This window comes from Equus asinus, chromosome 3 (genome assembly GCF_041296235.1).
Source record: "Equus asinus isolate D_3611 breed Donkey chromosome 3, EquAss-T2T_v2, whole genome shotgun sequence".
Lineage (NCBI taxonomy): Eukaryota > Metazoa > Chordata > Mammalia > Perissodactyla > Equidae > Equus > Equus asinus.
The window spans coordinates 1,242,848-1,387,026 of NC_091792.1; the positions used below are offsets into that span (position 1 = coordinate 1,242,848).

Sequence of the window (144,179 nt, forward strand, 5' to 3'; positions counted from 1 at the left end):
GTAGGGGGCAGGGGCGGGGAGGGTGAGCGCAGGTGGGGTGGTGCGCAGATATCTCTAAGGAAGCGGTGGAGTGCGGTACCAACGAAATGTTTAAAAGGTTAACTAGGTTATAAAGGTTAAAAAAATCTGGGGTCTCGCATCCTTGTGCCAGGCACCCAGACCACCTCCCCATTCAAGCCTGCCCCGCCTCCATCACGGAGCTAGAGACCCGTCCGGGGGTCCCCAGGGTGCCCAAGGGCTGGCCCTTCCCCACGTTCGTACCAGCACACAGCTCCTGCTCCACTCCACAGGGGAGGGCAGCTGGGCCTCAATTTGGAGCCCCCAGGTGCCGCTGGCCTCTGTGCAGGAACCCCGGGCGGGGTGGGGGGGGGGCGGCTGATACCCTGGGAGCCAGGGGTGAGGGGCCCAGCAGGGCAGGGTAGGTTGGGCGGAGGAGGAGGCGGGGTAGGGGAGGCTGGAGAGGAGGAGGTTGGGTAGAGGAGGAGGAGGCCAGGTGGAGAGGAGGCCAAAGAGGAGCAAGAGGAGGAGGCTTAGGAGGAGCAGGAGGAGCGGGAGGAGGAGGAGCGGGAGGAGGAGCGGGAGGAGGAGCAGGAGCGGGAGGAGGAGGAGCAGGAGGAGCAGGAGGAGGAGGAACAGGAGGAGGAGGAAGAGGAGGAGTGGGAGGAGAAGCAGGAGGAGGAGCGGGAGCAGAGGAGGAGCGGGAGCAGGCCGAGGAGAAGCGGGAGGAGGAGGGGGAGCGGGAGCAGAGGAGGAGGAGAAGCGGGAGGAGGCAGAGGAGGAGCGGGAGGAGCAGCGGGAGCCGGAGGAGGCCGACCCCCGCGCCGCGCCGCGCGCCCGGCCCGCCCGCATGCGAGTCACGTCCGCCCCCTCGCGCGCCGCCCTGGGACGCCGGCCCCGCCAGCGATGAGGACAGACGTCAAAGTGCCTTATGAATATTGATGCGGAGGCTAGGCTGCTGTCGTAGAGGAGCAGAAGGAAGCAAGATGGCTGCCCTTTAGGATTTGTTAGAAGGACCGACCGCGAGCGCCGGATCGCTGCGAGGCTGCGGGACAGACGAGGTCAGAGCGCTCCTCCCGCGCCGCGGGCCCCCTTCCCTGTCCCCCCCGCGGCCCCGGCCCAGGCGCCCCGCGTGTCACCCACGGATGCCCGGGAGAGGGAAGCTCGCGAATTACTGGAGCCTCTTCAACATGGCTGACAAATAGTTTAATTCCCCTTTAAACCTGGAGTTCTGTGTCTCCGCTAATGCTCGTCCCCTCCTTGCCCGGAAAACTTACCTTTGTGACTCCGACCGGCCGGTTTCGCGGCCTTTCACCCTCAGGAAAGTGAATTTTCTTGGCTTTCCTTTCTCCCGTAATGCCGCTTTGGGGGGCACTGCTTTTCCCTTTATTCCCCCACCCCCTTCCTTGGTGCGGGCGAGAGCCTCTCGTCTCCCCCGACCCCCCGGAAAGAGTGCGGCCCAGGATCTTCCCCCCTTTTAGCTGCTGTGGGGTCTGGGTTTGGGTCTGCTTTGGCGTCCGCCGCTTCCCAGCCCCCTGTCCCCTTTGGGGGTGTCCAAAGCGAGTGTCACGGGGAGTGGGACTGGGGTCCACCGGTGGGGGTATGTTTTCCCTGAAGTCCGCACGTTTTGTTAGGGGTGCGGAGCGCGAGAGGAAAGAGTAGTTACTCCGGTCGCCGAGACAGGACCAGAACCCACTTTTCTCAAGGTACATCAGCCCTACGATGGGCTATGCCCTCCAGCCCGGGGAGTATGTGTAAGAGAATTTGTGGGCAAATCTGTGTCCGGGCTTTGTGCTCGCGACCAGCTTCGTTTGTCCCCGGTAAGTGACAGGCAGACACAAAGGCAGGCACAGGCCGGGGAGGGGGCGGGCGGCGGAGGGGCCTGCGAGCGCAGACTGCAAGGTCAGGGGCGCCCAAGAAGTGAAACCCAATCCCAGCCCAGGACCGAGACGGAGAGAGCGGGTTTCTAACAGTCCCATCCAAATTTCTCTCTCTCGGCTGCTCTCTTTTCTTTGGTCTTTTATCTCTCTGCCTTTCTCTTCACACACACACACTCTCGAATCTTGCCGAAGCTTTTCCCTTGGGCTGCTTGTCTACTGTATTCAGCTAACAGAGTTTGTATGGCGAGTTCCCTACGTCGCTACGGCGAAATCAAGTGTGGCCTGGGTAGACTCCGGGGCAGGTCGAGAATGGAGTATGTGTTCTTGGCTGGCTGTCGCGCTCATGACACACTTTTAATTACACTGAGCGATTTCCCGGCCTCTTCATCTAGTGTTTAGGAATTGAAAAAAAGGGTTATTTTCCGGTTGCTTGCTTAAAATTTAGTTAAATATTTTTATATTTGCCTGTCCAGGGAGAAAGATACATCCATAAATTTAAAATTTCAAATCGCACATTGTGCTTTTCCCTCTCCAAACAGGGGTAAATGGCAAATCCAAATCCAAAAATATTCATCAACAAATGATCCAACTAAGTGTACCTTAGGGGAAGTTGGGATCTACAGAGGAAAGATATTGACTTGGCTTGCTTTGGTTTGGTTCAGACTGTGGGTATTGTTGCTTGGCTAATGAAATCATTATATTTGCATTTTAATGGAAAGTTGAAACACTAGGGGAGTTACATTCTTTTACATGTTTGCATGTGTGCTTCATAATAGGTTTGAAGTAGAATATAAATTTCAACACCACAAATATTGATTTTTTTATGTTATTAAGCAGAGAAGTGTTAATGAAGGATTAGAAAGTCAAAGCTAAGTTTAGAAGGCATGTATGTGATTAAAAGATGGTCAGAAGGAATATCATCATAATGGGCACTACTCCATGAATCAGATTTCCAAAACTGTCTGTCCTCAGTAGTTCACTTTGTAACTTTTTCTATTTTGATCTCTGGAAAAGCAGTTAAGTTTACTTTACTCATTGATGCTAGAGGTTATTTCACATGATTACGAGGGAGAAGTATTACTCATCTCCGTGAAATAGAAACAGCTCATTTGGTTACTTTTTATTTGTCCTAAAATAATAAAGAAAATACTTGAGTATAGCGTAAATGCTTGCTATTTGTTATGAAAACTATGCTTAATTATTCCAGCAACTCAAAATTAAAAATAAGCAGTTCCTTTTGCTAACAGACTAGTATCTAACTACTTTGGGGAGACTTTTCAAATGTTGTATTATATACTGTCTTCAAGCTGTTCAACTAACAGTAGGTATGTTATTTTCCACTCACATTGATAAATAAGAATACCTACATTGGTTAATGATTTTGAATGTGACCATGAAGTCTTGTTCTTTCCTATCATCATAGGAAAGATTCTTTTATTATTTTATGATTCTTTTGTTATTTTATGCATCCTATTTGTGTGCCAAAAATAGCTGCTAATTAATCTCATATGAGGGGCTTCAATAATTATAAGGAGATATGCATATTATCCACCAATATGAGTAAAAATACCACTTTCTCCTTTATTAGAACAGAGGAATTACTTGAATCAGTAGGCAATGAGTAGTTAAAAAAGACATAACCTCAGTTCTTTATTTACCATATTGGTGATAGTCGGTACCTCCTGGATGCTCCAAAAATTTCCAAGATAGAACTCTCTTGGGTAATTGAATTTTACGGGAGTGATGGTGGACCATAACAAGATAGATAGTTTTTCTTAGACTCCAGTATTGCTTGCTTATTTTCTTATTGAACTAATGGCTAGTAAGAAATTCACTTGGAATGAGAGAAGTCCTTGTTTTGTTTAAATTCACACATTTACCACACTCTTCTTAAGGCTTTAATTACATCTGGCATTGTGCTGGTCCATGCCAGGAGCCAGGGGGGTTGATATGATTCTGATGCAGTGACATGTGGACCTAGACATTGGCAAGTCGACATGCCTTCCAGAACAAGTGAAATGCACCTGCTGAGGAGTTGTTATGACAGACTTCCAAAGTCCTGTTTGGGCACTGGACTGGTATTAGGTAACAAAAACTGGAGTTAATGTTTTGGTTTCACTTGCTGAAATTAGAATCTCTCTATCAATGCCCCCAAGGCTCCACCCATACGCAATGTTGTAAGCCAAATGTCACTATTGAAATGTATTTCCTTGTTTGCTGACCTCATTAAGAAACCCTTCTTATGATTCACAGACACACCTAACAAAAACTCTATTTTCCATCCTGCCCCAAATCCAAGTTAGTAAATTCTTATTACTTCTTATGACATTATCTTGAAATAAAATGTCTTCAAAACTCATGGATGTTTGACATTTTAGAATGTCTTATTCTTAGAAAATATTAGATCTGCTTTTTTATGGTCTGATTGCTTCTGTTACAAGTTCAGTTGTTGTTGTTTAATAGAATTTAATAGTCTTACCAAGCCATCTCAAATTGCTAGAGGGGGTCTTCTTTGTTTTGTAAACATCCATGTAGACAGTCTAGCTATAATTGTTTCCTGTTATGGGGATGGGTTAAAACTTTGGACCAACTGCCAGTGTTGGTTCATCAAAATAACATTTTTCTCAATGATTATGCCACCATTGCACAGAAATTCTTAAGAGTTGTAATGGCACCAAAGCCAGTAGCAGGAAAATCCCTCACCAGCCAGCTTTACAATTGGAGCCTTAACTGTGGGAGAGTAGGATTGCCAAGTTGAGCTGGTGGTTATCTTGGAAACTGTGCAAAAGAACACAACCACACATGATTTTGCCAAATATACAGTATTTACTCGGTCTAGATCTCCAATTTCTATTTGACTCACTGCCAAAACTCAGTGAACACTGTGACATTATTTAAGGAGGTTATATAGTACATCTGTTGGTTTGATATCTAGTAGGAGAGAAGAGTTCCAGAAGAAGAGAGGGTGACGTGAGAGCATGTGCCTCATTGTGGCTGCAAGCCAAAAAGAACTGTATGGATCTGCTTATTTCCCGGTTGTTCTGATCCCAGATTGCACATTGCAGAAAATCCCTCACTTAAGATAGGTATATGATCTTTTCTCAATAAAACAGATTTTGCTTGCCCATTCCAAAATAGTAGATTCTATCAGCTTTGATTTATGCTTTCTCCACTTGTCATACACAGTTAAATGTGGCAGGCTTCAGGAAGTAGAAATAAATAGTAGGTAGATTTTCAATATTTTGTGTAAAAATAAATTCACTGGTAATGTCAAGCTACCTGCAGTTTTAAGAATTTGGAAATCAATTGTATTTTATACATACAAAGGGTGGTTACTCAAACTGACTTAAAATCAAGCTTCACATAGTCTGAGAATTAAATTAAGAGATGAATAAATAGGGATTAACTGGTTTTGAAGGACAATTTAGAATATAAAATGAACTGGTTGCTTCACTAAAAACACTATAAATGTTTCTTTTAAATTAGATTTATGTCTGCTGGAAAAGAGGCACTGATTTCTATGTCTTTTTATCCCCTGATAGAACCTAGTGGCGTCCTACGCAGTCAGGATCTAATGAGTAGGGGTGTTGGGGGTGAAGGTGGTCAAAGTGTACAAACTTCCAGTTATAAAACGAGTCAGTTCTGGATGGAACATGCAGCATGGCAACTATACTTCACAATACTGTATTGTATATTTCAAAGTTGCCAAGAGGGCAGATCTTAAAAAAAAATCATAACTATGTGAGGTGATGGATGTGTTAACTAATCTTATTGTGGTAATAATTTCCCAATATATACATATATCAAATCATTACTTTGTACACCTTAAACTTACACAATGTTATATGTCAGTTACATCTCAATGAATGCAGGGGGAGAAAAAGATCTAATGAATGACATAGAACCAGCAAAACACAATGCTATTTAATTAGAAAATGTGTAATCTATTCTCAATGCATAAGAGAAAAATAATGTAAAAGATCTTGGTGATGGTGATGATTGTAGTAATGATGGCACTTCTTCCTTGAATGTAACTTCTACAGGCTGTGGCAATCACCCCATAAAAGCCATCCATTGGAAGCACACAGTTTCATGGCTTTTAGTAAATTTATACTGGGATCACGCACTTTTTGGCTGAAATTTTTATTGACATAATTGTAAATTCATATGCAGTTGTATGAAAATAATAATTTGGCAAGCATTCTGCCCAATTTCCCCCAGTGGTACCATTTTGCAAAACTATAGTATAACATCACAACCAGGGTACTGACATTGCGATAGTCCACCAATCTTATTCAGGTTTCTCCAGTTTGACTTGCACATTGGGTGTGTGTATATTTAGCTCTATACCATATTATCACATGATCAGGTATTTTAAAACCTTTTTTTCCTGAAAACAGGAAAGTTTAACACAATTCCTATCACAATATTCTCAGAATATTTTTTTTTACTTAAAAGTTTTCTGCATAAAATGGCCTTGTGTTCAAAATATTTTAAGTTGTTTTAATGTTTTATGACCCTGTAAGTTATGTCCTTCTTTCTCATCACTACTCCAGAAAAGGAAGTATTACTATCATCCCATCTTTGGTGAGGATGCTGAAGCTCAGTGAGGCTAAGTGACTTGCCCATGGTCACACAGCCAGTCCGTGGCTGAGCAAGGGCCTGAATTTAGGCAGTCTGTCTCAAGAGCCTAATCTTGTAACCACTATGCTCCACTGCCTCATACCATTAATAATAAGTTAATGTAGGCTGTGTAAGGCAAGTCATAAAAGGAGACCTAACTGCATACAATTGTCTGCACAGAAACATGCACCTGAATATTCATAGAAGCATTATTGATAATTGTCAAAAATTGTAACAACCCAAATGTCCATTAACTCATAAATACGTAAATGGTAGTATATTCATAAGTGGAATATTAGCAGAAAAAAGGAATTAAGTTCTGATACATGCTACAATAGAGGTGAACCTTGAAAGAAGTAAATAACAAAAGGTCACATATCCCAATAGTATGATTCCACATATATAAAATGTCCAGAATAGGCAAATCTAAAGAGACAGAAAGTAGAGTAGTCATTGCTAGGGGCTGGGGGACTGACTGCTAATAGATATGGGGTTTCTTTGGGGGGTGATGAAAATGTTCTATAATTAGATAGTAATGGTTGCACAACTCTTTTTTAAAAAACACTGAATTGTACACTTTAAAAGGGTGAATTTTGGGGCCAGCCCCGTGGCCGAGTGGTTAAGTTCGCACGCTCTGCTTCGGTGGCCCAGGGTTTCACCGGTTCGGATCCTGGAAGCAGACATGGCACTGCTCATCAAGCCACGCTGAGGCGGCGTCCCACATAGCACAGCCAGAGGCAGTCACAACTAGAATACACAACTATGTACTGGGGGGCTTTGGGGAGAAGAAGAAGGAGAAGAAAAGATTGGCAACAGTTGTCAGCTCAAGTGCCAGCTTTAAAAAAAAAAGAGGGTTTAAAAGGGTGAATTTTAATGTATGTGAATTATATCTCAATAAAGTTATAAAATTACATACAATTGACAAGATATTTGGCTTTCCGAAAGTATCTCATGTCTCATGCAAAGAAATGTAGGTGTTGTTTGAATTGAATTGTATGGGGCTGAGCGTATCTTTCTGGAAATATGACGCCGGTGCATTCTGTGCGGTTGCCTTTCTCTCATAGATGAGGACACTTAATTAGACAAAAGTTCACTTTTGTCTTTAGTGGTGAAAAGAGCCTTCAGGACTTCTACAAGATGATTCATTTGACAGGTGATAGGTCAAGGGACTTGGCGAACAGGGCTCAATGTATAATTGCAAGAAACTTTCTCAAATATATTCAGTTACTCAGACATTTTCCAATTAATTCAGAAGATATAACCCAAGCGTTAAAAGGAATGTTTATAAAAATTTCCAGTCTTGATTAAACTGCTGTCAAATATATAGTTTAATCTAGAAATGAGGACAAATCTCTAGATTCCAATTCAATGACATAAATTGCTAGATTATCCTTTTTATTTTATTTTATTTTATTTTGCATTAAAATTTCTTGTCTGTGTGGAAGCAGAAGGACATTGGAGGATATATAGAGTAAGCTTCCAAACTTTGATTTTGTTAATTTTATATCTCCATTGTTGTTATCATGTCTCAGTTTTTAAAATTGAAATGACAAAGCATCTCATTGGGATAAAGCAAAGAATTGTGTCTCTGTGTGCTGATATTGTAGTACATTATAGATGTAAAATAAGGTTGAGAAAGAAATTGGTCTGCAGCGGTCTTTATGATGCCCAGAGAAGTGGGAAAGTTAGGGTCACAATGTTGGTGGCTCTCCTTGTACTACAAGTGGCTGCAGTCTTTACAAACACCAGCAGAATTTTTACAGACTTATTAATGGTAAAATGAGGGCAGATTTTTAGCACTAGTCCCTATGAATTTAGGATTTGTAATTTTGGACACACAGGGTGAATTATTTGGGGTTGGTTTTATTTGAATTTTATTTGAATTTCTAACTTTACATAGTTCTAGACATCAGACATTCTTGTTGAGCAATGGTTCTCTTCCTTTTTATTCTGATGAGAATGTTGGTTGCTGCCAACCAGACCCCATAGCTCGGGACCATGGCTGATCACCAGGTGGAGGAGATTCGGTGATCTGGAAGCATTCAGCTTTAATAATGTACACATGCTATTGGACTCAAGCAATAGCTGTAGAAATGACCCAGAATTCTACTTTGTAGGAGTCTGATTACAGCACTTGCTATATGGTATTTGCAAGAGACACAAGTTAGACACTCGTGGTAGGACCTTCACTCCATCCAGCCGTGGACGTGTGGTTGTCATAGAAAGCAATATGATAGAATAAAAGTCTGGTTGTCCTCACAGGAGAATCGAGTAGCTGGCTTGTTTTTACCCTTTCCTGTTTCTCTTAACACTTTGTGAATCACTTCAGCTGATAATAGATTTTTATAGTAGTATCGCCATAATATTTGAAAAGTTGCTCACTGAGTTTGAGTGTAGTACTCCATCTTTGCTTTTTAAATGTATTTCCAAAAATTGTAAATCTTTTCGAACAAATTAGAAATATAGAGAATGGGATATTTTGATTTGTTGTTTGTATTTTCAGCTTTGCTTTTTATAAATAATTACTGTTGAGGATATACTATATTCAAAAGACAAACACTGAGTTGTGAATTTTTGCTGGTGGTCTGTTCTCCAGGAGCAGAATTGCGTGTGGTCAGGCAGACACAGCAGATCTCCTGTTAGGGTACGCCAAACAGAGTGTCAATATTTTTCATTTGCTGCTTTTACTATTTTGAAATTTGTCACAGTTTGTTCTGTGGATGCTAATGGTCTAATTGAATGATAGTTTTAATTACTATTGTCATGTCCCATTAGCCATTACAAAAAACCTGCCTTATTGACTCACTTATGTTCTTGATAGAGAATTAAATCTATGTCTGGATTATACTTTAATGGAAACTATTCACACAACTCTCAAGATGGGTTTTTATTATAGTATTTCTCCTCAAATTGCAGTATTTTTCATCTTGCAATATAGAAGAAAAAAGGCTTAAAGACTGATAGTGAAACCCAGAGGATATGACACGATCTGTTTCTGAGTTATTCCTCCTGTTTTCTTCCCTGTCTGCACTCAGAAACAAGGGCACTCATTAAAAAATATCTTAATTATTAGTTGTGCTGCTTCCAAAATAAGGCACTAGAATCTGAAAATAGTACAATTGGTGCCACACCCAGATTCCACCCCTAACATACTGTCTTCTTCCTATTAATTTATTTTTTAATCTGTTTGTTCTTTCAGCACTTTTCTCATTTTTGTTTGAAGTCTCTTACTTTGAAGTTATAGGATTTTCATATTTGCCATTAGCTATAAAGTCTCTCAGCTCTTTTATAACCTTTCATGATTTTTGCATTAAAAGGATTACTTATAGACACCCTCTAATTACTTTGGGTGATTATTAGCTTTTTGTTTGTTTTACTGCATATATCATAACAGAACAAGAAATCATTTCTGCAAATAAAGTGTCTGATCGATCAGAAAATTAGAGTGAACTTCTTAAAAAGTAAATTCAGTTATAAAACATTAATTCATTTACATTCACATTTTAATGTACCAAACATAACTGGTGAAAGAAAAAAATCATAAATGGATACTTTCCAAACATGAGGGGAGAACAAATCTTCCAATCTAAAAATATCATATAAATTACTTGTTTTGGTAAAAAGAGAAGCAGGTACATTTTAGAAGGAAAGCACATATTTTAAACTTTGTACTCTAGATTTAATCTACCTTTATTCCAATCCAGCCACTTTAAATGGTTACTTTTTCTCCTACAAAGTTATATATGTACATATATGTATATGTATATATATATATAAAATTGAAATTAAGACAAAGTTGTATTTAATTTTGGAATGTCTACCACATTATAGCTTGGAGAAAAACATATTGGCAGAAAACAAAGCTAGTAGACATTTTGCTAATGGCTTAACTTTTTAGTGGCTATGATTCAATTATATGTGTCTACTGAAAATCAAAATTCAAAAGGTTATTATTAACTTTGGACACTAAATTTTCAATATTTTGAAACTTAACCTGTTTACTCAAATGTGATTCTTATTTCAAGTAGGAAATTTTATAGACTTCAACTAATTTTTAATATATAATTTAAAAACATTTTTATCAAGTGTATAAAAGATATGGCATGTGGCATTTTCAATGACTAAAAAACCATGCATGAGATTTTGTTAGTCAGAGTATTTTTAAAAACACCAGTATAATTTACTACTGACAGTTCTCCTTCAGGTTGGTTTTTTTTTTTTGCTTTGTTATAATTTTTCATATTTTAAATATTTTAAATATTTTAAATCTTAAAAGTTATGGTGTGTCATATTTAGGGGTAAAAAACTTAGTTATTGACATTGTCATTTTTCTCTAATGGTAAGAAGTCAGCCTCCTTAAGGAATGGAGTTTGCTTGATTTCTGTTCACAACCCCATTGTAAAAGATACAGTGAATGTAGGTGAGGATGAGATGTATAATAAGACAGGTAAAATACTAAATTGTTTCTCCTCACCCAAACAAAGCCACGGGATACTTTTTACTAAAAGCTTCATGCTGTAATTCTGTGTGCCTGTAAATTGTTACTTTGCAAACACTTTGCTACTTGGTGTATCTAGTGATTGCATAATCGCACCTCTCGTAATATTTCAGTTCACACTGAAGTAAATGAGGAAAGAAAAGCAAGAAGTGTCAGGGTGGGAGGAGGTTGAGTGCATTCAGAATGCATGGACAAGATTGCAGGCGTTGCCCTCAATTTAATTAGTGCGGCCGTTCCTTCTGATCCTGTCCTCGGGTCAGGAGCTCTTAGAGGAGGAGAGGAGCGCAGTGGAGCTTGGTCATTTCCTCCAGTCCTACCTTCCACTAATTTTTCTCTTTGTTGTAGGGGTTGGGGGAGGAAAGAAAAAGAAAAGAAGAGAAAAGTAAATCAGCCTTAGAAATAATTCCTTCTCGCCCACATGCTCCATTTTTAGGGCCAAAGAAGTAGTTTTCTGTCCGGAGCTGGTTGCCCTTGTGGCCTCGGTGGTCAGTCAGCAGTGGACACGTGGCGCGGTGCGCATGGCCGCGCTGTTTACAAACACGTGCCGGCTGAGACTTGTAGCCCTGAGAGTGGGCGGAGAGCAGTGCTGTTCCCGAGCCCGAGCCCCAGATCAAGGTGTCTCCGTCAGGATCCGCCCAGTGTGCACTTTTCCTACCCAAGCCTCAAAGGCTGTGCCTTCCTCAGGAGTAATCCTTGTTCCTCTCCTGCAGCAAACGGCACCAGTTGCACCAAACTTTGCTGTGACTCTGGGCGGTGCGGGCAGGTCGTGCCTCGGGTCTGCTGTGATTGACAGGGCCACTGTGGCCGAAGCGCAGCCTGCCGCCCAGCCTCGCAGCGCCTCTTCTAAAAGAATGCATTTTCATGTTTGTAAGCATCTTCAGATGCAAGGGAATTCATAATCTGACTTGCCGGACTAGACACTCCTCCCGCAGAACACGGAAGAAGATTATTTGATCATCTTCCTCATTCCATCCTGTTCCCACCTCCCTCCCATCCGTCCCAGCCACACTCTCCCCTCACCCCTCCTCTATGTCTAATTCCGCGTCAAGACCTGGGGTTAAAGGGAAAATTGGTTTCTATACTTAGGGAATTGTTCTTCCTTTCCAAGATTAGATATTAAGTTTTTCATTTATATTTATCAATAAAAATAAAACCTTGAGTTTTAAAAAATTAAAGTGCCAAGAATTCAAGTGTCTAATCCTGTGTATCTGGTATCTATTTCCTGGTGCTTTTCATTGTAACTTGTAAGCTGACCAGTTGGAATGTTTAAAATATGAGTAAATTTTGAGTTCTTTTTGTATCACACCTAAGGATCGTTTTAGATGGATGTCGTCACCTATTACCCAAAAATAGAAACCTTCTCGCCCAACAGAGAATTGAAATTAGATCATCAAAAAATGAACTTGCAGCTAATTAAAAAGTTGGCCTGTTTGAACTCTTCCTTCATAGAATATATATACTTTTGTAATTACACTACCTTTCTAAAAGAGAGGAAAGATCAGAACCTTTGAAATCTGGTACTATAAATGAAAGGAATTTGTTTAACTTTTAAAAATAAAGGAACTTTTTCCAAGAGATGAACCAAGCACCAGATCTATTTTGGTTTAAGTAATGTTTGGTGTAAGACAAGTTTAGATCTTGAATAATTTAGAGATTATCTGTCCAAACCCATTATTTACATATGAGACTTAGAAATTAAGTTTAGCTGTTTAACATCTGAATCTACTGGCATTTGGAAGAAATTGTCAGAAGAGTGACTCATTTAACCAACACAATGAAATCTAAGGATGGACGTTTTTCCTCTCTGTTGCTGAGTAAAAGTTCCTTCTGGATTTGAAAAGATATAACTTGTTCAGGGTTTATCAGTTATAAGGTATTGTACATTTCTAATACATTGAATTAAGATGTGGTGAAAGTAGATTATAGGCTTGAAAAGATTCTTTTTGTTTGCTTGCTTTTCATTGTTTTGGCCTGAAGATGATGTGTTTGTCTTAATCACCCTAGACCCGAATAGTGAAAGTCTGTGTGAAATTTCTTATGAGTATAGTTTCCTATTAAGAGCAGTGTGATGTCTGAACACTCTCGGGTTTTCACAAGAATCATCTTATCCCGTATTAGAAAATTAATATTTTACCCTCTTCTTTTACCTTTATTGGACAGTAAATCATATATGGTTATAAGCTGAAAGTGCTCAGAATTTGATAAAGGCTACAAGTTAATGCATTTCAGCTAAGAGAGGGATTTAAATATAACTTTCATTTGACTGCACTTTAGTTTCACTTGAAGTGGCAAGCATGCAATAAAGATTGATTTCTTCGATGGCTGGGCTGCCTTCTTAGAGATGAGACTGAGTGGCAATTGTGTCTACATTATAAAATATCAAGATGGTAGATTGAATATGGGAGATATATACCAAGAAGCAATGTGGAAATTTAGGTTGTTTATCCCTTCTCAGTTACTACTGAGTGTGTGTGTGTGTTTGTGTGCACGTGGGCGTGCTTGCTCACATGTGTTTTGGACTCTTGATATATGAGTTAAGTCCTCATTGGTAGAAATGGTTAATTAAACAAACCATAGCAAAAATCTCTGTCTATGAATATAAAATGAAAAAATACTGATGTCCTGCATCTTTCCAAACATCATGAAGTTGCACAAAATCATCGGGGTCCTTTGTATAAACTGCTTTTAGATGGTCCTTTTAGAAGACAGCTGCCATATCAGATAGGAGTGACACACAAAAACACACAGCCGCTCAGTGATGTGAAGTTTGGCGCCAGCGTGTTCCCTCCTGCGTAGGATCCAGGTCACCCAGATGCCTTCCCATGTGGTCAAGCACACGTGGTTGGAGTGTTTACACACACTGCTCCAGAATCCTGAACACCCATGATGTAACCGTGGGGGGAGAAGGAGCCGTCTGTATCTCATTTTGATGACCTGGGTCACAGGTCTTGATACGGAATAAGAAAGCACTGATTGTAGTGAAACGTAACTGGGGGGAACATGGCCGTGCAGGAACGAGGCGGCCCCCAACCCCCGCATTGTTTATTTTAAACTGTCGTTACCACCCAAAAGGAGCTTTCTACTTTGAACTTAAAATAGTAGCTTTTAACCAGGACAAGTGAGTAAGCGCTTTAGTAACCAAGGACTGGCTGACGAAGCTCTTGAGAGTGTCACTGCCTGTCGTAACCAAGCTGACTCAGCTGTTGGGGAAGCTATTATGGCCTTGTAACCATCACAGCAATGTTACTATGTACCTGTGTGGGAACTCTCAGTTGAGGTAGAGCTGCCATTTTCTCTTGTTTTAGAATTGTTTCTCACTCATCATTTCTGTTTCATTTTTTAAAATATGCCATGCCTTCTATATATAGAAATGCTTTCCAAAATCTCTAAATATGTTTGTATAGAACTACTTTGCTTAACATTATAATCTGTTTAAGAGCCTATGTTTGCAACAATATGGGAAAAAAAAACCCGTCTGCTCTGGTAGACTCATGAGAAAGGAAAAGAAAAGGTGAGAGATAATTTTGGAAAATATGTAATATTGAAGTGGTGGTATTCACTCAAGTAAATACCAGCAACTATGTTTAACATGGAAAAGAGCCTAAAACAGTGAAAGGAAAACATGTTTAAAAAAGGAAGGAGAATATAAAGAGTTTTCAGTGAATAAATGCCCTATCACAAATTATGAGCATTTTAAAGATCTGTTTCGAACTCTCTTTCCTACTTGTAACAAATTATCAAAGACTTTTTCACCCACTTTCCTTTGAATTTTTGACAGTTTTTTTCTGGACTGTGGGTTTAATTCTGTGTATGTATGTGCGTGTTCATGCGGGCATGTGTATCTGTGCGCACATGTACGTGTGTATATGTGTGTGCCTGTATGTGTGTGCCTGTATGTCTGTGCTTTTATATTTTAGACCTAGCTATACAAACTAGAGGTGTTTCCAACTGCTTATGAGATACCACCACCTGCATTCCCACCTCCTGTACTCCTGGGTGTTCTCACTTCTATGACCTTTTTTTCACATCCTCTTCCATTTATTTCTGCATTTTGCCATATTTTTTCCCCAAAGGAATCTGCGTTGGCTCCTTATATCTAATGGATCAAAGTCCATTCCTAAACAGCTAGATGTCTTTGGACAGTCTGGTCTTTGGAGTCAGAAGGATCTGGTTTTGAATCCTGCCTTTGCTTCTTTTACGCTGTGGATGTTCTTCCTCAGTGTAGCAGCTTTAGCCTCTGCATGTCCTTCCCCATCTGTAAAATGGGAGCAGCTAATCATTCTTATCTCATGTGCTGCTGAGAGGGTCAGATGGCTTAACATCAGTAAAACATGTAGCATATTTCTTGGCAAAATTGAAATGACTGGGTGAGTATTTATTCACTCCTCAACAGATGTTGAGCATCTATGTCTTAGGAAAGAAGAGAGCCATTGTCCTTGCCCTTGTGGAGTGTAGAGGCTCATAGGAAAGCATCAGGGAAATCCTAACGAGATGGCAATTGTAGGATTCACAGACTGGTCACGTGAGGAATTTCCCAGGGTGCTTCCAGCCCTCTGCCCAAAGGTGGGATTCCTCAATTGCCTGCATGACCCTAGCGCCGGAGTTGGCATAGCGTTCTCAAGGCGGGCCTGACAGAGACTACACGGGACTGGCAGCATAGTCTCTGAAGAATGCCTCCAGGGACAGGAGATGAAAGATTTTTTCCATCCCTTTTATTGTGTCAACGAGGATATAAATTATGAGCCCACAGTGTCATCTCTTCATAATCATGTTTTGATTATTAAGTACACTGAAAGGATACAAGCTTGTCCATGGAAATACAAAGTGATAGCATGTATGATTTAAAAACTACTACTGATTGTAGATGTTACTTATTCTTACTCTGTTTCATATCCCATTTTTAGGAACGGGAACAGATGCTTAAAGATAGATGATAGTCTTGTTGTACTAATCCCGGGAGCTTCCCATGAGAATGAAAATTCCTTACATGGTGGTGTCATGGGTTTAGGTCCCATGTGAAAGAGGGTTTGGAGTGTCTCCCACTTAGTTGACAGTTTAAAATATTATCAGCTATGTATGTATCAGTAACTTTCATTCATCAAGATTGAAGTTTCTTTGAGAGCCAGGGTCACATCTTACGTGTCTGTTTAATACCCCACAATAATTAGCATGCAACCCAGTGCGTAGGAGACCCTCAGCATGCATACATACTTGCTTCCTGATAGGCTGGTTGCCATATATAGGTTGGAATTATTCTTGAGTACCATCCTAAGTCTGAACCATCATTTCTGGGAAATAAGAAACGCAAAAGGGAGATGTTTGATTGGTTAGTTTCTACAGGGACTTTTCAAAAACTACAGGTACATGGTAACAACGGAAAAAAATGATTTAAAATAATACAATCAGAGGTATGTCTTTATTTTTCTCTCCTTCAATAACACATTCAATTTTCAAAATTATCCATGTCAGAGCATACCTTCCTGAGTCCCCCCCATGTAAGATGCGAAAATTAGTGTTCCTCATTTCCATCTACTTTTTCTCCCCTGCCTTCTGCCAACTTCTGTATTCCATACCATTATTCTGTATTGCTCAGTTTATAATATTTATATTCTGTTCTGTATCTAGAGCTATTTCTCCTGTGTTTGTTGCTCAAGGCTAATTGAAAACACAAAGCAGCATTTACAATGTTGTGGTTATAATAAATAGAATCAACTATGATACCAAGTGGTACGGTTGAACATACAGAGGAGGAAAAAATGATCCCATAGCACTGAAACTTGGTTTGTTCCAAGGATAATATTTTAAGCATCAAGGTAAAATGGATTCTGTTTTCTTAAATTCCTTTAATTCTTCAAAATTGTGCCATATTTTAGCTTCTTTCACATTTGGATTTAGACTTTCCTGTGAACTTTTAATTTTTCTTGAAAATTCTAATCTCTTTTGTTCTTCTTGGTAGAAGAAACATATGTTTTCATCATTTCACGGTGATTTTTCAAATTTGTTAGTTATGCCCTTTGGCGAATGCAATGTACCTTCTTCTTAAAGTCGCTCTTCTCTGTGCTCTCTGATTTTTTTCTTCTTTTCATTATTCTCCTGATTAGGCCCACTATTACCGTAGCCCCATATCTTTCTCTGTATTTAAATCTTTTTACTGGCAAACATCCCAAGGTCTTTTTGTTTGTTTGTTTGTTTTAGAAATGGTGTGTAGGAGGCAAACTGAGTCCTTGCATGTCCAAAATGCCTTAAATTTTTTCTCAGAGTTAATTGTAAATTATTGTGTACATAATCCTGGGGTCAAAGTAATTTTCCCTCAGAACTTGGGAGACATTAATATATTGCTATCTTTCATCTAGTGTTGTTTATGAGATATCCGATACAAATTTGATTCCATCTTTTTTAGATAACTTTTTTCTTATTTAAATGTTTATTAGGATCTTTTTTCAGCTCTGAAATCCCACCAGAAAATTAAAAGCTTACAGGAAACTCTCAGTCCAGCGTGTCTAGACAAGGCTCGTTCTAAATGCACCTTCTCGCACTGAGTGAGCCCGAAGGAGCTGGAAACAAGCGCCGTATTCCACTGTAGGGACCGTCCTTCTATTCTGACCACGACTATTTCTTCTCCTCCATTTTTTAATTTTCTCTCTTTATGGAACTCATGTTAATTGTACAGTTGTCCTCTTCACTTTATTTTTCTTGTGTATTAAATTCCCTCATATTTTCCATCTGTTTTCTCTCTGTATTTTGTTCTCCCCACTCTCATGATTTTTTTGTGTTAACAATTGAATTTTAATTTCCAAAACGTCTTATGTCCCCTGATTGATTCTTTTTAATGGCAACATGTTTTGCAGCTCAAATCCTATGGAATTTATTAACTTTTGTAGGAAAATTAGAGAAACAAAGAAAAAGTCAAGTTTTATCTTAACTGTCTGTAAGAAATAAGGCAACCAACCTTAAAAAAATGTGTGTGTGTGTACACCATGTATGTTATATGTACATAGATAATGTATACATGGAGTTATACTGGTAAATTTATACTGGTATTTCACTGGTACTTTATTTGCACTCCTTTAAAAAATACTGACAGTAGAGCTGGAGTCCATTACTGACCAGTTTTCAAAGCTTGGTGTGTGTGGCTGTTTGCCCAACCCTCAGTATCCCCCTCTCAGCATCAGTCCTACAGTCCACAGCATCATCAGTGACTGTGGTTGTCAGACCCAAGGGCAGAGGTGCATCCTGTCAGAGCCAGGGTTGACTGACTGTCTGATTTCTGGACTTTTGAAGATACTTTGTTCATCTTCCTATCTTTTACCTATTTTGCTGCTCAGTAACAGGTACTAGAAAGTAAGAAAATGAGGTAAAACTTAAAGTTCATCATTTTGCATTGCCCAGCAATCTAAAAATAAAAGCAGAATCCATAAGCATGTAATCTTTTTCTGAGAGCCCCACGTCTCTAACTTCAGGGAGTGGAGGGAGTAGTAGAAATAGCAGATAGACAAGAATATTCCATCTCTCCAAAAAGTATATTCACTCTGCCTTTGAAATATGTCCAGAATGGCACTGCTTCCCAGCACCCAACAGGTCCACACTCTTCCACGCCACCCTCGTGTCCCCCTTGAATTTGCGATACGCTCCTAGGGGGTCTCCGGCTTCTGGCTTTGCTTTACCTCCCTCACCTCACCATGGTCTTCTTACCCAGAAATTCAAGTGGTCATTTACAAATTAAGTCAGATCACGCCCCTCCTCTGCTTAAAACCATCGATGGATCCCCATTTAACTTGGACTAAAAGCCAAAGTTCTTTCCATGGTCTACAGGGTCTCAGGTGATCTGGCCACTGTTCCCACTTCTGATTCCACTCTCACCGATCCCCACGGCTTTCTTGCTGTCCTGGCGCCAAGAGGAGCATCCCCTCTCCTCCAGGGTCTGCAGTTGCTGCTTCGTCTTCCGGGAATGCTCTTCCTGCAGACATCCTCCTGTGTTGTTTCTTCCCTTCCTCTGCTCTCTCTGGGAGGTTTGCTCTTTCAGGGGTGTGTCCCTAACTGCTCTACCTCATGGAGCTGCCACTCTTTACCTCGCCTTGTTTTCTTCCATAAGGTTTATCATCACCTGGTAGAGTATTTACTTGGGGTTTTTTTTTTTTTTTTTGCTGCTTTTTAAAAAGATTTGTTTATTGTCTGTTCCCCCAGTCGATGTGAGTTCTCTGAGAAGGGGATGTTGCTTGGTCACTGACGTGTGGCTCAGCACATGGAACGGCAGCTGCACATGGTAGCACTCAGTAAATATCTGGCAAACGTATGAGCAAATGAAAATGGGGAAAAAAAGAAAAAAGGGAGGCAATGATATAATTTTACTTTTACTGCTTTTCTCTGTAAGGCTACCAGTGTTTCCCTCCTTATTTCTCCCCATCAGAAATATCAGAAATGTTGATAGAATATTCATTGAGCACACAGAGGTGAATAATGCTTTCAGATCCACATGGTGTAGCTGAGAAGACCTCCCAGGAGTTTCTGGGGCCGAGGAAACATTTGTAGCCAAAATACCATGCATATTGGCAACTGTACTCTTTTCTGATGTTATTATAATAGGATAGTATTTCAGTTGTGTTGTGTGTTTAAAAGACTTGTGGCTACTTCAGAATGTAAACATGATTTGCAAAATTACTTTGAGTTTTAAACAACTGCTTTATAAATATGCTTTTGGAGCTCGGGTCTCCTGAAAGATGGACACGCCTGTGCTCTTCCTTCTGCTTCCTCTCTTCAGTTGTGTGGCTTCCGACTTCCTCCTGGGCAGGAGAAAGAGCAGTGTTTCCAGTATCTCTTAGTATCTACGATCATGATGAGATAATATCATTCGACTAGTTCCTTAGTTCTGAGTTCGAATGTCCTTGGCATTTATTTCATAGTGAAAAACAGTAGATGATTCTTCATACGCAAGTTTTCCACTGGTTTTGAAATACCTTCTTTATTCATTTTAAAACTGGGTAAAATAACTCCATAGTATTTTGAGTGCATTTTTATTGCTGCGCCTATTGTTTTTATTATTAAAGTCTCAAAATCCAGCAGAATTTGGGTTTGATTTGTAAGCTCCATGATGGGAGCTCTATTTCTGTTTTGTTCAAAGTGTAATCTCCAATGTCTAGCCCAGTGCCTGGGACACTGTAAACCCACAATCCGTATTTGTTGAATGGTGACCAACACTTTCAGAAAATTCTCATTCCAAAGATTCAGTAGCATAAAAAACCCATGATGATGAATACTCTACTCGATGCCAGTGAAATGGAGTACATTGATAAAGTAGTTCTTTCTTTACTTTTCTTCCAAATATAGAGAACTTTCTGAAATCTGAGAAGAATTGACTTATGAGTTTTAATATCTTTTATTGACCTAATAATATGTAACCATTATAACCAAGTAACAGAAGCCAGTAGTCCTTTATTCTTTAAAAATGGCAGGACTATGAGAATAATAACAATAATAAATCTTCTTCAAATAAAGAGTATAACTTACCGAGGCATCTTCTGATATCCTTATATTCTATGCTGGTGCTACCAAGGTGAACTCTTCCGCTGCCTTGTTTCTTGATAAACGATGCTCATCTTTGCTGCCAGTGTTATGTCTGCCCATTTACAGTGGAAAAGACAGTGTGCTACCTGGGATGTTGAAAAAGGTAAGGCAGCATTCATACCCGGGGAGAGACCTACAGAAATAGATTAGGCTCTTTCTTCCAGATTATGTTATTCATTTTCATATGCTTGTCTTTCCCTGTTTCAGAAGTCTGTTTTCTAATCTTCTTCCAAGTCTTATCATTTCCTTCATATGACCGTAGCATGCATTTCTCAGACAGGCCAAACAGGATTAGAGCATATTTGCAAAAGGGCATTATTGACTTTAAACGAGATCTGTGACTTTTTCATGCGATGCTGGGCAGGAGGCTTACTATTTCCTCATCTGCAAAATGAAAGACTTGGGCAAGATAACATTTTCTGAAATTTCGCTGAACTTCAAATTCAGCATAGTATATATATATATATTATATATTACTATTTGTAGCATATCACAGATGTTAAATATTTGTTTCATTGCATTTTGTAAGTAAACTTGTTATTTCCTTTTAAGGAAAAATAATAGTATTACATCCAAATGCCTGTGTGTTTGTGAGAAACATTTCAGAACTATGAAGACTGAATTCAGGGTTTCTTACAGATTGTCTTTACACTTTCTCCAGTATTTCTCATAATGTGAGAATATTAGTGGTCTTAAGATGTGAAACTGATTGACTCTGCAAAACTTGAAAATCTTTCAGTGAGGGAAGGTGTATTCATCAGAAGTGTTCTAGTAGGGGCTGGCCTGGTGGCGCGGCAGTTAAGTTCGCACGTTCCACTGTTCGGCAGCCCAGGGTTCACCGGTTCGGATCCCGGGTGTGGACATGGCACAGCTTGGCAAAAGCCATGCTGTAGTAAGCGTCCCACATATAAAGTAGAGGAAGATGGGCATAGATGTTAGCTCAGCAGTCTTCCTCAGCAAAAAGAGGAGGATAGGCAGTAGTTAGCTCAGGGCTAATCTTCCTCAAAAAAAAAAAAAAAAAAGGTGTTCTAGTAGATGATACATTTTTGGTAATGAAATTGATAGGGGCAATTAACAATTTTTTCTAAGTTGGCTATGCTGCTGTTATCTTGTTATGCAATAATATTGCTTATCTGACAGAGCAGAGAGCAAAGTTACTTTGTTCTTATTTCCATAAACCAAACTTTAAATATCCCTTCAGAGAATAGGTGATGTGAAAAAGAATCCTGCTTCTCAGACCACTTAAGAATATAGATTTTATTCTTAAGAGGAAGTTCACTCCTGTGTGCCAATACATAGGATGAAAAGTGTACCTATCTTTAATCCCTAAAGGAAATGTGCATAAAATTGCTATTTACTGTGTACAATTTACTAAAGTCATAAGTTCCTGGAATAATCTTGTATGAAAAGTTCATGCTTATTGAAAAACTTGAGATAATAATGAGTCATTTTACTAAGTAAAGGAAATAAAGTCTAGTTTTGAAAATGATGGATCCGCTACAAGACAAGTTGATGAGACTAGGAAATTCAAAAAACTCACTGATTTATTTTCTCTACTCTTTAGTGAATGTAAAAGCCCATTTATTCAGATAATAATTACGTGGTAAATTAAAACATCTTTGAAATCAGGCTCATATCCTTAGGAGAACTCTTCTTAACAGACTGAAGTATAAACAGGATTATAATTCAACAGATATTAATACTGGTGAGGAAAAACCTTGAGACTTCTTCAGCATTTCAGTTTAACAAAATATTGACTGAGGGTAGATGTATACATGGAAATATAAAACTTTTTATTCACACCTATAAAAATAGTGTATATCGTTTCTTAATAGTAGGTAGCAATGACTTCAAAAGATCATACATCTCCTTGTCAACATACACATTGACAAAATTATTATAAACATGAACTTTACATGCTAATTCTGTTTTCACCCAGGACCTGAATTTGTTCTATAACTTTAGAACATATATGAATAACCGTATTGGTTCACTGGTGAATTCTACCAAACATTTAAGGAAGAAATTATACCAGTTCTCTACAATCTCTCTCAGAGAAGAGAAGGGGAGGGAATACTCTCTAACTCACTCTAGAAGGCCAGCATTTCCCTAAGACCAAAACGAGACAAAGACATTACAAGAAAAGAAAACTGCAAACCAATCTCTCTCATGAACATAGATGCAGAACTCCTCAACAAAGTATTAGCAAATCGAATCCCACAATGCATAAAGAATTATACACTACGACCAAGTGGGATTTATACAGTGAATGTCACACTTACACCTACAGCTAACATCATGCTTAATGGTAAGAAACCTGAAGTTTTCCCCCCAAGATCGGGATCAAGGCAAGGATGTCTCCTCTCACCACTGCTTTTCAACACAGAACTGGAAGTCCCAGCTACTGCGGTAAGGCAATAAAAGGTATACAGATTAGGAGGAAGAAATAAAACTGTCTTTTCTCTCAGGTGACATGATGTTCTATGTACAAAATCTGAAACAATCCACAAAAAAACTCCTACAACTAAGAAGCAGTTATAGCAAGGTTGCAGGATACAAGGTTAATATATGAGTCAATCACTTTCCTATATACCAGCAATGAACAAGTGGAATTTGAGATCGAAAACACATTGCCATTTACATTAGTGTCTACCAAAATAAGATACTTAGGTATAGATCTAACAAAATATGTACAAGGTCTATAGGAGGAAAACTACAAAACTCTGATGTAAGATATCAAAAAAGAACTAAAAAATGAAAGATAGTCCATGTTCATGGATAGGAGGACTCAATATTGTGAAGATGTCAATTCTTCCCAAATTGATCTATAAATCCAACACAATTTCAATCAAAATCCCAGCAAGTTATCTTGTGAATATTGACAGACGGATTCTAAAGTTTATATGGAGGGGCAGAAAACCCGATATCCAAACACAATATTCAAAGAGAAGAACAAAGTTGGAGGACTGACACAACCCAACTTCACATCTTAGTGTAAAGCCACAACAGTCAACATAGTGTGGTATTGGTGAAGGGATAGACAAATCAGTGGAACAGAATAGAGAGCCCAGAACTAGACCCACAAAATATCATCAACTGACCTTTGACAAAGGCTGAAGGCAATACAATGGAGCAAAGACAATCTTTTCAACAAATAGTGCTGAGACAATTAGACATCCATATGCAACAAAATGGATCTGGACACAGACCTTATGCTCTTTACAAAAATTAACTCAAAATGGATCATAGAACTAAATGTAAAGTGCAAAACTATAAAACTCCTAGAAGACAATGTAGGAGAAAACCCAAGTGACCTTGGGTATGAAGATGACTCTTTAGGTACAACACTAAAGACATGATCCTTGAAAGCAATAATGAAAATTAAAAATCTCTGCTCTGCTAAAGTCAATGTCAATAGAATGAAAATATAAGCCACAGACTGGGAGAAAATATTTGCAAAAGACACATCTGATAAAGGGCTGTTGTCCAAAATATGCCAAGAACTCTTCAAACTCAGAAAAGAATAAAAAAATGAAAAACCTGATTTAAAAAATGGGCAAAAGACTTAAACAGATACCTCACCAAAAAAGATATTCAGATGGCAATTAAGCATATGAAAAGATATTCAATATCATATGTCATTAGGGAATTGCAAATTAAAGCAACAGTGAGTTTCCACTACACACCCATTAGAATGGCCAAAAGCTAAAACACTGGCACACCAAATGTTAGTGAGCATGTGGGGCAGCAGAAACTCTTCATTCGTTACTGGTGGGAATGCAAAATGGTACAACCACTTTGGAAGAAAGTTTGGCAGTTTCTCACAAAAGTAAACTGACTCTTACCATACAATCCAGCAATCACACTCCTTGTATTTACCCAAAGGAGCCGAAGACTTATGTCCACACGAAAACCTGCACAGGGATGTTTTATGGCAGCTTTCTTCATAATTGCCAAAACTTGGCAGCCACCAAGATACCTTTCAGTAGGTGAATGGATGGATAAACTATGGTATTCAGACAATGGAATATTATTCAGCACTAAAAAGAAATAAACTATGAAAAGACATGGTGGAACCTTAAATGCATATTACTAAGTGAAATAAGCCATTCTGTAAAAGCTACACACTGTTTTATTCCAATTGTATGACATTCTGGAAAAGGCAAAACTCTGGAGAAAGCAAAAAAGATCAGTGGCTTCCAGGGATTACAGGGTAGGAAGGGATGAATAGGCAGCATACAGAGGATTTTTAGGGCAGTGAAACGAATCTGTAATATACTACAATGATGGATCCACTTCCTACATCTGTCAAATTCATAGGATGTGCAGCCCCCAGAGTGAGCCCTAATATAAACTCCGCACTCTGGGTGATGATGTGGATGCGGGTTCATCAGTGGAAAGAAATGCACATGCTGGTGGGGATAATGGAAGATAATGGAAGAGGTTGTGCATGTGTGTGGACGGAAGTGTATGACAAATCCCTGTACTTTTCCCTAAAATTTAGAGTGAACCTAAATCTGCTATAAAATATAAAGTTTGTTCATTAAAAAACATGTAAGGAGACCTGAAAAAAACCCTTACATTTATACAAAGAAAATAAACTAGGTATTAAAAGCCTGTCTTCTCTTTCTGATGGGCAGCAGCTATAGTGCTCTCGATTCAAGTCCTCTTTGACGCCTGGTTTTCCAACCTGAGGTTAAGGAAAAATAACCTAATCTCTTCCTTAATTGACCCACAACCTTATTTGCGGTGAACACTTAGCACTGGTTCTTCATAAAAAGATGAGTGGAGGAGGGCATAGGAGATGTCCAGAGGGCAGTCAATGGGCACAATTTAATTGACTTGTGCCCATGGGATGTCAAAAGCTACAAGCTGAATTCATGTACCTGCAGACTCCAGGCCTCTTCTCAGAGTTCAGGATGAAAAAGTCTTGCTTGGTTTGTGCAAGATGTCTCCCCTCATCACTCCTCAAAAATGAAGGTGTATGTCCTCTTCATTTAGGAAATGTCTGCTTATAATAGAAACTTATTTTCAGTCAGCTGTTCCACTTAGGTGATTTATGTCACCTCTGACCTGCTTTCTGATAAAGCATGACTTCATTCATGGCTCCGGGGATGACCTGTGTACACTGACCTGGCGTAAACCTAGAGTGTTGAGTCATTCGAGTGGCACTTGTTCGAGGAAGATTGACGTCCCACTGTGAGACTGTCTACGGTGTCAAGCAGCTGCATTCCTAGTGAGGACTAAGTTTATCCCACTATTAGGTTCTTCTGTGTTACTCATCTTTCCCAAAAGGAAAGATTTTTCTGCCATGCAGAGTATCTGGCTTTTAACGGCTACTGAGCTGAAATAACTTGCGTGTATGAACGGTTGTGCATTTGTTCGCTTCCTGCCTCCTCTGTTACTGGTTCATCCTTGGAGGTCAGAGTGGTTATGCCTCTCTGGTCAGCTGACAGTTGGCCTTTCTTAGAAATGACACTTTCACATCTCTGAGTGTAAGAGTTAGTTTCCACTTAGCTTCTCGTCCCCTCAGTCAGTGAAGAATCAGGATGCTCGGCGTTGATTTCCATGGCCCGTGAACCCTACTCAGCTTGGCATGAAGGGTTTTTCCCCAGACATCCTTCTCATAAGGCAGAATCAGTGGCTCCTTTTCTTCCCCAAACTTCATTTTGCTCAATGATGACCTGGAAACGGTGATTTTAGTCTTTCGCTGTCTTAAGATACTGCACCACATTCCAAAACGTCAGTCGTTAATGCGTAGAGGAAATGCATATTTTCACATACCTGTTTTTTCTACTGATACTTGCACATGTATAAAATGTATGCACACATGTTCTATAATTATTGAGCTCTTTTGTTTTAAAATATATAGTTTCTTTGTTTTATTAGGGAGCTAAGTTATGTGTGTTTATTTCAGAGCTTATTCTTTGCACTCCGGAATATCGTGACATAGAAAAAAATCCTTTACCTTTCTGAAATATCAATATTTGCTACCACTTACTTCTCTCTATCCCACTGTCACAAAGTGTTTCACATTCTAATTGATGTTTCCCTTTTATCATTCTTTATAACTCAATTCCTCATATTTACGCCTCCATATTGAAACTGCTTGCTTAACTACCTCCTGTCCTACTTTAATTTTCATTCCTCGTTTGCCTCTACAAAAGTAAGTTTAAAAATAAAGCCTCTGGTTCTGTAAGTCATCGTTATTATGCTTATTTGTATTTCTGCCTACGATGTTTTAAAACCCTTAACAAAGCTTCCATTATTCAGCCCCTCTCCAAGCTACGATCTGCATACTCTTTGCCAAGACTTTTGTTATTTTCTTTTTTGGAGTGTGTATGTTTTCTGTCTCTGTCTGTCTTTCTGTGTGGCTGTGTTTGTAAACTCTTGATTTAGTCACAATATATATGCTTTTAGAGAAGTTTCTTTTTCTTGGGAATTTCTTGATGATTTTTACTGGGTCATATGATGAACACTGTGTGTCAAGCACCACGGCACAAATAGTGTTTTCCATTTGCTTGAATTCTTCCGTTTTAGGAGGACTGGTGGAGATGATCAGCTCTTTTTATTTTGGTCTCTACAACACAGAGGTTGCTAGGTGACTTTAATCTCTTTCAACAAGAGGACAGTCAACAACAACAGCGAAGTCCTGCTCTCTATAGATTTGTATGTTCCGCCTAGAAGATCTAGCAAATAGAAAACGACTGAAAACATTTTTTAATGTGCAGTTCTGTATAGACCACCTCCTACATCTCTGTAACATGCCAGCAAATATTTTTAAATTATGCTGCCATTTTTTCAATGTTATGATTCGCTTGTTCATAAGAAATCAGCTTCTAAGTAGCAATACTTGTACACCATCTCCAGGAAATTTAACATATGAAAGTCTAGTTTATAGATGATAATTAGAAAATGATAATTTTATGAAAAATGTGTCAAAATTTTGTTATTACAATATCTTTTGGATTTCTCATTTATTTATGACTCTCTGGTCTTGAGTGTGATTGAATTTACAGCTTTTTATACTTAATGTCTTTTTTATTTAGGGAGAAATAGATTTAAATTTTTCATTCTTGAGTTCACTTGAAGGTTTAGCCTCATATTTTAATTTTTAAATAATTTTAATAATATAAAAAATTTTAATACAATTTTCATGTATAATTTTGAAAATTTAAAAAAATCTTTCCTACTTACATTTTTATTTCTTCCATCAAATTTCACCCATGATGTTGCTTTCCAGCTACTGCCAATGTTAATAGTTACATTTTCTCCAATAGCAAGTGACAGATTTGCAAAGACGTTTAGCAATTACTCAATGCCTTTATTTAGCCCTTATTCAGGAATCACACGAACAGCCAGAGCTGAGGCGTGGCAGGTGTGGGTGAGTGTGGCCATGCTGACGCTTACTAAAATGTTTCCAAGGGGCCGGAGAATTCTGCTGCCCTAAGCCAAGGCTACCTGCCCAAGACACACTGGACCTCCCTGCAGTCCTGCAGCTGAAACAACAGAGCATGGCCTGGCGGTGGCCTCCAGGACCCTCCTCCAGCACCAGGACCCATGCTTTCTCTTGCCAGCTGTTAAGTATTTTGCTTATCACTTGTGTGTACGGCAAGAGGGCCATCAATATTTTGTCTTGATATTTACTAACCTGTTGTTAAGAATATCTCATGATAGAAGTATTTTATGTCACGTTAATGACACTTCCAATTTTACAAAATAGATAATTTTTCTTTAACAATCCAGGTAAATATAACTGGAGTTTTCCTATATCTTCTGAAATATTTTCAGTGTAATATTCCATTTTAAGGAACAAGATAAAATTAGGATTTTGGGAAAACTTGTGGAGTTTTCCACTCTCTTTCCTTTGCCTTTTTATTGGAAATAAGATTTGATGAAATTTTCTTATTTAGATTTTTAGAATGAAAAATGTAGACAGTATTATAACTGAAGTAATGTTGCTTTTTAAAAATAGTGATAGATCAAGTGTTAGCAGTTTTATAGTATACGATAAGATTTCATTTTATCGGCAGTTTGCCATCTCATCAAGCATCAGAACTTTTCTCATTGATCCTTTGGTGTTTGTACTGATGTTATTAATTTAATGGCTTTAAACCTCAGCTCACATACCTCATGTGACTTACAGCATCCTCGCGTGAAGATGTTCTTAGGGCTATGAATAATTTATATCATAATTAATGATTAAAAATGCATTCTTTTTACCTTCCATCTGTCTTAAAGAAATGGCAAGGTGGGCTTAATATATACCTAATAATTTTCCTAAAAAGTAGGAAAAAATGACTCATTTTAAAAATATCTAGGTTAATCTTGAGATCTGAAGCAGTTTTTTAAAAAGCACTTACAGTCTACCAGGTTATTGATCCTCAACCTACGGCTGTCACAAATGGATGTAATTAGCAATTCAGTCTAAATGAACCATGGAGGAGCCTCATTACTCTGAAAAGTCCATTACACCACTTTATAAGAGGAAATTCCAAATCTAAAGGAGTAGAATATATGCTGTAAAAATTTCTTTGGAATCAATAGTGAGCATTGTGACTATCAGTTACAGTTACATATTGCAATTGAAGGATTACTCATCATAAAGTTTTATCATCATGTAAGTGTATTTAAATTGGGATAATTCTACCAATACGTTTTTGCTCATGTTTTACACCTTGTTCATTTGTACAATACTTCTTTTTCCTATGTATGTATTTGTTCCATCTGTATCAAATTGGACGGTATCTAAGTCATAGGATCATAAAGGCTTAAGCCTCATTTGGAACAGAGATGGCACAGCCCCACGTTTGGTAGACTGCTGCAGTCCTCAGAACCCTTCGTGAGCAGCTCCACATCACGCTGTTATGGAGGGTTAGCGTCAGAATTAGAGCCTGAGGTGGGCTTGTAGCTTGGTTATCTTCTCTACCTGCCTGCTTCCTTAGTTTGCTCATGGGTTTATGAGAGTTATGGGAGAGCAGTTTCTTCTGAGGTTCAACTCAAAACCTAGCTCCCAGTAGAATTTCTGTCCTGCAGTCAACCTTATAAATGTAATCGTCCATACCTACAATTCCTTGTGTGGAGAAAAAGGAAAAAGCAGATGTACCATTAATGTCAGTGCATGTACTCTTCTTCAGCCTGTCCTCTCCTCTACTAGGTGGAGTTTCTAGAAGGGATCCCCAAAGTGTCTGGGCATTAGGAATTGTTGTAGAGAATTTTGTTTCCTGTTTTCGTGGATGAAAATAAACCATATCGTCTGCTGGCTGTTTGGAGTTGAGTGTTGGGCACACCTCCTTTGCTTTGTAACAGCCCAGCCTCTGAGCAAAGAGGTCAAGTGCTCACAGCCTCGGAGAGTCAGAGAAATGCCTTGTGTTTCAGACGCAGGAGCTTATATATGGTTTTTCTGCTTTATTTTTACTCAATGTTTTTTCTAATGTGGGTTTTCTGTCGTGGTTTTTAAAAATATTCCCTCATAATTTTTTGTTTGTTTGTTTCTGGAAGGTATGTAATTTGGTTTGATAATCCACACACAATGCCCAGTGAATTTATACCTGCACCTCCTCATTCCTGTGTGTAGTTCTTAAATAATTTCTTTGTGCAGTGGACATACTCTGCCAAACGGCTTGTAACTGCTGCCTGGTACTTCAGCTTTGCTTGGCAGCTCTCGTTCTATAAAGATTGTTGATTAGAAACAACCTGGTTTGGCGTATATTTGTTTTTCTCTTAGTGGAATTTGTTCTGTACACACTTACTGAATTTTCTTTGGAGTCTCCACTTGGTCTGTGTCAGGAAAAGCAGGGAGTAAATACACAGGGGACGTCCTTTAGTTTTCTTCTTAGAGCTTTAACTCCTGTGTACAGACTTTTTTGAGTACTAGTAGGACGGCCGTTGCTGCCAGGTAGCTGACGTTCTGAAACAGCACTTGCCTTCAGGCACCGGGCAGCTGGGAGCATTTACTTGCAGAAACAGGTCTTGTGTGTGTACGTGAGAGAGAGAGAGAGAGGGACAGAGAGAAGTGGGAGGAGAGCTAATTTGCGGGCATGTCTCGCTGAGGTCAGGAACCTGCTGTTGTGTGAACTGCAGCCTGACCCCATTTGGACCTGGAGGAGGAGCACACGAAGCAGGGAGGCAGCCGAGGCTGCAGCCGGGCTGCCAGGAGGCACCTCCTGCTGGGGAGCTGTGGAGAGGGGCTCAGGGAGGGTGGGCCGGCCGCACGGAGGGGGAGGAAGGACCAGATCCCGCAGGAGGAACATGGTCCCGTTTGGGCCAGAAGTATTCAGTGACTTCTGATCAGTGATGGATCCATCCACTGAGAGCAGAATTTATTTAAGGCCCCAAAGAAAGATTTCTATGTACGATACACAGCCTGGATTTATGAACACATGCTTATAGGAGGAGTGACTGGCTGTAGAGAGAAGTTTTGTCTTTGAGGGAAAGTGTCATCTTCTAGGGTTTGAAATATAGAATAATCTACCTTCACTAAAGTGGGATTTTTTTCTTCACTGAGTCTCCCGTGGACCAGTGGAGCCCTGATGTATGTTGGAGGAACCATGGGCTCAGGCAGCCCTGTGCCCACAAGGTGTGCCAAGGTCATGACTGGTAGGGTTTGAAGATAGAATGGCCAAGAAGGCATTTAATAAATCTTAGCCATTTTTGTTGTTAGTGTTATTTTTTCATCTACAATCTGGAAAATATTGCAGAATGTGGATACTGTCCTATTAAAGCACAATGAATAGTTGAAGAAGATAAAACATTACCAGAAAAGGCTTCAATTTAGGGAAACAAAGAAAAATCTATGTTGGCATCACATTATCCTCAGAAAGATTGCAGCTTTGACCGTGAGGTTTATTTCATTCAGTTAAAAATGTAGAAGCATGTGCGAGTGAGAATATTTAAATGTGCCCCTAAGCTTTCATTCTAGTTCCTAGTGTCACTAAGCTTCTCTTCCAAAGCAGGTAGCAAGCACATGAGTTATCATTGTACTGATTCCTGAATGTTATCAGACTGAGGATTTTCCCAAACTGAACAAAGCCAGGGTCACTGACCACTGAGGAGCTGTGTTCTAACAGGAGACGGCGGTCTCTTGCGGGTGTACAAGTTATTGGCTGGGGATGGCTTATTCTCGTTGCAGGGCTGCTTGAGTGATAGAAAACTGGAAGTTTGTCTTTCTCCTGAGTAGTCTGCCAGCTTGGTTCCCAGCCGACCAGATATCTGCCTGAGGTGACACTGTTTCCTCCGGACTCCCCGTCCTGGGCCAGCTTCCAGGGCAGTCCCTCTAAGCCTGCTCAGACCACAGTGAGGCATGGGCACCACTCTCCTGGTCGTCCCAAAGTCTAAAGATCTGCTACCAATCAAGGGCCTTACAGCCAACATTCTCTTAAAACTCTGAGTGGAAAGAATATGTTTTCACTATTCAAGTTTTGTTTTACTGTTTTGGAGGGAAGACAGGAAGGTGAGTGTACAGTTCTGCTGGTCTGCCTTCCTCAGTGTGTCCCTAAGATGCTAACCCAGGCTTAGGACTCCAAGTGTATCCGGACACTGACCCTCTTCTAGTCTTACCAATGCTTCTAAACACACGAGATCTTTCATTGTCTCCAACCCCGACCTCCTGAACTTTGCCTGCCTGATAACTATTCATTTGGAATACATAGATTCCTCAAATACATCATGTCAAGAATTTATTTTGTCATTTCAGATTCCTTCCTAGAATTGTCTATTTCTCTGATTAATAACTATCATTCTTCCAGGCAACCAGATGCAAAGCTTTATTACTATAATTGAGTCTTTCTTTTCTCTCTACATCGAGAGAGTTATTAGTATCTCCCATTTCTCAATCGGTGATATTTCCCTGCCTGATCATTTTACTTCATTTCCTCTGCCACCCTCCTGTTCAGACTCTTCTCACTTTCCTTCTGAACTACTGCAATAAGCCCATAACTTGCAAGTCATAATTTGTCACACCAAAACTTCTGTTACTTCATACTTCTTATGATGGCTGTACAATAAAAAACAGACAATAACAAGTGTTGTCGAGGATGTGGAAAAATTGGAACCCTCATATATTACTGATGGAAATGTAAAAGAGCATAGCCACTTTGCACAACAGTTTTGGCAGTTTCTCAAAAGATTAAACATAGAATTACCATTTGACTCAGCAATTCACCTCCTAGGAATTCCATTCCCAGGAGAATTGAAAACATATGTCCACATGAAAACTTATACATAATGAACACTCATGTTCAAAACAGCTTTATTCACAATAGCCTAAAGGTAGAAGCAACCCACATGTCCATCAATCAATGAACGGATAAACAAAGTGTGGTGTATACATACAATGGAATACTACTCAGCCTTGAAAAGGAAGGAAATTGTGACACGTTTCAACATGGATGAAGCTGGAAGACATAGGCTGAGTGAAATACAACAGACACAAAAGGACAAATATTATATGATTCTGTTTATATGAGTTAGCTAGAATAGTCAAATTCGTAGAGACAAAAAGTAGAATAGTGTTTGCCGGGGACCTGGGGGAGGGGAGAATGGGGAGTTGCTGTTTAATGGGCACAGAGTTTCAGTCTGAAAAGATGAAAAAGTTTTAGAGATGGGTGGTGGTGATGGTTACACAGCAGTATGGATGTGCTTAATGCCACAGAACTGTACACTTAAAATATGGTTAAAATGGTAAATTTTATGTTACATATATTTCACCACAATGTAAAAAGACTTATAAATGAATGTTCATAGCAGCATTATTTATAATAGCCAAAAAGTAAAAATAACCCAAATATCCATCACAATAGATGACGAAAGTTTTATGTATCTATACAGTGGAATATTACTCAGCTGTAAAAAGAGGAACGGACTACTGATACACACGAAAACATAGATGAAGCTTGACAACATGCTAAATGAAAGAAAGCAGACAAGAAAAGCCAAATTTCACATGGTTTCATTTATTTGAAATATCCAGACTAGGCAAATCCATAGAGGTAGAAAGGAATTCTCTGAAAGAAAGATGCATGAGGCACTGACTCCTAATGGGTACTGGATTTATTTTGGGAGTGATGAAATTGCTCTGAAATTTGATAGTGGCAATACTAGCACAAGTTTTTGAATATACAGAGACCCACAGAATTGTATACTTTGAAAGAATGGATTTTATGATGTGTGAATTATATCTTAATTTTTAAAAACCCTGAATCTTCAGACATGACTTTTAGGATGCCATGCTCATGAAACAGCATGCCCTAGGCTCAGCTTACTATTTCTAGCTCTGTAACTTTGAGAAAATTAAGTGACCCCCCCTTCCAACTCTGCAAAATGTGAATAATAATAATCATCTCACCAGATGTTTGTATTAAATGAGGTAACATACATAGAGCGTGTGGCGCAGTGTCTGGCATTTACTAAGAAACCAGTAGATTTACTGAGACCCCTCGGGACGTGAGTCCTCAACAGCTTCCAACACTATTCCAGATACTATTTCCAGATATTCCCGAAAACGGCCCAACTCATTTGCATTTGACCAATACTCTTTACATTCTGGCTCAAATCTGCCTCTTCTCCTCATGCTCCTTTATAGAAATCCTTCAGGCAGAAAGGGCTTGTTAGCCTCCCTCTGTTTGCCGTGATGCTCCTGCAGCTGTCTTTGCCTGAAAAGAGTGCTCCCTCCCCTTCCCCTCCCTCTGAATTTCACCTTGCCCTTAGAGCTCAGTCTTCTGAGCTCCTCATGCATGAAACTTTCTCCCTTATTTCAGTGCATGGTCATCTCTACTTTTTGTAGCCTCCAAGATTTTCACTGCATCTTTGGTGAAGCCTTACTTTGGTTGTTTATTATAAAGTATGTATCTCCTAGATCTTTTTAAGGGATGTGTCCAGTCTCGCCAGCTAAATGAAAGCCCCAACACAGCCCCACATGTTATGAGGCTTTACCTTTTCCATAGCACTTGGCAATCGCCTTGATACAATATGTTCTAAGGAAACCTTCACTATCTATGAGTCGTTAGTGCTACACGTCAACAAACGCAAGGGCTTAAGCTAATTATTCTCAATCCTGGCCACACCTTAGAGTCCCCTGGGGAATAAGGTTTCATTTCAGCCCACAAATCAGAATCTCTGAGCACGAGGCCTCCACTTCACACCCAGGCCGTCCTGATACAACCAAGTTTGAGGACTGTCGGGTGCAGCAGGTGGAGTAGTGTAAGCCGGCAGGTCCCAGCTGATTGACCACCACGGTTGAGACATGAGGACCTGATGCAGGCAGAGATGCCCGGGCAAGGCCAAGAGCTCCACAAATATCAGACAGTGTTGTTATGCTGCATTTGGGACTTTGATTGCTTTGAGAAAGATCCTCTACCCCTGAATTTTTTAACAGGTGTAGTGGAAATATCCAATTATGGGCATCAAAACTCTTTTAAACTCTACGTAATAGCTTTCGTAACAGATGTAGGTGCCTTGTTCCTTTTTGCTAACTTAAAAATGTTCGAACTCTGTGTCTCTTACAGGCCGACCAACATTCAACAGCAGACCCTCTCAAGATCGTCCATTGCCCTTGCTCCTGTCAGGTGACCACGCTTGGAAGCAGGAGATGGGCCCAGCAGCAGCCAGCAGGTCATGATCCAGCAGGAGCAGTGAGGGACAGAGCCGCTGGTAAGACCGTGGGACACCGGGTGCTCAGTGTGCCAGTTATGTGCTTGGTCCCGGTTTAACAGCCAGTCTCTCTTCCCGACTTTAGCTCTCAGTTATTCCCTACCCTCTCAAATACTTTTAGCATCTATGCTCAGAACACGTGGGCTAGAGTGTAAGACGTATGAATCCCCTAAGTCGTGTGCCGACTATTTGTGTATGCATCTCTGCCTGGAGAGAAGGAAGATTTTCATCAGATTCTTGATGTCTGTGCATTAAAAAACAGAGAGAGATAAGAACCATTCAAATATGACTATAAGCATAGAGAATGTGCTCGCCGTAACCCCTGGTCACGGTGTTTCTCTCCTCCATTTTTACCTCACTTATGGGCCGCTTCGTCTCCATCTTGCTGAGGACCAAAAAGGTGATACTTGTGGTTATTTGCTGATCTGAAAAGAGAGTACCTTCTGAGTCTAGGCATGGGTGCCATCACTTTTTGGCCCCATAAAACTAGCAGAGAACTAAAGTTTAAATGAAGGATCTCGGGAAAGCCATTTTTCCCATGATTTTTCTGAAAATACAAATAGAGGTCTTGACAGGCAGATACCAAATACTTTGCATCATGTTCTTATAGTTGATCTCAATAAAGATCAATTTGTTCTGAATGCTACTCACCTGCTAGTGACTGCCCCAGCCTAGGGCTCATTTATCGTATCATTGTCATTTATATGGATCTATAGAAGTAGGAACTGAGGTATTTTGTTTCCAAAATATTGCAAGTGAGCACTGGAATGAACTCTTCTGCATACACCTGTGCCTGTGCTATAAACCAGTCAAAGTTATGGGTGTAATAACTTTCTTATCGTAGGAAAGAAATGACGATTAGGTAGAGGAAAGGAAGAATGAGCCTTTTTTTCCTTTTAGCAGGTAATTCAGCTTCAGTTTCACTGAGTCTTGTTCATGCATTCAGCATAACATGTTTCCTAAAAATCCCGTGCAGAGTGGACACTTGCATCCGCTGCAGACGCCCAGGGTGTAAGTGTCTGCTCTGCCACTGGATACCTCTCAGAGCCTGGCTGTTGCTGAGAAGTCCTTCCCGGCACGTCCTTGGGTAAACTCCCAGGACTCCTGGGTGTTGCCGTTTCGCAGACCCGGGGCGAGTGCATCTGTCTAGATTACGGCCCTGCCCTGGGTGTTTTAGGTCACCCGGTAAGGGAAAGCGCTCAGCACAGAATGAAAATTTTCCCCTTGCATGCTAATGTTTTTAGAGTAATCATTGTCACTGAAAATAGACTTCCTCTTTCCCCTCTCTTGCTGGAAAATCTTAGGTAATTATGAATGAAGCATTCTGTGCTCTCCCCCCTCCCTCCCTGGATGCTTCGCCCTCACTGTGGGGACAGGCTACTCATTCTGTTCCTGGCCTGACCAGGCGGATTGAGGCGTGTTTTTAAGATGGGATTTTTATCTCTTCAGTAAAGTCATAACGCTAGTCAAAAGATTTTCTCTTCTTGGAGGTGAGGGGTGGGCAAGGAAGTACAAGTTAAGGGAAAAGTGTAGGATAAATTACTAAGAAGAGAGGACAGGAAATTAAAATATTAGCTGTTAGTTAAAAAAAAAGTTACAAGTAAGTCTCAGAGGAGTTCTTCCCATGTTCATGTCCAAAATGAATCTTATTTTGCATTTAGTTTTTCACGGTTGGATAAGCTCAGCCTAGATGTATTTGCAGAGAAAAATAAGCCTAGGACTTATTTTTAGTAATATTTATTTGTTGTGTGTTCTTGAGAAAAATTTTAAACCTCTTTAAGGCTCATTTTATCTGGCAAGAAGGAAAGTAGGTCATAGTCAATAGAAATGGGATCATATAGTATTATATGGATAATATGTGCAGGGCCTGGCACATAGCATGTTCTCAATTTTATATTAGCATTTGTTTATTATTATTCATCACCATTATTAATATTGCCTTCTGTTTTTAATGGTGAATTCATTCAAATTGTATTTTTTGAGCACTTATCAAATACCAGGTTCTGTGTAGGAGCTGGAGTCCCTCTCCTTGTTCAGCTTAGGATCTAGAGTGTGAGACTGACATAAACAAGATAAATAATAAAAATGTCTAGTGTGTTGAATGCCATGAAGTGCTGAGCATGAAAATGTAAAGCAGACAAAGGAAATTGGGGGCATGATGAGGTGGTAATTGAAGGTGAAGTAGTCAGGAAGGGCCTCATGAGAAGATTATATTTTGAGTGAAAACGTGAAAAAGGAATCCCAGCATACCCTGAAGTTACGGGGGGCGGGGTGGAATGTTCCAGGCGGAGGAGAAAAGCCGCCAGCAGGGCAGGAGGAGGCTATCCAGAGTGGTTCAGAGAGAACCCGAACCTCTTAGGCAGCTGGTCACGTGCCACCAGTGATGATTTACACACAAACCCGAGAAGGGATGCAGGTAAGAACCGCGCAAGTTCAAGGAATGGTGAAGTCCACCCAGACTAAAAGGAAACTGCAGAGAAAGGCGGCAGGCTGTGGCCTGGGTCCTGACGGAGAGGAAGAATTTGGATAGTTGGTAAAAGGGTACAAACTTTAAGTTATAAGATGAATGAAGTCTGAGGATCTAATGTGTAACACGGTGACATAGTTGATAACGTATTGTAAAATTGAAATTTGCTTAGAGAATAAAACTTAAGTATTCTGAAAAAAATAAATAAATAAAACTAAATATTTGAGGTGATGGATGTGTTAGTTAACTTGATGGGAGAAATTCTTTCACAATGTGTATGTATAGCGAATCATCGTATTGTATGCTTTACATATCCTACAGTTTTATTTGTCGTTTATACCTCAATGAAGCTGAAAAAAAAGACCTCCAAAGAAAAAGCTCTAATTAAAGTTAGTTTTATATGCATCACAGTTGCATAGCCCACACACTGTCAGCCATAAAACAAGCAAACAAACAGAATACAAGGAATGGCATCCCAGTGGAGAGAAGTGGAGGAGAAAGAGCATGAGATGGAGTGAAATGAGGATGTTGGCTTTGAGGGCTGGGGTGCTGGGCAAAGGAGTGGGGGCGGGGGGAGAGGCAGAGGAAGGTGACCTTGTGTGGAGTGGCAGGTATGGGGGAAAAGATGGAAAATCAGGTGACGCCAAGTTCTGTAAAACCGTAAGGCTAAGCTAAAGATTATTACATGCCATCCTACAAATATTGAGGAACAATTGAAGCAGGCAAGTAACCAGCTGAATTCAAGTCTTTAGCAATATTATTATTCTGACAAGTTTAGAAGAGTCAGGAGATGAAGGAAGTGGTTGGAGTGGTTTAGGAGTGAAGTCAAGAATATGGGTTATGATCATAGAGATAAGAAAAAGGAAGATAGATTTCATATCTTTTAAGGAAAAATCATGAGAGTTGACTCGCTAACTGCACATAGAACATAAAGTTTTCTCTTCCACTTTGAAAATGACCAGTTAAGTGTTGGTGTTAAAGGACAGAGGGAGTCAGGGTGCCCGAGATGCTGTGCGTGCGACCTCCCTAAGGTCCCATCATCAGCCTGGCCTGGCCCCAGTCTCCATGTTGAGAATCGCCCCCCCTCCCCAACCCATGCTGTCTTTGAGAAGTGTTGGTGATAGGTGTTATGCCAGCTGCTTGTGGAGAGCAGAGTTAGAAGGTTTGGATTCACCTGTTAGCACTGGCTTGTAGCTATTTAATTAATGGGGACATTTTCACCCTCTCTCATGAAACAGTTCTACTTTGTTTAGAAAGGGTCACAGAAGCCTTGGCAAGATGAGAAGAGGGTCCTTGTCTGAATATGCTTAGATTCTCCCACCTCTGGTCATGGTTGATGTTTCCTGAGCTAAAATAAGTCATCTATCTCTTCAATAGTTTGAGATGGAATAGTTATTTCTATCATTGTACTTTTTTTCTGTTTATCTTTTAGAAGAAAAATGACTTTTGTTATCTCAAATTTAAATCACCACTTAGACTTTAAAATTAAGGCTTCAAGTGTCCCCTCCGTACAGACCAACCTTATAAACTGAAATCCATCATCATTGTCCCAACAAGCCTGGTCCGTTTATCCTTGGAGTCATAAGACTTCAGACAGAGACTCTGGAGCTCTTCCAATGTGGTCTCCTCAGACTATTCTTCTGTAGGCCATCTGTTTGTTATTAAATGTTTCTTATATTTAATAAAATATATTTATCTTGCGAGTAGAAATCTATTTAAAAGAGAAAGTGTTTATTTTACTATTTACAAGAGTGCTACAATTCTTTCTTTATGTATTTTTCTACTCTCCCCATTACACATGCCCGCCATGATACAAGTCATGACTGAACTGTGTGAAAGTAAAACCTTTGGTATATGTGGTGTCTGGTGTATATTTTAAGGCCCACATTGGTCTCATAGCCTCTATGTCCCAAGAGAATGAATTGTGGAGGACTTGAGGTTCTCATGGGACTCTGCTGCCAACGTTGGCAATTCATAAATTCACACATAGCACTGTGGTATTTTGGGCACGAATGCCTATGTGCGTATGACACGTACTTTGAGTTTAGAACCAGTGAGCCACGCTAAAACAGACTGCACTCTATGAAAGTTATCTTCGTCATTCGTGTTTCGGTTTCCCCATCAAAAGATGAAGTGTCAGTTGCCTCCATTGATCTCACAGGATATTTTAAGCAGAAATGAAAGAGTCTTGGTGAAAACACTTCGTATTCTGAAAGAAAGGTGCATGCAAATAAGGGCACTATAAATGTGTACCCACCTTTGCAGATGTTGACCTGACCAAACCTTTTCCTCAAGATGTGAAATTACTGTGTTATCTTGGCCTTTTTTATGTTGAAAGATTGACAGAACAAGTGATGGGTTTCTGGAGAGTCTGCAGTCATGTAGTTGACATTGCATATGTGTATAACACTTCTGTAATCCTCAACCAAGGGCACGGATAGTCCTTAAATCTTGGTGGGAATCTTGGAAGGGCTTTCAAAAAAAAACCTTGGCTATGTTCTCAAGATTTTGAATCCCTCTCCACACTCACACATGTGCATACACATGTGCACACGCACAAACACATGCAAACAACATCCTTCCTAAAATCCTCCCAACCAACTTGCTCCTGCTTTGTTGAGAACATTGAACTTGCTAGGCAAGAACTTCAACCACTTTCTTTTCCACCTACACCCCCAAATCCAGCTTATCCCCACCTCTGCCTATTCTTAGCACTCTTCAGAATTTCCTTTCTCCATGAGGTAATCATTTCCTAATTCTTCCCTCTGCTTCAGTTCTGTGTTTTTCTGTGGTCATTTTAGAGTGCCACAGCGTGCTTGTTCTTAAATGCACATCTGACCAAGTGCACCCCTTCTTGATACCTTCGATGGATACCCATTGCCAAACTTTGTTAAGGCAGTAGAAGACACCCCCACCCCCACTGTGCAAAGTTTTTGCCATTAAAATGGAGCTCATCTGGTCAGTGCAGAGATGGGTGCAATGTGGGGGCTCTTAGGGCCCCTCACCTACCCGCCTCTTCAGCCAGCGTGACCCTGAGCAGTTCCTCGAACCTTTGGTATCCGAAGAACTTAGTGTGGAAAGCCATTGGCCTACAGGAAGTAGATCAAACTCTGTGCTTGCTGTTCCTCATCTGGCTCCTGACTACTCTTCCACCTCCTGGTCACCATAGTGTCCCCCAGACTCTCTGATGTAATTATTCCCAGCTCTTTATAGGTCTTGAACATAGCATCATAGTTCACACATCCAAGCCTTTGTGTGTGCTGTCCTCTCCCAGTTAACTGCCCTGTTGCCGTCAAGACTCAGCTCAGGTTTCTCATCAGCAAGGCCTCGTGTCTGTGGCTCGGTTGTTCCTCAAACATCGCACCTCCTGTAGTCCTTTGTGCCTGTATTCTCGACAAACTCTAGAGTCCCTAGGACAAAGGCTGTGTCTCATCTTCCTGTTCCTAACATCTTGCACAGTGTCTGGTCACATAGTAGGCACTTACTCATACTCTTCAAAAGAACAAATTCACTCTGTGATCCTTTTCATATCTTTATTTTTCTTTGTCACTTCTGGCTCCTTCTTAAAATACATACAGCACCTACCCCTTAAGGGATGGAGGTGAGGGGCTGTGGAGGGTAGGTGGTTAGAACTTCAAGGGTCTAGGCATGGTGATCTCATGTCCAAAGTTACATTATTTCAGAGCTGGAACCTCAGAGATACTCAACTGGAACCAACACTTGGATAAGTTACATTTGATACTTGTGATTTTCTTTTCCTAAAGTGTCCTACTCAAATTAGATTTATTAAAGTTGGGATTTGTGCTTTTGCTGGCTATTTGGGGAGACCTCAGGGATGCATTCAGGAGTATTGATGAGCATAAATGTTTCATGATAGGAAGAGAAGTTTGAAAGCTATGGTGGATGATAGTTGATGTCTATTGGTGATAATTTTGATGACTAAACACCCCCAATACCTGTGTAGTGAGATGTGAACGTAGGAAATGTTTTGCAAATTCCAGAAAGTTTAGTTGATGGTAGGGTTTCTTTTCCAGCAGTACCTCCTCAGGTGGAAGGAGGGGGGCGGTCGGGTGCTCTGGAATGCAGGCGCTGGCCAGTGTTTGGGGTTGCTGTCCTGGGGCTCTGTGATGTTACGAGGACACAGGGCTAAATCAGCAGGCGGGACCTCTAGAGGGCATTTAGGAAGACTTCTGAGCTCCAGGCTCCCTAACCAAACAGTAGCGTGATTATTAAAATCCATAGCTTTAGAAGAGAGTCAATAAACATCCCACATCAAATGCAGAATTGAATACTTAGGCATTTTAAATGTATTTCATTTAGAACAAAAATTTATAGCCTTCTGTCATATGTTTATTGAAAGTATAAAAGCAGATGGTCTCAAAAAAGATTTTTTTCTCTTATTAAGTTTCATACTTTCCTTTTAAGGTAAGAGAGAGGAGTTTTGTTTGTATAATTTGTATTTTATTTGTCCTTTTTCAAAAAGTTCTACCTTCTTAGAGTGAATTACTTTCCAGACATTTTAGAAATTGAAATTACTATGATGCTTATGCTGTTAGTAAGTCCTCCTAGAGTAGAAAGGTAGGAAAGCTTGTCTGAATGTGCACAGCATGTATTCAGTGTTGAATCAGTGGTTTTTGATTGGGTGATGGGGTTATCATCCTATAGGAAAGAAGATGAGTTCAGATCAAAATGTCTTTATTGATGATGTAGCAGAGACTCGTGTCTCTTCATTAACATGGGTTGTACAACTGGAATACATCATAAAATGCCTGCTTCAAACCTCTGTTGGCGCCAGTCAGAGAAGGCAGAAAGGGGAGAGATGGGGAGAGAAGTGGCCAGGAGATAACAAAGGACAGTTTCCTAAATTTGTGAGACTCAAAATGTTTCTGAAATTGCTACTGCTATCAGCTGAGAGAAAATTTATATATTTTATTTTTTTATTTTTATTTTTTGTTTTTATGTTTTTTAAAATTGGCCCTAAGCTAACATCTGTTGCCAATCTTCTTTTTTTTTTCTTTTTTCCTTCTTCTTCTCCCCAAAGCCCCCCAGTACATAGTTGTATATTCTAGTTGTGAGTGCCTCTGGTTGTGGCATGTGGGACGCCCCCTCAACACAGCTTGATGAGTGGTGCCAGGTCCACACCCAAGATCCAAACCAGCGAAACCTTGGGCCACCGAAGCAGAGCCCACGAACTTAACCACTCTGCCATGGGGTAGGCCCCAATTTATATATTTTAAAGCTTAAAGAAAATGGTATTCCTTTCCCATGCCATGCAGGAATCTTCTTTCCTGCCTTCCTACAAATGGCTAGTCTCCCACCTGACTGGACTCTTCAGTAATGGGAGATGCACTGCGTTAGTACATGTTTACAAAGTTCTTATTGTTCAGTATCATGCTGAGCTAGAATCTGCGTATATTGAAGAATGTTGAATCCCTTTATTACGTAAAGGTCCCTTAAATATCTGTTTGGTATTCGGTATTTCAGAAACGATCAGACCATCATAGGGCTCCCCTACCCCGGTCCTCCAGACGTCACACGTTTGTTGACACGGTCCGCGGGCGCGCTCAGCTCTGCGCCCCCAGAACGCACGGCTCGATCACGGGCGGTCTGTTGACACGGTCCGCGGGCGCGCTCAGCTCTGCGCCCCCAGAAGGCAAGGCTCCATCACGGGCGGTCTGTTGACAGGGTCCGCGGGCCGCTCAGCTCTGCGCCCCCAGAACGCACGGCTCCAACACGGGCGGTTTGGTAACACGGTCCGCGGGCCGCTCAGCTCTGCGCCCCAGAACGCACGGCTCCATCACGGGCGGTTTGCACACGCACTTTGTCTTCTTTTCGCACAAGCAGCTGATAAACCAAAGCTCTTCCATTCTTGCTTTGTGACTGCGATTCTCTAAAGCAGCGCTGAAGATTTAACATTTAATTTGTTACAATACATCTTGCTACTCTGGACCCTCCTTTAAGCCTAGGCAAATTTGTAAAAATCTTTCTCCAGTTCATGAATTGTTATATACACAGGCTGTCTCTTTATTCCCTCTCATTCTCATTTCCTCTATAAATTTTATAATCATGACTTCTGTTTTCTTTGATATTACTGATTAAAATGTCTATATAATTTCTCTTTAAAAGTAATCATTGAGAGAACAATTCATACTTTTTTTTTAAATTAAAATCTTACCTAAAACTTAGAACAGCTCTCACTCCTGACGTCCTTCATCTTCTCTATTTTTAACTCTCTCCTCTGCAAAGTAGAGGGCTTGTCCCTCTTACTTCACAGGAGAAAAGGATCGACTTTCATGATGTAACACCATACTTTTCAAACCTTAAGAGTCAGCTTTGTATTTGCAGCTGGCAGCGTAATCAGATGGATGCCACAGACGGGAGGTTCCGCATCAGGGCAGGAGCTGAGGAAGGTTAAGAGGCACTCCCCCCACAACCCCACCCAAAGGGGCAACCCTGAAACGGCTTGGCCTCACTGGAAGTACTTTAGGGCGTTTGTTCAGCGAGTTGGGCACAATGAGGAATTGAGAACTTAAGGACGTAGTAGAAGGTTGCCTTGAGCACGCAGCAGCAGTGGTCTCGCTTCTGAGTTTGTGGTGACTTTTGCCTTTACTCAGGGAGAAAGAGTGCTGTCTCATTGGTTCTGCAGATAATGCATTTCTTATCTCTGACCCTTTGACAGACTTATTTTCCATATAACCAGTTCCTCAGGAATAGCAGCTATACACTTGATCATAGATTATGGAAATCTGAGACTGGTCTAAGTCACACTAGAATCTGAGGGTCAGAATGATACAATAAGCACAGCTGACACTGACAGGAAGAGCTGTGAATTTATTTTTAGAGAATGTTAGAGGAAAAAAATGTTAATAATCTTTAAACTTCCCTAAGTTTTCTGTTTCCCTAAGCCCCGTTCATCAATTATTTCTATTTGGGAAATTCCTTCAAGAATTTTGTTTTGTGAACATAGGAAAAGGCATATTTATGAAAAATTTCTGCTACATCCCTCCTCTTTATATGTTCACTCCACCACGACCTAATTACCTTTTCACTGAGTTCTCCTTTACTCCCTTCCACCCTTGAACTGTGCTCATTTTCTTCCCTTTCCAGGAACACTGCCTCCTGCTGCTCAGCACATCAGCAGCCGCGTGTCTGATAGGAGTGCATACACAGTTTCAGTACCCACATCATACATCTAATCAAAATAAGAAAGAAGGTTGACTTCACTGGGGTGCTATGTTTTGCTTTTCTCATGTTCAAGCTCCAAGTTCTATGTTCATAAGATAGTTATGTCCTGAGACACTTGATAATACTATAATTGAAATCCCCACTGTTGAACCCTTCCACCCTTGGAAGACTGGGAAGAATTCTCTTTAAATTCAGTTATTTAGCTGAACGTTTAAATACTTGCAAATCAAGAGTTTAATTTAGAAACATTACATTTGGTATATTTTTAAAAGTTGGATGAATTGCTCTTTATAACAAAATCATCTCTTCTTCAAAAAAGTTGCCATTTTTTCCCAATTACATAATTGAGAAGAAATCTTTTCCTGTTGAAGTGGTTCATATTTATACATCTTATTTGCCCTGTTATTTAATGCAAGGTATTTCCTAAAAGTTTTACAGAAAGTGTAAGTCTCTCTTTTCATGCGTTGATAGTAAATAACACAATAGATGTGAGGCAAAAAAAGAAAAGATTTAAAAAATGATAACTTGTGAGTATATTGGTGATATGCTTATTTTTGTTCCATTGCAGTGTTCAATAGATTTTAGTAAATAAAATTATCAATTGATAACATGTAAACCAGACACTTTAGTAAATGGAGATATTGCTTATTTGTGAGGGTTTTTTAAAAATTTAATTTTACCTAGAGGGTTTCAGGACTACTTACTACAGATTTTAGGAAGCAAAGTATAGAGCAACAGAAGGTCACCTCCCAGTTGGGGCTGGGGTTGAATTCCTGCCCGTGTAGTCCAATGTGGTTTTGTTAACAGAGCATCTTCATCCAGATCTCTGCCTGACTAACTCCTGCCCTCCAGGTTCAAGTGGCCATGGAAATTACTGCATATTTGTGAGATAGCACCCATCTCCAGCATCTTCATTCCTTGACACAGTATGAACACAGATATATATCCAATGAACCGGTTCCATGAGTTACGAATATATATAAATACGTCCCTACATAGCTATCTCTTCAAATGTTATTACTACAGAAAGCTTGTAAAAACTGTGGATAAATAACATACACTAACCTTACTTAATGGACGGCTGATGCTGAAAACAAGATGAGAATCAAATGAATTCTGTTTTTCCCAGCCCTTATCTTTGGGAAGACTGAGTCCTCTGTGAGGTGAGGTGACTCAGGGTGCAGCGTGATTTCTGGGTGGTACTGAGTCCGCCTCTCCAGTTCTCTGTATTTCTCATCCCACTGCTCTGTATGGCCGCTAAAGAATCTGTAATTCAGTTTTTCTTTTTAATCTTTCTCATAAACTACTACATTATTATTAAAGGAATACAGGAAAGATTTTTCCTAATTACTCATTGTTCTCAGACACATTAGTGCTTGTTTTTCTTCTCTGAAGTTCTGTTTTCCTCAAAGGCAGTAGCTTTTTGGCCTCTTCTAAATGACATTTAGTATTTTTAATAACATCATAACTTTAATCAATGGCTACATTAAGCCCTTATTTTGAAACATATTTCTACTTACTTTTTGTAACGAGGCTTGGGTTTTCATTATTATTATTATTATTTATAATTTATTGAAGAGGAAGTGCCAGCCTGTAGGTCCCATAGTTTTGTAGTAAGATTACCTTCGACAAAGTAGTGGACTCTGTTAACACACCATGAAGATTTCATTGTGAAGACATGGAATGACTGTTAACTAGAGCAGGCAAAATGGAGATAGGAAATACAAACATTTTCTGAAACCAAGCAGAACGTGAGTAAATAAAGGTACCAAATGTAACTGGATACCTGGCCACCTGATATTTATGAATGTCATAAGAAATGTCACTGGAAACATTTGAATTGCTTGGTCATCTATGTAAACTGAAAATGATAATGATTATCATTGATTTACTGGACAAAGAAGAGAGTTGGGAAAGTGCTATCAATATCAAGTCAGTTACTTTGAAACGTTTTATATAAGACGTGAGATAAAAAATAGTGCCGTATGATTATAAGGCAAGAACTACTTCCATTCTTACGTAGACCAAATAAATTTGTATTTGGCCCATATAATTTCTCCAGAATACACAAAGCACCCAATTAGTTTAGAAGATGATTGGAAAATGATGTGGTAGGAGAGGGTTTTAAGCTATGGATTTACTGGAAAATAACCATATTTCCAACTTTTAAAATATCTTAAGCAATACTGTGAGCAGCTGGGAAGTGAATGTGCTTTGTATCCGAGAAAGATCTTTATGTGTCTATCAGGGTATTTCATCATGCGGACACGGTGCCTGGCCTGGGAAGCACCCTCCCTCAACTCTCACTTGCAGGACTGATGCTGCGCAGCAGTAGGCGATACCAAGGAGAAGCAGAGCCGTGGTGAGGGATGTTGAGGAAGTGTCTTGGGCAACATCTGAGTAGGTTTTAATTACAATGAGGAACACACAACCTCTGTGAAGTCATCCCCGACTCACTTAGGCCAGTTTAGCTCCTTTCTTTTCTATGTCTCCAAATCGTGTTATATATAATCTATTAGAAAACTAATCACACTGTTTCTTCAGGATGTTTACAGTGTCTCTCCTCCTAAGGGACAAGAAGAATGTTGAATCCTTAGTACATACCAGGCACTACGTAAGATACTCAAATGAATCATGGGCTGCTACTGTTGCCTAAAAGTGTAGACCCCATGTAATGTCAGGCATGTGGTCAATAGAAAAATTGCTCTCAGTTATTCAGAATAATTTACGAATGGATGGATCCCTTTTTCTGTGCTTTGTAAAGTTTAAATAATCTAAAAGTTACACGTTTCTTGGAAAATTGAAAGTGAGGGAACACTTAAGCTCTGAGTCTCATTGCAGGATAACAATTTGAAGAGTTTAAAGATAGTATTCCAAAGGAATAAACTTATTTAGGCTTTACACCTCCTTTGAGCTGATTTTAGTAATATATATTTCCCCATAACACCATTCACTCTATCTAGGTTTTCTAGTTTATTGGTCTAAAGTACATGGCGTTTTATTATTCTCTTCATGTTCCCTGTGCCTGTGGATACAGCACCTCTGTCCACACTACTTTATGTGAGCTTTCTTCATTGCCTTAGTTAGTGATTTTTCTATCCACTGTATTCCTTTTCAGAGCATTTACTCTTGGATTTATTTATTAAGCCTACTATGTAGGTTTTTGTTAGTAATTAATTCTCTCATTATTATTAATTAATTCATTATTATTAATTTTCCCTTCTTTGCTGAAGTTTGTTTTATTTTGTTTCCCTATATTATTGGGTTAGAATGCTTGTGTCATTTATTTTTATTCTGTTGTCAATAAAAGGATTTTAAGGGTCTGGTTATAATTTGGCTGCAGTCATGCATTTTGAGATGTGCTGTATTCATTACCATTTTTTCAAAATTTCTTTATTTAAAGTTTTCATTTCTTCTTTCAGCAAAAAGTTATTTAGAGAAAGAAAGAAACAAAAATCTCTTCAGCTTATTCTCCACTTGACTAGTATTATTATTTGCAGCATTAAAGCTTTTTTCCACTTGACTACTGTTATTAATTCTGTTGTTTTGCCTCTTTTCATTCGGTCTTATATTTTGCTATGGAATTATGTTCCCTGGCATTATTTTCCTTTACTTCTTAGTTTCAGTCTATTTCCTAACTTAATCATCAATCTGTTGTCTTGAAGAGTTGAGAACTTTACTTGCCAGCACAAGGCACATGAGGTCTAAGATTTATTTCTTGCACACAAAGCAAATCACTTCTGAAGGCATGCTGTTCTCTGTTCAGTCATATGTTTCTTCTTCTTTTGGTTGAAGTTCTTTTTTTCATAGGTACAGTGGATACCATCTGGTGCCATTATAGGTACCAGTCTATTCGCACATCCTCAAGGCGGGCTGAGTCACCCAGTACCACAAAGCGTGATAGGATCTCTGTTCCAAACATTCTTTCAGTGGGACATTTAGAACATTATCACTGCAAAGCTTGTTTCTGTTTGTTGAAAATATTGCTCAAGAGACCCACCCCCCCACACCCTGGGTCTCTCCCTGACTTGCCCTGGCCTCTAGTCCAGGTAGTAATTTGGTTGTGTCTGATTTTCCTTTTTGGTTGAGGAAGAGCTCTGTCCCGGGCGCCCCCCTCCCCCTACCGGCTCAGGGACTGGAGCACTTGTCCAGTGAGCCGCTCGGAGTGAGAGGCCAGACCGGAGACACACCTGCCGCCCACAGGTGCTGTTCGCTGAGTTTGTGCATCTTTCCTTCCCCGGGGCTGCTGCCTTTGGCTGCTTGCTGGTTAAATGAGACGTAAATACCTATTTCTCCAGAGCTCCCTCGCCCTCTCTCTTGCTGCTGGACAGGAGCAGGGCGCCTTGGGGTGGGGAGACAGCCTCCCACGTCAGGGTGAGCCTCCTGCGCCAGCACGCAGCGCGCAGAGTTGGGTTTCCGTGATATTTCCAGTTCCCCCTCCGCTGTGGCTCGGAGGCGGAGGCTCGGGGGCCACGTCTCCCTCCCTCCTGTTGGTGCTTCCACCCCAGCCCTGCCCTCCCAGTGAGGGCGCCGAGGCAGTGGGCTTGGGTTTGTTCAGTCGTTTTCTGCGGCGTTCCATGACCAGCTTCGCAAGGGGGCCGTACTTGGACTCTCAGTGACGTCCTCTGACATGGATTTGCCTGCATTTTATCCAGAAGGTCCTCAAACTCTCTACCTCCTAGCTGGCACTATTCCCTGGTATCTTGGTGCTGATGCAGGATATCTTCCAATTTTTGTTTTTCTCTGATTATTTCAATTGTTTACTGGGAAGAGGGCTTGGATGTCTGCTCTGACGTCACTGCTTCTCTACAAGTTCTCCAGCCTAATTTTGTTCATGAACACAATGAAAATTAGCTCCTTAAATGGATGTAATATTGGATGCCACTGTCAAGGAAATTCCAAGTAAAAAGCAAGCTTTCCAGAAGAGAGAATCAATTGTCAGCCAGTCTTACAAAGACAAAAATAAGCCAAATCTTACAGAACAGATTCTGGAGTAAACTTTTTTTACATTTCTAATTCAATTTGAACTCTTCAAATGAAACTGAAGAGCTAAAACCTTCAACTAATAAGGATTCTAAGCATTAATTTATGGAAATCTATAAGCTCACTGGAAATTTTACATAAATTTTGGTAGAAGAGGGAACCAGCTGTTTTCATAAGGTTCTCAACAGGATCTCAAAGCTGCAGGACTGATGCTGTAAACGTGTAAGAAAACTTAGGCAAGAATTCATCATCTTATGAGTTTCTAGTTTGGATGATGAACTTGATTCCACATGAGGTGGCTTTAGCACAAACATGAGGACTTTAAGCGTGGAAACTCTCCTTTTACTGAAACTGGATTTGCAGTAATTCCAAGTGTATCCAGAATAACCCACAGATTTTAACCAGGATCCTGTATTGCATAGTTCTCTGGTGTGCTCGAGAGGAAGGAGGAGGGAGTTTTAAAAGACGAGTGGCGAGCACATTCAGCTTGTCTTGGCTGTAGCTTCAGTTTCGGTGATGTATTAAGGGAACATGGGAGGACCTGAAAGGATTGGCCATGGTGGCCACTCCATACTTTGATGGTTTCAAAGGGGACACTTCCCTCTTAACACAGCCTTTTCTGCTGTCGAAGACGCTATAAATGTTTCATTATGCAGCTAGGCGTTAGTGGAATAAATAAGGCTTGCTCTTCTGACGTAGCCGAATTTTCTCATAAGCTTTTTTGTTTGGTGGGAACTGATAGAACAATTTCCTACAAAAATTGAACAGATTGTTCAGTTTGTGAACAATCCAACTGGCCAGCGTTGAGCAGGACTGTCCTACGTATTCCTCCAAATTACATTTTGAGACCTCTCGGGAGTCAGTTTCCTCAATTGGGAAACTCTGGTTTTCTCATTTATTTTTATCATCTAATTATTTCACTTGCCATTAAGTATAAGGGACACAGAGAGACTTGATTTATTTTTATGTGCAACAAGCTAAAAAATGTAATTAGGGCATCTTTGTTTTACCACTTAACCCTTTCATATTTTTTGACTCTTTTCCAATCACAGAAAATGTGCTGAATGTGCCCAGCTTGGCTTCCTAGTTTATAGGATGAAGAGGAAGAATAGTAGTGTGAGTAAGTGGTGTTTCCCATTAATCTTGAAGTTTGGGATTAATTTAGCATTAATTCTATTTTTTGGTGTCTTCCTGTTTTTTTGACGTGGTGACCTGCCATAACAAAGAGGAAACAGCAGGAAACTTGGTACCAATTAAAACCAGTCTCCTTCCACCAAGAACTGAAGTGTCAGCAAATGGAATCTCAAATTCAAGTAGTGATAAGTGTTTTAGAGTGAAACAGGAATAAAGGGACAGAGATATTAAATTTTAACATCTGCTGGAAAACGATTAAAACTCATGCCAGTTTAATTAAGTTTGGTATTTAGTAAGTTACAACTTGCAGAGCAGAAATACAAATCTACGCCTAATGCATGGTGTATATGTTTGGATGGCAGCCGCTTCCAACAAAACTCAATACACTGGGATGAATGTTGTTTATACGCTCACCTTTGCTTTCATTCCAGTTCTGAGTTATTCAGCCAGGGTGATTACGTTTGTACCAGTATAACTCCAAAATAAGTTTACATATGATTAGCAATATTTGAAGTTTGAAGTTTGAATTTTTTCTCTGATGAGTCAAGTGTAATAACAGGTTTCTGGAGCAAAACACATCTTCAACCTTATCTGGAAAGAAATTTGAAGTATCTGTTCTTCCCTGAGCTGCTCTGGATGATCCTGGACACAGAACACGCTGACTGTGGATCTTCCCATTAGATAGACAGCTGAGCTGACGTCCACGGTTAGAGGTCTAAATGCTCTGTGCCCATTGATTCAGGTCCACGGCCAATATGATGTGCTTTCAATGACTTTGTTTTAACTAAAATAGTACGTATGCCAGGTTGGTTTGTCACAGTGTGAACAGAACAGAACAGAAATCTGACAGCAGATTTTTTCCATATTTGTTTGTGTTTCTTAATGGAATTAAATAGTAGTTTTACTTTTCCACAGTGAAGATAGTTTGTTAATAAAAGATGTCTTTAAGAAAATTCAGAAGTGTTAACCTTGTAGCTAGCTGTGATGTAGCTATTTTAAACAGAAACAGATAAGTCAGAATTTATTTCTAACCATCGGGGACACCAAAATGCTAAGATTTCCCCCATGTGATTGGCAGAAAATATTTAGCTACAAATATTTAGTTATAGACACATCAGGTTTGTTTGTTTACAGTGGAGCCTATCAAGAATAAGCATATCTATTCTCTTTTCATTCACTCCATAGGCACATACCTGTGTGAGGCTTTAAGATGGGGAGGGAAGGTAGATAAGACATGGAATTTGCCCATAGGGAGTTCAGAAATAACTGAGTCAAAGAAGGACAAACTTTGTTGATAACCAGAGGGGGTCACCAAGGCAACCTAGGGCTCCAAATCTCTATGTGAGGTCCTTCACTTTTATCTATGTGCTAAAAAATAAACAAATCATTTTTGTTGTAGTAAAAGTAGTTTTTGAGGATTTATTTTTTGTGTGCTGGGACCTGGGTTAAAAATAAACATGTACAGGAAGAGACTTTAAACTTATTTTCCTCAATTGCTAGTTCAATGACTAGGTAGTTTTTTATCTGTACCTCATAGTACTTTTTCTCTTTGTGGAAGTGTTGTGTGATCCATTTTTTAATGCACTTAGTCACTAAAATAAATTTCTATGTTAAAAGGCATAATTTTTAAATGTACATCTTAAAATTCCTATAAACCAGTAGGAGAGAGGATATGTATACAAAGTCATTCATTCATTCAACAAATATCGAGTGTCTACTTTCTGCCAGGTACTGAGTTAAGTGGTAAGGTTGTGACTAAGAAGCCAATAGACACAGCTCGTACTCTGTGAGAACTGAAGCCCAGACAGATAAGGAAAGGCAGCTACAGGACACTGTGTTAAGTGCTATGATGCGGAAGAATATCCAGTGTTCTTAGAACATCCTGGGGAGCATCTAACACCCTCTTGGGAAGTCGTTCAAGGTTTCCTAGAGGAAGTATTGTCTATACTAAGACCTGAATAGAATTAGCGAGAGTTAATTTGCTCAGAGTGGGAAGGGTGAAAGGGAGAGAGATAGGGAAGATGTGTTGCAGTGAGAAGGACCACATGGCAAAGGCACAGAGGCAAGAGAGAATGTGGTGTGCTGAAACTATAAATTACAAATATATCAACAAGAGGCTGGGGCAAATGGGCATGAGAGAAAAGGTGGCAGAGAGGGCCAGGGCTAGATCCTGATAGCGTTATGGACATGTTAAAGGGTATGGAAGGCTAAGAGAATCTACTGAAGGGTGGGAGGTACGTAGAGAATGATGGTATTCAGCATTGGGCTTTAGTATGGACAATAGGTAGAAGATGAGCAAGACTAGAGGCAAGAAGTCCGTTTAATGGACTGTTGTGGTAATCCAGGAACAAGATGGGGGCGGCAGGAGCTCTGGTAGTAAGGGTGAGGATGTGGACGAGTTATGGATTCCAGAGACAAGGAGAAGGTAGAACCAATAATACTTGGTATTTGATGGGATGTTTGCAAGATGGAAGAAAGAATCAAACATCCAGGGTTTCTTCCTAAGTAACCGGGTAGATGACATTACCGCTCACTCTGATAGGGAATATCCAAGAGAGGGTAAGTTTGGAGTGAAAGACACTGAGTTCTGTTTTGGATATACAGATGACTAGGGGATAATTGCAAATTCAAATTGAGGACTCGAAGGAGATCGGGGATTGATCTCCAACTTGAGCTCATGGGAGTTAAATAGGTCAGCCAGCAAATCATCCCCACTGTCTTTGTGGCCATCTCTTGAGTCACCTTGCTGACTTTTCTTTCTCTTTGCATTCTCTAAATTCTGGAGTTTTCTTGGCCCCAGTCTCAGGCCGTCTTCTCTCTTCTCTCTCTGGGAGTGAGCTCATCCATTCCGATGGCTTTAAACACCGTTGGTAGGCTGGCACAGCTCAAAGGTGTCTCCTGCCTAGAGCTCTTAGTTCTTGACATTTATACTCAACCGCCTGCCTGATACACCCAGTTGAATGATAATGTGCATTTCAAGCTTAGCTTTTTCCAGAAGGAACTCATAATTTTCCCATCAATCTTGTTACCCCCATTCACCTCTGCCTCAGTGAGTGGCAGGCACCATCACCAACCTTGTGTCTTAAGCCAAAACTCAACATATCATCCTGGTGTCTTCCCTTTCGTTTACTCCCTCACATCCAATCCATTACCAGGTTGCTTTGTTTCTGCCTCCAAAATATATCCTAAATCCCCCACTTCTCTGTATTTCCATTGCTGTCACCCTAGTCCAGGATGTCGTATCCTTTCTCTGGGTTACTGCAGTCTCCCAACTTGACGCATCTACTCAATGCCTTTAATTCATTCTTCACAAACTGTCAGAGTGATCTTTGAAGACTCCAGATCAGATCATGCAACTATTCTACATGTAATGTTCTGATGGCTTCCCATAGGATTTCAGTAGCAATGGAAGCACTGTATCCCTACCTGGCCCTTACATACCTGTAACCTCATCTTGAAACCTCTCATTCTCTCTCTTGCTCACTGAGAACCAACCAGACCAATTTCTCTGTTCCTCAGATCTGCCAAGATCATTTATGCTTCGGTGGCTTTGTACTTTCCTTTCCTTCTGACTGGACCATTCTCCCCCGAGCTCATCTACCACTGGCTTTGTCATTCACCTCAGATGATGTCAGCAACTCAGAGTCTTCTAACTTCTCTATCTTAGCAGTCCCATTGCAGTCCCTCTCTATCCGACTGTTTAGATTTCTTTCCTTCACAGCACTTATCAATCTGCGGTTGTCTTATTTACTTGTTTATCTAAATAAACTTCACTAATGTGGGACCCCATTGTATGTGCATATATTGCAAAATGATCACACAATAAGATTGCCTAATGTCTATCACCTCATATAGTTACAGTTTCTCTGTGTGTGTGATAACTTTTAAGATGTACTCTTAGCAACTTTCAATTATACAATATGGTATTGTTAAATATAGTCATCATGCTGTACATTACATCCCCACTACTTATTTATTTTATAACTAGAAGTTTCTATTCTATCTTTTGACCACATTCACTCATTTTGCCACCTCGCCACCCCCCACCCCCACCTCTAGTGACCACCAACCTGTGCTGTGTATCTGTGAGTTCAGGTGTGTTTGTTTGTTTTAGATTCCATGTAAGTGAGAGCATATGGTATTTGTCTTTCTCTGACTTATTTCACTTAGCATAGTGCCCTCAGGGTCCATCCATGTTGTTGCAAATGGCAGGATTTCCTTATTTTTTATGGCTGAATAATATTCCAGTACACACACACACATCACATTTTCTTTATCTGTTCATCCATTGATGGACACTTAGGTTGTTTCCATATCTTGGCTACTGTGAATAATACTCCCATGAGCATGGAGGTGCAGACATCTCTTCAACATAGTGTTTTTGTTTCCTTCAGATATAAAACCAGAAGTAGAATTGCTGGATCTTATGGTAGTTCTATTTTAAATTTTTTGAAGAACCTCCATACTGTTTTCCAAAGTGGCTGCACCAGTTTACATACCAACAGTGTGCAAGTGTGGCCTTTTCTCCACATCTTCGCCAGCATTTGTTATCTCTGTCTTTCAGATGATAACCATTCTAACAGGCAGTGAGGTGATATCTCATAGTGATTTGGTTTGCATTTCCCTATTGATTAGTGATGTTGAACACCTTCTGATGTACCTGTTGGCCATTTGTATATCTTCTTCAGAAAAATGTCTTTTCTGATCCCTTGTCCATTTTTTAATTGGATTATTTGTTTTTCTTTACTATAGAGTTATATAAATTCTTTATATATTTTGGATATTAACCTCTGATCAGATGTATGATTTTCAAATATTGTTTCCCATTCTGCAGGTTGTTTTACATTTTGTTGATTGTTTCTTTTGTTGTTCAGAAGCTTTTTAGTTTGATATAGTCCCACTTGGCCATTTTTGATTTTGTTGTTTGTGCTTTAGGTGTCATATCCAAAATATCATTGCCAAGACCTGTGTTAAGGAGCTATGTTTTCTTCTAGGAGTTTTATGGCTTCAGGTCTTATGTTCAAGTCTTTAATCCATTTTGAATTAGTTTTTGTGGATGGTGTAAGATAGGGGTCTATTTTGGTTCTTTTGCGTGTGAATACCCAGTTTTCCCAGCACCATTTATTGAACACTGTCTTGTTCTCCATTGAGTGTTCTTGGCTCCCTTGTAAAATTAATTGACCATATATGCATAGGTTTATTTCTGGACTCTCGATTCTGTTCCATTTATCTGCATGTCTGTTTTTATGCCAGTATCATACTGTTTTGATTAATACACATTTATAGGATAGCTTGAAGTCAGGAAGTGTGATACCTCTAGCTTTGTTCTTCTTTCTCGGGATTGCTTTGGCTGTTTGAGGTCTTTTGTGGTTGCTTATAAATTTTAGGATGGTTTTTTCTTCTTCTTTAAAAATCTTCCATTGGAATCGATAGGGATTGCATTGCACCTATAGACGGATTTGGGTAGTATGGAAAGTTTAACATTATTAATTTCTCCAGTCCGTGAACTTTCCATTTATTTGCATCTTCTTTGATTTCTTTCATTAACGTTTTATAGCTTTCACTGTGGAGATCTTTCACCTCCTTGATTAAATTTATTCCTAAATATTTTATTGTTTTTGATGCAATTGCAAGTGGGATTATTTTATTTGTTTCTTTTTCACCTAATTCGTTGTTCGTATATAGAAATGCTACTTATTTTTGTCCGTTAGTTTTGTATCCTGCAGTTTTACTGAATTCGTTGATTAGATCTAATAGTTTTTTGGTGGAGTCTTTAGGATTTTTCTATATATTAAATCATGTCGTCTGCAAATAGAGACAATTTTACCTCTTCCTTACCAATTCCGATGCCTTTTATTTCTTTTTTGCCTGATTTCTCTGGGTAGAACTTCCAACACTATGCTGAATAAAAGCGACGAGAGTGGGCATCCTTGTCTTGTTCCTGATCTTAGAGGAAAAGCTTCAACCTTTCACCATTGAGTATGGTGTCAGCCTTGGGCTTGTCAGACATGGCCTTTATTAGGTTGAGGTACATTCCTTCTATACTCAGTTTGTTGAGTTTTTTATCATGAACAGATGTGGAATTTTGTCAAATGCTTTTTCTGCATCTACTGAGATGGTCATATGATTTTTATCTTTCATTTTATTAATGTGATGTATCACATTTATTGATTTGGGTATGTTGAACCATCTTCGCATCTCAGAGATGAATCCCTCTTGATCATGGTGTATGATCCTTTTAATGTGCTGTTGAATTTGGTTTGCTATTATTTTCTTCAGAGTTTTCACATGTATATTCATTAGGGTTATTGGCCTGTAGTTTTCTTTTTTTGTAGTATCTTCATCTAGCTTTGGTGTCAGGGTAATGCTGGCCTCATTTGGGGAATGTTCCTTCCTTTTCAATTCTCTGGAAGAGTTTGAGAAGAATTGACATTAATTCTTCTTTAAATGTTTAGTAAAATACACCATCGAAACCATCTGGTCCAGGCCTTTCTTTGTTGGGAAGTTTTTGGTTACTGATTCAATCTCCTTAATCATTATTGGTCTGTTCAAATTTTCTATTTCTTCGTGATTCAGTCTTGGTAGTTTGCATGTTTCTAGGAATTTATCCATTTCTTCTAGGGTGTCCAGTTTGTTGGTGTATAGTTGTTCATAGTATGTATTTCTGTGGTATCAATTGTAATGTCTCTTCTTTCATTTGTAATTTTATTTATTTAATAAAATTTTAGTCCTCTCTCTTTTTTCTTGGTTAACCTAGCAAAATTTGTCAATTTTTTTAGCTTTTCAAAGAACCAACTCTTAGTTTTTTTAAATCTTTTCTGTTTTTTTCTTTTTGGTTCTCTATTTCGTTTATTTCTTCTCTAATCTTATTATTTCCTTCCTTCTGCTTTGAGTTTTGTTTGCACAGCTATACTTTAAACTAGAGTGAAATTATCCATTTGTGTACCCTAAATCAAAGTAGGGGTCCCAAAATTTTAGAAATTGAAATTGTGAAGGCTGTCTATATTTTCTAGTGTTCTTTCCAGCTTAGATAAAAATGGAATTAATGTTATTAGTCCCAATTTTCTAACTTTCCATTATTAAAAGGAAATGCATTCATTCTCCTCTCCTCCCACCCCCCAGCCCCCACCAAAAGACTCCATGGAATTCGTGTTTTACAAATGCATGTGCTCATCTATTATTTTTTTAAAGGTGCACTTTTTTGGGGTGAGGAAGATTGGCCCTGAGCTCACATCTATTGCCAATCTTCCTCTTTTTTTTTTTCTCCCCAAAGCCCCAGCACATAGTTGTATATCCTAGTTACAGATCATTCTAGTTCTTCTACGTGGGATGCCACCACAGCATGGCTTGATTAGTGGTGCTAGGTCAGCACGCAGGATCCAAACCAGACAACCCTGGGCCACCAAAGCAGAGAACACAAACTTAACCACTCAGCCGTGGGGCCAGCCTGTATTTTCTTTTTAATTACATCAAATCTGAGTTTAAATCTTGACTCAACTGAGCCCTCCTTCTGACATGGAATTGTCCAGCTGCCATGTGAAGCAGTCCACAGTGACTGTTCTTAGGTCTGGAACTCCATGTCTGTAAGCATACTGACATAACCTGCTGAAATTCAACAGTGTGTTTACTTGGTTATCATAAGGTTGTAAATGTCGAATTTAGGAAGATTCTCAGCTTTTCCAATATATTCAGAAGAAGTAAAATCTGTAACAAGCATACTAAATTTTTTTAAGCCAGTTTTAATCAATTTGAGTGATTATGCAGCAAAGCTTGTAGAGGCAATCACAAATAGCCTTACTCAGAGTGATGCCCTTGTTCCTGTCACACCTGCACTGTGTCACGGTAAGGCTTAGAAATGTTCCTATGTTGACCAAGTGCACTTCCTGTTATTTTAAGATGTCTGTTTTGTCTTCTGTCTATAAATTTTCAAAGAATTTCTCTTTGTCTAGGATGCTCTTCTTTTGCTGCAGCTGAAGAAATCCTAAAAATTCTTAAGGCCCTCTACCAAAATCATCTCCATTTTGAAGTGTGTCCCCATCATTCCAGGGTGTGTGAGCTGGTGGCACTTATCTTCTTATAACTCCACAATCTACCTCTGAATTCAGGAGAAGCTCCTGGAGAGCACTGTGGCCACCGAGCACAGAACTCAGCTCCCAGCACAATAAACAATGAGCCGAACTACAGATTTGAAAATATGTGTCAGAAAGCATACCATAGAAGTTTGCCATGTATAGTAGTAAAGATTTAATGCCTACTTTCACAGAAAATGCCGTGAGACCTTTTTATGAAATCTAATTTTCTTCAACTAAGTAGCATTTAAACTGGGAAGAATGGGTTATTTCACTGTCTCTCTATAGTAACATCTTGTGATCACTTGCCAGATCATGAAATATATGTTCAAGAAAATTACTGAAAGAGCTTTTTAAACTTTGTGACATTTGACTTATATTTATTACCCAAAAGCCTGAATTCTTATTCAGCACATGATCATTTCAATTATTCAAAACTTAAACTGGCTAGGAGGTGCTCTAAATCTTTATGTGATTGGTAGCTCTGCAGCAGCCTTCCAAAGCCGGAAATGCCACAGTCGCTTCTAAGGAAAGACTTGAGTTTTGAAAGCATTTTGAATAGACACAGAGAGGGACATGGCGTTTCCCCAGCATTGCTTCCGTGATGCCACATGAAGCATCTTCTCAAAGTGTGAACTGCAGTTCAGATGAGGTCAGCCAGTTTTCTTGGCTGCAGTGGTTCTGCCATCTCTTCATGCTGCATCTTGCCTCAAAGAGAACATTTAAACATGGGAAAGCATTTGCCCTGGGTTGTAGGAAACTGAAAGGGGACCACATGCCAGCTCAGTTCTGGGATTCTGCCCCGTCACATCTGTCAGCTGAGCACTGTTGCATTTTCCTGCAACAGCATAAACGGGTGGCCTGAGTAACACTTTAACTGCAAGTCGATACCTTTGAATAGAAAAGTCTGATAATTCCTAGTTCTGTTTTCTCCATGTGTGACTAAAACAATGGAGACTAACCACCATTTCCTTCTACCAATGTTCTCCCCTCAAACAAAATGAATTTAGCTTCAGAGCATTTTATGTCCTTTGCTAAGCGTGGGTTTAGACGACAGTGTAAAGCATCCCCATATCAGAGTGAGTAGACTTGGAATTTGGTTGGAATTTCTGCGGGAGTTGGAAGAGGATAAGTAAAGTAGAAATTAATATTTTTAAAGCCAGAGACTAACACAAATGAATGTTTCAAATGTGTTTATTTCTTCGTAATTCTTTGCAACAGGTGAGGGGGAGGAGAATTCAAAGGAAATATTGTTTTGAATTTTAACAAAGTCCTTTCATGGAAACGTTGTCACTTCTGGTTACTACAGTTCTGTAACTTGTTGAGTTAATCTGAGAGGTTCTTTTTCTTCATCCTAATTCAGTGCTATTTTGACTGGTGGACTGAAATTATGGTGCCAAATTTATAAGATGGCAATTAAAATCATAGTTCTTATACCCACTGAAAGATGGAAAAGAAAGAGGAGGAACCAGGGAAAGCTACAGCTTTTAGGGGATTGGTGACATTTTAGTGCACATTGCTTCAGATTTACATTGTTTATACTATGTTCAAATATACTTAAAGTATAAAAGTAATGATTTGACTCAAGACAGAAAATTTATATGCTATTTTCTATTGTTTTTTTCTCTAGAAAATTCTACTTTGATTCTATGACAAATGCCATAAGCTTGGCTCATTCGCTGATCTATTAATTTGGAGCTATTTTCAAACAAAAAGCTCATTCATCTCTTAGCAGATTTAGTTACAGTCATGATAACAGATGCATAGCTATGTATGTTGGGCAAACCATTGGCCACATCAGTCTTAAATGCATTGTCCATCATCCATGGAGACGCGTGGATTTGCAATACCCCCTAAATAGTGCTATGGTTATATGGAAATTACTTTGTAGGTAACTAGGTGTTATTTTGAATTCAAATGGTATTTTTAATACAGACATATGTAGAAGTACATTTTTAGTTTTTCTCAATGCTTAGATTTATTGAGTTTAGAATCCTTTTCTTTTTTTAATGTTCTTTTTCTCTTCTTGTCCTTCCCGGCCAGCCCTAAGCAGACATACATCAGTGCGATGTTGTGTTAAGGGCACAGCCACCCAGACTATACCGAGAGCAGACCATTCTCTTAACTTTAAAGACATCACTTAAATGGCCTGTTTAACTCATACAAAAAAAATTTAATGTTTTTTTCTGTGTATTTGGGCCAAGTTAAGAATTACACAGGAGTGTTTAATATAAATAAAATTTATTCTGGCAATATGACTTTCCCTATTTCTCTTTGTTTCATTTTTAAAATCATGCTTCAGGCTTGTTTTATATTGCATTAAACCCTAGTACTAAAGACTGATCTATCTAATACATGGCATATTTGGAAGGATTTGGAGAAAACAGAGCTTTTGTGGTCATATTATCAAAAGTTTAATTGTTAATTCAAGGCTGAAGAAGTCTTTGATAGGAAAATTATTTCTTTTTAATATACGAACACACTGGCATTTCTGATATTTAGAAAATAATTATAAAAAGCTAAGTTTTCTGTCCCTGTTTATTCAATATCACCCTTAATTGGATTCTTTATATTACTGTAGTTTCTCAACTCTAATCTGATTTTATTTCTATTACTTATACTTAGTATATGAAAGCTTACCTTATGTCAGTCCTCGTGCTTCCATTACATTTTTCCGTGACCTGATATTGAACACTTAGGTGTGGCTTTCTTGATGTGGCAGGTGGGAATGTAGAGATCACAAAGACTGTGTTTACAAGATCTAATCTTAAAACTAAGCACTCATTTGTCTCTTAAAATATGTATAAGTGAGGAAAATCCCTTTTGGCATTACTTAAATGACTGCTACTCTTAAAGTTATCATAAAAAGTTTGTTACTATTAATTACAGAGTTATGAGTTACTGTTTCAAAACTCTTATTTCAGTGTGAGATTTTGTAACTATTTCTGAATATTTTCACCAGGACAGAAGAGATTCTGAGCTAGAGGCAAGAGCCTTTTGTAAGGAAGAGTTTGGTTAGTTAGAATGATAATGTAATTGGGAGAAATAAGACGAGGACAATAGTTCACTTCCTACGTGATCAGTTGGAGGTTAAAGCATGACTCGCGTATGTGCATGTCCCTGGTCTTGGAGGTGGACTCAGGGCTCTTTACAGGGTTAGAGGTGGTGATGGGAATTCATATTCTCCTAGGCCACAAGTTCTCATCACTGCCATGCTAACACTGCACAAATTCGCATACCACCTGAATTCAGGTTTTCCAGCGTGCGGTAGTCCATGGGATACTGGTTTTGGAGGATCCTCTGTAAACAGTGATTCTGCACCCGAGCTACACCTGGGAAATGCTACACATCACAGCCCCATTTTAGAGACCCCATGATGACATTAAAGACTTTGAGGCCTTTCATTAAAGCTTTAAATTTATTTTTAACCAAGTTTCCCTTACTTATTCTCCCTCAGCCCTGCCCTTCCTTTTAAAAAGTACGCGTTAATATCCAGTAGAGCTGGTGTTTGAAGCCTCACATGAGATGTGGCTATTCCTATAGTGTGGTGCATATTTGTGTTCATGCACCTGTGCATACAAACTCATCCCAAGCTTATTAGCAACGCACTTGTAAAAAGACTTGATAGAGGTGTCAAGATGATAGCAGTGTGGGGGGATACCCTCTCTAGGATCTGTCCTTTAATTGGAAAATCCGGAAACCCAATGTTGTCTTCCCTCAGAGTTGATTGGGTTCAGGGAAAGTGATTAAAACAAATCAAAGTGATTAAAACAAACTCAAACTCACGTGAAGTTGGTGTTTAAATAAAAGTATACATTTATCAATTCATAACCAGAAACTCACATTTCCAGTGATCAAAATATGATTTATGTCTCTTGTCCAAAGTACTTGCATTAAGGAAACCCAATGTTTTTGGAGGTGGAGGATTTTAAGGGGTGTTTATTTACTTATTTTTGTGAGGAAGATTCACCCAGAGCTAACATCTATTGCCAATCTTCCTCTTTTTTTTTTTTTTTTTTTGCTTGAGGAAGATTACCCCTGAGCTGATGTCTGTGCCAGTCTTCCTCCACTTTGTGTGTGGGAGGTCTCCACAGCATGGCTGATGAGTGGAGTAGGTCCACACCTGGGATCCAAACCCACAAACAAGGGCCGCTGAAGCAGAGTTCACAGAACTTTAACCACTGGGCCCCAGGGCTGGCCCCAGGGGTATTTATTATCTAGACCTCAGTGAAGAAAGCTTCATAGTCATCCCTGTCTGTAGAATTTGCTTGCCTAATGACTGTACTCATATCGGCCAATCCAGAGTTTCTCTTCCCAGGACAGTGTAAGGGGCGCTTCTCTGCGGATGAGGAGCAAGACAAGGAGTGCCAGGTCTGCTACTGGGCTCTGAACCAACCACTCCCCATCTGTCTACATTTTGGCTCAGAAGTTGGGCAGGCCTGCATTTCACATCTGCCTCTGCCTTGTCTCAGCAATGCCAGGCTACTCTTTTAGCTTCTATTTACTTATATGTAAAATCAGATGAAAATTATACTTTCCAGACCAAAAATAGTCTTTGTGATGACTTGTTTCAAGGAGACTCCTGTAGATATTTATCATTGCCAATTTTTGAGAATCCTAGCATCTTAGAACTCAAAAAGACTTAAGATGTCATATTGTTCATTTCCCTCACATACAATTTAGATTTTTTTTTTAATTGTTATTTGTGGAGGTTGTGACTTGGTCAAAAATCCATATCCAGAACTAGAAACTAGCTTTCTTGTTCTGAATAGCTGTTCTTGTATGTATATGTCTTGTCTTGCCAGTTAAATACTTAAAAATCCTTAAAGATAGAGACCATATTTGATAGTACTTCTGGATCCCATAGATTGTGGTTCCAGAGGTAAGAAACTTTTTGAGGAAAAAAAATTTTATAGTCCTTCTGTTTCTATTTTGACACCATTTAAAATGTGCACTACAATTTTGGGTAATCTAAGGTGTTCATCAGATCTTTTAACAAAACACAGATGATGAGAGAAGATGAGAGTAATCTTCATAATATATGGGAGCTTGTTTCTGATGAATACGTGGTTATATGATCTTCTTTTAAAACATCTACATAGTTGATATTTCTCATTTTCCTAATGCTCTACCCATTAGAAAATTTCTTTCTTTTTTTTCTTCTGGATGGACTAAAATTATTTTATTTATATTATGAAATAATGTTGGCAGTTTTCTTTAGGGCTGACACATATTGAAGCATCTTACGTTGATAGCCATTGATAGGTAATGGGTTTAACAGCATCTCCATTATTAATCTTTGAGTAGGATATCCATTTTACCCTCAAGAAGAACTTTGTAACACCCTACAAGTTGACTGAAACACAATAACCATTAATTGCTCCAAAAAAGGAGGAAGAAGAATGATTGGGTTGTCATAGTAACTGAAGCAGATTAGGACTAGATCGGTACGAAGACAGAGCTGTTCAAGGTTGTACAAAACTTCTCAGAAACGCAGATGGTGTGCCTTTTGAGGCAATCAGAGGGAACAAAACACCTTTGAGAAGGATCAGATTCCACGAATACAGTACAGGGCATAATTGCCAAAATGCTTGTCCCACAAGGATCCCTAGAATGGAATATTTCAATAAAATGTTCGGTATGTTATTGGTTTGTTTCACATTAATATTTTAGAGTCCCCTGGGGATGTGACAGTTTAGTTGACTCTAATATAATTATCTTCTACATCTTGATAGTTTTGTTCCCTTTTCCATTCTTGATTTTAGGGCTGAGACGTGGACAATGTATCCAATAATACAGAATTAACACACTGATTAATCAGGATCATGTGGTGAATTGGGTGATTATTATATAATTTGGCTCTTTGTTCAGATCTCACTATCTCAATGAGACCTCTTCTGACTGTGGTGTTTAGTACTGCAACCTGAAGCCCCTCCCTGGTTCCCCGGATCCCCCATCCCTGGTATCTCTGTATTTTTCTAGCACTCGGCATCATCCTACTATACCATACAATGTCTTCCTTGTTATGTTTACTGCTTCTCTCCCCACGAGAATATCAGGTCCCGTCGGGCAGGGAGTATGTCTCATTTGTTCAATGATGTATGCTGTTGGCTACACCTGTGCCCAGCACATAAGATATGTTCAGTAAACATTTGTTGAATGAAAGAATGAATACATAGACAGGTTATTTTTATGGTGCTACCGCTGTCATTATGTGAAAACATTGAATGACTATGAACCCTGCCAGAAATTACGTAAAGTTCTTATGTATTACTAGAAACCATTTTATTGTATTCATGTAACAGTTTTATTAGAAAAATCATACCTCAAGGTATAAAAATGAAAGCATTTATTCCTTATAATTGCACCTCAAATATACTATGATAGTCTCCCCCCAACCCCACTGTGTTTATGGTATCTTCTTGACTAGATTCCATAATTTTTGCAGCATCTTTTGGTTATTAGAACTATTTCACTCCAGTCTTTGAAACTCAGTCCTATTCTCCCTTAAAACTCCCAAGTCGAGCGTGATTAAATCCTCTTCTTCCCCCAGCACAGGCTTGCCCTCTGGCTCCAGCACTTGGAGTTGAGAGTCGGAGGGTCTCATGCTGAGTGTCTCCTCCCAGCCCGTGTCTTTTAAGCACCAGCCACTAGGAACTTGGGCAGGGCTAAGGAAGGATGGAAAAAGCTTAGGGCTCCTTATTCGCCTGAACAAGGCTGCAAGACTTTGGATGTTGCTATTTTGGTGGCTGACCTTGACGGGCCATTGGATGCCCTGTATGGGGCAGGCATCAAAATACTGGCTGCCTCTCGGCCACATGGGGTGTTCCAAATGGCCTGCAGGGCTCTTCCTGCCCAGCTCCCTGGTGGGCATCTGTCTCCTCTTCCTCCCCTCCACCACCACACCCACTTCAGCTTTGCCCAGAGTCCACCCTACAGTGTCTTTCTGCTGGGGTCAGCTTGCCCTCTGGACAGACTCTCAGATAGGGTATCAGCAAGATCAGACCCAAACGACTATAGTTTCTGCAGTACATTTTTTGAGTTGAAAATTTCAAGCATTGGATAGAGTGTGTCCTAATAGGCGTATCCCAGGGAGAACAACCAGCTCACAACTAGCCATTCTCATGATGGGAGTGGACTGAAACGGAAAAATCCGAATCGTGTTTATGCCTTATGAGAAACAAACAGTGCTTGTGACAGATCGCGTTTCTAGTTGTGTTTGATGATCTCTTCCCTCAGCACTTGTTAGTTTGGTGAGAGTTCGAGAGAGACCTAGACTGAGCCCAAATTCAAGAAACAGTCCCGGATAAACAGACATGTGGATAGCTGAGAACCCACAAAGGACCATTCCCATCTTACCGGCTGGGAAAGTGGTTGACTAGAGTCGCAACTTGTTTCTGAACTGCCGGTGTCTCCACGTTGTACACGCAGACTTCTGTGTGTAAACCTCGCCTCTAATCCTCAGCGACATTCCTTCTCACTCTCCTCCCTCTGATAATCCATGTGTTATTAAATTGCGTCTATACTGTTACTCTAAGATAAGAAACAAATTTTAAAACTTCAAACATTGGAATTAGATGGTATCTCCTGAGGGTCGCGCAGCATTTGACAAGGCCTCCCCGTAAGGATGTGATACTCTGTGGGAGCAGCCGAGTGTGCGTCCCGCGTGTGCAGCTCCTCGCAAGCTAATGCTCTTCTGGAAATGCAGGGACTTCCTCTGAGATTTTGACATGTTTGTGTGTTCACTGGTCCTTTCTCAAGAGCTGTGAGGCACATCTTCACAGATTTCTTAATATCAAGATGGAAAGTTCTTACAATGTGAGAAATATAAAAGTCAGTTTTGCTATAAACTGCTAAGTTATCTCATATTCTCCATACTGAATGCATCCACGGAGCATTATATTCCTGGCTTAACATGTAGCTTGGATACATTAGTTTTGCTGTTGAAAATATATGTTCTGGATTGCCTGTTTTCCTTCAAAATTTTAGCTTTAATATTAATGAAGAATAGTTTTTAATTTCATAAGTAATGCCCTATAAAAAAACACGTGGCTTACTACCAGAGTGGGGCTTAAATAACAACCATGCTAATCTTATACGTTAATTAAGAAAGAAATCAATGTGAACGGAGGGAATTTGATGGATATAGAAGATAGGGATTAAAACTGATGTTTTGGTCAAGATCTTAGACCACTGTCCACAGGGACATTCAATAGAGAATACCGAGGCCCACATCATACATGTATCTTGAAATAAATGTATAATTGACACAAATTTTGTCCCATTTTGGTAGGAAGAATCTAAAATAGTTTTGGAGAATAGTGCCATCTACACAGGAGGTGTGGTCAAATGTGTCATCTTGACTCACTGTTTCCATGTCAAGAACTAATTAATTCCTAACCCCTGAAATGCCAGTGGGGCCAATCCTGTCGGGGGAGGTGACAGAGACGTTGCAGTCATCTCCCAAGGCTAATGGTGAGACTCATGGACTTGAGGAGATGCCATCCCTGCAAGGGATCATCTTAAGAATTTACCCCCAATAATTTGCATATATCAATAAACAGGACTCATCCGATGATGGAGAGTATTTTATATACTTTTAATACTAGAGCATGAAGTCAAAGGTTTTTTATAGAAAAAAATGTGTTGCCTTATAGCATGACAACTATACAGATCTGTAAATTGACTCTTTTGTCTCCTTGAAAAAGCTGACGTGAGATTTAAATGATGTGTATTTTTTTCCTCTTAGTGCAATAAAAGACACACCACCAATAGAATCAATAAACCAACAAATAAAAGCAAAAACAGAAAGCCCTCTTCACAAATTTTGAGCGTCACCTACAGCTTTCTGCGGTGAGAGATACAGCCACCATTTCTGAGTGATTCAAAGAGTCAAATGGTGTTGAGCTAAATTACAACCCTAAATGCATCCTGGTGAAATGAGATGCGGATCCATTTGCACACTAATGTGCTATTTTTGAGTCATGCATCATAGCATCTTCAAAGAAGCCTGTCATAATTATGATGGATTAGACTGCAGAGTCAGTCCTGGATGCAGTAATTGTCTCACAGATGCTGCCAGTGTGACTTGAATTCATAATAAATTATTGTCGGAGAGGCGGGAGAAGGAGCTGAATCAAACGCCCCAGGAGAGCCGCTGTGGCTGAAGCCTGTTTGGTGGGAGGGAATCTAGATGTCAGCAGCTGGTCAAAAGGCCGATACCTGCACCTGAGATAAACACGCTTCATCGACGTGTGCCTCTGACACACAGGGGGAAGCTTGACGTCCTTGGCATTCTTACTTCAAGTTCTCAATCTCTTTCTCTTTCTTAACGCCTCCCCTCATAGCCTATGAAAAATTATTCTGGAGCTTAGCTGGAATCATAGAGTGGCCATAACATATTCTTGCACGTTCCTGTTTATATTACTACATTACAAATTTGATATTTAGAATTTCCCCCCCAAGAAATTGTGGTATTTATAGCTGATAGAACTAGTCTTTTTGGTTTCTTAGAAGGCCATACTTTATAGGGAATATTAGTCTAATAGAATAAAGAGATAAATGTAAATAATGTGACTAGTAAGATCTAAATTCTAACATTTTAAATTGTGATTTAATTAGCACCTGTCATTTAGGTGAATAATTTCTTAAACAGCCTCTTTAGGCTTTAAAAGATTGCCAAAGCTGCTTTTAGAATTTGTGTTATATTTTGTCCATTCTTGAAGTTTAAGTCACTTTGTTGCCTTTTTGGTAAACCTATGAAGAAACCTCGTGCTGTATGTAATCAGAAACCCTGTATGTGTGTGTACAATTTAAATAATGGACTATTTATTATGTTTTGATTAGTAAAGATAACTCAGAGCAGAGTGGATAAACATACACCGTGTCTTTTTCCAGGTTAAGGGTTCAATAGTCAGAAAAATTTCCCTAAGTCATTTGTTGACTATTACTAGTTTTTAAAGAAATGCACTCCATTGAGTTTTTACATGGTCGCCTCTGTACTTGATGACACTAGTTCTTCTGCCTCAGGGATGGTGATAGATATGTTTGATGAGCATCCACTGCCATCCTTTTAAAACTATCTTTGACTTAGTGGGGCATATATTTTCTCTCTCACTGAGGCAAGAGGGAATGAAGTTAGATTTCATGGGGGCTGATGGTCTGCAGACCCTGGAGCTCCAGGGTGCCCTTGCCCTCTCCTGTCCTCCCTGGCTCCTGAGCAGTCACAAGGCAGGAAGGTTACCCCCTTACCGTAGCAGTCCAGGGCACTGCAGGACGCTACAGCTCGGTGTTAGCACCACCCTGCAGCACCTGTGTGGAGTGGGGATTCAGCTAATGCTTGACTGAATACACCAACTCACTGATGAGCATTAGGCTCCAGTTCTCTCAGTGACATTACCAGGGGAGATTGTAAGTTGTCCTCAAATATATTAGAGAAAAATCATCAGCAACCCAGTGTTGGTGGAAGAGGTAATCTAGAAATGTAGCAAAGAATGGATCAGAATAACTCTGTGGCAACTTCAAGTTCCACATGCTAAATGATCACATTTTGTTTTTATTCTATCCCATGCACACAAAGAAATGAAACGTTGATGAAATACATGCAAAATGCCCTTATCACGATAGTACAGGGCTACAGATATGTAACAAGAATGTTTTTTTCATCCTAAGCCTGAAAAAAACTCAAATGTTGGCAAAGTGTGAATTTATAACCAAGTGAAACCTAGTCCCTGCATTGTGCACTTTTCTTCATGTAGGTGGCAGGAAGGGCTGCTGGGGGCTGCAGTCTCACCCTGTGGGAGGGGTTATTTTGATGCCCAACCTTGAGAAAATGGCTCAGTTTGTACGTCTGTAAAATGAAAGAATGGAACGAGAGCCGTTCTTATACTCTGAAATGTTTTATACATTGTTAGGACCATCATCATCACTTGTTATCCCTCATTTTGAATGTGTCACTTTAAAATTTCTTAACCTTCCAAAAGCTTAAAATGCTCTTCAGTAATTCTCTGAGCAAGAGCTCTTGGTCCAGTCCTATTCTGGAAAAAAGGAAGACTCCCAAAGTAGTATGGTACATATTTGATTCAGGGAACTTTCCTTCTATTCCCCTCCCCCCAAAAATAACATGAGTTGTTAATTTTTGGTACCTGTCACAGTACTGTGCTTAGAACCAGCTCTTAACAGTTTACAAGAGCAGATTCTGAAATTTTCAGGAATTTCATGAGCTGGAGTTGGATAGCTGGAAATCAGCAGGACCCAAGGAGCCTCTCTTAAGGAATATGTTAAAAGCTCACTATTCATTTTGAAATTGTAGCTAAATGCTGTGCATGACATGTTGATGCCAGGAAAAACATCTCTGAGAAGGCTGAACCAATCACGCTTTCCAGGTTTCTCAAAGGCTCTTCTGCCTGTGCTCTTGTGAACAGCTTTAAGAAAAAAGTGCTGCCTTAATTTCGATTGGCCAATGTCCTCCTAGGTGAGTCATTGTCCCTATTGTAAAACTGAGTCTCGTTCTAAAGTGAAAATTCTCTCTCCTGATTTTTTATAGATTCAGTTTTGCTTGGTATAAATTACCATGCACAAACCTCCAAGAGCTGGCGTTACTTCACAAAGCGTTTGAATATTCAGCTGCACAAGGGAATAGTGTCCTGAGGGTGCTGCACAATGTATTAACTAAATGTTCTCCAGTGCAGGGAAAAATAAAGGATATTCAATGTAAAAGAAATTGATTATAAGAACTCAAAATATTTCTGATATCAGTCACCTATAAGAGCAGATATGAATAAAAAAACTATTTCTGTTCATAATCTCTGAGAAGCAAATTGAATGTCACATAAAAATATCTCAAAAGCAAAAATTTACGATCCTTTGAAAAACACTTAGTTTAACTTTGGAAAAATTTTCCCTTTTTCCCTAAATTTGAAACTAATTTAATGATATACTTTACTTAATATATCCAAAATATTATTATTTCAGCATGTATGAAATATTTTTGAAAATTGAGTTGTTTTATGTTCTTTTTTGTCCCCACTAAGGTCTTTGAACTCCGGTGCGTATTTACACTTACAGCACATCTCATCTGGACCAACCACATTTCAAGGGCTCGGTGTCCACGGATGACTCAAGCCTCTCATATTCTGCCCCTCTCTTAACATTTGGGAGGAAGTGGGTCTAGCAGAAATGAAGACACCACTTTGCTCCATTGTTTTTCTTTGTCCAAAAGGAATTATGACTTTTTAATTTGTTTTATTTTGTTAGGTAATACAGATGCTTAAAAGTTACAAAAACCACAAACAGTTAAAAGCAATCTTGCTCCCATTCTCCAGCCTCCCCATTCCTTTATTACCAGTTTGTGGTAGATTCTCCCAGAGCTAATTTTTATTTCTTCCTTTCTGATTGAGGGAACAGAGGTTTACAGCATTGTGTGAATTTCACGTGTACATCAATGTATTTAGACTCCTGTATAGACTATAGTGCTCACCACCCAAACTCTAGTTTCTGTCGGTTGCCATACAAATGACCCCCTTCACCCCTTTCACCCTCCCCCCCACCTCCCTTCCCCTCTGGTGACCTCCAGTCTGCTCTCTGTGTCTGTGCATTTGTTTGTTGTTGTTGTTTTATCTTCTGTATATAAGTGAGATCAGACGGTATCTGTCTTTCGCCATCTGACTTACTTCACTTAGCATAATGCCCTCAACGTCCATCCATGTTGTCACAAATGGCGAGATTTCATCTTATTTATGGCTTAGTAGTATTCCATTATATATATGTATATATATATATATATATATATATATATATATATCACAAGAAGATATACATATCACATCTTTATCCATTTATCTGTTGATGGTCACTTACATTGTTTCCAAGTCTTGACTATTATGATTAACACTGCAATGAACATAGGGGTGCATATATCTTTTCAAATTAGTGTTTTCGTGTTCTTTTGATAAATACCCAGAAGTGGAATAGCTAGATCACAGGGTAGTTCTTTTTTTAAGTTTTTGAGGAAATCTCCATACTGTTTTCTATAGTGGCTGCACCAGTTTGCATTCCCACCAGCAGTGTATGAGAGTTCCCTTTTCTCCACATCTTCCCTAACATTTGTTATTTCTTGCTCGTTAATTGTAGCCATTCTGATGGGCATGAGGTGATATCTCATTATGGTTTTGATTTGCATTTCCCTGATAATTAGTCATGTTCAACATCTTTTCATGTGCTTGTTGGCCACCTGTATATCTTCTTTGGAAAAATGTCTGTTCAGATCCTCTGCCTATTTTTTAATAGGGTTGATTTTTTTGTTGTTATAGAGTTGTATGAGTTCTTTATATATTTTAGATATAACCCTTTATCAGATATGTGATTTGCAAATATCTTCTCCCAATTGGTAGCTTGTCTTTTCGTTTTGTTGATGGTTTCATTTGCTGTGCAGAAGCTTTTTAGTCTGATGGTAGTCCCATTTGTTTATTTTTTCTTTTGTTTTCCTTGCCTGGGGAGACATGATATTTAAAAAGATACTAAGACTGATATCAAAGAGTGTACTGCCTATGTTTTCTTCTAGGAGTTCTATGGTTTCAGGTCTTACATTCAAGTTTTCAATGTATTTTGAGCTAATTTTTGTGTATTGTGTAAGATAGTGGTCTATTTTCATTCTTTTGCATGTGGCTGTGCAGTTTTCCCAACACCATTTCTATTCCTTTGATCTGTGTGTCTGTTTTTCTGCCAGTACCATGTTATTTTGATTACTGTAGCTTTGTAATATAGTTTGAAATCAGGAAGTACACTGCCTCCAGCTTTGTTCTTTTTGTCAGGATTGCTTTAGCTATTCATGGCTTTTTGTTGTTCCATATAAATTTTATGATTCTTTGTTCTCTCTCTGTGAAAAGTGTCATTGGGACTTTGACAGGGATTTCATTAAATCTGCAGATTACTTTAGGTAGTGTGGATATTTTGACTATGTTTATTCTTCCAATCCATGAGCATGGAATATCTTTGCATTTCTTTGTGTCTTCTTCGATTTCTTTCATCAATTTCATCAATGTTTTATAGTTTTCAGTGTACAGGTCTTTCACCTCCTTGGTTAAATTTATTCCTAGGTATTTTATTCTTTTTGTTGCGATTGTAAGAATTGTATTCTTAATTTCTCTTTCTGCTATTTTGTTGTTAGAGTATAGACATGCAACTGATTTTTGTATGTTGATTTTGTACCCTGCAACTTTACTGTATTCGCTTATTATTTCTAATAGTTCTTGAGTGGATTCTTTGGAGTTTTCTATATATATAAAATTGTGTCATCTTCACATAGTGGTAGTTTTACTTCTTCCTTTCCAATTCAATCCCAATTTTATGTTTACTTTTATAAATGCTCAGGTTGTGACATTCTGTTACATACTGTTCTACAGCTTACTTTATTTCATTTAATTACTTGGAAATAATTCTATCTGAAAATATATGTTGTTTCTAACCTTTTACTATTGCAAAAAGTTGTACATACATCATTTAACATAAACATGAGTATATTTGTTAGATAAGTTCTTAAACTGAAGGGTCAAAGAAAGTTTCTGTGAAATTCTGTAGGTATTGCTGAATTGTCCCCGATCATATTTGCACTCATTTTGACTCCCAAGAACCAGGCAAGGGAGTGTCTCTTCCTCACATACTTGCCAACATAGCGTATTTTCAAACTTCTTGATCTTTCCCAATTTGAGAAAAATCTGTTCTGTTCTTGTTGTAGTTTTAATTTGCATTTCTTTTTATGAATGGTACGGGACATCTTTTTCAATATTTCAGAACCATTTGCATTTAATTTTCTGTGAACCATTCATACACTTGGCTCATTTTTCTATTCAGTGGTTGGTCTTTTCCTTGTCAATTTGTGTGAGTCCTATATATCAAGAAAGGCTTTATGTGACTTTTAAGTTTGCTTAGGGGTTTATTTTTGCATGCATAAATTTTTGTGAACTTTCTCATCTTTTATGGCTTCTGGATTTTTTGTCACAAAGAACTTACCCAGTAATTAGATTTGTTTTTTTTTTAAGTTTTCTCAGACCTTTTACAATTTTTTTTAAGGTTTTATTTTTCATATTCAAATGTTAAATCCATCCAGAAGGCATTTTGGTATAAGATGCAAGGGATAGATCCAACTTTATCATTTCTTCAGAAGAACATCCAGTTGTTCCAATATCGTATTTATTCAAGAGGCTGTCATTGCCTCACACCATATTTCTGTGTGTGTTTGGGCCTATTTCTGGACATCCCTTTCTAGTCCATTGGTCTTCTTAACACCCTATTGTCTATTGACGTGCAACGACAGGCTGTTTTAAGTGTCATCGCTTTTGTTGGTTTTTAGTCTCTTTTAATTTGGCTGCTGCCCTGTCCAGCCTCCTTTACAAAGCTTTGTTAGATTCCTGCTGACTATCCAATTTGCTTATTTTTCCCCATGAACTTTAGAGTCAGCTTCTTTAATTCCTCAAAACATCCCACTGGTATTTTTATTGAGAGCACCTTAAATGACCAGATTAATCAGACAACTATCTGGGAACACATTATGCCCTTCTACTTGCTTTGCTTTTGTGTTTATGTATGCCCCAGTATTGTTTTAAAGTTTTATTCAAATAGGTTTTCCAAGTTTCTTTTTAAATTTATTCCTAGTGTTCTAAAAATATATTTTCTATTACAGTATTTTATTCCACTAAAGCTTCTGACTGTCTTCTTTTTTTTTTTTAATGTATGAAGGCTGTTGATTTTTTTCTTCAGCTACTTTACTAAATTCTCATCAACTGTCCCAGTCTGTCATTTGAATCTCTTGGTTGGCCAGTATACAGTCTTATTGTCTGCAGAGGATAACTTCAGTGTTGCTGTCCAATGTCATATCTTATTTCTTCCTCTGCTTCATTTGTCTTGCTTATGTGAGCAATGGCTATTTTAATAGAGCTTTTTTATAGCCTGAAAGGAAACTCATCTTGATTTTTTTCTACTTACATCCTTAAAATAATTGTAATGAGAAAAACTGTGGGAAAATAAAGCACGACTATAGCATGAATGGGGCAGCATTCACTTCATAGAATGGATTATTTACATTGTTAGTGCCCATTTCTTCCTGCTTTCCCTGTCATTTGAACTTGGAAATCTCCATCTGGATTGGTCTCAAAAATGTAAGAATAAATGAGTGAAGAAATGATCATAAGATGAGCAAATTTACATCAATTTAGTGGAACTGATCGGATGCTCGCTCTATACTAAGCACAAAAATGAAAAGAGTAGAGTATTCTTAAGGAGTTCACAGTCCAGTAAGACAATAAATAAAACACAGTGGAGTGCAATAGATCATATGCAAGATATGGAAGCAGCATAGAAATGGGAGTGATTAATTCTCTTGGAAAATCAAAGAAGGAATCCTAGGGGAAGTGACATCTGAGAGTTTTAAAGGGATGCATACTAGTCACTGGGCAAATAAGGGGCCTGAGAAGGCATCTGGGCAGACAAAGGACAGCAGCATGGAGGTCCGACACAGGTTACCGTGTTTGGGTGTCTAACAGCCGTTATTATAGTTGGAATATAAACTGAGAGAGGAAGTAGAAGGAAAGAAAAATAGAAACCTGCATATGAAAAATCATTTATATAAGGCAAGAATTCTCAATAGAAGTGGGCAGCCCGACCTGGGAGAGATAAACATAGAATCATCTAGAAAAGGAATTTTTTTTTTAAAGATTTTATTTTTTTCCTTTTTCTCCCCAAAGCCCCCTGGTACATAGTTGTATATTCTTCGTTGTGGGTCCTTCTAGTTGTGGCATGTGGGACGCTGCCTCAGCGTGGTTTGATGAGCAGTGCCATGTCCGCGCCCAGGATTCGAACCAACGAAACACTGGGCCGCCTGCAGCGGAGAGCGCGAACTTAACCACTCCGCCACGGGGCCAGCCCCTAGAAAAGGAATTTTTTAAACTACACTTTTCAGCCCTCTGACACTCCTAGGATGTTAATGCTAAAGGGAGCGTGCCTTGTCTTTCAGGTGTGTTTGGGTGAAAGAGTTTGAGAACTACTAACCAGGCAACATGGAGCCAGTAAAGTGTCTCAAGGAGGAATGACACCAGATTTGCATTTTACCACATTCCCTCTGATAACGATTTGAAGGAGCCTTGAGGGCCTGGGGAGGGGACAGGCTGGGCTAGGGAGAAGCCCTTTAAAAGCTACTGTAATGGATAATGATGCAAGATCACATATATCTGGCTACCAAGTGGCAGAGAAGATAATTCAAGGCATATATAAGAAATGGAATTGGTAGAACCTAGCAAGTGATTGGATACGTAAGGTGCTAGAGGAGAAGGACAGGAGGTAGTCTTCCTGTGCTGTTCTTAGCATTTTGACAAAGAATCGTTTGGGAAGGAAGTTGATACTCTTTACCAGTATGGTATGAACTGCCACATTAGCTGATCATTTTCATCATCTTTGTTCTCCGTGACCATAAATATTTGAGAGTTGCTGGGAAGACAAGAATAATCATTTTCTGAGTAGCTACTGGTTGTCACTCTGAAACGTGAAAATGAATATCACAGTTTGCTATGTCTGGGAATTCCAATATTATTAATGCCACGATTATTCTCTAAAATGTATGATTAGTGTTAGATGTAAATTAATGCACTTTAATTTTTGTTTCCATGTTCTTTAGAATTCATTCAGAGGGCAGCCTTGTGGATGGCCCCGAAGCAAGCCTGATGGAACAGGACAGAACCAACCATGTTGAGGGCAACAGACTGAGTCCATTCCTGACACCATCTCCGTCTCCCATTGGCCAGACGGAACCTCTGGCTATAAAGCTACAGAATGGGAGCCCATTAACTGAGAGACTGTATCCAGAAGTGAATGGAGATACCAAGTGGCAGTCTTTCGAAAGTTATTATGGAATACCCCATATGAAAGGAAGCCAGAAAAGTCGCGTGAGTCCAGACTTTATACAAGAAGGCAGAGGGTATTCCAAGTGTTTGCAAAATGGAGGAATAAAACGCACAGTTAGTGAGCCTTCTCTCTCTGGGCTCCATCAGAATAAGAAATTGAAACAAGACCAACAGGCTAACGGAGAAAGAAATAACTTCGGGGAAAGCCAAGAAAGAAATCCAGGCCAAGGCAGCAGTCAACCAAATGTCTCCGATTTGAGTGACAAGAGAGAATCTGTGAGCTCTGTAGCCCAAGAAAATGCAGTTAAAGATATCACCGGTTTTTCAACACACAACTGCAGTGGGTCTGAAAATCCAGAGCTTCAGATAACGAATGAGCAGGAGGAGAAACGTGCTAACTCCCATGACAAGAACATTGTATTACTTCTTAGTAACAACGCAGTGCTAATGCCTAATGGTGCTACAGTTTCTGCCTCTTCCATGGAAAACACACGTGGTGAACTCCTGGAAAAAACACTGTCTCAATATTATCCAGATTGTGTTTCCATTGCGGTGCAGAAAACCACATCTCACATACATGCCATTAACAGTCAGGCTACTAATGAGTCGTCCTGTGAGATCACTCACCCATCGCATACCTCAGGGCAGATCAATTTCCCACAGACCTCGAACTCTGAGTTGCCTCCAGAGCCAGCTGCAGCTGCACCTGAGGCCCGTGATGCTGATAATGCCAGTAAACCAGCTGCGGTGCTAATAGGTACCTGTCCCTTTCAGAAACCAGAACAACAAAAACCGGTTTTTGAGCTATGCCCAGCTCCTGCAGAAAACGATAACATCCAAGGAACCACAAAGCTAGTATCTGGTGAAGAATTCTGTTCAGGTTCTAGCAGCAATTTGCAGGCTCCTGGTGGCAGCTCTGAACGGTATTTACAGCAAAATGAAATGAATGGTGCTTACTTCAAGCAAAGCTCAGTGTTCACCAAGGATTCCTTTTCTGCCGCTACCACACCACCACCATCACAACTGCTTCTTCCTCCCCCTCCTCCTCTTCCACAAGTTCCTCAGCTTCCTTCAGAAGGAAAAAGCACTCTGAATGATGGAGTTTTGGAAGAACACCATCGCTACCCCAACCAAAGTAACACAACTCTTTTAAGAGAAGTGAAAATAGAGGGTCAAACCAAGGCACCACCATCCCAGAGTCCAAATCCACCTACACATGTTCGCAGCCTCTCTCTGATGCTTCCAGAAAGGCCTCAGAATAATTGTGTTGACAAGAATGACATATGGACTCCAGGGACAATGACTGTTCCATTGTGTGCTGAGAAAACAAGACAAATATCAGAACATCTCAAACATAACCCGCCAATTCTTGGTAGCAGTGGAGATCCACAGAACCACTGCCAGCAGTTGATGGGACACAAAGAGCAAGAGATTCTGAAGGGTCGAGACAAGGAACAAACACGAGATCTTGTGCTCTCAATACAGCCCTATCTGAAGCCAGGATGGATTGAACTGAAGGCCCCTTACTTTCACAAAGCAGAATCCCATCCAAAATGTAATGAGGCATCACTGCGGTCAATTCTTCAGTATCAGTCCAACCCCTCCCATCAAATAACCTCCAAACAATACACTGGAAATCCCAGCCTGCCTGGGGGGCTCTCAGGGCAAGCGTACATCCAGAAAATAATGCAGCCGGAGCAGAGGCCACAGAGGTACCAAGCTGACATGAATCAAGGGCAGTCTCAAGGTGCAGTGGACCAGCATCTCCTGTTCCAAAAACCCTCACTCCAGGTGCGCTTCTCCAAGACAGACCCTTCACCTGAAGCTCACGTGCAGTCATTGTGCACCCCTAGATTTCACTTTCAACAAAGACCAGCTCCCCAAACTGAGAAACTCATGCCCCTGACGTTAAAACAGCACTTAAATTCACAGGCTTCAGAGACTGAGCCGTTCTCAAACTCACACCTTTTGCACCAGAAGCCTCATAAACAGGCAGCACAAACGCAACCATCCCAGAATTCGCTTCTCTCCCAAAACCAGCAGCAGCAGAAATTACAAATGAAGAACAAAGAACAAGGGTCCCAGACTTTTCCTCATCCCCAAGGCAACAACGATCAGCAAAGAGAAGGATCATTCTTTAGCCAGGTTAAAGTGGAAGAATGTTTTCGTGGTGAAAATCAGTATTCAAAATCAAGTGAGTTCCAGACTCATAATACCCAAATGGGATTGGAGAAAGTGCAGAATATGAATAGTAGAAATTCCCCCTATGGTCAGATCTTGAAATCAAATGCAAGCAAAGTGCACATTTCTTGTTCAAACAGTATACACCTAGTTCCAGGGAAAAAAGAACAGTCTATAAATTCTGAACTCTTTGCAGGAAACAAGACCCAAAACTTGCATCACATGCAATATTTTCCAAATAATGTGACCCCAAAGCAAGATATTCCTCACAGGTGCTTTCAAGAACAAGAGCGGAAGCCTCAACAAGCTCCAGTTCTACAGGGATACAAAAGCAGAAGCCAGGACGTGTCTGGTCACCAAGCTGCACAACTTGCTCAGCAAAGGTACCTGATGCAAAACCAAGCAAATGCTTTTCCTGTGCCTGACCAGGGAGGAAGTCATAGTCAGACCCCTCCCCAGAAGGACATTCAGAAGCACGCTGCTCTAAGGTGGCACCTCTTACAGAAGCAAGAGCAGCAGCAAACGCAGCACCCCCAAACTGAATCTTGCCAGAATCAGATGCACAGGCCAATTAAAGTTGAACCCGGATCCAAGCCCCATGCCTGTATGCGCCCCACGTCATCACAGCCAGAAAACAAAACGTGGAAAAAGATAACGAAGCAAGAGATCCCACCTCCAAGCTGCGACAACGTGCAGCCAAGGAGCATCCTTGAGACCATGGAGCAAAACCTGAAGCAGTTTCAGGTCAAATCATTATTTGACCATAAGGCACTTACTCTCAAATCACAGAAGCAAGTAAAAGTTGAAATGTCAGGGCCAGTCACAGTTTTAACTAGACAAACCACTGCGGCGGAACTTGATAGCCACACCCCAGCTGTAGAGCAGCAGGCAGCTCCTTCAGAAAAGACGCCAACCAAGAGAACAGCTGGTTCTGTTCTCAATAATTTCTTAGAGTCACCTTCCAAATTACTAGATACGCCTATAAAAAATTTATTGGATACACCTGTCAAGACTCAGTATGATTTCCCATCATGCAGATGTGTAGGTAAGTGCCAGGAACGTACTGAGACACACAGTGCTTATCCAGAATTAGCAAATTTATCTTCAGATATGGGATTTTTCTTTCTGTTTTTAATCTTGAGTCTGGCAGCATTTTTAAAGGCTCATATAAACCTGAAGCTTACATTTCTTGTCTTTAAGTTTCAGATGCTTATGCTGCGCAAGAGAGAACTTCACTCACATTCAATTTTTTCCAAAAAATTCAAACAATTGTGCATGCTCATTTTCCCTTCTATTCAAACCCTTTAAACTATCAAGTTATCTGTTATAAGTTAATCAATCTATGTAACTCTTTGTATGTCATCTTCTGCAGAGAAAGGCAGGCAGTAAAATCATCTATTGAAACGAGAGAATAACTGCCCTGTGCAAACTAATTATAGGAACTTTAAATATTTTTTAATTCAAGGTTGAATGTGTTAGTGGCTCTACAAGATTGATTTCTAGAGAAGGGGAATTATTTTCTCCAGTCTTGGAGAGCTGGGGCAAATGGTGATGCTCAAGCTCTGAAGACTCATAAGCTTGCCCTTTCTCCATGTATACACTTGAAATATTGTGACATGTTCATTTGGATTCCATTTTCTCTTTAAAGTTTCATTTTTTTAAAATAGAAATTGTGGTATTTCTTTTTTTAGACAAACACTTTTTAGTTAAAATTCAAGGTACGTGATAGATCTGTTGGAATAGGGACACATTTTGCTGATGGATGCAGAGAGAGAGAGATGTATGAAGATCTTAATCATAGCCAGTCAGCTTGGATGCAGTGGAAGACATTTGGAAAAACAGATGTTAAACTAATGTGGCTGATGGTCCACCCGCCCACGTTATTCCTCCTACAACGGACACCCCCCATGTTAGAGGAGTGGAGGGAGGAGCTGTACTGCCCTGTATGTGGTTAAAGTTGGGTTCCCCCCTGGGCCAGTGTGTCACCATGTCATGGACAGTGATGGGTGAGCGAGACTCGCCTCCAGTCCTCGTCCCATCACCCTCGCCTTTGTTCCCACTCTTCGTCTCTGACAGTGTGCAGCAGCCTCTTTCTTGCACTGGGCCCTCTCCCTGGCATTTCCTCTCATCATAAATTATTCTAAAGTATGTACAAATATGGGTCTGGATTCAGTATTGTTATTTCAAAACAGTAGTTACATGTTGTGGGGAAACGAGGAGAAAAAGGTGTCTTGACACAGAGCAGTGTCCTGCGGGTGAGGTAAGACAGGAAGTTTGACGTTTTTTCTCCTCATCCAGGTAGCAGGCAGGCTTCTAGTTGGATGTAAAAAAAATTTTCAGTTTAAAAAATTGGATTGTAGTTGCTATTACATATAATATATTCTAATTCCCTTACTGCTTTCTTTGTTTAGTTCCACTTACTTGGTTTAAAAGAAATAATTTCTTATCCCATATCTGAAATGTAATTTAATATATTTTTATCCAACAGCTAGCATGTACATATACTTAATTATTTGGCACAATTTCTAATACATTAGTCCATCAATTTACTCATTTTAAAGGAAAGAAAATGTTTACAGTCACATTTAGGGCCCTTACTGTGCAGTGGGGGATAAGCTTTGTGGATGTAGCCTTTATATTTAGTAGAATTGAGGTCTAAAATAATAATCTTCTATTATCTCAACAGAGCAAATTATTGAAAAAGATGAAGGTCCTTTTTATACCCATCTAGGAGCAGGTCCTAATGTGGCAGCTATTAGAGAAATCATGGAAGAAAGGTAATTAACGCAAAGGCACAGGGCAGACTAACGTTTATCCTTTTGTATATGTCAGAGTTTCTCCAGCTTTCACATACAACGCAGTAAACACTTGTAAATTGAGTAATTATTGGTAGGCTTAGCTATCCCAGGTTGCCAATACTACACACTGTGCTATTCACCAGGGAGTCACCAGACTTGACAGGACTGATGGTCTGTGAGCTGGCACAGGCTGCCCACTGGGAGGCGAATGCCAGAAAACCCAGGCACCAACAGGAACCAGCCAGCCAGCCTGCCAGGCACGGGGTGTGGCACAGACTGCAGGGAGAGGCCCCGCCCTGGCTTTCCGGCTTGATGGGAGGGCGTCAAAGAGGAAACGGGGGGCTGTGGTGTAAGAAGGGAGCCACTGAGTCAGGTTCACCCAGGGTCGTAAGTGAGCAGTCAACTTTAAGAAGTTGTCCCTGAGTATGAGCAGGGGCAAGTGCCATATACTGAACAGAAATAGAGACAGATTCTATTTATAGCTGCAATTTTTTTTTTTTTTTTACTGTTAAGCACACACACGCAAGTATTTACCTGAATCCACACAGTTACTCCTGCTTGTAGAAGACTGTTACGAGCGAGATAATCAGTGCAGAGAGACACTCTCAGATAGCTGTCTGCAGCCCTGAGCTGTTGCCGTGCTGGCTGCCTTTTCTCTAAGAGGCAGGCAGTGGTAGGCAGCAAGGACATATTCTGTATCATTCTTGCCCCATGTCCAATAAGTATGTAGAAATTCACTAAATAATCATCTAGTAGCCTGGCAGAAATCACGAATTCCCTAAGTGACTTTTTTTAATTAGCAAGTGGTGAGTAGTGCATTAATCATAAGGTAAAATACATTCTAATGCTATCCTATATTTTCAAGATTGCTAGATACTAGTTATTTGCCAGCTTCCTTTTAAAAGTATGACAGATTCTTTGAGGAACCGTTCTAACAAAAATCTGGTATGAGTCCCCAAGTTTTAAAACAGCTAAATTACAAAAGGACAAAAATCAAATAGTAATATATCTTAGAAGACTGAATTTAGCAAATTTAAAAAACTTTGTGCTTTGTGGAATGATGGATAAAAATAGTTTCCCATTACTCACACCCAGCATATAATTTCAACATAGTTCATCGCAATTATCAGTATCTTTTGATACTGAAAAAATACAAGGCTTAAAGTCTATCACCCACTTTGCTTAGCTTAGACCTGTTTCCGAAAAAATAAACTAAACCATTCATTTCTCAGGATGTGGTCATAGAATAAAATTATGCTCAAATGTTCAATATCTTGGTTGCCTCTTATATTCACTTGCTAATTTTGTGTGTGTGTGTTTCTGTGGATTTCTTTAAGGTTTGGACAAAAGGGTAAAGCTATTAGGATTGAGAGAGTCGTCTATACTGGGAAAGAAGGGAAAAGTTCTCAGGGATGTCCGATTGCTAAATGGGTAAGTGTGACCTGACAGGGCCTTTGGGCTTCACTCTGGGGCATTTTGATACTTTAACCCTGAGAATTGGGTTTCCCACATCAAAGGGTCATTTATGTCAGTTGAAAGAAACATTGCTTATATTTATTTTATCATGGATTCTCTCTTAAGAAAAAGGCAGATTAGCTTTAAAAATCACGCGCAAACTGTATTTAACTGAGAGAATGTAATGGTGAGGAGAAGGTCCATTCAGTGCCTGCTAAAAGTGTAATTCTCCCTGGAATGGGAAGAAGTGGTCCATCATCCTTCAACGACCTTCAGTTAATCTTTATCTTGTCATTTACGGAAACCTTGAACTTTATGAGAGGCCCGCATGTCTTCCATCCGGCTCTGCTTTAACGCAGGGGCATTGCCCCCACTGGCTGGGTGTGGTCTGGTCCCCTCTCCGGGCTCTGACCCCTGGGTATGCCCCCACGTGATGGATGGGCGGCCAAAGGCAAGTTGCGGGTGCTGGCAGATGTCGCGCTAATCGTGACCCAGACGTGAAAAGTGCATAGTCAGTGCTCTCATCTGCTGCAAGTGACCGTGTTTTGTTTTGGTTGGGGTGGGGGGTGTTGGGGTGGAATGGTGACCCGCACAGGTGGTCCGCAGAAGCTGCAGTGAGGAGAAGCTGCTGTGTCTGGTGCGGGAGCGAGCCGGCCACACCTGTGAGGCTGCCGTGATTGTGATCCTGATCCTGGTGTGGGAAGGGATCCCGCTGTCCCTGGCCGACAGGCTGTACTCGGAGCTCACGGAGACGCTGCGCAAGTACGGCGCGCTCACCAATCGCCGCTGCGCCCACAACGAAGAGTAAGTGAAGCGCGCGGGCCCTCGCCGCTCCCGCGGGAGAGCCAGGCGTGGGTGTCAGGGAGGAGAGTGGAACGCGCGTTTCTGCAGTTGTAAAATGGGGGTCAAATGCCTGCTTCACAGTCCCGCAATGGGAAGTCGGATTTGCTGATGTGGATAATTTGAGGTGATTTCTTTAATATTTTGTACCTTCAGACAGTATAGCCATTAGTTGGGAGCAGCTCGCTGGAAGTCTGAGCGTCTGTACCCACAGGCACTTAATCTTGAAAGTATCTGTGTACCCACTTGCTACAAGTGACAGCTCTTTGTGTGCTTGGCCACCACGTTAGTAAGTATTGACACCGTGTCTGTGTTGCAGTATCTGAAACAGAAAGTGAGTTTGATGAGAAACCTTTAAGTTTAGGATTCCCAGGTCAAAGACCTTCATATATATGTAGCAAATGTGAAAACACAGGGTTTGTAGATGTTCTGTAGAAACAAACTGATCTTGACTTCAGTTCAATCCAGTTCATTATTTCCATAATAGTCACAGTGACAATAGTCATCAAACTTGCTTCCGTTTTTACTAATCCCAGATAATGGAGAAATGAGTGGTTATGAATATGCATTATTTTCCAGGAATATAAAAATTTGGAATAGGAGAGCAGTGGTGTGAGGTTAAACAGATTTAGTGCGTCAGTGCTAGTATGATTTTGTTTGTGTTTTTTAGTTGTTCTTTAACGTCATTCACTTGCAGGAAGTTTAAATCTTCGCTTGGAGAAAGCTTCATATTTATTCTTCCCCCGATGTGTTATTCCTGTATAATATTAAAAGAGTACAGGAAAATTCACAGTGCCACACTGAAAGCCTATGGTAGTTATTTTGCTCACAGTATTTTTAATTCTGCACTTCCTCCTTTAATCTGCTTTCCTCTCCGTCCTCCAGTCTACACGGTAGTTTACTGCACTTGTGGAAATACTGTACTGCTCGTTGCAACAGGCTATTGCTAACCAACTTTGGTTTTTGCTGACTGCTACTCTAACTGGCATGGTTTCACCAGCTGTATGTTAACATAGGTTCACTCCCTGGGTCATGAGGGGTACAAGTCAACCATAACCTACTGGGAAAGTCACTTTTCCTATATGAAAGTGTGAGTTGGCTTTCTACGATAATTATGACCCAAAAATGTCACGGTGTGTACGTCACTGCCATAAGCCCACTTTTACGAATATGTTGGAAGGTAGAAGTTGCTGATTCATAACACATGACTCATAATCTTACGATGGACTGCTCTAGGTATAAAATACTATTTGGTTTACCCTAAGTTCCCTTGTTCCTTCTTAGAAAAAGGCATTCGGTGTCTCTAATCAGAAAGAAAATGAAAGTTAAGGCACATTGAGCCGATGCTGGTGATAGCATTTTTCTCAGGAACTCAGTAAGACTGCCTTGTTTTTAAAGCTGACTTCCTCTTAGATTTGATGGCTTGAACTTCTAAACCACTGAAGAATTTCTTGTGAAAATTACAGTTGCTGCTTTAAATTTCTTGAAGTTTATATTTTACATTCTTATAATTGATTTAATTCTAATATTATACATCTCTGGTACTTTTCCCCTGAAAGCTTTTCTTTAATTCCTATTACGCCATTGCCTGGAATGGAATCTGACATATAGAAAGAAATTCTATGTAAAGAACTTTCCTAAATTGTATCATTTTGCATTTGAAAACCATAATTTGAACAATAATTGGACTAGGATCTAAGAAAAGTTATATTTTGTTTAACTGGTCTAAATAGAAGGCAAGTACAAAACTATTAAAAGACGTTCTTCAAATATTAAGACATTTTAAAGGCCAAGCTGCACACTTTTGCTTATATTTGTCTAGAATTTCAAGGCAAAGATGAGTAGTTATTTACAGGAAGTTTTAGGTTTGTGCTACTCATACTTAGAAAAAGTCCCCCAAAACAAAAACTATACTTGAGATACCTGATAACATAGACACTTAACCAATGGCAACAGAGACTTCATTCCAAGACAGCTTTTGAAGTTTCTTCTACCCCTTAAAATAAGTTTTATTTTACGTCTGGCAGAAATTAAAACTATGACTTTTTGCCAAGAACAGGATAATCTCAAATTGGGGCCAGTGACTCACTTTAATGTTCAAAGCTGTGTGAACCTCATCACGGAGTCCTTGAAATCCCGGTGCCCACGTGCCCCATAACCACTCCCTGGGAGTCCAGGAAAGACCTCTGAGAGCATCTTTCTGTGGGAAAGTCAAAAATGAAATTTTACATTTCCTTTGAGCCAAACCAGCTGTTTCTCCTTTAAAGATTTCCCTTTGAGATTTCTATTTTATGTCTAAGCCTAACCAGTATTTTTTTGGCAAGCAAGAGTTGTGGGAGTGTATCTGTCATGATAGGAAAGTCAAAGCTAGAAATGCCTTCTGCCATGCTGGGTGATGCAAAACTTTTAAAGAAACATTATATTATAAAAATTTTTAAACATTCATAAATGGAGGAGTGCAGTATAATGAATCCCCAAGGACCCATCACACAGCTTCAATGTTTATCCACCTTTTATCAACACTGTCCTGTAGATTCGCCCCATACTTCCTACCCCCACCCCCACTAGTGTTTTAAAGAAAAACTCAGAGACTTTTATTATCTTACCCGGTAACACTTGAATTTGTCTCTCTTAACAGATAAGGATTTTTTACAAAACCTAGTCACGGTGTCATTATCATTCATCTCAAAATTGACAGTGATTCTTTAATATCATTTAGTGTTCACACCAGGGTAAAATTCCCTAATTGGACCCTGTTTCCAAAAGAAAGAATCAAAAGTAAAACTGTACTGAGAAAAAGCCAGCCCACACCTTGCTTTCGATTCAGGCATTGAGCAGAAAGGTCCCATTCGTGCCACTGTCCAGCATAAAGAGTGTAGAACTTCCTTTCCCTCACACCTGTTCCAGTCTGGAAGGTAAATTACATGATTCACAGTCCTCTTTTTACCTATAACAGTTCCCCCTCTCTTCTCTATGACTTTATTTGTTAAAGGGACTGTAGGATTTGCTCTGTACAATTCCCACATTCTGGATTGGCTGACTGCATCCTTGTTGTTTTGTTTGGCTTGCTCCTCTCTCCCCAGTGTCTCCTGCACACTGGTTGTTAGAGCCTTGAATAAGTGGTGTATGTGTGTGTGTAAGAATATACTGGCTAAAATGCTCCGTCAGTGGTCATGAAAGAAGCTTAGTCCCTCCTCAGGAGGCACATGATACCTGCTCGGCCCTATTTATAGTGGTGCTCAGAGCGCTCAGTGAGTCAGACATTGTCAGCTTGGTCCATCGTTCTGAAGTTTCCAGAAAACTTTCACCTAATGGTTTAGTGCATCCATTGATGATCATTGCCTCCATTGATGATCAATGTTTCAGTCATTTTGTTGTAGTTTGCAAATTCATAATTTTCTCATTTTTTGATGTATGAATTTGTTATATTCATTTAAATTAATTTTGCTAGTTTTTCTATACTTGCGTAAATTTGAATATCTGATCTTTTAGTTTAATTTTTTTTTACAGTTAGATGTCCAAATGGTAACTTAAAGGTTGAGACTATTTTTAAATCAGTTCTATAGATGGATGTTTTTTGAGGTTGTTCCACTGATTCGTCATTTAAACATGAGCAAAATTCTGAGTCATGTTAAAATGAGGCTGCCGTGTGCTAATACTCTACCAATATTTGAAAGGCCCATATAGAAATAAAAACGCCTTTTCATAGCCACTTCATATAGGAAATCACCTTGAAGTCACTCCACCTTGTGATGTAGGGATTTTTTTTTTAAGCATAATTCACATACCGTAAAATTCACCCTTTTAAACTATATAACTCAGTGGTTTAGTCTATTCACAAAGTTGTGCAACACTTTTATCACTCCCAAAAGGAACCCCCAGCCCCTTAAGCAGCCACCTCCCATTCTCCTCTCCCCTAAATGGCAACCCCTAATCAACTTGCTGTCTCTGTAGATCTGCCTGTTCTGGGCGTTTCGTATGAGTGGAGTCATACAACATCCGGCCTGTCTGGCCTCTTTCACTTAGTATAATGTTTTAAAGGTTCATCCACATCATAACATTAATCAGTACTTTATCCCTTTTGTGGCTGAATAATATTCCATTATGTATATATACCACCTTTTCTTTATCCATCCTTCAGTTAATGGACTTTTGGGTGGTTTTCACTTTTTGGATATTATAAATAACGCTGCCATGAAAATCTGTGTGCAAGTTTTTGGGTGGACATATGCTTTCCTGGATGTATACCTAGGAGTGACATTGTTGGTCACATGGTCATTCTATGTTTCACTTTTTGAGGAGCTGCCAAATAGCTTTCCAGCCGCACCATTTTTCATTCCTACCAGCGTATATGGAGCTTCCAGTGTCTCCACATCCTCCCCAAAAGAGTCATTGTCTTTTTTATTATCGACCCCCCAGTGAGTGTGAGGTGGAGCCCATGTTTTGATTTGCATTTCCCTAATGACTGATAATGCTAGGCATTATTTCATGTGCTATTGACCATCCATGTATCTTATTTGTAGAAATGCCTCCTTCTTAAGTGGAAATACTTAAATCTTTGTTCACTTTTAAATTGTGTTAATTGTTTTTTGAGTTGTAAGAGTACTTTATATATTCTGCATGCTAGAACTTTATCAGATACACGGTTTGCAGATATTTTCTTCATTCTGTAAGTTGTCTCCTCATGCTCTGGATAACATCCTTGAAGCACAAAGGTTTTCAATTCTAATCAAATCAAATTTATCTGTTTTTAGCTGCTTGTACTTTTAGCAACATATCTAAGAAACCATTGCCTAATCCAAGGACTTGAAGATTTATACCTATGTCTTCTTCCCAGAGTATTATTTTTTAGCTCTTACATTTAGGTCTTTGATCACTGTCGAGTTAATTTTATGACGTGAGATCAGAGTCCGACTTCATTCTTTTTCTTGAGCTTATCCACCTGAGGAGACTATGTTTTCTCCATTGCATGGTCTTGTCACCCTTGTTGAAAATTAATTGACAGAAATGTATGGGTTATTTTGGGACTCTTACTTCTGTCCTATTAATCTACATATCTATCCTTGGGCCAACACTACATGGTGTTGATGACCACGGTTTTATAGTAAGTTTTGAAATCAGGACATGTAAGTCCTCCAGCTTTTCTTTTCACAAGACTCTTTTGTCACTCTGGGTCCTTTTCATGTCCCTATGAATTTTAGGACCAAGTTATTTCCCCACCTGGGGTTTTGAATCAGTAGAACAATTTGGGGAGTTTTGACGTCTTAACAACATTAAATTTTCCAATTTATTAACACAGGACATCTTTGCATTTATTTAGGACTTTAATTTCTTTCGGTGATGTTTTATGGTTTTCAGTGTACAAGCTCTACACTTCTTTTGTTAAATCTCTAAGTATTTTATTCTTTTTGTTGCTATTTTAAATGGAATTATTTTGATTTCACTTTTGGATTGTTTGTTGCTAGTATACATTCATACAATTGATTTTTATATATTAACATTGTATCTGCAAACTTACTGAACCAGTTTATTAGTGTGAATTTTTTTTTTAAAGATTCCTTAGGATTTACTATACACAAGATCATGTCATTTACAAATAGAGATAGTTTGATCCCTTTCCTTCCAATCTGAGTGCCTTTATTTCTTTTTCTTGCCTAATTTCCCTGGCTAGAACTTACAGTAGATATTGAACAGAGTTGGCAAGAGAAAACGTCTTTGTCTTGTTCCTCATCTTAGGGAGAAAACTTTCATTTTTTCACCATTAAGTATGTTGCTGGCTGTAGGTTTTTGGTAGATACTCTTTATCAGGTTGAGGGAGGTTTTTTTCTATTCCTAGTGTGTGGAGTATTTTTATCATGAAAGAGTATGGGACTTTTCTCAAATGTTTTTTCTGCATCTAAGAAGATGATGATGTGGTTTTTTTCTTTCATTTTGTTAATGTGGTATATTATATTGATTGATTTTTGGACATTGAACCAACATTGCATTCTGGGATAAATCTCACTTGGCCACAGTGTATAATTTTTTTGTATGTTGCTGAATTCCATTTGCTGATATTTTATTGAGGATTTTTGCATCTATGTTGATAAGGGATATTGGTCTATAGTGGGGTTTTTTTGTGGCATCTTTGTTTTTAGTATCAGGTAATATTGGCTTCATAGAATGAATTGAGAAGTGCTTCCTCTTTTTTGTGAAACAATTTGTAAAGGATTGGGGCTAATTCTTTAAATGTTAGGTGGAAGTCACCAGCAAAGCACTCCTGGGCTTGTCTTTGTGGGAAGTGTTTTGATTACTCATTCAATCTTTTTATTTGTTGTATATTTATTCAGATTTTCTGTTTCTTCTTGAGTTAGTTTCAATAGTTTGTGTCCTTCTAGGAATTTGTCCATTTTATCCAGGTTATCTAATTTGTTGATATATCATTTTTATAGTTTTCCCTTATAATGCTTTTTATAAGGTTAGTAGTAATGTCCTCATTTTCATTCCTAATTTTAGTAATTTGAGTCTTCTCTCTTTTTCTTAGTCAGTTTAGCTAGTTCTGCCAATTTTGTTGATCTCAAAGAACTAACATCTGATTTCTTTGATTTTCTATATTGCTTTTCTATTCTCTGTTTAATTAATTTCTACTCTAATCTTTAGTATTTCCTTCATTCTGCTTGTTTTGGATTTAGCTTATTCTTTTTCTGGTTTTTTAAGATGGAAGGTTTATTGATTTGAGAACTTTTTTTAAACATAGGTATATAAAGTTATAAATTTCCCTCTAAGCCTGCTTTAGCTGCATGCCATAAAGTTTTGGTGTGTTGATTTTTCATTTTCATTTATCAAAAAGTACTTTCTAATTTCCCTTATGATTTGTTCTTTGATTTACTGATTATTTGGGAGTGTGTTATTTCCACATGTTTATTAATTACCCAACTTTGCTTCTCATTCATTTATGATTTCAGAGCACATACTTTTCATGATTTTGATTATTTTAAATTTAATTAGACTTGTTTTATGATCTGACACACAGTCCCTCCTGGAGAATACTCCATGTGCACTCAAGAGTGTGTGTTCTGCTGTAATTTGGTGGCGTGTTCTCTAGGTGTCTGTCAGCTCTGGTTGATTTTCAGTGTTTTTCATGTCTTCTGTTTCCTCTTTAATTTTCTGTCTAGTTGTTCTATCCATTATTGAAACTCTAGTATTGAATTATCTATTTTTCCTTTTAATTCGTTCATTTTTTACTTCATGTATTTTTGTGCTCTGTTCTTAGGTTCACATGTGTTTATAATTTTTACATCTTCTTAATGGATTGGCACTTTTGTTATTATAAAATGTACTTGCTTGTCTCTGGTAATAATATTGTCTTAATTTCTATTTTGTCTGATATTAGTGTAGCCACTCCAGTTCTCTTTTGATCACTGTTTGCATGTAATACTAATTTAATTACAATAGTGTACAGAAACCTTTTTCTTATATAGCTCCATTCCCTCCTTTTCCTTTCTGTTATTGTCATAGAAGTTACATTTTATGCATTGTATGTGCATTAACATAGATCTATAAGTATTGCTTTATGCAGTTACCTTTAAATCAGATAGGAGAAAAAGAAGTTAAAAACAAAAACTTCATATGTAAGGTCTTTTCTATTTACCTATATATTTACTTTTACTGGTGTTCTTTATGTTTTCATGTGGATTCAGGCTCCTGTCTAGTGTCCTTTCCTTTCAGCCTGAAGGACTCCATTTAGTATTTCCTGTAGGGCAGGCCTAATAGCAGTAAACACTCTCAGTTTATTTATCAGGGAATAGTTTAACTTAGGACTCGTTTCTGAAGGGTAGTTTTACTAGGTAGTACAGACTGTCTCAGTTGGCAGCCTTTCTTGTAGCACTTTAATACATCACCCCAGCGCCTAGTGGCCTCCCTTGTTTCTGGCGAGTCATCAGTTGATCTTACTGAAAATCTCCTGTAAATGATGGGTTACTTTTCTTTCTTGCTGCTTTCAAGACTCTCTTTTTCTCTTTGGATTTCAAGTTTGATTATGATATTTCTAGATATAGGGCACTTTGAGTTTATGCTAGTTGGAGTCAGTTGACTTTCTTGAATGTGTAGATTAATGTTCACCAAATTTGGGGAGTTTGGGGCCATTAATTTTTCAAGTAGTCTTTCTGCTTCACACTCTCTTACTCTTCCTCCTCTACTTTGGGGACTCCCGTTATGCATATGTTGGTATGCTTGATAGTATCCCACAGGTCTCTGAGATTTCATCTTTCTTCATTCTTTTTTCTTTTTGTTTCTCAGACTGGATAATCCCAATTGACCTACCTTCAACTTCTCTTCCCCCCTTTTTTCCTCCCTCCTGCTCACATCTACTGTTGAACTCTTCTAATGAATTTTTTATTTCAGTTCTTGTACTTTTCTGTTCCAGAATTGTCCCTTGTTTCCTATCATAGTTTCTATCTCTTTTACTGCAACTATTGGATAAGACATTATCTTCTTGCTCTTAGTTCTTTAAGCCTAGTTTCCTTTAGTTCTTTGAACATACTTGAAGTAGTAACTCAAAGTCTTTGTCTAGTGGTCTGACGTCTGGACTTACTCAGTTATAGCTTCTATTGATGGCTTTTCTTTCTCTATGTTGACCATACTTTCTTATTTCTTTTGTAGATTTCATAATTGAAAATTTGAGCTGTTTAACTCAAATCATGGGTTCATACTGTTATTTCCTATTCGTAGTTAGGATTACAGGATATTTACTTATCTTTTACACTGAAATTCTTGTTTTTTGACATTAACAATGATTTATTCATGTCACAATATACATAAGTATAAAATAATATCATTACTGCTAATAAGACTCCTGATGTTCAATGAGGTCAGAAGAGCAATGCATGAACAAAATGAGCATTTCAACAAAGAGATAGAAAATATTAAAAAGTACCACAGAAATAAGAGCTGAAGAATATGTAATTAAACTGAAAAATTCACTGGGGAGGGTCAACAGCAAACTACACCAAGTGGGAAAAAGGATTAGTGAATTCCACGGCAGGGGAATTCATCCAATCAAAGGAGCAAAAAGAAAAAATAATGAAAAGGAGTGAAGATAGCTTAAGGGATTTATAGGGTACCATAAAAAGACCAATATACACTTTATAGGGGTCCTAGGAGGAGAGAGGAGAAAGGGGCAGAAAGCTTATTCAAGGAAAAATATCTTGAGAAAAACATACCAAAACTTATAGGATGCAACAGAAGCAATTCTAAGAGGAAACTTCATAGTGATAAACACCAAAGTAAGAAAAAATAAAGATCTCAAATAAACAACCTAACTTTATACCTCAAGGAACCTGATAAGGAAGAACAAACTAAGCCCAAACTTAGTAGAAGGAAGGAAATGACAAGCATCAGAGGATAAATAAGTGAAATAGAGACTAAAAAGACAATGGAAAAGATGACTGAAACTGAGCCTTTTTTTTGAAAATATAAACAAAATAGGCAAACTTTTAACTCCACTTACCAAGAAAAAGAGAGAGGACTCAAAGAAATAGAATTATAGGTGAAAGAGAAGACATTTCAATTGATGCTACATAAGTACAAAGGATCATAAGAGAATACTATGAACAACTGTACAGCAGCAAATTGAACAGCCAGGAAGAAGGATAAATTTTTAGAAACATATGACTTAAGCAAGACTGAATCATGAAGATTAGAAAATCTGAACAAATTACTGGTAAGAGGATTGAATCAGTAATCAAAATCCTCCCAACAAACAAAAGTCCAGGACCAGATGGCTTCAATGGTGAATTCTACAAAACATTTGAAGATGAATTAATAGCAAGCCTTCTTAAACTCTTCCAAAAAATTGAAAAGAAGTAATCACTTCCACACTCATTTTAGGAGGCCAGCACTTCCCTGATATCAAAACCAGACAAGGACAGTACAAGAAATGAAAATTACTGGCCAATATCCCTGATAAACATAGATGTAAAAATTCTCAACAAAATATTAGCAAATCAAATTCAACAGTACATTGAAAAGATCATACACCATGATCAAGTGGGATTTATTCCAGGGATACAAGGATGGTTCAACATACACAATCAATCATTGTAATACTCCACTTTAACAAAATAAAGGATAAAAATCATAGGATTGTCTCAGAACGTGCAGAAAAAGCATTTGACAAAGTTCAACATCCTTTCATGATGAAACTTCTCAAAAAACTGAGTATGGAAGAATGTACCTCAACATAATAACAGCCATATATGAGAAGGCTAAAGCTGACATCATACTCAACAATCAAAAGCTGAAAGCTTTTCCTCTAAGATCAGGAACAAGATGAGGATGCCCACTCACCACTTTTATGCAACATTCTACTGGAAATCCCAGCCAGAGCAATGAGGCAAGAAAAAAGAAGAAGCAGCATCCAAATTGGAAAGAGAGAAGTAAAACCACCACTATTTGCAGATGACATGGTGTTAAATATAGAAAACCCTAAAGACTTCACCAAAGATCTGTTAGAACCAATAAACAAATTCAGTAAAGTTGCAGGATACAACATTAATATACAAAAATCAGTTGCATTTCTGTACACTAACAATGAACTAACAGAAATTAAGAAAACAATCCTATTCACAATAGCATCAAAAAGAATAAAACCTCTAGGAATAAATTTAACTAAGGAGGTAAAAGATCTGTATGTGGAAAACTGTAAGACATTGATGAAAAGATATTGAAGAAGACGCAAATAAATGGAAAGATATTACATGTTCATAGCCTGGGAGGATTAATATTGTTAAAAATATCCACATTACCCAAAGCAATCTACAGATTTAATGCAATCCCTATCAAAATTCCAATGGCATTTTTCACAGTAATAGAAAAAACAATCCTAAAATTCATATGGAAACACAAAAGACCCCAAATAGTCAAAGCAATCTCAAGAATGAAGAACAAAGCTAGAGTCATCACAATTTCTGATTGCAAACTATATTGCAAAGCTGTAGTAATCAAAACAGTATGGTACTGATGTCAGAACAGACACATAGATCAATGGAACAAAATACAGAGCCCAGAAATAAACCCATGCAAATATGTTCAATTAATTTTTCACAAAGGAGCCAATACTATACAATGGGGGAAGGACCGCCTCTTCAACAAATGGTGATCGGAAATCTGCATATCACATGCAGAAGAATGAAACTGGGCACGCTCTTACACCACACACAAAAATCAGCTCAAAATAGGTTAATGTCTTGAACATAAGGCCCAAAACTATAAAACTCCTAGAAGAAAACATAGGAGGTAAGCTTCTTGATGTTGGTCTTGACAATGATTTTTTGAATTTGACACCAAAAGCAAAGGCAACAAAAGCAAAATAAACAAATGTGACTGCATCAAATTGAAAAATTTCTGCGCAGCAAAGGAAACCATCAACAAAATGAAAAGACAACCTATGGAATGGGAGAAAATATTTGCAAACCACATATCCAATAAGAGGTTAGTATCCAAAATATACAAGGAACTCATACAACTGAATAGCAAGAAAGCAAATAACCCAATTAAATTGGGCAAAGGACTTGAATAGACATTTTTACAAAGAGCAAACAGGTACGTGAAGGGTGCTCAACGTCACTGATCATCAGGGAAATGCAAATCAAAACCACAATGAGGTATCATCTCACACCTGTTAGGTTGTCTGCTATCAAAAAGACAAGAGGTAACAAATGCTGGCGAGAATGTGGAGAAAAGGGAACCCTTGTGCACTGTTGGTGAGAACGTAAACTGACACAGCTATTAAGGAAAACAGTATGGCAGTTCTTCAAAAAATTTAAAATATGACTACCATATGATCCAGCAATTCCACTTCAGGGTATATAACCAAAGGAATTGAAATCAGGATCTCGAAGAGATATCTGCACTGCAGTTTCATTGCAGTGTTATTCACAATAACCAAGGCGTGGAGACAACCAAAGTGTCCATCAACAGATGAAGAGTAAAGATGATGTGCTATGTGTATATTCACACACACACCCAAGAATATTATTCAACCTTACACAAAGGAAATCCTCCCATTTGCAACAACACAAGATGAACCTGGAGGGTATTACGTGAAATAAGTGACTTATTAAGTGAAATAAGTAAGACAGAGAAAGACAAATACTGCACAGAGTCACTTATATGTGGAATCGAAAACAAACAAAAGTTGAACACTTAGAATAGAAAAGTGGTTGTGAGAGGCAGGGGGTGGGGTGTTGGGGAAATGAAAAGAGGTTGGCGGAAGGGTACACTCTTTCAGTTACAAGATGAATAAGATCTGAGGATCTAGTGTATAACATGGTGACTCTAGTTCCTAACATTGTATCGTATAATAGAAATTTGCTAAAAGAGTGGAACTTAAATGTTCTTTTCCAAAAAAAGATACCTATGTAAGGTGATGGCTGTGTTCATTAACTGCCTGGGGGCATCCTTTCACAATGGATCCATGTATCACATCATCGCGTTGTACACTTTAAATATCTTACCATTTTATTTGTCAGTTGTACCTCAATAAAGCTGAAAAAATACCTACTGAATATTGTTTTCCTAGTAGGTTGTTTTATTGTGTTTTGTTTTTTGGTTTCTTTGTTACTTTGTTTATTGCCCTTAGGATATATCTGACTTGAGCTGTAAAGTCTCAATACTGTATTTTAGCCAAAAACTAGAAAGCACTGAAAGGCCCATCAGTGGGAGAAGGGTTAATTTCTGGCATATTCGTATGATGGAAAACTGTACTTGATGAATAACGTACAGCTACACGCAACCATATGAGTGGGTGTCCCAAACAGTGTTGAAGAAAAACAGCAAGACCCAAATAAATAAGCTTATATGGTATGATTCCAAATACATGTATGAGTGTGTTTAGTATAGTGTGTGTGTGTGCATTCTATTATATATAGTAGCAAAGTAGGCAAATCTATCTCTCTATATAAATATACAAAACTCATCTCCTCTGGTAGAAGTTACTTTTGGGGGGAAATGCCTGGGAGGAGGTACAAGAGGAGATTTGGGCACAGATATGTGTTTTGTTTCTTAGTTTGGATGCTACTTACTCAGGCATGCTTCATATATCAGCATTTGCAAGCTGTACAATTATGTGCACTTTTCTATGTATGTATTATACTATAATGAAAAGTTTGTTTAAATTGTGATTTAAAGTCAATTGAACTAGTTCCTTTCTGATGTGGTTACGGCACAGCTTGATATAGAGTTAGAGTAGACTTCTTTTAAAACTAATTTGTGCTCATTTTTACATGTGGACGCCAGAGTTTGCGATTGGTAGCCTAGATAATGCCAGCCATAGCCATGAATTCGGTCCTTTGATTTCTCAGGAGAACCTGTGCCTGTCAAGGGCTGGACCCAGACACGTGTGGTGCCTCCTTCTCCTTTGGTTGTTCTTGGAGCATGTACTACAATGGATGTAAGTTTGCCAGAAGCAAGATCCCAAGAAAATTTAAGCTGCTTGGGGATGACCCAAAAGAGGTTTGTTTACTTCCTGATGTATAATCTCTTTATTTTTCATGGAGAATTAATGAGCACAGATGAAGTGAACAATATGACGTACTCCGTCACACTTTCATTAACAAGATTACAGATGAGTCAACAAAATTTTGCCTAAACTGGAGTCACATTATAATATTTTATAAAGTTAACATAATAATCATGTGATAACAAAGTAATAGATAAAGTTTGAACAACATAAGTTCTTCATACCTATGGCCTTTTATATTTATTCATTTTTATGTTAATTCCAGAGTTTTAAACAGCTGTCACTTCAGTATTAAAACTAAATGTTAACGCTTATGTGTTAAAATTATCATCTTTTGAACTTGAATTATAGAAGTCATGTTCATTACTGCAATGATCAGAAAAGACCATTTCTAGTCACATTTTCATACCATGAGATTTGATAGTTTAAAGTTACCGTAATGAACACATTCAAGTAATCAAAATATATTTAGATTTTAACATAAAAGTGTAATGGAAATAAATGAACATTGATTTCTCATTGAATTCACTGGTTTTTGTCTTTTCTCTAGAATACATATTTCTCAAAATATAACTTACAGATTGGTATCAAATTTAACAACTTTTAGGTAGCATGTGTTCTAGAGTGTACTAATTGAATAATCAGAAAACCTCAGTATATTCAGCATTTAGATATGACCAAATTTTTAGTGACTATGCATCTTATAATTATCTTTCAAATTTTAAATGCAATTGAAATATACAGTCATACTGTGGATATTATAATATTGATATGTCCCTCTAAATAAAACTTGTTAGCTTTGTTGTTTGTGACTATAATAGTAACTAGCAGTTTAATAAAGTGCAAAAACTCTTGAAATCACAATATAAATTTTTTTCATAGGATTACAGTATTGTTAATAAACTATATTACTTAAACATGCTAGATGTCCTCTTTTCATCAGGAAAAAACACAAATATTTAGTAAACCTAATGAAGACTAGCACCTTTGCATGCTGTCAGCCACTTTAATTTTCCACACTGGAGAGCTTTCTCACTGCTATTTCATAAATGTTTACCATTCCAACCATGTTTCATGTAAACCAGATCCGGGGGATGGCTAGTGCCGTCTCCCCTCAGGTGGGCAGGAGGACTGCACTCAGAAACCTTACCTCCTAAACTACGAACCAGTACATCTCTGCCAGCGATTCTGTCTCCTAAGATTTTTAGAGAAATAGTAATATGAAATGAGAGCTTCTAAGTATGAACAGCAACTGGGTATTATCACCTACCATTTTAAAAAGCAATATTACTTGGAAAATCTGTTCCTTATGGGAAGAAGGCAGTGCAACTGAACATTTTTCCTTTCAAGTAAGCCTTACAAAGTTCTTTGTATATACCACATTCTAGGTCTGAGAATTTTATCTATATTTGAAGCATCTAGTAAGTGGAGAGATCATTTCAAATTTTGAAGTACTATTTTTATAAACATTTAAAAATATAAAGATTGCAAATAGACCAATTAAGCCAAATGAATCCTTTCAATAGCTCATCTTCCTTGGAAGCTCATTGGAGAGGGAGTGGAGAATGTGACCTCTTTAAGACCAGATGGCTTCATTCTCCTAACCCTGCTATTAGCATGGGCTTATATTCATAAACTGTCAAATATTTGCATGCAAAGTAGAATATTGATTAATCTGATGAAATACCAAAGAGCTAGATATTTAATAGCACATACAAATATAGGTGATATATGGTCTATAATTTTCACTTAGAAATAGTCATGTTAAGATGCTTTAGTTATTTAATAAGAAAGACACTATACATTATGTTTTGGATCCAAGATGTAGGGGGAAAATGTCTAACTGACAGCCTCTCTCACATACAGAGATAATTGATTTAGAATTTAATATGTAGAATTATTCGTTTTATACAGGAAGAGAAACTGGAGTCTCATTTACAAAACTTATCCACTCTTATGGCACCAACGTACAAGAAACTTGCACCTGATGCATATAATAATCAGGTAAGTTTAAATAATTATTGACAATGATCGAAACAGTTCACTTGCTCATTATTGATGACCGACCTACCTACTTCCAAAACTATTTTTGAAGAAATGATCCTCCTTTATTTGTCTAACTTTGTCTCTTCCGAATTGTCGAAGCCACTGCAGTGTTCTGTTTCTGGGATATGAGAGTTACACCATCCAAAAGAGCATAGTTTTGGTCTTTTAAATCTGTAAAGATAATGAGCTTTTAAGGCTCACAAGCTGTTTCTATCTATTAATCTTGTTCTCCTATAGATAATTTTGTCTCTATAAGCAGAATCCAGGAATTAATTAAAATTATGTGGCCCAAACTATAGGTTCTAATTATCTACAACTGTTTCCACAGAAAGCCTATACGTATACAGCTATGGGTGTACTAATTTGTTAAGTGCACATACCTGAGTCCAGATATGACCGATCTGGCTGGATCCTTTTCTCTATTCTTGGCCTTGGCTCCATGAACTAAGCAAAACTATTTCTTCCCTGTTTTAACAGTGTGTTCTAGACTGTGCCTGTCTAGAAGGCTGAGTAGCTGGCTCAGAAGTGCTCAGGAAGCAGGCAAAAGAGCGCAGAGTCTCCTCTGCTTCAGTAGTGTCAACATAACAGCATTACATGAAAACCTGATCTGAACCAGATGCTGTGTTTAATCTCTGCGGACATAAAGAGGAACAGTGTAGCCTCTCTGTCTTCAGGAATTCCTTCTGTAGAGGAGACACGGATATGTAAAATACCATTACAGAAGAACACAGTAACAGCTGCGGTAGAGGTGTGCACACATCTCTGAGGGAAGAGAAAGATTCTTCCTGAGTGTAGAGTATAGATGTAAGGTCAGAGACGGCCTTGGAGGCCATGCAAAGAGCTGTGGACTTTCTCCTGTAGGTGAGAGCACTGCCACGGGGGGCTTTTAGTGTATGTTGAGAGTGGGGGAGGGTGAAGTGATTTAATTTAAAAGGTCACTCAACAAGCCAAATAAATGAAACATAGCTTAGATTAGTGTAAGATTAAATTAAAGAAGAAGTAAGCTATTGTAGTCTTTGGGCAAGAGATATAAAGTCCTAAATTAAAGAAATGTCAGTAGTGATGGAGAAAAGGAAATAAGAATGTGAAATATTTGAGGTGGAACTTACAGAACTCAGTGTTGGATTTAAGGATGAGCGAAAGAGAGAATTTGAGGATCCACCAAATTTCTGGTTTGGACAGGTGGTTCTGTTAACTGGTGACAGGAATCAGTAAGGGAAAGTAAGTTTGGGGGAGAGAAGGGGAAGATGATAAATTTCATTTTGGATATGCTGGTTTGACCTATTTCTAGGATAATTAGATGGAAAGTCAGGAGAAAAATCCAGACTAGCGCTGTAGATTGGGGAGTTATCAAAATTCAGGAAGTAGTTGAAGTTGAATACATAGAAGTGAATGCAATTTTTCAGAGTGGAGATTCTAAAGAGGAGGAGGGCTAAATGATGGCACTCTGGATCACAGCCACATTTTGGGGGTGCGTATAGGAAGAGAAACCAGTGAAGCAAGTGCTGGGTAGAAGCGGTTAAAGATTTAAGGGAAGAGGGAAACTGACAGGTGGGGGAAAGCTGGAGGCGACGAGAAGGCATGCAGGGCAGAGTGCACAGCAGCAGGGCACATGGACTTGTGAAGGGCACTGCATTTGCAGACATTGTCGCTGGCTTAATAACGTGGAAGACTCCAGTGGGATTAGATCAGTGTACGTGACAGAGACAGACAGGGGACCAATCCTAATCAATGATTTAGCTCCTCTTGTTTCCATTGTGGGCTTCAATACTTTCCCCACCCAAACCTCAATATATATATTTTTATTGGGAGCAAAGGAGCCAAATTTAATAATGATGGTCTGTTTATAAGTTGTTTTATGTCACAACTTAGGGTTTTAGAAATATATGTGAATGTCTATAAAAGTTATTTTAAATGCTGTTAATAATAGTGGGATTAATAGCTATTTTACAACCTTACCTATTTTACTATCACAGAAAAGTATAAAGAATGCTTTGGTACTGTTGTAAAATAATTCTAGGTGAGAAACACAATAAATCAAGCGATGAAGATAAGAAAATGAATTGAAGATATTAAATGTCACTAGATTTCAACTTTGGCCATTTTCTGTTGACTGAATTTTTTTATAGGTATATTAATCAAATGGGCTTAGCTGGGGAAAGGGACAGAACAACAAAGCATTGATGTTCTTTTTAATCCTGTTATTCTTATTATAGACTGTCTCATACACACCTGGTTTTCTAAGCATTTATATTCTACTTAGTAGATTTTGTTTGGAGTGTTTCATGCATTTCCCAAATCTGAAATGCCCAAAATTTCTAAGTTATAACAGGATGATTAGGTATAATTTCTTAGATGTGTTTCAGTGTTTATACAAGCATAAATGTGTAGGTGTACTAATCAATGGGCACAAAGTTTCGGCTAAGCAAAGTGAACAGGCTCTGGAGATCTGCTGCACAGCGTCTGTACCTGTAGTCAACAATAACGTATCAGACACTTAAAAACTTGTTAAAAGGGTAGGTCTCAAGTTAAGTGTTCTTACCACAATAAATTAAATATATACATACATTCATACATTAAAAATAGGTGTAATGGGGCCGGCCTGGTGGTGCAGTGGTTAAGTTCACACGTTCTGCTTCAGCATCCCAAGGTTCACTGGTTCAGATCCCGGATGCGGACATGGCACTGCTTGGCAAGCCATGCTGTGGTAGGCGTCCCACACATAAAGTAGAGGAAGATGAGCATGAATGTTAGCTCAGGGCCCGTCTTCCTCAGCAAAAACAGGAGGATTGGCCTCAGATGTTAGCTCAGGGCTGATCTTCCTCAAAAAAAAAATAATAATAATTTAAAAAATAAAATAGGTGTAATGTCTATATAAATTAAATCAACTAATGGCTATGAATGGATGTGGTGTTTTTTATATTGCATGGTAGGTACTATTGGTAATGTTCATCCATATGTCTTGATAGAGTTTAAAAATCCAAAAAACAGCCATGTGATCTTTCCAAACCATATATGGGAAGACCTTTTGAGGTTATAGGTGCTGTCAAAACCTACCATTTGATCTTTGCCTCCTTCCCTCAACTGAATAAAATATCTTTATGTCTCATATCTGAATGTTCTTCCTTGCTTTACTTCTTGATTTCATGGTCAAAGTCTTATTGCTAAAGTTAAGCTTCATTGGGTCTTCACAGTATATCTTCTGTCAACCCCGTGGACTTAGAACATAGGTTTTCTCAATTTAAACGTTTTTTCTTTATATCTATCCAGTAGACTCATTTTTGCTCTGCTTTTTCTATTATCATCTTACCATTAAACTTTAGGGCTGAATTAGCAGGTTCAGATCTCAAAATCATGTGCTTGCATCAGATGTGGAGATGACATTTTTAGACCAATGCTGTCCAAGAGAACTTCCTATGACAGTGGAAATATTCTCTGTCTACACTGTGCAGCACAACAGCTGCCAGCCACACGTGGTTATCGAGTGCTCGATATGTGGCCAGTGTAATCAAGTTAATGAATTTTTATTTTAATTTAATAGATTTAATTAGCCACATGTGGCTAGTGGCTACCATATTGAACAGCACAGCTTTACACCCTCAGAAAGCCATGCACTTAGATTGTCTTCCAGACATGGAGATGTCTCTCCAGTAATCCATTCACAAACCCCTTCATGGTGTTTCTTGTGAGATAGCCTAAGTCTGTCTAATGATCAACTAGATTTTGTACACATTTTTATTCAAGGAACAGAATGAAGTGATCTAGAACACGGCATGGACTAAACAGTCACAAACCACACAGCTATGTGGTCATACAGTGGTCAACACCATCACTTTCTTTTGACCAGAGTCTTATAAGTTTCAGTATATAAATATGCTATGTGAACCTGATGGTAAATAATATTCAAGTCATCAAAAACTTTATCAAGTTGTGAGTTCAGCTTCTAGCCATGACAGATTAACAGGGACTGGATTTACTTTCACATATTAAAAAAACAACAACAGAATATATGAAACAATGGCTTTTAGACATAGGACAATAAGAACCACAAGATAGTAACACTGTCTTGGAGGAAGGAAATGAAAAAGGTGAACCTATGATTACCTGAGCTTACTTCCAAAAAATGAAGAGCACGATAGGCTCAGGGCAGGGAGGGGGAACCCAAACAGACCCCAGGGTTATCTCCGTGTGAAGGAGACTAAGTTCAGAATTTGGGGAAGCCAAGGTGCTAGAATTCACCATTCAGAGTACCAGAGAGGAGAGCGCTTCATTGAGAAGAGCTTCAGAGATCTGTAGAGGGTTCTGCTTGCGTCGTCGGCTGAGTACTGAACAGTGCGTGCATGTGAAGAGATCACCAAGGCTGTGGAAGGAGCCATCAAAAGGAATAGGCAGGGGCTGGCCCCGTGGCCAAGTGGTTAAGTTCACACGCTCTGCTTCAGCAGCCTGAGATTCTCCAGTCTGGATCCTGGGCACGGACCAACACACCACTCATCAAGCCATGCCATGGCAGCATCCCCCATAGAACTAGAACCACTTACAACTAGGATATACAACTACATGCTGGGGCTTTGAGGAGGAAAAAAAAGAGAAAGATTGGCAACAGATGTTAGCTCAGGGCCACTCTTCTTCACCAAAAAACATACCTTAAAAAAAAAAAAAAGAAAAAAAAAAAGAGGAACAGGAGGAACAACCCCTTGATTCCATACACAACTGGACTAGTTCTTGTTAATAACATGCAGAAGGAAAAGACCTCCTAGCAGACAAGATATCAAGTAGGGTATTCAGAATTTTATGGCCTTGGTAGCAGAAGTAGATTAGGGTGTTCTGGTCCAAACTAGAAATGGTTACAGTCAAGACTTGAAAGGATCAAGCTGATTCCAATAACTTAACAGCATCCCAAAACAAAATTTTTTTTAAAATCCCACAGACAACAAGGTAAAATTTACAATGTCTAGCATCCCATCAAAACTCACCAAGCATACAAAGAAATAAGAAACTGTGACCCATCATGAAGAAGGAGGAAAAAAGCAACCAATAGAAATAGTTCCAGAAATGACATGTGATAAGAATATGGAGACAAGGACATTAAAATAGTTCTCATACATATATTCCATTTATTCAGGACAACAGAGGAAGTATGAGCATGATAAAGAAAGCTAAGAAGATATCAAGAAGACCCACATTGAATTTATAGAGATGAAAAATATATGTCTGGATAAAAAATATGCTAGTTGGAATTAATTCCAGAAGATTAGTGGACTTGAATACATAGCAGTAGAAATGTCCCAATGTGCAATAAAGAGAAAAGGCAAAATGAAAAAAATGAATAGATCAAAGGCCTCTGAGACAATATTATTACACTAATATATGTGTAATTGGAGTCCCAGAAGGAGGTAGGGTACTGAAAAGTATTTAAAGAAATGGTCACAATTTTTTCAAATTTGTTCAAAACTGTCAACCCATTGATCCCAGAAACTCATCAAGCCCCAACCAGGGGGGTAGGGGAAGACTTGAAGAAAACCAGATAAAGGCACATTGAAATCAGTTTGCTTAAAGTCAGTGATAAAGAGAAAATGCAAAAAGCAGATGGAGAAAAAAATGGCATATTACATATAGTGAAGAAAACGATAATAAACACAAGAGACTTCATGTCAGAGGAAAATACAAGAAAGAGGATAGAGGAGAAACATATTTAAAGTACTGAAAGATTTATTTTCACATATACAAAAGCCGAAATAATTTACCACCAGCGACTAACACTTCAAACATGTTAAAGAAAGCGCTCCAGTAGAAAGAAAATGACATCAGATAGAAATCTGGATTGACTAAAAGGAATGAAAAACATCATAAATACTAGGTATGTGAGTAAAAAGACTTTCTTTATCTAAAAATTTCTTTAAAAGATAATTTGCTATTTTAAAAAATATATTAACAATGTACTTTGAGGTTTCTTATGTAATAGTAATGTAATAATGTAATAATGCTATTTTAAAAAATATATTAGCAATGTACTTTGAGGTTTCTAATGTAATAGTAATGTAATAATGAAATAGCACAGAGGCTGGGGGATTGGAAGAATACTGTTGTAAGGTTCTTGCGCAGAGAGTGGTGGAATACTACTTGGATGTGTAGACTGTGAAAAGTTAAAGAGTATGCTGTAAATCTTAAAGCAAGCAGCCACTAAAAAACAGTGTATAGCTAATGCACCAGTAAAAAGATGAAAATGGAATCAACCAAAAAAGTTTTTAAAAATATGGAACCATAAAAAAGATAAGACAAATATAAAACAAATAGCAAGATGGTATATTTAATCCCAACCATATCAAAAACCCCATTAAATGGAAATGGTTTTTAACACTCCCAATTAAAAGGGAGAGCTTGTGATACTGAATAATCACATCGATACTGAACAATTGTGATGTTGAAAAAAGCAAGAACCAAGAAATATCATGCTAATATAAATCAAAAGAAAGCTGGAATGATTATATTAACAACAGACAAAGTAGATTTCATAGCAAAGAATATTATAAAGTATAAAGAGGATCCTTTAATATGATAATAAAGATAAAAGGGTCAATTCAAGAGAACGTGATAATCCTAACTATGCATGCATCTAACTATGCAGAGCTTCAAATTTTATTAAACAAAAACTGATAGAACCAAACAAATTAATGCATCCACAATTATAGTCAGAGATTTCAATACATCTCTCTCAATAACTGTTGGAACAAGCAGACAAAAAAGCAGTAAGGAGAGAGGAGATTTGAACAACACTTTTATCCAACTTGACCTTATTGGCATGTCCAGAACTCGCCACCCAACAGAACTAACATTTTCAAGGGTACAAGGATGAATTACCAAGATAGATTATATTCTGGGTCATTAAACTAGTATCAATAAATGTAAAAGCTTTAAAGTATGTTCTGTGACCACAATGAAATCAAATTAAATCAAAAATCTGTACCAGAAGGATACCTACAAAATCCTTAAATATCTGGAAACTGATCAACATATTTCTAATGACCTATTGGCCAAAGAATAAATCACAAGGGAAATTAGAAGGTATTTCACACTGAATGAAAATGAAGACATAACATTGAAATTAGTGGGATGGAGCTATAAAGCCTTGCTTAGAGAGACACTTAAAGCATTGAACACTTATAGTAGAAAAATATAAAGGCTCAAATGAATGATCTATGCTTCTAACCTAAGGAACTTGGGAAAGGAGAGCAATTTTAGCCCTGAAAGGCAGAAGGAAGACAAATAAAAATAAGCAAATAAACCAATGAAATAGAGTACAGAAAACAAGAGAATAAATCAATGAAACCAAAATCTGGTACTTTGAGTCAATTCCATCAGGAAAAAAGAGAAGACAAATCACCAATGTCAAGAATTAGAGATGAGACATCACTACAGATCCTACAGACATTAAAAGAAAAATAAAGACATATTATTAAAACCTTATGCCAGTAAATTCAACAACTTAGATGAAATGGGCAGAGTCCTTGAAAAAACACAAATTACCACAGTTTTCTAAAGAAAAAAATAAATAACATGAATAGTCCTATACTATTAAAGAAATTGATTTGTAGTTAAAAGCTTTACCAAAAAGAAAATTCCAAGCCAGATGATTTTCCTGCCAAATTTGACCCATTATTTAAGGAAGAAATAATAACAATTCAATGGAAACTCTTCTAGAAAATAGAAAATGAGTAAACACTTACCAACCCATTCTTTGAGGCTGGAAATATCCTGATACTAGAACCAGACAAAGGCATTAAAGAAAAAGAAAACTATAGTCCAATGGTCTTCATAAATATTAATGTGAAACTTCTTAACAAAATTTTAGCAAATTAGATGGGACAGTGTGTAAAATGGATAATATATCATGACCAGATGGAATTTATTTCAGGAATGCTTGGTTCACTTAACATCAAAAATCAATCACCATATTAACCAGCATAACAGGGGAAAATATTTGATTATCTCAATAGATAGAGAAAAGCATTTGACAAAATTCAACATCCATAGAAGGGAACTTTCTCAGCCTGATAAAGAGCATAGATGAAAAACCTAAAGCTACCATCATACTTAATGGTGAAAGAGTGAATACTTTACTCCTAAGATTAGGAACAAGACAAGGATGTCCATTCTCACCACTGCTATTTAACATCTAACTGGAAATTTTAGACAGTGCAGTAGGCAAGAAAAAGAGATGAAAAGCATACAGAGTGGTTAGGAAGAAATAAAACTTAGTTGCAGACAACATGCTTGTCTACATAGAAAGTCCCAAAAAATATACAAAAATCTCTTTGAACTAATAAATGGTTTAGCAAAGTTGCAAAATACAAAAATCAATTGTATTTCTATATACTAACAGTAAACAATTAAAATTGAAATGAAAATGAAGAGCAATTAAAATAGCATCAGAAATATGGAATTCTTAGGCATACGTTTGACAAGAATGTACAAGACCTGTGCACTGAAAACTGCAAAACATTGCTGAGAGAAATTCTAGAAGACCTAAATATCTGGAGAGCTATACCACGTTCATGGATCAAAAGACTAAATATTGCTAAGATGTCAGTATTCCCCAAATTAATCAATGGATTCAATAATGACATATCAGAATCTTACCAGATGTTTTAAAGGAATTAACAAGGCAATTCTAAAATATATAGAAAGAAATGCAAAGGACCTGGAATAGTCAAACAGTTTTTTTAAAAAAAAGAGCAGAATTTGATGATTTATACTCCCTGATTTTAAGATTTACTAAAAATCTACATTTACTCGTAATCAAGACAGCTGGTATTGGCATATATATACATACATACAGGCGCACACCAACACACCATAATATACCAAAAGATCAGAATAGAGAGTCCAGAAATAGATCCAGTATGTATGGTCAATTGATTTTCAACAAAGACAATTCAATGAGGAAAGAATAATCTTTTTACCCCATAGTGTTTGAACTGCTGGATAGCCATATGGAAAAAAATTAACTGTGACTCCTAACCTCACACCACACGTAAGAATTAACTCAAAATGGATCCATTTATATAAAATTCTAGAAAATGCAAAGTAATCGGTAGCGACAGAAAGCAGATCAGTAGTTGCCTGGGAACAAAGGAGAGGCATGATTATAAAGGAGTATGGGAAAACTTCTGGGAGTGATGGATATATACATTATTTTGATTGTAGCAATGGTTTGATGTATACATATGTCAAAATGCATTAAATGGTATGTATTTAATGTAAGTCAGTTAGACCTCAATAACACTCTAAAATGAAAACTCTACCATGTCAAGGTACATGTTCTATTTTGTGTCACTCTGCTGTATTTCTGGATAGAAAATATACAGGTTTTTTTTTTTTTTTTTTGAGGAAGATTAGCCCTGAGCTAACTGCTGTCAATCCTCCTCTTTTTGCTGAGGAAGACTGGCCCTGAGCTAACATCCGTGCCCATCTTCCTCTACTTTATATGTGGGACGCCTACCACAGCATGGCGTGCCAAGTGGTGCCATGTCCACACCTGGGATCAGAGACAGCGAACCCCAGGCTGCCGAAGTGGAACGTGCGAACTTAACCGCTGTGCCACTCGACCACCCCCTGCAGTGTTTTTTAAAGTCCTAATAGCCTAAATACTAAGGAGTCTTTTTGACCTTCAACGCACAGGCCTTATACTTCTTTGAGAATCTCAAATGCCTAAGTTCTTACCACTCACGCACACTTTTATTTTTCAGATCGAATATGAACACAGAGCACCAGAGTGCCGTCTGGGTCTGAAGGAGGGCCGTCCATTCTCAGGGGTCACTGCCTGTCTGGACTTCTGCGCCCACGCCCACAGAGACCTGCACAACATGCAGAACGGCAGCACCTTGGTAAGTGGGCCGAGGGCAGATTGGCAGCAGGTGTTGTTGAAGAGTGGCGGGCTGCAAGTTACAGCATCTGGTTGGAGCAGCATGTTCTCTGCAGGTGTCGTGCCCGACGGTGTTTTCGTGAATGAAGTGCTGTTGCAACGTGACCTTGTTTGGCAGAACTAGTATTCTCATAAAAGTTTGGCACGTTAGTGGAAAACTGTGTTGACAAGCACATGAAAATCATGGAAATTCCTGGTGCTAGTCTAAACCAGTGACTATGCATTGCCAGCGACAATTAGCTGCCCAAAAAACCCTTCAAAATTCAGTATCAGATATCTGGTAGGTTATAGTCAGTTAAGCACAAGGCCATATACAAGCCAAGATGCCAACTCACCTTCCAGAGACAAGTATAAATGAAAAATGCATCGTCATTGTCAGAGTCACTACTGTAAAATGTTCCAAGTGCGAAAAAGCCCATTGTGACAGCATATGACAGTGGGTGAAATGGACTGGGCCTTAGAATTGGAGGCTGGTAAAGGGAGAAAAGGGATCTGGTCCCAGGGTGGAGCAACGTCCCACACTGACGGATCCTAGGGTGAGGCTTTGTGTACAGAGGGATGCTCCAAGGGGAGATAAAGAATCAAAAAGTTCACTTGAGGAAACTATAAGTTAATAACCTAATGAGTCATCAACATGGATGTAGGTGAGTTGAGGAAGATGATCAATAAGACTTAAGATGAAGGCTAGAAGACAGACACTAAAGTGATGTTCTAGGGCAGAAAACAATTTGAGGAGGCAGTAGACAGTAGTGGAAGTGATTTGAAGCTGCTGTGAAGTGTTTGTTGAGAATCAGAAGGTATTGGTTTAATGGTCTAGACCAGGGCCGGAAAAGTTCTCTATTAAAGGCAAGATAGTAAATATTTTAGGCTTTGCAGTCTGCGTAGGGTCTCTGTCACATTGTTTGGGGTTTTTTAATAAGAAATTCTTTAAAAATGGAAAAGCCATTTTTAGTTCTCAGCCATACAAAACCAGGCTGTGAGGCAGGTTGGCCTCGCGTCTTAGCTTGCTGACTTCTGATCCAGGGTTGTCATCCGCAAGATCTAAAACTGTCACTCATCGTGGATGGAGCCCTGCTCATCATTAGGAGGCTCTGCTAGATTCTGGGAAGTAGAAGGTAGCTGGCGCTCTTGCAGGTCCTGAGGATGACCACGTTTCACTCCAGCAAGGTGATGGAGAGAGGGCAGAGGGTGAGAAGGATGACTCGAACGGAGGGGAGTTTGCCCCGATGGGTCATGGGTGCTGTGAGGTGACAGGGAGAGCAGCGCTGGATGAGGACGACCGCGTAGGGGTGAATTGGCGTGGGAAGAGGTAACGTGCTCAGAGACGAGGATTTGGAAGACTCTTATGTGTAAGAAGTGAGAACTCGTTTTAATGCCATCTCATGTTAAACTTATTTATAAAGGTAAGTCTGTTATAATCACAAACACATTCCTTTCAAGAGTATCTTCCAGTGATTTTATATTACCTTAGGTTTTAAATAACCATGGTCACATTTTCTCCGTTAATCAAAAATACTAAATACTAAAGGCTAGTATTTTAAAACCAACAAATAATCTTTCATCAAAACCAATGTGATTTTGGCTAACAAGAGAAAAAAGTGCCCTTAAATTATCAAAGCAACAGAAGGAGCTTTCTTCCCTTTTCAGGATACTGCCTCGTAAGGAGGGATATTTCAGAGGAGAAATGAGAGAGAAGAGACACAAGTCAGCTAGATCTAACAGAGCACGGAGAAGGAGAGGGAGGGGAGAAACAGGGTCAGGTTACATGTGACCTGTGCCAGCTGAGTCTTCAATGTCCCGTTATTGAGATTTCACTTTGGGATCTTGTGGAAGTTTCCTAAGCACACTGAATGAGAGCTAGGCACGAGGAAAGGTGCGAAATTTCTCTGTGTACAAAAGTACAAGACCAGGTGAGCATGATGTTACCAAACAGAGGCAGCCATTTGGTGGAAGAAACTCTTGGCCTCGTGTTGAAGAGCTTCGCAGGTGCGTTTGAAGTGTAAGGAGGGGGAGACTCCTTCTTCCCTCAGGGTCAGAAATGTCTGTGAAGAAGAGAGTCACCGCAGGTCACAGTTCCTGACAGACTCAGAAACGTCAACGTGAACTCGTCTATCCCCCAGTACCGTGTTGACACAACCTTCGTTAACCATGGGCAGGCGTGGTTTTATGGTGACAGGCACGTCACTAATCTGGTCCAGTTGCCATCACTACAAATCTAAATCCTGAGAGGGAGAAAGACACACACACACACACACACACAGAGGAACACACCCACTCTTCCTCTGGACAGAAACTGAGGCTGTCCTGTGTCCCTTCCCTACCAGGTGTGCACCCTCACTAGGGAAGACAATCGAGAAATCGGAGGGAAGCCCGAGGACGAGCAGCTCCACGTTCTGCCTCTCTACAAAGTCTCTGATGTGGATGAGTTTGGGAGTGTGGAGGCACAGGAGGAGAAAAAACGGAATGGTGCCATCCAGGTACTGAGTTCTTTTCGGCGGAAAGTCAGGATGTTACCAGAGCCAGTCAAGACGTGCCGACAAAGGAAACTAGAAGCCAAGAAAGCTGCAGCTGAGAAGCTTTCCTCTCTGGAGAGCAGCGCAAACAAGAACGAGAAGGAAAAGCCAGCCTTACCTCGTACTAAGCAGACTGAAAATGGAAGCCAGACTAAACAGTTGGCAGGTAAACTTAACGGGACGCGTTGTGGAGACGCGTGCCATATGACACTTATGTTAAAAACGAAAGGCATTAATTTTGGAAGGTTACATTCAATCACGGTCTTTGTTCTGTACCAGAACCTTCTCTCCAGTAGCAGGGGCCAGGCTTTGCTCTTGGAGGTGACAATGAGACATTGCACCATCGACCCCAGCTTGATGGAGAAGTTTTGATTTTATTCTGTAATGAATGGCAAAGTTTTGTGATAGGTGGTGAGTGATATGGTGGAACTAGTGTTAATCTAGCAGTAGTGGGTAAGCCAGATTAAAGCTAGAGGAGATGCAGAGGAGACACAGATGCGATACACCGAGAGTGAGGTCACGAGAGCTTGAAGGAGGTGGTAGCAATGAAGAGTTAGCAAAAAAGGTAGAAGAGATTTCTTCCAAAATAAATATCAATACACTGGTGACAAAACTTTGGAATGAAGGAGAATAAAAATTTAAGGATGACGACAAAGTTTTAAGCCTAGATAATCAAAACAGTACTATTTATTGAAATAAGAAGTTTGAAATAGGATTTATGGGGGCAGAGGCGAGAACACGATTTCTTTCCTCAGTGATACTGAGTCTCAGGTTTAGCAAGGGGATCCACATGTAGTTATCTCACAAGCTTGTAGCCATCAAAATAGATCACATCTACAGGAGGAGCAGGAGGGCATTATTTATCAATACTAAGTTGATGTTTTCTTTGCAAATCCCTTGCTTTATGTCTGCAGTTAATACTGTAAAAAAATCATACAATGTAATGTCTGTATCCAAATTTTAGAGATGGTATTGGCCAGGTCATTATCAAAAGAAAAATGTATATCTTTTAAGTTTACTGCACCAATTTGCTTACAACCAACCATCTTTGCTTCACAAAGTCAAATTCCCCTACTGATTTTTCAAAGCTCAGAGAAACTCATTTAGAATAATATGCTAAAGATGGTTAATCAATATTTGTTGACTGGTTGACTCACACTAAGAGAGGTAAACCCTGTTCTCTCCCTGGCCGCTCCTTTGAGCGGGCCGTAAAGTGAAATCGGATGGAACTTTGCCTCTGGCCCCATCTAACTGGTGTCCGCAATAACCGTTCCGATTCTCAGGACTGCCATGGCAGCTCCATTTATTCTTATCTCATATTACTTTTTTTTTTAAGTGAGGTCATGAAACAGAAGTATGACTTTTAACAGTTTCACTTACAAAGCTGAAATTTTCTTTCAAGTTTTATTGGCAACTGTATAAACTTCCTTTCAGGTAAGTGTGCTAATGAAATAGGGCTTGCCAATTATCTAAGATGCTTTGGGTGTTTAAATGAATGTCATTCTTTTTCTCATAGCATTGCTGAATCTTCCATAACAAATTTCATCCTGCTTTATTTTAACTATTTAACAAACTTTATGGCATGCCAGGCAATGGAGAAATGAGGTGAAACAAGCCATGGTTCTTTCCCTCAGGAACTACTTTGCAGTGGGCTGAGGAGGGGACAAAAATGGATACTTACAGTACATTATGACTGTCACTTATCCGACTTAGGTTTGCAGTGGGTATCACAATGCACTGGAAGACGAGGTCAGGAAGGGACCACTGTGCCCAGGCAGGGCAGGGGATGGGGTGGAGGGAGGAGGGCCCTTCAGGCAGGCAGTGGGGCACACTCAAAGCACAGAAGCTCCAGAGGATGTGATGCTCACGATGAAATGGCTTCTGGATGTTCTTACATGTTTCTTCACTTACCAGATTGTACTACTATAAGCTCCGTCATTTTATTTCTAATGCTGTAGGCGCAAAAAATTTTGCCAGACAGCAATCAGAACGCTGACTTTGCTCTCGTCCTTTTCTGATGGGTTGTGTAATCCTGGTGGTGGTCCTCATGTACATTTAAGCATCTCACCAGCTTTCATAAAATGCTCATCAGGCGTGTTTGTCCCTGCTCTCTCTTGTCCTGTCCACAGAACTTTTGCGACTTTCAGGACCAGTCGTGCAGCAGCCCCAGCAGCCCCAGCAGCCCCCGCCCCACTCCCAACCCCAGCAACTACAGAAGCAGCCCCCGCAGCCGCAGCCCCCGCAGCCGCAGCGACCCCAGCAGCCCCTGCAGCCACTGCATCACCCCTTGACCACTGACCCTCAGTCAGAGCCTGTCAACTCTTACTCTTCTGGATCCTCCAATCTGTACATAAGACGGTCCCATCCAGTTAGTCCTTATCCAAGCTCGTCGCACACTTCAGATCTTTATGGAGGCACCAACCCTCTCAACCTCTATTCCACCTCCTCCCAAGCCGCAGCTTCGTATTTGAATTCCTCTAGTCCCATGAACCCTTATCCTGGGCTTTTGAATCAGAATAACCAGCATCCATCATATCAATGCAATGGAAACGTATCAATGGACACCTGCTCCCTGTATCTGGGTTCCTATTCTTCCCAGTCTCAGCCCATGGATCTGTATAGGTATCCAAACCAAGACCCTCTCTCTAAGCTAAATCTACCACCCATCCATACACTTTACCAGCCGAGGTTGGGAAGTAGCCAGAGTTTTACTTCTAAGTACTTAGGTAATGGAAACCAAAGCGTGCAGGGAGGCGCCTACAGCAATTGTACGATTAGAGCGAACACACACCATGCGGGGACGTTCCCTCCTTATTCCACTCCTGAGATGGATGGCCACTGCATGGGAGCTGCTGCCAGATTGCCGCCCAATCTGAGCAATCCAAGCATAGACTATACAAACGATGAACACAACCCATCTTCTCACATCATCCATAACTACAGTGCAGCTCCGAGCTTGTTCAACAGCTCTCTTCATGCCCTGCATCTCCAGAACCAGGAGAACCACATGCTTGCCCACACAGCTCTTGGGTTATCTAAGATGCTCCCAGCTCTTAACCATGATAGGACTGCCTCTGTCCAAGAAGGCTTACACAAATTACCGGATGACAGCAGTCAAGAAAAGCAGCCTTCTGCCGCCGAGGACAATGACGAGGTCTGGTCAGACAGCGAGCAGAGCTTTTTGGATCCTGACATCGGGGGAGTGGCAGTGGCTCCAACTCACGGGTCAATTCTCATCGAGTGTGCAAAGCGCGAGCTTCATGCCACGACCCCTTTAAAGAACCCCAACAGGAACCACCCCACCAGGATCTCACTTGTCTTTTACCAGCACAAGAGCATGAATGAGCCAAAGCATGGCTTGGCGCTCTGGGAAGCCAAAATGGCCGAAAAAGCCCGCGAGAAAGAGGAAGAGTGTGAGAAGTATGGCCCAGACTACGTGCCTCAGAAAACCCATGGCAAAAAAGTGAAACGGGAGCCCGCTGAGCCGCATGAATCTTCCGAGCCCACTTACCTGCGCTTCATCAAGTCCCTCACCGAGAGGACCATGTCCGTGACCACAGACTCCACCGTAACCACATCTCCATATGCCTTCACTCGGGTCACAGGGCCGTACAACAGATACATATGACATCGCCCCTTGTGTTGGTTACCTCATGTGAAAAGACCACAACCAGCCTGTCCGTAGTGTAGTTCTCATGACATGGGCAGTGGGGGAAGGACACGGTGTTCACGACAAATGTGGTGGGAAGAACCTCAGCTCACCAGCAAAAACAGAGGTCATCTTACCATAGCACTTATTTCCACTGAGTCCTGAGTGGCCACAGGTGGCATCTGGGTAAAAGACCAAAGCATTCTATGCCAGAAGAAAGTGGGGAAGAAAGTGTTGCACAATTTACGCTTCTAAACACTGGTTCTATTATCCGACAAGGTGATGTGTGAAGGTGACTTTCTTCCCCTACAGCTCCACACATCTGTGACCACTTTTAATAATACAAGTTTGCATAGTCATGGAACACAAATCAAACAAGTACTGTAGTATTACAGTGGCAGGAATTTTAACATACCGTCTGGTGCTGAACATACGATGTATTGAAATACTGGAATTATGGCTTTTTAACATGCAGTTTTTACTGTAATCTTAATATTAACTTTTATTTATCAAAATAGCTACAGGAAGCATAAATGAATAGACAGCAAAACACTGAATTTGTTTGGATGTTCTAAGAAATGGTGCTAAGAAAATGGTGTCTTTAACAGTTGAAAATTTAATGCCTTTATATCATCAAGATGCTATCAGTGTACTGCAATGCCCTTGATAATAGGGTATCTTTTCATCCAAGTTTTTATCATAATTACCTATTCTTACACAAGCTTAGTTTTTAAAATGTGGACATTGTAAAGGCCTCTGGATTTTGCTCATCCAGTGCAGTCCTCGTAGGACATTAAACATATCTATGTACATATCTACACACACATATGTATATGTGCACACACGTGTATGTATAGATATCTTAAATGGTGTTTTAGAAGCACTTTGTCTACCTAAGCTTGGACAACTTGAACAATGCTAAGGTACTGAGACGTTTAAAAGAAAAGTTTACTTTCATTTTAGAATGCAAAGTTGATTTTTTTTAAGGAAACAAGGAAAGCTTTTAAAATATTTTTGCTTTTAGCCATGCATCTGCTGATGAGCAATATGTCCATTTTTAATACAGCCAGTTACATCCAAAACGGGGCTTACTGGATTCAAGGGAATACATTAGTCCACAAAACACACGTTCTCTGGTGCTCATCTCACATGCTATACTGTAAAACGGTTTTATACAAAATTGTATGACAAGTTCATTGCTCAAATACGTAGAGGTTCAAGAAATTTCTGTTAACTGCAGGTAATAATCAACCGCATGCTACAGACTCAGCAAAGCTAGTTCACTTCAGCTGATGCTATTTTTTGGATCTGTATGCTCGTCAGCGAACCGAGTGGCAGTCTGCCTTTGTGTTGGTAATTGTACATTGTGATGTTGTCATTTCTTAGCTTAAGTGTCCTCTTTACCAGGAAGATTGAGCAGACGGATGCCCGCATAAGAGGAATAAACAGGGTTAGTTCCATGTGAATCTGTTAATTAAAAAAAAGGCAGCTGGTTTGCTGTGGTGGTTTTAAATCATTAATTTGTATAAAGAAGTGAAAGAGATGTATAGTAAGTAAATTAAATTGTAAACAAAACTTTTTTAACGCAATGTTTTAGTATTTTAGTACTGTAAAAAATTTAAATATATATATAAATATATATATATATGGATTTGAAACAGAATTCACATCATGATGGTGCTACTCAGCCTGCGACAAATATATCATAATGTGAGCTAAGAATTCGTAAAGGTTTGAGTGATGCTCCTACTTGTCATATACCTCAACACTAGTGTGGCAATAGGATATTGAACTGAGGTTGGAAGCTTATAGCATTGTGTACCATCATTTTTTCCAAGTCTTTTTTATTATTTTTAAAAAGCATACCTTTTTTCAATACTTGATTCTTAGCAAGTATAACTTGAACTTCAACCTTTTTGTTCTAAAAATTCAGGGATATTTCAGCTCATGTTCTCCTTATGCCAACATGTCACCTGTGTTTATGTAAAATTGTTGTAGGTTAATAAATATATTCTTTTTCAGGGATTTAACCCTTTTATTTTGAATCCCTCCTATTTCACTTGTATATGTCCTGATGTAACTAAAACTAATTTTGTAAATGTGTTGGCTCTTTTTATTGTAAAGAAAAGCATTTTAAAAGTTTGGGGAATCTTTTGACTGTTTCAAGCAGGAAAAAAATTACATGAAAATAGAATGCACTGAGTTGATAAAGGGAAAATTGTAAGGCAGGAGTTTGGCAAGTGGCTGTTGGCTAGATAGAGTCTTTCAGCTCTCTAAATAAAGATGTTTTCGTACTGTAATCAGATCCTTGAGGACATCCCTGCACAAGCAAAAGACGTAGTGGTAAGGTGTGCAGTCACCTGAGCAATTACATTCTGTCTAAGTACATTTTTGCTTACTAGTATTTCAAATAAATTCTTAATCACAAGAGGCCTTTGAGTTTTATTGGTCAAATCTTTATAACATGGCTTTTGTCTTTTAGAAAACTTTCCCCAGTTTTTGGCTGTGACCAAGTGACAAACATTTAAAAGATGTGTGCTTTGCATATGTCAAACCACATGATTTTAGTATTTTGCATATACCATCTAACTGACCCCAAATATTCGGTTAGCACGTGCACATTTGTTGGCTCTGAGTCAGCCATCCCTCTATGAGTGTTTGACTTCTATGTCATCCACGTCACTTGTCAAACTGCTGGCCAATGAGAGCAGGAAGTGTAGTGTGGAGCTGGGGAGGGTGGAGGTAGGGAAGAGGAGAGGAGATCCAGCAAAATATTGTAAATATCAGACCTATAATTGTAAATATCAAACCTGCCTCAGTTAGAATGAATGGAAAGCAGATCTCCAATTTGCTTACATAGGAATATCAGGTTGACTCGATAGCCATACTTGAAAATGCTTCTGAGTGGTGTCAACTTTACTTGAATGAATTTTTCATCTGGATTGACGCACAGTGGTGTACAGTTCACTTCTAAAGCTAGTAGTTGACTTGTGTAGGAAACTCTTGCAGTTTGACACTAAGGTAATGAACTCTGTTTGCATTTTTCTACGCTTTTTTTTAAACTTAGTTTCATTTCATTTTCATGAAATGTTTGTGTTGTCTATAAAATCTGAGGATGGTTATAAATACTGTAAGTATTGTAATGTTATGAATGCAGGTTATTTGAAAGCGTTTATTATTATATCATTCCTGATAACGCTATGTGAGTGTTTTTAATAAAATTTATATTTATTTAATGCACTCTAAGTATTGCCTTGTGGAAGTTTCTGTTTACTGCCTGAATTACTGCCACCTCAATAAGGCAAAAGGGAATAAAATATGTTGGAGGTAATATCCAAGTAATTAAGGCCAACATATTTCTCTGATTGAATAGGCTGGAGACTCAACTTACTTTTTAGCCTGTTCAGTTTGGATGTGCAGCCACTGTAAGTCAGGGATGGAGTGACAGCCCTTCTGCTGACCTTGGATGGCCCATCCCTTCTGGTGTGTGGCCTGTGAGGTCCACCAGTGACAGCAGGTGCCCCGAGGTGGAGTTCATATAGCTGAGGTCTGATGCCAGCCCTGTTCTCAGGTTCTTGTCTTCCTCTTCATGGCCACTCTTCCCAAGGAAGACGCCTCTTCCTGCCTATCTGAGAGTCAGGCTGTGTCAGGCGAGAGGAGTCGGGAGAGGTGGCCTGGGAGGCCCCCAACAAATGTGCATGCCCTCACCCATCCCACAGGACTTCAGGAAGCTGGAGGTGAGACTGTCCTCACCTCCACCCCTCTGACGTGTGAATCACCCCACACAGCACCTGCGCTCTCCTGCTGAAATGCTTCCTGGAAACACAAGATAGTGAACACAGTTACCAGTTACAGTTGTGTCTTCAACTCCCCCACCACCCCTTCCCAAACTGGCAGAGAAATCCTTTTCATCTTGCATGAAATAAGGGAATTCCCTTTCTCGTATTCTCTATCTGTTCAGCCTGGGCCAAATTTGATTTAAAAAGTCACTCCTGAGCCCAGGAATGACTGCCATCTAGGAACCTTTAAGCTCGTTGGCTGGTTGACTCCTTCAGCAGTCGGCTCAAAGCCAAGGTATTAGGAGAAGGAGCAACTTCACTGCGAACAAGCAGTGAGCCAATGATTTGATTTCTATTTTTAATTTCAACCCTTGGGGATGTCAGCGCTCATTTCGCAGTCCATCCTCTGGCTGGATGTGGGAACCTCCTACTCTTCACAGTGGCTCATCTCCACTGGCCAGGGCAAGGGGAATTTAAGATTCTGTGAGCTCAGAAGCTTTTCCTGCTAGGGCCCCATCCCAATCCCAGGTGGTGGAGGCTGGGGAGGCTGCTGTGCTGTGAATGACGGTGCCAGCAGGCCTGCCACTCAGGAGCCTGCAGGTGGACTTGTCAGGGAGACAGCTGGAAATGACAGGTGAGCCAGCATCCACAAAGCTCCATTGGCCCCTGGCCTCCTCTGGAAATGATGGCCAAGAATGAACTTTTTCATCATGAGGCCTGCACACGGCTGCCCTTGCTCCTGTCCTCTGCCTCTTCAGCTGGTTGATTGTGAAAACCCTCCTGCACTGGGAAATTCCAGCCTGGCTTTGACTCCTGCCCACTTCTGCTGCCCTGCGCTCACCTGCATGAGAACCACACTCAGCGAGCAAAGACCTTATTCATTAATCCACCTACTCCTAAACTGCTGAGAATTTTAGTTGGTTTCATTGGTTTAAAGGCCATCTGGAGGGAGGGTCCATCAAGAAAGTCAGCCTGGGGGCATCTTTCCTCTCCTGCCACTGTTGGTTGCATGAAGACAGGAACTTCAGTCAAGTTGCTGGGCTTCCCAGGGAGGGATGGGCACTTCCTTCCTGCCCCCTCCCTCCCCTGAGAAACTCTAGTTGTTACAGTGGTGAGAAAAGATGCTTAGAAGAGAATTGACTGCGATTATAGATTACGTCAGTTTTACTGCACTCTTCAAGTTTCAAAGAACAAAGACACTTCTTTTCCCGTATATTCGAGGCCACCTGCCTGCATTTGACCTCTCTTACCAGGCAGTTTCTCACAGATCTCTCTGCTTGTTGACTCCAACACTCACTCCTGAAGGGAACCACTCTTCTTGCACATGCACTCAATGAACATGCTTTCTTTGGGGGCTTCCCTTCATGCTATTTCAAAAGGAATTTCTCTACTCAAGTTGACACTTTACTTCTTAATCAATCCTTAATTCAAACTGAAATGAAATTTCTACTTAGATGTTGAGTAAAATAGTAGTTACACAAAGACACTCTCCACTTCTTCCCTGGCCCCACCTGACAACTTCGGGCCATTTAAATCTGCTCAATTAAGGGTTAGAGGCAGGTCCACTGAGTATGCTTTTAGTCCTTGCACAGAAGTGTCAGGTTGATAGAAATCTGGCTGGTGTTGCTTGAAAGTCCAGATGCCGTGGAGCCCAGCCCTGCTCTCAAGGGCAGCCTGGACTGGGCTTCAAGGAACACGATGACGATGACGTGCGAGCAGAGGAGTGGAGAGCACTGGGCTTTAGGGCAGCCTGGCAGATTCACTGGCCCGTGCCTCGAGGCCTCGTCTGTGAAAACCAGGACAGCAGCGCCTTCCTGGTGGGGACGTGGGGAGGACCAAGGAGAAGGTGAAGCCTCAAGCACGACTAGAACAGGCGCTATTCTCACAAGGTGTCTCATTGCTCTCTCTCCCTCCCGTTGGCTTTGTGCGAGAGGTTCATTCCCCGCACTGTAGTTTACGCTCGCCCAGCTGACCCCGAGCCACCCCCTCCCCCAAGGCGGGAACGCTAATTCCCTCACCTGACAAAGCAAGTTTACCTAACAGCATAAAAGCATCACTAGGACCTCAAAGCTGCAGAGAAGACTGTGACAAAACAGGAAATAGTCCCCTGACCTGTAATCCTACAAAGCCTCAAACTGATTTTCAGATGAGTTAATAATCCCGTGACGGCATGAAGACTGCAGGAGTCAGAACATCAGAGTTTCCAATTTACCAAATGCGCATCGAGGATGAATAAAAAGCTCAAACAATTTAAGGTTTAAAAGCAGAAGAAAAAAATCATGGGGCCAGCCCGGTAGCAAGGTGGTCAATTTCACATGCTCTGCTTCCGCGGCCGGAGTTTGCGGGTTCGGATCCAGGAGCAGAACTCTAGGCCTTGCTAATCAGGCCACACTGTGGAGGCCCACATACACAATGGAGGAAGACTGGCACAGATGTTAACTCAGCAACAATCTTCCTCGGCAAAAGACGCTAGCTCAGGGCCAATCTTCCTCACCAAAAACAAAAGAAGAAAAAATCAAAGAGAAAAAAATAAATGATTGAGGAAATTATCATATTTTTATTTCCATGGAATTAATGTTTATAATATCCATGTTCCAAATATATGCATTAGAATAAAATGTTTTTAAGGCAGAGTAAGCTAAAATGGAAAGGAAACACTAGTTATGTGTTAAATATTCTGTATCATTGACTTTCAGAGAATTTCATCTTTTGTATTCCCTAGAAGATGACACACAGTAAAGAAAGCTCTGGGCCCCAGTCCTGGCTCTGCCAGTTGCCAGTTGTGTAACCCTGGGCTAGGTGCTAATCTTCAATTCCTTATGTGGAAAATGAAAATAATGCCTGTCTCCCAGGTTGTTGTGAGGAAAAATGATTTCACTTAAAGCACCTTGAAAGAACTAAAAAGAAGCAGCCAGCTATTATAATTATGTAATTAGTTCAGCTGAGGCTGCTATTTTGTACCACAGTGGTTTTATTTTATGCATTTTCAAGTTGTTTGTGAGAAAGAGGCAGTACTCACCAACTGCACAAACCAGGGATAAGCAGACTTGTCTGCTATCTTAGAGGTCACCTTTCCCAACTCTGGTTTTATATGCTCACTCATTCACTCATGCATTCACAAACAGTTGTGAGTATCACTCTTAAAAATGGTGTCAGGCACATTTCTTGGAGTTGGGCGTCCAGCAAAGAACAGAACCAGTAAGTCCCTATCCTCTGGAACTTCCATTCTAGTTGGGAGAGAGACACAGAACAAGGTAAATATGGAGATGAGTGCTGTGGGGAAAAGGAAAGCAGAGTGAGAGGAAAAGGAGGGATGGAGGGCCTTCTAAATGTAGGTTGGCCAGGGAAGACTAACAGGTAAGGTAATATTTGAAGGCACTGAAGATGCGAGCCGTGTGCATATTTGAGAAAGTACATCAAGCAGAGAGAACAGCAAGTGAAAGGCCCTAAAGTGGGCTCATGAACACAGGAAGGCCGTGCCTGGAGCCAAATGAGTGATGAAGAGAGTGGTGGGGATAAGCTCAGATGGTGGAGGGCCCCATTGTGGGGCATGGTAGCTCCTCCGGCCTTTCCTCTAAGTAGATGGTGGTATTAGAGCATTCTCAGCAGAGGAGGAACATGAGCTGACTTGCATTTGAAAGGATAACTCTGTGTTAAAATAGATTTTAAAAGGCAAAGACAGATCCAAGTTTATGAAGCTAACAGGTCACCTAAAATTTTAATCCAAAACATTCTCCTCCAAGACATATAAGAACAAAACTGTCTAAAACCAAAGACAAGAGAGAATTTTAAAAGAGGCAAGAGAAAAAAATTCTTTCATACAAAGGAACCCCCGTAAGGCCGTCAGCAGATTTCTTAGCAGAGACCTTACAGGCCAGGAGGGATGGGATGATATATTCAAAGTGCTAAAAGAAAGAAGCTGGCAACCAAGGATACTTTACCTAGCAAAGCTGCCCTTCAGAATTGAAGGTAAAATAAAGACTTTCCCTAACAAACAAAAGCTGAGGGAATTCACCACCACTAAACCAGCCTTACAAGAAAAGCTAAAATGAGTTCTTCAAGTTGAAACAAAAGGATGGTAATTAGTAATGTGAAAACACATGAAAATATACAACACATGGTAAAGGTAAGCATATACCCTAACACTGTAATGTGGTGATGTACTAAATACTTCACTCCAGAAGAAAGATTAAAGCACAAAAGCATAAAATAGTTACAGCTTCAACAATTTGTTAATGGATACACAATTAAAAAAAAAGGTGGTAAATGATGACATCACAAACATAAATGGAGGGGTGAAAGGATAGAGTTTTTGTATGTGATCAAATTGTTATCAGCATAAAAAAGACTGTTATATCTGTAAGATGTTTTATGTAAACCTCATGGGAACTACAAAGCCAAAATCTATAGTAGAAATGTAAAGATAAAGGGAAGAAAATCAAAGCATTCCACTACAGAAAATCATCAATACAAAAAGGAAGGCAGCAAGAGAGGGATAAAGGAACAAGGGAGCTATAAAACAAAAAATTAACAAGATGGCATTAGTTAGTCCTTACCTATTAAAAATTACTCTGAATATTAATGGATTAAATTCTCCAGTGAAAAAGCATAGAGTGGCTGGATGGATAAAAAACAAGACCCAGCTGTATGCTGCCTACAAGAGACTCACATCAGCTTTAAGGACACACATGGGCTCAAATGGAGGGATGGAAAAACACATTCCATGTAGTGGAAACCAAAAGAAAGCAGGGGTAGCTAAACTTACATCATAAAAATTAGACTTTAAGCCAATAACAGTAACAGGACACAAAGATAGACATTATGTAATGATCGGGGGCGGGGGGCTGGTGGGTCAATTCATCTAGAAGATAAAACAATCACAAATATATATGCACCCAACATCAGAGCACCTAAATATGTTACGCAAATACTAACAGATCTGAAGGGAGAGATAGACAACATACAATAATAGCAGAAGACCTCGGCTCTCCATTCTAACAGCGAATACATCATCTAGACAGAAAATCAGCAAAGAAACATGAGACTTCAACCAAACTTTAGACCATATACACCTAACAGACACGTGTAGGACACTGATCCAACAGCAGCAGGATATGCCTTCTTCTCAAGCGCACATGGAACTTGCTTCAGGATAGAGCACATGATCGGTCACAAAACAAGTCTTAGCAAATTTAAGAAGATTAAAATCATAACAGATATCTTTTCCAGCCACAATGGTATGAAACTAGAAATCAGTAACAAGAGGGAATCTGGAAAATTCACAAATGTGTGCAGATTAAACAACATACTCCTGAATATCCAATTTATCAAAGAAAAAAATCAAAGAAGAAATCAAGAAATGACTTGAAACAGACAAAAATGGAGGCACGACACAGCAAAGCCAATGGAACACTCAAGGACAGCCCTGAGAAGGAAGTTTATAGTGATAAATGCATGTTAAGAAAACTGAAAGATCTCAAGTAAACAATCTAAATTTACACCTCAAGAAACTAGAAAAAGAAGAACAAACTAAGCCCAAAGTCGGCAGAAAAAAGGCAATGACAAGGATCAGAGCAGACATAAATGAAAGAGACTAGCAAAAACAATAGAAAAGATCAATGAAACTGAATTGGTTTTTTGAAAAGATAAAGAAAATTGACAAACTTTTAGCCACACTAACTCATAAAAATAGGAAGAGGACAGAGGACTCAAATAAATAAAATCAGAAATGAAAGAGTAGTCATAATTGATAGCATAGAAATACAAAGTATCATGAGAGACTGCTAAAAAGAGTTATATGCCAAAAAACTGAATAACCTAGAAGAAATGGATAAATTCCTAGAAACATACAACCTACCAAAACTGACTCATAAAGAAACAGGAAATCTGACCAGAGCAATTACTGGTAAGGAGATTGAGTTAGTAGTTAAAAACCTCCCAACAAACAAAAGTCCAGAACCAGACAGCTTCACTCATGAATTCTACCAAACATTGAAAGAATTAACAACAATCCTCAAACTCTTCTAAAAAATTGAAGAAGAAAGAACACTTCCAAACTCAATTTACAAGGCCAGCATTACCTTGATACCAAACGAGACTAAGACACCGCAAGAAAAGAAAATTACTGGCCAATATCCCCAATGAACGCAGATGCAAAAACTCCCTACGAAACATTAGCAAACCAAATTCAACAGTACATTGAGAGGATCATATACCATGATCAAGTGGGATTTATTCCAGGGATGCAAAGAAAGGTCAACATCCTCTAATCAATAGTGTGATACACCACATTTACAAAATGATGGATAAAAATCATATGATCTCAATAGATGCAGAAAAAGCCATTTGACAAAATTCAACATCAATTTATGATAAAAACTCTCATCAAAGTGAGTGTAGAGGGAACATACCTCAGTATAATAAAGGCCATATATGACAAGCCCACAGCTAACATCATACTTAACAGTGATAACCTGAAATCTTTTCCTCTGAGATCAGGAACAAGACAAGGATGCCTAATTGTGATTTTTATTCAACATAGTATTGAAGGTCCTAGCCAGAGTGATTAGGCAAGAAAAAATAAAAGGCACTCAAATTGGAAAGGAAAAAGTAAAACTATCACTATTTGCAGATAATATGATACCATGTACAGAAAACCCTAAAGACTCCACCAAAAATATATATATAATAAATATGTATATAAATTATAAATTTATATATATAAATATAATAAAGGAATTTAGTAAAGTTGCAGGATACAAACATAAATATAGAAAAATCAGTTGCATTTCTATACACTAATAACAAACTATCAGAAAGAAAAATTAATCTTGTTTACAAGTGCATCAAATACAATAAAATATCTGTGAATAAATTTAACCAAGGAGGTAAAAGACCTGTACACTGAAAACTGTAAGACAAGGATGAAAGAAATTGAAGACAACACAAATAAATGGAAAGATATTCCATACTCATGGATTGGAAGAATATTAATTAAATGTCCAAAGAAATCTACATATTCAATGTAACTCCTATCAAGAGTCCAACGGCATTTTTCACAGAAATAGAAAAAACAATTCTAAAATTTTTATGGAAACACAAAAGACCCCAAATAGCAAAAGCAATCTTGAGAAGAAAGAACAAAGGTGGAGGCATCAAGATTGCTGATTTCAAACTATATTACAAACCTATAGTAGTCAAAACAGTGTGGTATTGGCATGAAAAAGAGACACATATGTCAAAGGAACAGAATAGAAAGCCCAGAAATAAACCCATGCATATATGGTCAATTCATTTATGGCAAAGGAGCCAAACTATACAATGGGGAAAGGACACTCTCTTCAATAAATGGTATTGAGAAAATTGCACAGCCTCATGCAAAAGAAAGAAACTGAACCACTATCTTACACCAGACACAAAAATTAACTCAAAATGGAATAAAGACTTGAACATAAGACCTGAAACCATAAAAATCCTAGAAGAAAACAATCAGTAAGCTCCTTGACATTGGGCTTGAGGACGATTTTTTGGATTTGACACCAACAACAGACAAAAGCAACTAAAGCAAAAATAAATACATGGGTCTACATCAAACTAAAAAGCTGCTGCATAGCAAAAGAAACCATCAACAAAATGAAAGAAAACCTATGGAATTGGAGAAAATATTTGCCAATCATGTATCTGATAAGAGGTCAATATCCAAAATATAGGAAGAATTCATACTACTCAATAGCAAAAAACAAACAATCCGATTAAAAAGTGGGCAAACTGAATAAACGGTTTTACAAAGGAGACATACAAATGGCCAATAAGTCTGTGAAAAGATGCTCAATATCACTAATCATCAGGGAAATGCAAATCAAAACCACAATGAGCTATCACCTCACACCTGTTAGATGGCTGTTATCAAAAAGAAAGAAGTGCTGGTGAGGATGTGGAAACAAGGGAACATTTGTACACTATTGGTCAGAATGCAAATTGGAGCAGCCACTATGGAAAACAGTTTGGAGTTTCCGCAAAAAATTAAAAATAAAATTACCATACGATCCAGCAATCCCACTTTCGAGAACATATCCAAAGGAATTAAAATCAGGATCTTGTAGAGATGTCTGCACTCCCATGTTCGTTACAGCATTACTCACAATAGCCAAGATATGGAACCAATCTAAGTGTCCATCAACAGATGAATGGATAAAGAGGTTATATATACATACATACATACATATATATATATATATGTACACACACATACAATGAATATTATTCAGCCATGAGAAAGAAGGAAATCCTGTCATTTACAACAGTTTGGATGCACCTTGAGAGCACTATGCTAATGAGGTAAATCAGACAGAGAGAGACAAATACTATATGATATCACTTATATGTGGAATCTCAAAAAGTCAAACTCAGAAACAGACAGTAGAGTGGTGGTTACCAGGCGCTGGTGGGGATGTGGCAAGATACTGGTCAAAGGGCACAAGCTTCCAGTTGTAAGATTAACGAGTTTGAGGATCTAATGTACATCACGGTGATTTTAGCTAATAATACTATATCACATACTTGAATGTTGCTACGAGAGTAGACCTTAAGTGTTTCCGCCGTGAAAAAGAAAAAGAATGGTAACTATCTGATGGGATGGAGGGGTAGCTACGGTGGTAATCGGTTTTACAATATCTAAGTATATCTAATTAACACACTGTAGACCTTAAACTTACACGGTGTTACATGTGAATTATATCTGAATAAAGTTGGAAAATTTTTAAAAAGGCAAAGACAGAAGTAAGGAGGCCACTGGAAAAAGCCAAATAAGAGATCAGGATGGTAGAGGCAACGAGAAGGGGTTGAAGCAAGGATGTGGGTGTGAACAGAAGAAAGTCAGAATGCCTTCAAAGCTTTCAGCTTGAGCAACTGGAGGACGGAAATTGCCATTTCCTCAGGAGGGAAGAACGACATTCAGATGGGAAGACTGTAGAAAGAGAGGGTTTGGGGGCGGGACCCGGAAGAGCTGGGAGTTTACTTTCAGAGATGTTGAGTTTGAGATGCCTACTAGGCATCCAAGTGGAGGTTTTGAAAAGTCAATTGGAAATGAAATCTGGATTGAGGGAAGAAGTGTGGCCGGAGATGCAGGCACAGGAGTCGTCCGCACAAGATGTTCGGAAAGCCATTAGACCAGATGGAATCACCTCCGGAGGAGTCTAGATTGAAGAGAAAAGACGCCCAAGGACTGAGCCTGGGCCCTTCCAATAGTCAGAGATTGAGAAGCGGGAAGAACCCTGCGAAGACTGAGAAAGAGCCCTTAAGGAAGTAGGGGGTGGGGTAGGGACGAGAGGTTTTCTGGAAACTGAGTGAAGAAAGAGCTCTAAGGAGGAGTGTGATCAATGTCTCACATGCTGCGGAGACGTTGAGAAAGAGGCCGCCTGGGAATGGACCGCTGGGTTTAGGGGCAGGGGGTCCTGGCTGACATTTATGGGGCCTGTCTTGCCAGGCTGGCAGGGGCCCTAGGCTGACTGGGAGAGTTCAGGTCGTGCAGAAGAGGGATTTCAGAGCATGAGCGCAGGTGGTCCTTTCACTGGGTTTTGCTGTGATGGGAGGAATGAGGCAGAACCTAGAGGGTAGGTGGAGGCACAGAAAAGCTTTTTAAGGTGGGGCACCATATAGTTCCTCTGCACGTGGGTGGGAATGACCCCATGGAGACAGAAAATTGATAATGCAGCAGAAAGAGCGTGGGGGAATTTCCGGCATGATGTCCTTGAGCAGCCTTGTTTAAATCAAACAAGTGAAGAAACTGAGGCCTCAGGAAGTAGAGCAGCTTGGCTGAGGTCATGAGGCAGTGAGGGGTCAGGCCTTCCTCCAGGTCCCGCAAGACTCGGCACTGGGTCAGGCTGCAGGCCCACAACCCAGGCAGGAGCACGGCGTGGGGAATCCCATCGCTGCATTCAGCAAACGCCATTTTGTTACAATCAAATATGTAGCCTGTTTGTAACTAAAACGGGTTGTTTTTTCTGAAGCAGAGGTGATGGTAGGTCTTTCACAATTATCATAAGAATTTTGTGTCGTGACAGTTCATGTCCAAAATGCTAAAAAGATAATTTGAAAATCACAAGTAGGCAAACCTCTCCCTTTCTGCAGATACATACAGGCTGTGTTCTAACCAGGAGGCGTCATCGCCCCGTACAACGTGAAGCCACAGTGCGGTCTCGTCCAAGTTCTTGCAGAACTCGGATAAGAGTAAGATCTGCAGAGGTTTATTCCTATTCCATTTTTTTTTCTTTTTAACATAATGTCATTGTAAACCTTAGGAAGATAGACACTTCAGGGAGAACAAGACATTAAATGTGGTGATAATACAGTCCTCCTACGGAGCGAGGTTCATCAGGAGTCGAGTGTGAGCTGTGCTATGGCTGCTTGGGTGCTCCTTGGCCCTTCGATTGCAGAAATTTGGTTTATCCAACAACCATTATTAGATCCTGTTATTGATCAAATCATCTAATCTCTTTAAGCTTTGCTTACACATCTGACAAACGAGGGATAACATATTTGCTGCAAAGTTGTCGTGGAGATTGAATCAGATTATTTACATAAAACAATGTGTAGCAAGACGCCCAGACAGACTAAGCAATTGAGTGCAGCCTGACCCACTCCCCTCCTTCTTTGGTTCCGTTTCAGGCAGTGCCGGCCCTGCCTCCTGTCCCAGCAGTAGCTGAGCGACTATGTGCAAGGTCTGTCCAGTACAGAAAGGCTGCATGTGCGCCTGCCCTCGGAGCCTCGCACACACACAGGCCACAGACCTCCAGAGCAGCCGGCCCACCGTGTCCCTTCAGGGCTGCTCTGCTCTCAGGACCGAGCTCAGCGCTGGCCGGGGCTCCCGCTCCTTCTGGATGGACACTGCTCTGGTCCTGGCGCCTCTCTTGCTGCTCCACAGCCCCCTGTCCTCAGTCCCACTGTACACTGAGTCAGCCTGAACCACTTTTGTCCCCAGCACAGCAGCTCTGCACGGGACACGCCCGCTCCTCCACTCAGGTGCTGTCCCTGTCTCCTCTCCATCGCCTGGCAGGCTAGCGGCCTGGCCTGCCTCTCGAGGGTGGGTCTGGGGTGGCTGCGGCCCTGGCTTTACTCACCACCCCCAGTCTAGTGCTGACATGTAGGAGGGGTTCAAGCAAGAGTGAGCTCAGTTCCCTGAAAGAATTTCTCATGAAAGTTCGCACGTCATACGAGGCCGCCCAGGCTGGGAGCTCCAGGCAGGCCGCTCTGTTGAGAGACGTGGGAGTTTAGAGGAGGGAGCCATCACTGCCTCAGAGACTGACGCAGCCTGGGAAGGCCACACTTAGGCAACTTGCAAACGTACAAGCATTTTTTGTGAGTAGCAAGGAAGGGGAGAAACTCAAGAGTAAATCCTTGGACTGGAGAAAGAAAGGGGATGGGGGGAGACTATATCCAACTGAAAAGCTTCTGCACAGCAAAGGAAACCATCGACAAAACAAAAAGACAGCCCAACAATAGAAGAAGATATCTGCAAATCACATATCCGACGGGGGTTAACGTCCAAAATACATAAGAACTCACACAACCCAACAACAACAAAACAAACAACCCAATTAAAAAATGGGCAGAGGGTCTGAACAGACATTTTTCCAAAGAAGACATACAGGTGGCCAACAGGCACACGAAAAGATGTTCAACATCACTAATCGTCACGGAAATGCAAATCAAAACCACACTGAGATATTGCCTTACACCGGTCAGAATGCCTGTAGTCACCAAGATGAGAAATAACACGTGTTGGAGAGGAGGTGGAGAAAGGGGACCCTCATACACTGCTGGTGGGAATGCAAACTGGTGCAGCCACTGTGGAAAACAGTCTGGAGATTCCTCAAAACATTAAGAATAGAAATACCACATGATCCAGCTATTCCACTTCTGTGTATTTATCCAAAGAACACAAAAACACTAATTCAAAAAGGTATCTGCACCCCTATGTTCATTGCAGCATTATTCACAATAGCCAGGACTTGACTTAAGACTAAGTGCCCAGCAATGGACGAATGGATAAAGAAGATGTGGTGCATGTATATACACACAATGGAATACCGGTCAGCCATACAAAGGATGAAATCTTGCCATTTGCAACAATATAGATAGATCTTGAGGGTGTTATGCTAAGTGAAACAAGCCAGACAGAGAAAGACAAATATTTTACGATTTCACTCAAATGTGGAAGATAAATAAACATACAGATTGGTGGTTACCAGAGGGGTGGGGGTGGGGGGAGGGTGAAAGGAGTAGAGGGCACATTTGCACAGTGACAGAAACTAGACCAATCGTGGTGAGCATGATGTAGTCTTCTCAGAAATTGAAATATAGTGATGTACACCTGAAACTTTAAAAAAAAAAAAAGCAAAGGAAAGAAAACTAAAATAAGAACATAAAAAGAACAAAATCCAAAACGACAGAGAATAGCCAGAATCTGCAAAATCATCCAGAGATGTGGCTTACTCAGGTCACCAGAATGTATTTCCTGGGTGAAAACCATGGCCAGGGCAGTTTGGAAGATGAAACAAAACACATGAAAGGCCTGCCACCTTGAGAGCTGATGGGGGAGGCGGGGATGGGCCGCATCACAAAGGCGAAACACAAGCGTGAAAGAAGCAGGTGCCAAACACCAGCACCCAGGCCTCGTGGTTGTTCCGAGGAACAGCAGGCCCCTGGAGGGGCCGTCCCGGGGAGGCTGGGCAGAGAGGTGAGACCTGAGCTGGGTCTGAAGGACGGGGGCGTTTGGCTGGGTGAGCGGACAGAGAAACATTGCCCACAGCTCCTGTTTTAGGAGGGGCCCTCCTCCCCCGGACAGAATCCCTTTAGAATTACCGAAGGACTTGCAGGCAATGCGGAAAAGGAGACAAAATTCCGGCTTTCGATAAACCTGACTCTGATTCCCAAATCTGTGCTTTCTGCACCATTTCCCCATCTCTGCTAAGTGGCAGTGGTGGCATCTGTCTCGCAAAGTGGCTGTGAGGAGCCTATCAGCAGGGTGGGAATGAGTCCTGCAAGATGCCCAGCTCCTCCAGACGATTCGGAGAATTTGTGCTTGCTGCCTTAAAATCGTTTTCTGAGACAGGAGGAAGTAGAATAGGGAAGGGAGAGCCCAGAGACAGGGGCCCTTCAGGAGAGTCAGGTCTGCGGAGCAGGTGAGCGATGCCACAGCCAAGAACTGCGGGGGCAGGGCCTGTGGGAGCAGCGGAGGCCGCTGAACTGAGGATGCTGAGGCGCCCGGAGAGCTGGGCGCAGCCTGAGTCAGTCAGGGGAGCGATGGGGGTATGTGGGCACGCATTTTCCGGAGCCCAGGAAGAGAAATATCTAAACCAAGGGCCAAAGGCTGGCTGAATCTGCAAAATCAGAAAATAGAGCTTTTTTTTTTTAAGATTTTATCTTTTTCCTTTTTCTCCCCAAAGCCCCCCAGTACATAGTTGCATATTCTTCGTTGTGGGTCGCGAGCTTTTTTTTTTTTTTTTAACAAAAACTCAAAGGTAAAGGGAGAAGTGCCAATGAGGGTGTGTCCTGCCTCACAGAGGACACGTCACCATGGGGGGGTCACAGTGTGAGTGAGCCTCTGCTGTCCATGCTCGCTGGTGCCTTGCACACATGCAGGCAAAGGCTGGAGTCAGAGTGAGCCTGGCAAGTTCAGGCCACCAGGAGGGAGGAAGCCAAGTGGGCCCAGGGAAAAGCCACAGGAAGAAACGTGCGCTGCTCTGAATGGTGTGTGGAGACAGCGGGGAGCAAACACAGTGAGCACCAGGCTGGAAGGGCCTGCCTCCTGAGAGAAGTCCACCGACGCAGCTCCACTCCACCAAGGAGGCAGTTCTCCACCGGGGTTGACGCACACCCAGGCTGCCACCTCCTACGCAGAAGTCAAGAGCAGATCCTGACCTCTCGCTGGGTCTGTGGCCAAAGAAACAGGACGTGGCTGGAGACAGTCCTCCCTGCCCATCCTGGGGCCCAAACCCATAGCAACAGCCCGCGCCATGTCCCTCTTCCTCTTCTCTTGGGCCCTGGGCCCTTGAGTCAGCCTTGTGGCAAGAGGGCAAAGGACCCAAAGGGTCAGCACGCACACAGTTCAAGACAGCCAAGAGGCCCTGGGAAATGTCCTGTGGCGCAGACAGACGACTGAAAGACAGCCACCTGCAAACCAGGACCCACCCCACCTTCCCTCTGGTTTTACCTAAATGCACATTCATTGAACACAGCTTCTTGAAGGAGTCCCGTCTGAGAGGGACAAGACGAGGTAAAAGCGTGGCCTGGCTGACTGTGGGCTTGGGTTCAGATGAGAGTTTCATCAGTGGCAAGCTTGTTACTAACCAGCAAGCCTGTTCTCTTCATATTTGAGATTCTTTATCAAGAAAAGGCGAGGAATGGTACCTACACATTAGGGAACCGCGGGGGTTAAGTAAGATCACTTGTGAGTGTCAGTTCCAGTGTAGCGTCCGTCCTGTGCACTCAGAAAGTGGCGGTTACTGGAGGTTATAATTCTGTAAATCCAGGATTGCAGCTGACATGAATTAATTTCAAACTAAAATGTTTTTAAAGTTTCAAAAGGTAACAAAGTTCAACTACAACTTCCCTCCACATGGACGAATCTCACAGATGCTGACCAAAAACAGCTGAGCACAAGAGGACGTGTGCAAAAACAGGTGAAACGAACCCATGGGGTTAGGAAATCAGGGTAGTTGTTTCCCTCAGAGAGAAGATGGGGGTGAGGGAGGGGGCGCCTGGCAGGACATCTGGGCACACTTGCACCTAGGAGCTGGGTACACTGGCACCTGGGAGCTGGGCACACCTGCAGGTATACTGGTGTGTTCGTGCGAAAGCTCACTAACCTACATGCTTAGGAAAGGTGCCCTTTTCTTATAATTCATTACAAATTATAATTCATTACAAAGTTCACTAAACAAAGTTTTAGAAAGATAAAGTCTTCATTTTTCCTCTCATATGCTATAGGAACCTGGCTCCTCCCATTCATTCACTCATTTCACAAACATTTGTTGGACACCTACTGTGTGCCAGGCACCATTCCAGATGCATGAGACACATCAGCAGACAAGACGGAGATGCTGCTGTCAGCCGCAAGGAGCCCTCAGATACAGGGAGCGCAGGGGCTGGCATGGTCGGGCGGGGAGAAGAATCCTGGCTAAAACCCTCAACTTTCAGTTTCCTCATGAGGTGAACGGGCATGATAAGTGTCTTGCCTACATTTCAGAGGATATGTATGCCGTTTAAACCCTATCAGGTAGAGGAAAGCTTCTCCCAGGACCTCATAGAGAACCCAAGGCGACGGTGTAACTCCTCACGACGTCCTCACGGCAGAGGTTAGGCAGGCTCTCTCTCCACTCCACGACATGGCTCTCGGATCCTCTTTACTTTGCTTCTAGTTACATTCATGGTTTCAAAATCCAGAAATCTGGGACAGTGCCTAAGAGTAACTTCAATGGGGAGGGCACTCAAAAACATCCCCCCAAATATCAAAAATACCCCCCAAAGCTACTCTAGAAGAAGATAAAACCTAAGTTGAAGCGTGATGTCAACAGAATGGTGGACTAGGACTCTCCAAGCCTCACTTCTCCACAGAAACATTAAACACATGCACCAAAAAACTGGCTAAAATAACCTTATAAGAGCCCTGGAAAAAAGTCAAAGTTCTACCAGCAACCAAGAGAACACCCAGTCAAGCAAAAGCCACATTCAAAATGGTAGGAAGTTTTGTGGGGTTTTGACTTGCCCTGCCCCATCACCTCCAGGGCGAGGCACAGTCTTGATCTGGAAAAGGCGGCTTCCCAGTTTCCCTTTCCTTCCCATGAAGCAGAGGGTCAGAGCAGACCTTCTAATCTGCCTGGGTCTGTCTGAACGCCACTCTCTGTTTCGCCTAACCTAGAGCTCACAGGGGAGAGGAGTGGACACTGCTCGGGAAGCTGCACAGAGACCAGGACCCTAGACACCTGGGGCAAGAGATTACAGTGGAGACAGAACAGACCATCTAAGGCCCTGAGGAGAAGCTGGGGCAAGACACTCTGGGGAAGTAAAACATTCAAAGCAGCCTTGTGGGGAGGAGGTGAAAAACCACACACAGGCCCGCGCAAAACTCACGCCCAGAAAGGACTTGAAAAGATCTCAAGTTTCCACCTCAGGCTGATCCCAAGGCCCAGAGCACACACAGCTAATTAGAGAAGGGCTCCCCCAGCAATGGCCAGTCTCCAAAGACTGGGGGTGACCGCTGGGTTTCCAAATGTCCAATTTTCAACAATGACAAAAAATCCCAAGAAGCAGGAAAGAGGAAACAGGAAGCCATGGCTCGTTCCAAAGAAGAAAATAAACTGGCAGAACGCCTCCCTAGAGAAGCGTAGACGTTGGATCTACCAGGCCGAGAGCTTAAAACAACTGTCTTACTCAACAACGAAACAACATACAACCCAATTAAAGAAGGGACAAAGGACTTGAATACACATTTCTCCAAAAAAGATATAAAAACAGCCAATAAGCACATGAAAAGATGCTCAGCATCACTGCAACATCACATTTGCATTTGCAGAAATGCGAATCAAACCTCAACTAGATGCCCACTTTACACCCACCAGGACAGCAAGAACGAGTGTTGGTGAGGATGTGGAGAAACGGGAACTCTTGTGCCCTGCTGGCAGGAATGTGAAACGGTGCAATTGCTGTGGAAGGAAATATGGTGCTTCCTCAAAAAGATCAAACCTAGAATGACCATATGATCTAGCAGTTCCACTGCTGGGTACACGCCCAAAATAACTGAAAGTGGAGACTCAACAGATATATGTACACGCATGTTGATAGCAGCATTATTCACAATAGGTGGAAACAGCCCAGATGTCCATTGACAGATGAATGGTGTTACGGATGAATATCTGTGTCCGTTCCCCAAATTCATATGTTGAAATCCTAACCCTTAACGAGATGGTATTAGGAAGTGGGGCCTTTGGGAGGTGATTAAGTCATGAGGATGGAGCCCTCATGAATGAGACTAGAGTCCTTATAGAAAGAGACACGAGAGCATGCCCCCACTCTGTTGTCCACTGTATGAGGACACAGTGAGAAGACAGCCGTCTGCAAACCAGGAAGTAGACCCTAACCAGACCCAGGACCTGCCGGCACCTTGGTCTTTGACTCTCCAGATTCAAGAAGTATGAGAAAAACATTTACTTTTTCAGCCTCCCAGTCAATGGTAATTTGTTACAGCAAATCTTAGCCCAAACTAAGAGAAATGGATAAACACAATGTGGTATATACAGACAGTGGAATATTATTCACTGAAAATTCTGATACATGCTGTTACATGGGTGAACCTTGAGGACATTGTCCTAAGTGAAGTAAGCCAGACACAAAAGGACAAATCGTGTATGATTTCACTTTTAAGAGGTCCCTAAAGTCGTCAGATTCATAGAGACAGAAAATGGCATTGTTGTTGCTAGGGTCAGGAGTAGGGGGAATGGGGAGTTAGCGTTTAATGGGGACAGAAAGTTATTTTGGGAAGTTGAAAAGCTTCTGGAGATGGATGCTGGAGATGGTTGCCCGACAATGTGAATGCACTTAATGCCACTAAACCATACACCTAAAATTGTTAAAATGACAAGTTTTATGTTATATATATTTTGTCATGATAAAAAAGAATTAAAAAGACCTAAGCTAAAAATGTGGTATCTCTGCAACCCCAGACTTTGTCAGTCCCCTTGTGCCCCCTTCTAAACACGTTACCTCCCAGAGCCCTTCCAATGCTTTTCATGTATTTATTCCTTCGACAAATATTTATTGACCATGTGCCAGGCATAGCTCTAGACACAAGAAATACAATAGTTAAAAAAAAATCTCTGCACTCTTTGGGACACTGCCCTCAAAGTAGACAGGAATTCTGGAGCTACTAGTGCCTGGTTCCACCTCTGCTGTGCAACGGAGCGGTCAGCTCTGCACCGCCAAGCAAAAGTAGCGTTTTCATGGTAAAGATTCACAACAATGGCCTTCGAGGCCAATTCAGTTGAGCATCTGCAACACGCCAGGATTTATCGAAGAGCCGGAAAAGGGGCTGGAAATCAGGGCAAATGCGACTCAGCCCAGACCCCGGGGGCTCCCTGTTGAGTGGACCGCAGGTGGAGGGCACCACATCCGAGGGGTGCTACAATCGCTCAGGTGCACGGGGGTCGGGCAGACTGACGGCCAGTCAGGGCTCTTTCGGGTCGAGGCACAGGACCTTCCAAAGGACTGTGAGTTCGCCCCCCAGGCAGGCTGGGGTATGACTTACACATTCACAGCTTAGGAAGTTCCCACTCCAGAGGCTTCGTAAGGAAGTCAATAGTCACTGGCATTTGTAGAGAATTTGACTTGGGGCCAAACTGATCTAAGTGTCTTACACGGAGTATTTCTTTCAATCCTCACCAACCACCATTTAAAAGAAGTACTGTGATTATCTGCATTTTGTAGTTGAGAAAACTGAGACACGGAATTGAAATAATTTTCTCAAGAGCTAAGTGGCTCTAGAGCCGGGCAGAAAGTAAGCAGACGTGGAAATTCTGTTCTACGCCGGTGATCAGATCTCTGGCTGACCAACCAGAAGAGGGAGAGGCCCACCCGGTCGGCCTTTAGTGCAGCTGTGCAATTTTTAATAGGGTCCCAGGTGACCTCATGTCTGTCGGCCTCACCTCCACTGTCAGCAGAGTCCCGTGGCCCGTGTCCAGGCTAAGACACCTGCCCACTGTTTCCTCGTTTCCTGGCAAAGGGGCCCGGGTCCCTGAGAAAGGGTGAAAGGAAAGAAAACATGGTCTCAGATGCGACCACAGCTCAGGACAGGGAGAACGGCTCACAAGCACATCACAACCCCGCAGCTGGGTGCTCCACGCGCGTCCCCAACGCTCCGAGAGCGTCAGTGGAAAAGGTTACACCGTGATGTCACGATACCTGGACCCCGCTCCACTTGGCTTCCAGCTCGGCACGACAAAAGCAGAGCGTGTGGGCGCAGGTGGGCGGCGTCTGGTTCCAGGCTCCCGGCCCCAGCGGACGTCACAGAGCCTCGCCCACTGCCTGGCCTGCACATGCGGCGAATCGACCGCCCTCATGGTAACCATTCATTGCCAGAATTCTAGAGGAGGGAAAACCCCAAGGCTGTACAGAATGACAGTCTGCAACGGAAGGACACAAAGGCGCCCAGAAGCCACTCGCTGCATCTGACTGTGAGATCTTTCAGAGGAAAGAGGGCTGCTCAGCTTTTCTGAGTCACTGGTAATGTGAGCCATCTGGAAAGAGAAAGAATGACTCAAGAGAGCACTACCTATCCTGGAAATGGAGTCAAAGAGTGGAGGGTGGGGGCGGGGCTGCAGGTGAGGCTGGAGGAGGAAGTAAGACCACAGGAGGAGCGCCTTTGTTTCCTCAAAGTTGATGCTCTTCTCAAGTATTTAATGGTGACACCAGTGCTCTCAGAAGGCGGGCGACTCAGACTGGCAGGGTGCCATTGACCCCAGAGTTTCAGAGAGGCTGAGCCCAGAAATGAGAGAACCTGAGCTCGCAATCCAGTGTGTACAGCATCCACATTTGAAAATCAAAGAGAGGACAATTAACTGGGCTGGGTGAGAAAAATGCCCCACCTACTTCCTCCTCTCTCTGGTGTACATGGACTCACCATGCCAGTGTAGCTGCCACGATTAACCAGGGAAGTGGGGTTGGGGGCCGTCCCTTTCTCCTTAAGAACTACCTAGTGGGCAAAGGGAGCTATTCCTAATTCCTCCTCCGCTCTTTTTCTCATGCTTGCTGCCCTCTTAGAAAAACTTTCCATCAGAGCAGCAAGTATGAGACTTTGCTGTCCCACTCACCTGGTAAGAAGTTGTTGGAGAAACCACTCTTTTGGTTCTGATCAGACCCCTGGGAAATGTGTCACTGATGGTCTTCCTGAGACCCAGGGGAGAGACTAGCCTGCTGCATGAGGACAAGGACCTAGTTTCAAAAGAAAGACCATGAGCTTTTCAGCCAGACAGACCTGGGTTCAAATTCTAGTGTTGCCACATCTGAACTTGAACAAGTTACTTAAACTTCCTGCGCCGTGTGGTCCTCGGTCTGAACAAAAGGAAGGGCCATAGCTATTGTGCCAGTTAGGTCACAGAACTAAACGAGATGAGGTGTGTGAAGTACAACACTTAGTAAACGTGCTTCTTATTGTAGAAGTTTCTTTTCCAAGGCCACGAAGGCCTCCTCCAGCTTGCTTCCCCTGCCTGCATTCCGCCCTACCAGAGATCAAGGAGAACCCGGCAAAGAGCTCAGTCTAGACTGAATACGTTCACGTTTTGTGGGTGTGTTTCTGCTTTGTTTATATTTTCCCCACTAGGAAAAATAAAAAGTGATAAAAGGAAAAAGAGAGAGGTGAGTGTGAGCACATCTGTTCCACGGTGTGGGTGCAGCCCTCAGGGGCATCTGCACCACCCTCAGATGGGGCAGGACTGGCCCTCCCTGTCGGTGGACGGGGCGGACCTGACCGAGGAAGGTGCCCGTCCTCAGTGTGGAGTGACCCCCTGCACTTTCACTGGCTGTTCTCCAGGGCAGGGCCAGGTATACGCATCTCACCTTCACACTGAGGCTATCAGAGCCCTGGTTGTCTGAAAGAGCCAGCCCCGAGTTGAGGGCCTGGGAGGCACAGAGCCACAACTCAGTGACCCGCGGCCTTCTCCCAACAAAGAACTTACATCCAGGGCACCTTCATGGCCATGCAACCAGGGCGGCCACCGGAGGACCCTGTACTCAGAGGCCCCATACTTAGAGTTTAATGCTCTTGCTGTCACTTTCTTGAAATTCCTAGATTGTCTTTGAATTTATTTATTTATTTTTTTGGTAAATGAAGTCTGATGGGACAATAGAAAATGTGCTGGGAACCTACAGCCTGGCTCACACCACCTCCTGAGGGTCGTTCTGGCCCAGAGGCCTCCCTGCTCCCACCCTGTGAGCACACCCACCCTCCCCAGCGGGGTGTGGTGGAGGTTTGGGGTCTGGTAAGTGCCCCAGAAGGCATCTCTGGGCAGAACACAGTGGAGGCTGGTCCCACCCGGGCTGGCAGCACCAAGGCTTGTCTTGTGAGCATCTGGCCAGAGTCAGCATCTCAGCAGGGGATGCATCCCTGGTCCAGGTACCAAGCCCTTGCAGGTGCAGAGGCTTCAGGATCCTTGGGGGTTCTCTTATGTGTTGTGAGTTGGCGCATGGGCCCTTGGGACGGGATGCTCTGGTTCAACTGGCCCAGCACAGAGGTCTGGCTGCTGGAGGGAGGTGGCACCACCCTACATGGCCAGGCACGGCCCCAAGTCCCTTCAAGGATCTACGCCTGCCCTGTGAGTACCCTGTGCCCAGGGGGTCCTCTCTTCCTCCTTCCAACCCACCTGAGCCTGGGCTGTGCGCACCTCGTCTGGCCAGTTCTAAGCACTCTTTGGAGAGGATGAGCCCCATAATTCAAATTGCATAATTTCAGCAATTCTGTAGAGGAGTTACATTCTCTGATAATTGCATTTTATACTAGCATTGCACAATATAAAGGCAAATGGTAAAATTCATACTGATAATCCAAGATTTTAATTTTTTTTAATGTAGAACATTAAATAGCAAATAGCAAACACCTTGCCAAGTCATGGAAGTTTATATGAACACTTAATGGGCAATTTTTTGGACAAGGGACCCCAGGTTTTCATGTTATACTGGGCCTTACAAATTAGGGAGCCGCCCTGGTTAGACCGTTCGATCAACAAAGTGCTGAAGTCCTTTCAGTGTGAGCATCATTCATTCTGAGATTTCCTGAGTCAGAATGAATGAATAATACTTGTCTCTATGCCTCAAAGCAGCTCACTTAATCTCTGGATTTATGTGTGTATTTTTTTATTTTGCCCTTGCCATATGCAAATTCTCTGAGGACAAGGATGGTACCTTATTCATCTTTTATCTTTAGCTCATGTTAAATTTAGCACAATGCTTCAAGCAGGAGAGATTCTCAGTTAAAATGTGCTATATGACTGAAAATCAGAGAAACATAGAAATATTTGAAATGCCCTCACGGAGCTTAGCATCTTGTTCTAGAAATAAGAACACAGAAAAGAAGGTAATTCCACCCTTTCTGTGACCAACCCAGGTTTCTCTCCCGAGCTTCAGGCCTGTAGCTCCAACAGCTGGCTGGACACACGTCTCCGGTCAGATGCTCTGTGGGCACCTCAGATTCAGCTGTCAGCCTTCATCTTTACCCACCTTCACCTCCACACCTGCTCTTCCTCCTCCTGGGGTCCTAGCATAGGAAATGGCTGCACCATCTGCCTGCACCTCAAGTCAGAAATTTGAGCATCATGCTCTTTCCTCTTTGTATCTCCCATATCATCAGCCTAGCATCCATTCTAAATAATTCTTGATATCTACTTCTTAAGTCCTTCGTTTCCTTCACATGCCACTATCCAGTCTGGGACATCACCAGCTACAGCCTGCACTACAATATTCTGTTTCCCTACTTCTATTTCTTAGTAGTTATTTTTTATTAGTAATTATTACTTATTATTCAATTTTTGCCCCTGCCCTATTTAATTGATTTGTGGCATCTTGAAATATTTATTTGGCTGACAAGTTCATTTCAATATATTTCATTATATTGGTGAACTGAAATGTAGTTCTCTTCAAGAACTGTGTTCATAAGTGAATTCCTCTAAACAGCAATGAGATCTCACTTCATATCTGCTAGGATGGCCATGATAACAAAAATGATAAAGTATGTGTGCTCCACAAAAAATCTAAGTCCATTGAGCTCCATATGTTTCCTAATTTAATATAAAAGCAATGTTTATACCTCATGTCTGTTCACCAAAATTTGCATTTTCACAAAATAATTTCTTGTTCAAAGTTGAACTTCTTTTTAAACTAAATTTGCAGTAACGGTCACAATAATGCCAACCAAATGAACTTCCAAAATGTTTACTTTGATTTCATGAAGTATATTTTTTAAGAAAAATGACCATTATTGGAATTATCTGATTTTCTGTTTGAAGCATATGATAACAATACTGATACAAAACCAGAATCGCTTAACTGACGGAGAATGTCTCGTCTGTCAGTGGAGCCGATCGTCACCCCTCGCTGTTGGTGTGTGCACCGGGAAACCTGGGGTGGAAGATGAAAAGAGCAGTCGTGATCTGATGAAAAGTCATGTTCGCAGAGTGATAAGGAAATGTACTCTCTGCATCTGCACGCATGAGATTGTGTAGTCATACTTTCTTGTAAATACTAAGTTGTGAAAGATGATTTTTCAGAGATTTCTGTCTTCTGCTTTTCATTTGGTTAGTGGTGTTTTGTTTGATCATTTTGTTGATCAACATCAACTTTCTCAATAAATAATAATTCAGTACTTAATTTTTCTTTAAACATGTGCTTTTGACTTTTTTGAATTCATGGCTACTGAAAGGGTTTACTAAATAAAAGGCCATCAAATAAGAAAATCAAATAATTGCAGACAGTCTCTGACTTATGATAGTTTGACTTACAATTTTTTGACTTTACGATGGTACAAAAGCAATACTCACTCAGTGGAAACTGTACTTTTGAATTTGGTCTTTGCCCAGCTAGTGATAATCAGTGCCACCCTCTCTCATGATGCTGGACGGCAGCAGTGAGCCACACAGCCACGAGGGTGAACAACCGACACACTTACAGCCCTTCTGCACCCATCCAACCACTGTCTTCACTTTCCGCACAGTACTCAGTAAACCACATGAGATGGTCGACACTTTATTATAAGATGCTTTGTGTGAGAGGACGTTGCCCAACTGTAGGCTCGTGTGAGCGTTCTGAGCACGTTGAAGTTGGGCGAGGCTAAGCTAGGATGTTCGGTAGGCTAGCTGGATTAAATGTATTTTCGACTTACAATATTTTCAATTTATGGTAGGTTTATCAGGATGTAATCCTGTCGTAAGTTGAGGAAGATTTGCAGCTGTAGATTTATAACATACAATAAATGACAGAACCACTGCAGGGGGACTTTCCTCTTTATGCACCATAGCAAGATGACCTAACTTCTATTTCCTGCTCGTTATTTCTTGTACATTTAACCTTCACTGTCCCGTTTTCCACTGACCATGAAGGTTTCCTGCGTCTCACAGGCTGGCACATCAGGAGAAGAGCAGTTTTATATACTGCACCCACCATGACTCGAGACCTAAAGGACTCAGATGTCGTTATCCGTTGGGCTGTTTTATCGTGGGAGGTGCCTTTCAGACTCAACCACATGTTAAGGCGAGAATTCTGTTCACTGACATACATCTCAAGCACTCAAGAAGAGCCCATGGTACAAGCTAGAAGTATAAAGTGGAGTTCCTAATTTGTTAAAAGCTGAAAAACCCCATGCCCCTCCTCCATCGCTCACATCTGGTCTCACATAGCAGAGTCCACCTGCTCAGAATAAGGAGAAAGGAAGAGGTCTAAAAAGCACTGACTGTTTCCTAGTCCACAAAGGACCCTGCCACAGTTTCTTTGCAAGAGCTAAGATCTCTCACCTGTGGGCCTGGT

General features: G+C 40.2%; 1 protein-coding gene and 1 long non-coding RNA gene across 7 annotated transcripts; one reads left to right on the forward strand and one right to left on the reverse strand.

Annotated features, from left to right (window-relative positions):
• Positions 1 to 671: 671 nt before the first annotated feature.
• Positions 672 to 119,079, forward strand: TET2 (tet methylcytosine dioxygenase 2). 6 transcript variants are annotated; one of them, XM_044767458.2, is made up of 11 exons: positions 675 to 1,058; positions 35,064 to 35,208; positions 76,712 to 80,163; positions 81,805 to 81,895; positions 83,254 to 83,347; positions 83,967 to 84,175; positions 97,552 to 97,702; positions 99,624 to 99,713; positions 109,502 to 109,639; positions 112,002 to 112,356; positions 114,320 to 119,079. In XM_044767458.2, exons 3-11 carry the CDS (start codon positions 76,758 to 76,760, stop codon positions 115,816 to 115,818), a joined length of 6,033 nt encoding a protein of 2,010 aa, XP_044623393.2. In that variant the 5' UTR covers positions 675 to 1,058; positions 35,064 to 35,208; positions 76,712 to 76,757; the 3' UTR covers positions 115,819 to 119,079. The 6 variants fall into 6 exon arrangements, 3 of the variants coding, with proteins under 3 accessions (XP_044623393.2, XP_070360630.1, XP_044623394.2); XM_044767459.2 differs by lacking the exon at positions 675 to 1,058 and adding an exon at positions 1,080 to 1,703; XM_070504529.1 differs by lacking the exon at positions 81,805 to 81,895 and having other exon boundaries at positions 678 to 1,058.
• On the reverse strand, positions 14,852 to 35,055 carry LOC139044750 (uncharacterized). Its single transcript, XR_011501810.1, has 2 exons — positions 20,503 to 35,055; positions 14,852 to 20,337 (listed from the first exon to the last, which is right to left on the reverse strand). It is a non-coding gene; the product is annotated as an uncharacterized lncRNA (long non-coding RNA).
• Positions 119,080 to 144,179: the final 25,100 nt, after the last annotated feature.

Excerpts from the sequence above, each read along its gene's own strand:
- TET2 (XM_044767458.2), top strand. The coding sequence starts at position 76,758 with ATGGAACAGGACAGAACCAACCATGTTGAGGGCAACAGACTGAGTCCA. Across the intron at positions 99,714-109,501 it reads CTGATGCATATAATAATCAG|ATCGAATATGAACACAGAGC; the intron begins GTAAGTTTAAAT and ends TTTATTTTTCAG. Across the intron at positions 112,357-114,319 it reads CCAGACTAAACAGTTGGCAG|AACTTTTGCGACTTTCAGGA; the intron begins GTAAACTTAACG and ends TCCTGTCCACAG.